The sequence below is a fragment of the Enhydra lutris genome, unplaced genomic scaffold (assembly GCF_002288905.1).
Source record: "Enhydra lutris kenyoni isolate GAN:26980312 unplaced genomic scaffold, ASM228890v2 scaffoldscaffold99, whole genome shotgun sequence".
Classification (NCBI taxonomy): domain Eukaryota; kingdom Metazoa; phylum Chordata; class Mammalia; order Carnivora; family Mustelidae; genus Enhydra; species Enhydra lutris.
Genome location: NW_019154183.1, coordinates 408,864 through 553,042, shown reverse-complemented (window position 1 = coordinate 553,042; position 144,179 = coordinate 408,864). Strand labels below are relative to the sequence as shown.

Below are 144,179 nucleotides of genomic sequence, written 5' to 3'. Positions count from 1 at the left end.
AAAGCATTACCCCCTGTCTCTGGCTTTTAACCTTTTTACCCTAAAAAAAGTTCTGGTGGTATTATTCAATCCATCTTGTCAAACAATGTTAAGTATCAAACTTTTTCTTATTCACTATCAACAGCACAGGAGATTCCTGGCATACTTGCAAAATTCGGCTAATTATGTCCATATCTTTTTGTTCTAGACCATTCTAACTTTATAGTCTGTTTAGTTAAAAAAAAAAAAGTTGTGTACGTGAAGGGAAGTTGCTCAGAAATAGGACTTAGTGTGTCCTTATCTATTGTGGCAATAACTTGCACAACAGTCACAGACTGTCACTGACAGAGAATGTTGTGTTCACTGCTCACGTATCTGTGGGTGACTTGAGGACTGGCTTAGCAGTTCTGCTGATCTTCGCTGGCCCAGTTCAGAAAACTGGGGGTCAGCTGTCCATTGCCTGATCTAGATGACTGGACATGACAAGGGTGACTCTGGCTCTGCCCACATTTCTCATATCCTCCAGCAGGCTAACTCAAAGATATTCTCATGGTGATGTCCAAGGTGTCAAAGAACAAGCCACAGACACCCTTTTCAAGATTTGGCTTGTGTCAGGCCAGTTGACATCCCATTAGCCAAAGCGAGTCAGCTGGCTGAGCCCGGCATTGAAGCATGGAGGCTGTCGCTCCACTCACGTGCAGTGAGATGGCCAAGGGTGTGAAGATAGGCAGGGGGACAGAACTAGGGCCATCACTGTAATTCTACAACTGTTGGAAATACAGATCCAATGAGATCAAGCCCTGAAACTGAGTACTGGAACTAAAGAAAGATGGTGAAATGATGCAATAAAATATTGGAAAAACGGAATTTTTAAGCAGAAATGGGAGACCAGTCGTGTAACCTTGTCAGCTTGCAATCTGCTAAATACCAGAGAATATGAAGGAAGGAATTGGCTCCTGCTTGCTACTCTTTCTCTCCAAACTAAGAGATGGCTCTTAGACTCTACGGAATATGGACAAATTATAATGTATTTAAGAAAACTTGAATAAAAAAACATGTCACTCTGAGTATATTTCAAACCAAGCAGTTAAACTGCATTAAAATATATCAATGAAGTCAATAAAATTATCAGGGAATAACTATGTTTGAGTCAACTGCTAAGAAATACATTAATTAGGTACAACAAGCCATATCCTTAAATCTCTTAATAACTTGAAAATCAATTTTGAGATGCTTTCCTATCAAATTTCTTATTTGTTTACCTGATTTTAAGCAATAAAACAGATGTTTGGCAAAACATTATTAAAACAGGGAGGCTGGAATCTTCCAACACCTCCAAACCACAGTTCCCTTGATTTTCTCAATTCTAATGAGGTGTTCCTTTAAATGATTTCATTTATATACAAATCCAAACAGAAGTGGTTCCTAGACCTTTTATGATCCCCAAATTTGGCCTGGCACTTGATCTGAATAAGCAGAGAGCGTTTTTTAAACTTTACAAAAATGCCTTAACTGACTACATGATATTTGGTGAAATGATCATATTATTTTGAAGATTTAGAATACAGAAGATGAACTTACATATAAATGCTTAAACCTCCTTCTCTTTGGATCAGAGCAATCACAGAAACAAAGGAGGGACTTAGTAGTAACCACCGCCACATAAGACACTGAAAAATAGAAATCTGTACTAAAGTTTTAAAATTTGGCATAGCTAAGATAATAAGAAATTATAAAGTATGTATGGTTTTGTAATGTTTAGCTATCATTTTCCCACATTAAGGAGTATTTTTCTATAAATGTGTTTTATATACATATATATGGTATTGAAACATCAGTACATATTTTAGACAAGAACATTTTTGTACTTGAAGGAAATTTAGAGGGCAACTTATTTAGCCTCAATTTACAGAACTGGAAAGTAATCCTCAAATAAGTTGAAGTGATTTGCCCAAAATTATACAGCAATTTAACCATCATCATGATAATAACTATTACTTACGTAGTTTACAAAGCATTTTACATTCACGATGTCCATGAATTTTAATAACAACTTTATTGAAGTGTATAGTGTAGTTTTCATCTTTTTTTTTTTTTGATGAGTTAACCAAGGCACAGAGAGATTAAATAATTTATCCAGCATCACAAAACTACATAAAGGGACACAACAATTCCACTATATCACTGTGCATTCTTAGAACACCAAAGTAGCACTGTTGGAAATGCAAGTTAAAACCATAGTGGGATGCCACTACATATCCATTAGAATCACAATGTCTGAACTAAAAAAAAACTGACCATACCAAGTGTTGGTGATGGTGTGGAGGAAATGGAGCTCTCATACCCTGCTGGTAGGACGGGACATGGTACAGACACTTGAGATAACAGTTTGGCCATTTTTTTAGAAGTTAAGCATATGACTTTTCACTTCTAGGTATTTACCCTAAAGAAGAGAAAGCCTATGTCCATGCAAGGTCTTGTTCATGAATGTTCATAGCAACCCTTTGGTAATGGCCTCAAACTGGAAACACAACAATATAGATGACTTTCAAAATAGTCACACTGACTGAAAGAGCCAAACAAAAAAAGAGTATGTGATTTATGATTTAATTTCATAACTCTACAGAATTCAAAATAATCTTCAGTGACAAAAAAAACCAGATGGGGGTGGAAGTGCCGGAAGGATCTGGAAAGAATACAAAGGCCAAGAAGAAGCTTAGAAGTAATGGAAATATTCTTTATCTTCATTGTGCTGATGGTTTTATGGGCATATACATATGTCAAATTTAGCAAATTGTGCACTTTAAAAAATGCAGTATATTATACGTTTCAGTATGTATGTCTACCTCGATAAAACTGTTGAGAACAAAAAGAGACCCAGTTGAAAAGATTCTGAAAAATCTACTGAAGTATACCCAAACTTGCTAGATCACATTGATCCAACATGCATCTTTTTACTCTTTTCAGTGAAATGTAAACAGTAATCATCAAAAAGTACATAGATATACAAAATAAAGTAACAATAGCTTTGTCACACCTTTATGCCTTTTAAGGCCATTGCAATTAATTTTATGCTGTTTTTAACTCATAGTGCTATAAATTCTAACAAGAAGAAGTTAGTTATGTGTTTTGCTGTTTGTTTTGCTTAAATAAGAGCAAAAATCTAATCAGAGAGGCACACTTAACCCATGCTGCCGGGAGTGAAAGTGAGAATAATCTTCTGGGAACAAAATTTGGCATAGATGTTTCAAGGGCCTTAAAAAACAACGTATTCTTTGGTCAGATAATTACATATCTGGCAGTTTAACTTAAGAAAATGATCTCAAAACAAAAAGATTTATGCAAAAATTTCTCTTCTGAGCATTATTTATAATAGCCAAAAAGGGAAACAAACTTAATGTCCAAATATAAGGGAATTTTGGAACAAATCATGTTCCATTCACTCCATGGACTATTAAATAGCAATTAAGGAAATAGTTTGTAACAGTTTTTGGAGAATCACCTGAAGGGTTTCTGAAAAAACAAAGCCAAATCACAAAATGTCCCTCCCCTTAAAACTAATAAAATGAACAAAAATAGGCTACAAATAGAAGGAAAAAAGCAATGCTCAGAGAGAAGGCCAACTTCATATAATAATGCTTGAAAAGTGGCAGTCAGGGCAAGAAAGAGACCAGTAAATTATGTCATTTGGATGAGCTCCTAACTTTCCATTCTAGAACAGTGGGAAGTGAGAGGGAGGAAGAAGGTGAGTACATGAAATCCTAAATATTCTTGTGACTCCTACGCAGTTTGGGGAGAGGCTTATTTGGGACAGAGGGAAGCAGTATGGAAGAAGAAAAGCAGCAGATTCTTGTAGAAGGGAGAATACTTTTGCCCAAGCCTGTGTCTCTCCCATAACAAAAATGGTGGCTCACCATTCCTGTTCTTTTTGACTAGAAACATAGAGGGGTCTGCAGAGCAGTCCCTTGTGAGGCACAGACAAATAGCCCAGTGATAAACAAAGACTTGCTAGAACAGAAAGCAAAGGAGAGTGGCACCTAGGTGGCTCAGTTGGTTAAGCTCTGATTCTTGATTTCAGCTCAGGTCATGATCTCAGGGTTGTGAGATCGAGCCCCACATCAGGCTCTGTGCTGGGCATGGAGCCTGCTTAAGATTCTCTCTCTCCCTCTCCCTCAGCCTCTACCCCCACTTTGTGTTCTCTCTCTCTCTCTCTCTCTAGCACTGTCTCTCTAAAAAAAAAAAAAAAAGAAGGGAGGAAAAGGGAGGAATGGAAGGAAGGAAGGAAGGAAGAAGAAGGAAGGGAGTGAGGGAGGGAAAGAAAGAAAGAAATCAAAGGAGAAAGAAGGTAAATCCATTGTTTGAGTGAGAGCTTGGGGCACGGAGGTCTAAGGAAAGTCCCACAACCCTTCCCTCCCATACCTCAAAACAAGACTGCCTGCATCAAAATCTGTGGGATATTCCCCCTCTTAAAACCCCTGAGACGTAATAGCCAAAAAGTAGAAATAATCCAAGTGTTTATTAACTGATCATGCAAAATGTGGCCGACCCATACAACAGAATAAAGAAACAACTTGAATAAAGAAAATGTGGCATATAAGTACAATGGAGTATTATTCCGCCTTAACAAAGAGGAGAATCCTGTAATATGTGATAAAATGGATGAAACTTAAGGACATTATGCTAAGTTCAATAAGCCAGTCACAGAAGGACAAATGTTGCATGACCCCATTTCTATGAAGAATCTAACATAATGGAATTCATAGAAACAAGGAATAGAATGGTGGGTGCCAGGGGCTGGGGGAGGGGGAAATGGGAAGTTGCTAATCACTGTGTATAAATTTTCAATTGTGGAAGATGAATAAGTTCTAGAGATCTGCTCTACAATGTCATGTCTATAGACAACAAAGCCATATTGTACACTTAGAATTTTGTTAAGGCTGTAGCTCTCATAGTAAGTATTCTTACCATGATTTTTAAAAAGTATATGGATAGGAGCACCCGGGTGGGTGGCTCAGTCAGTTAAGTGTCCAACTCTTGATTTTGGCTCAGGTAAGGATCTCGGGGTCGTGAGATCAAACCCCATGTGGGTTCCACCATTGAGGGTAGCCTCTACTCAAGCCTCTGTCTCCCCCTCTCCTTCTGCTCCTTCTCAACTCTCTCTCTCTCTCTTTCTCTCTCATATACTACATGGATGAACCTTGAAAATACCGTGCTAAGTGACAAGAGGTCACATACAGTATGATGCCATGTATAGTCAATGTCCGGAATAGGCAAATCCATAAAAAGTAGACTGGCACTTTCCAGGAAACTAAGGGGACTGGGGAGGAAGACAACAATGAAGAAGGACTGCTAATGGGTAGGGGGTTTCTTTTTTGGGGTAATGAAAATGTACTAAAATTAGATAGTGCTGATGGTTGCACAGCACTGTGAATATACCAAAAACACCGAATTGTATGCTTTCAAGCAAAGAATTTCATGTATATAAATTTTATCTTAAAAAAAAAAACTATTATTTAAAAAAAGAAGCCAGAGAAGAATGTAAATTACTGCTGGGGAGAACTGAGGGAAATGAAAGAAGTGACTCTTTGCTAAAGTGTTACAGCTTGAGTTGAGGGAACAATGTGAAGCTTAAAGAACCAAGATGCCCTTCAACGGACGCATGGATAAGGAAGATGTGGTCCATATACACTATGGAGTATTATGCCTCCATCAGAAAGGATGAATCCCCAACTTTTGTAGCAACATGGACGGGACTGGAAGAGATTATGCTGAGTGAAATACGTCAAGCAGAGAGAGTCAATTATCATATGGTTTCACTTATTTGTGGAGCATAACAAATACCATGGAGGACAAGGGGAGATGGAGAGGAGAAGGGAGTTGAAGGAAATTGGAAGGGGAGGTGAACCATGAGAGACTATGGACTCTGAAAAACAATCTGAAGGTTTTGAAGTGGGGTGGTGGGAGGTTGGGGGAACCAGGTGGTGGGTATTAGAAGGGCACAGATTGCATGGAGCACTGGGTGTGGTGCAAAAACAATGAATACTGTTACGCTGAAAAGAAATTTAAAAAAAAAAGAAAAACAAGAAACAAAAAAAGAAATTACCTAAGGGAGTAAGAAATGCCACGCCTGGTTGTAATGAATCCCTTCACAGGGCTTGAAATTATAGAAGAAAGATCAGGACTCATTCACTAAAGATCAGAACCAGACTTCCAAAAGCATTTGGAACCTCAGCACCCTGCCCTTGAATTCTGAGGTTTCAGATAAATGAGAAGGAAATCAAGACGATTTACTCACATTCAGATGAGAGAGAACACCTTGGTAGAGCTGCCTACAGTAATAAGATAACATAGCGAGGATAAATAATTACACTGCAGCAAAGAACATAGTGGAAAAGATCGTGCAAAGATAAAAGGTGAGCAATCGTTGCTTATGGAAAGCACAAGCCCCCCTCCCCAAATAAAGCAAGCCCAATCCAAGGACTAGAAGAAAACCCCATAAAAACAGAAAAATGGTATGCTATAAACAACATTGAAGGTCATATCAGACTAAAAAAATTAGATTTTAGAATTATGAACATTATGACTTAAAAAATGACACTACCATTATTACAAAGCAAGCAATAACACAAAAAAAGAATTCTGGTATAATGCTAAATAAAAAAGATATACAGGGTCACCTGGGTGGGTCAGTCTGTTAAGCCTCTGACTCTTGATTTCGGCTCAGATCATGATGTCAGGGTCGTGGGAGCTAGCCTCAGGTTGGGCTCTGCACTCATTGGGGAGCTTGCTTGTCCCTTCCCCTCTGCTCCTGCACTGTCTCCCACCCCATGCTCTGTCTTCCTCTCTCTCTCTCAAAAAACAAAACAAAACAAAACAAAAAAACAAAAAACGATACATAAATATATACATGATTACAAATACTTAATAGAATTACAAGAAAATACCCAGGTCTGATAAAGCTAATTGTTTCGAGGTGTTTAGGCAATGGCTCTTTTTTCCTTCTTTTCATGTTTTTGCATTTTCCAGGGTTTCTATAGTATGCATCTGATATTTTTATAATGTATCTTAAAAGATAATGGTTTCTAAATTCCGCAGTTGTGGACGTGCTTGTGCAGGGGTCAAGTTCTATGCGCACAATGCATAGTAGCAACAGACTAAAATGGTAGGCTGAACAGACTGAAGGAAGTTTCATAACTCTTCCTCCCAAAGTCTCATTGAAATTTCCAAGGAGATGAGGAGTAAAAGAAATAAATCCCAGGCGCTGTGATGAGCACTGGGTGTTGTATGCAACTAATGAATCCTTGAACACTATATCAAAAACTAATGATGTACTATATGTTGGCTAATTGAACATAATAATAAAAAAAATAAAAATAAAATAAATCCATTAAGTGCTGGAAACCAAGGACTGGTTTCACCAGTAAAGCAGATATTGTGATGAGGTTTTATAGTACAAAAGTAAATGAGGTCGAACTTATGAAGAAACCAGTACCAAGCGAGTCCAAGCACATATGGGAGAAGACTGCTAGAGAATCACATCACTATCTTTCCAGCAAGAACCCTCTCAGCCACCTAGGGTAGAGTCAGTAAACCCATGGGGCCAAAGAGCATCATGCATTGGTAGACGAATGCCTACTTAAAACTTTGAGGATGTACTAGGCTAGTGCTCCACAGAAACTGTGGCATTTTCAGCAGAATAAAGCCTGAAAAACCATTCCCTAAATAAAGCAGAGGGACTGTAACTGTGGGCTCCTTGCAGAGCCAGAAGCTAAATATGACTATTGGGGGGGAAAAAAAGCAGGGGTAGAAAACACCACACACTTAAGAAACACAAATTTTCAAATGAAGAGACATCCTGGGCCAAAAAGGGCTGAGCAAGGAGAGCAAAAAGGAGAGCAAGAGAGAGAGCTAGACATAGCTTACTTTTTGGAAAATAGAAAAGAGGAAAGGCTACCCAAATCATTTTATGAGGTTAGCATCTTTAATACCAGAGCTAGGCAAGACAATAGAAGAATAAGGAAGAAATCCATCTCACCTCTGAACACAGGTACAAACTCAAATAAGCAATGTATAAAAAAATAATAATCTAGAATAACAGTAAAGATGTATCCTACTAATAACAATGTGTGTGAGAATTAGAAAAACCTAGGAATGTAATCCAACTCATTGAAGGAGAAAAAAGTTACATTTGTTTCTATAATTGAAATGATATTTGATGAACTTCAAGTGTACATCATTTTTAAGAACATAGCAAACCAAGAGTGGAAGGTAGAAAAAATAATTTGTCTCCCCATCTGTCACCCTCATTTCTTCCCTCCTTAAAGAACTGCCACCTTTATTCACTCTTCTCTGATGGTAATTATGGTTTTGAAATATGTCCACAACTTTTTTGATACTGGTTTCTGCAAGAGCCCAGTTGATAGAGGAATGGTTAAATAAATTCTAGTATATATAATACTATATAATTTTTAGAATAATGAATTGAATTTCATAAACTGTTTTGGAAACAATGTCAATGAAAAGTAGGGGGAGAAAACTTGTTAAAAATCCATTTATGGGGGTGCCTGGGTGACTCAGTCTGTTATAGGGGTGCATCTGTCTTTGGCTCAGGTTTTGATCCCAGAGTCCTGGGATCAAATCCTGAATCCAAGCTCTGTGGAGAGTCTGCTTCTCCCTCTCGTTCTGCCTCTCCCCCTATTCATGAACATGCATGTGCACTCTCTCTCTCTATACACACACACACACACACACACACACACACACACACACACATATATATCTCTTAAATAAATCAAGTCTTTAAAAAAGTCCATTTATATTTGGAGGTGTGTGTAATGTCTGGGAGAACATACATCAAAGTTTTAAACTGTTATCAGAGAGACTGGATATTTTTTATGTACCACTAAATAATTTGAAATATTTCAATAAAAAATTTTATTTAAAAAATTTTATTGAGGTATAATTAACATATAATATCATATTAGTTTCAATACAATATATTGTGTTGGTTGAAACCAGTATCAAAAAAGTTGTGGACATATTTCAAAACCATCACAATTGTGTATTCAATACAATATATTAGTGTACAATATATTGATTCACCAGTTTTATACATTTCTCAGTGCCCATCATGATATGTCTATATTCTCAATCTCCTTTCCCTCACCCACTTCCACTCTGGCAACACCAATTTGTTCTTTATATTTAAGAGTCTGGTTTTTTTTTTTTCTGTTTTCTTTCTTTATTCATTTGTTCTATTTCTTAAATTCTACATATGAGTGAAGTCATATGGTATTTGTCTTTCTCTGTCTGACTTATTTCACTTAGTGTAATACCCTCTAGGTCCTTCCATGTTGTTGCAAATGGCAAGATTCATTCTTTTTTGTGGTTGAGTAATATTCCATATATATATATATATATATGTATATATATATATATATATACACACACACACATCTTCTTTATCCATTCATCTATGGATAGACATGTAGGTTGTATCCATATCTTGGCTATTATAGATAATGCTTCAGTAAACATGGGGATACATATACCTTTTCAGATGAATGCTTTCGTTTTCTTTGGGAAAAACCCAGTAGTGGAATTACTAGATCATACGGTACTTCCCTTCCTAATTTTTTGAGGAACCTCCACACTGTTTTCCACAGTGGCTGCCCAATTTGCATTCCCACCAACAGTGTAAGAGGGTTCCTTTGTCTCCATATCTTTGCCAATACTTACTGTTTGTCTTTTTTATTTTAGCCATTCTGACGGGTATTAAGGTGAAATCTCTTTGTAGTTTTGATTTGCAGTTCCCTGATGATTAGTGATTTAGAGTTTCTTGTCATGTGTCTTTTGGCAATTTGTATGTCTTCCTTGGAAAAGTGTCTATTTAGGTATTTTGCCCATTTTAATGAGATTATTTGTGGGTTTTCTGGTGATAAATTGTATAACTTCTTCGTATTTTTGGATGTTAACCCTTTATTGGACATATCATTTGCAAGTATCTTCTCCTATTCAGTATGTTGTCTTGTTTTGTTGATGGTTTCCTTCACTGTGCCAAAGTTTTTATTTTGATGTAGTCCCATTAGTTTATTTTTGCTTTTGTTTCATCTAGAAAATTGTATCTATGGCCAATGTCAAATAAATTACTGCCTATGTTTTATTTAGAAAGTTTTATTTTTTGAAAAATAAATTTATTAAAATGATTCATTTTCCTGATTTAAAAAGAATTTTAAAATAAAAAGAATTACCAAAGATTAAGGATATGTACAGTAGTCTATATAAGACATAACTATATCTAATTTCAGATTTATTTATTAGTAATTTGTCACATCTTGTCAGGTATCTAACAGTCACTATAATCAATTCACATTTAACTTTGGGATTAGAGAGAACAAAAAGCCTAATTCAATTTAAAAAATTAGACATGTCACTTCAGGCCTTTGAGAGTATTTTGATTTTCATTTAATTGATAAATTCAAATATTTTTAAAAATTGGCAAAATCAGTGTTTAAAGCCATCTTGCTCATATCAATTTGTCTTGAACATCTTAGCTCAATGTGGTTTTTCAAGAAAAACTACTGCAAAAACTGCATTGAGAATAAGATCCATACCCCCACTCCTTCCAAAATTGTAATCACCTTCCTTTTCCATGTCCACCCCACAACACAAAGAATTGGATTAGCACCCCCCAAAAAAAGGAGCTGGGGGGAGTGTAGAAAAGGAAAAGGTGGAAATAAACTGGTCTAACCTATGATCATGGAAAGAGGCAAGAAAGATAACCGTGCAAGTCTACATTTGATGAAAAATCTGTGAATTTTTTTTGATGCAAATTTAATTTGTCTTAAGTATTATTTTCCTCACACTGTTACAGACCAGAGTTTGTCCTTGCTAAACAGCTGCTCTCTTTGTCCCCAAGGCCATCAATGGCAAAGAATCCTGGACACAGGATTCTCAGCACCTGCTGAGAACCTCCAAACCAGAGTGACCTTCCCAGGCCCATGAGTTTGTAAGAGCGACCTTTCTAAGAAGTGTCCCCTGTTGAACCTGAACCACTCTGCGTTATTTCCTGAAAGAGACCCTGCATTTATGGAATAACCATCCTTCTCTGATTCCAAACGGCTCCCGGAGCAACTGTGTCCCAGCATGTCATGTGAAGGAGGTGAGTTCTTTTCCCAAGAGATGGCCAATGAATTCAGAAGTGGGCATGTTTTGAGGGCTTTCAGAAATGAAGTTTTCTAAAGTGAGAAAATTGACTATTGATGGCTGAAGGTAGAAGATTTAACCTCCTTTCCTTATTAGTTTTTCCTTTTCTTCTTTTTACCGCTTTAGTATCCCCACAACACTCCTTGAGTAAGTAATCCTCATAAACAACACATTCTTGTGATCTGCTTGCCTGTGTGACAGCACCCACGTAGCAGTCTAGACAGATAGGGAGGAACTGGAGCTGCTCTGGGTCTGTGGCCTTTTGGTCTCTGCTCACCCAAAGGAGACAGTGACTTAAGGCATCAAGGGCTTTCATCATGGTGTGACTGACCATGGGCTTCCAAATGGCCCATCTTATGGACAGTTTGTGCAAACCCCCAAGGAGCTTTCACGTTTCTTCCATGTATAAAAAGGCTTGTTAACAATGAGCCACGTAAAAACATAAATCTCTGGGGGGTGGGAATGGTTTCACCCCTCCATGATGTGATTAAGGTCTGAAGCTACTCAATTTACGGTCTAGTGAGGAAAACTTCAACAAGAAAATCTCTTCCGAACACTAGAAGATTCTACTTTTGTAGAATGTTTTGTAATCTGCATTCTTATTCCCCAGTGGCCTCTCATCCCTCGTCTAATTCTGCAGGATGCTCTTTTTTTCAGGCAGCACACTTTAATGTTGGTATCAGCCTTATTAGTGGATGGTCCCAAGTTTGGTCCTATTTGAAAAGAGGAAGATTGGGAGGCATATAGGGATCAGCTGGTCCTTTGACACTCTGAAGCAAGAAGGTATTAGCCACTTTCTCCACTAAGGTAGGGAAAGTCCTTTATTAGGCCCTGGCTCTGATCCCTGGGAAAAATGCCCCTGTCCATTGTTCTCCATGGCCATGCTCTGCCTCAAGCATGACCTTTCTTTTCCATCCTTCTGGGCCACATCTAACATCATATCACAGAATATGAGCAGCTCTCTCACCTACTCGCTACCTGTAGAAAGTTGGCAGCCCAGAGCTCTTTTATCCATCTCAAAGTCAGTCTCTTAATCCAGCACAGTGGTATGTTTGCAAACACGGCTCTCAAAAACCTGTTGGATTTTTGATACAGTTAATGACAGCCAATCCATGTGCCAAAATCCACACTGTAATTTTTGTGAGGCTTGTCTCTCTCTCTCTAGACTTAATTACAAGTACTTTGGGCTCATAACCATTTTTCCCAAAGTCATTTTGTGCAGGTGAAAGTATCTACTGCCAGACATGGCCTTAAGGTTTGTCTTAACAAGGTTGTGCCTGGATTCTGTCATTTCCATGAGGCTATTTCAGTAGGTCTTTCAAACACAAGGTATTTTTCAATATTATCTTTCACTGAAAGGAAATGAGAAATAATTTTATTTATCAACCCTACAGCTTCTGGAATTTCTAGGTTCTCTACACTCTCTCAATTTTGTCTATAAACTGGCCAATTTTCCTGAGCTCATCACTTTCCTGTTGTATATTTTCTTATGCTGCAAACTGCAGCCTGTTCAATGCCACAGGTTTGCTGGGTACATTTTTTTTTTTTTTTTTTTTGCCTTTGTGCTATTGAAAGCAACCATCTCACCAAATGTTTTGCTGCCACATAAACAAGCTGCCTTTTTTCCAGCCTCCTATGACATTCTGCCTTTTCTAGCAAGAAGTGCTTCAGAGTCACAGGACACAATCTTGGCTATATGATGGTAGAATAGTAAAAGAGTGAAAAATTGGGAAGAATAATTCAATTTACCACACTGATATAAATCAACACATATTTGTAAATTTGTTCAAATACTCATAAAAACAACAAAACTCAAGGGAGCAGCATTAGCTGTGATAACATTTTCTTGTTTATACCAAATCACAGCTCAAATGTTAATACTGCTCTGATGCATGTTCTTTAGAATATGACTTTACATCCATATGCCAGATGATGACTCAAATCTCTTAGACCCATTCTGAATTTGAAGTCTTGCAAAGTCATCACTCATGTCATACAGTATGAGGTCTTTTGGCCTCTACTTGGTAGACACATGTCATTTATGTATCAAGTCTGACTTTGTGCCTTTCTCATTAGACTACCTCAATTAGGGTAGCAATGAGATACGATGTGACACTCTGGTTATAATTATTTGGTTATAACATCTTATAACCTAGATCCTTCTGATGATCTAGAACATGCTCCTAGGTTTCTGCCAGCTTCAGCCAATCGTTAATAATGAGTTGGGCTAGAAATGCCCAAGGCCAATTACCTGGGCCCATACTACTTATCGCAAGCTCCCGGAGACGTTTTCCCTGGCCAGAGCCAATGTTTGCGGCTGTACCAGCCATTGTGTTTTTACAATTGAAAGACGCACCTCAGTAACAAACATAAGGGGACTTTGGGGTTCCTGGAGAGTACACAGCATATCCAGAGGCCACACGTAGTGAGGTCATAGGTAGAGAGGGAGGGAATGTGGACCTGGGGATTTGACTTTATTGGTGTTCAAGTGTGGGTACCTAGTGTCTTGGGTTCACTCTTTATTGGTGAATTTAGAACACAAGGGCGCGACTGGGGAGTAGGAATGAAAAAGCAGGGTGACTCAAGCAGTCAGTTATCTAGGTGAATCAGGGCTTTCTGAAAAGGGACCTTCACAGGTCGGGGCAACCTCACTCCTTACCTTAGTTGTTTAGCTAGTAGCTGTGTCATACAGCTGGCAATATGTTTATTCGAGATGGACATATTTGAAATGGATCCCCCAGCAATCAAAAAGCTTAATGTCAGGCACTTACAAAACAATCAAAAAAGCTTAATGTCAGGATATCGTGTTAAACATTTTCATGTTATTTTTGGTAGAAAAACACAAGCATTTTTCAATCTCAGCACTCACATACTACTGAGAATATGGTCTGCAAATACCCAAGTTGAGAACACTGATCTGAAGGGTTACGGGGGGTTTTAAATGACTCGACATTGTTTAAAGAGCTTAACACAATACTGAGTAAGTGCTCAGTAATTTTCAGTTTCCTTCCCTTCCCTTTTCACTTTATAGATTAGACTTTCATAGTCCGCTGTGAGCATTAATTTGTTCAGCTCTGCCTTCAGGTGGAACATCTGCATAAATCCAGCTTTGTGAATATTTTTAAACTGAGAGATTTTCCATCTGTTTCAGAGTTATAGCAGTCCACATTATCCTCACTTGAGCTCTTAATGATATATGTGTGATGGAAACAAGACGTTTTAACGTGTAAGTATTCATTGCCTCCCCATTCCTGTCTCTGCAGATTCTACTGTTCCCCCACCACCTTAAGCAGGTCTTTCTTTGCCAGTCTGGGTCTTGGTGTTTTTGTAATGCAGAATTAGAAGACAGGGAGAGCAATTGGGCCAGAGCTGCGTGAAGAAAAGGGAAAGGATATTTGCTTTCTGGGTCAGCCCTGAGTTCTTTCTTGTGGAGAATCCAGGTAATGAGCAAAGCAGAAATGAAACCATAAAAAGAAGTGCAATTCTAAATTGAATTGAATTAAATAAGAAAGAGCTTGAGGTGGAGGCAGGAGGAAGAAGACAGAAAAAGCCATAAAAGGTGGGTGTCAGGGGAAATGGGGGATTGTAAGGAGACTCTGGAACAAATATGGAGTATGAAAGAAGTGTGGAGGAGAGATGATATTTTTAAAAGTATTGTTGTGGGCTATGGCACAGATCTCCTTAACAGTTCTTGAGAAATGCACATAAAATATTAAAATGTCTTTTTATTTATGTTGTGCTGCTGGAGATATATTTCTTCAAATGAAATGCTATGCTTAAATTGATTCATCTGAACCCCACATATACACACATATACACACTTTATATTTGGATCATACGCAATCCTTCCTAACTAAACAGCCAGCATCCAGATTACATATTCTCTTTAAACTCAGTCTGGGTCTGTACCTGATCTTTTGCCCACCCAACCCAGGCCACCACCTCCTTCCAGTCTGTGTGAGAGAGAAATATACTTCTATTATGATTGAACCAATGATTTATAGAATCTGTTATTGCAGCTTGGCCTAGACCATAATCAATACATTTAGAATACGTTGCTTTCAGTTTAAGGAATTATTGGTTAATGTACTGTAACTTTTTTTTGTACTGTAACTTTTATATACCACTCTCTGTATGCAAACAATCCCATGTCGTAAAAAAGTTCAATCATCAGAAGAGTGCCATTCACTGGTATGAATTCCTGTACAATTATGTTGTAATTGATTAAAATAAAGTTCAGTTTTACAAAACTAGAGTAAACAATTGTAGCGAGCCTGCTGATAGCTATAAATTCTTACAGCGTTTATTCACTTATTTATTAAAAACATTGAATAGTTTCCAGTTCCAAGTCAAGCTCATAAGGAGCTTGGGAATCATCTCTCTTATCCACCCCCTAAAAAAGCTGAATGAGCTGAAATCAACAACAATTCTGGGATCCATTCAAGAACTGAGGTCACAGGGCAAACCTCTGTCCCCAAAATTATAGAGACAGATGAATCCCACCGAGAAAAACTTCCTGGGAACCTAGCAATAGGGTAGGAAACCTAAGTTGTAATTGACAAATTCCTGGAGGCTCTGGGTCAACAAGTTTGAGAATTAAATCTCCAGAGTAGGATCTGGCCTTGGGAAGGTGGGAGGCACTTTTATGAGCTTTACCTCCAAGAGCCCTACCAGGTTCTCACAGCAAATATCAGAGAAAATTACCCTCTTGTGTCTGGCAGAGGAACCGAAAAAATATTGAATGCTTACTATGTAATGTACCAGGCAATGTATTTGTTGGAGTTACAGTGGTATTAAACAGAAGCTCTCCCTTTGGGGGGCTTTTTTTTTTTTAATGTATTTATTTGAAAGAAAGAGAGAGTGCTCAAGCAAGAGGAAGGGCTGATGGGGAGGGAGAGGGAGAGAATCTCAAGCAAATTCTGTGCTGAGTGTGGAGCCTGTTGCAGGGCTCCATCTCATGACCCTGAGATCATGACCTGAGCTGAAACCAAGAGTGGAAGTTCATACAATGGAATACTATGCAGCCATCAAGCGAAATGAAATCTCGCCATTTGCAACAATGTGGATGGAACTAGAGGGTATTATGCTGAGCGAAATAAGTCAATCAGAGAAAGACAATTATCATATGATCTCTCTGATATGAAGAATTTCAGAGGCAGGGTAGGGGAGTCATGGGGCTGGGGAAGGAAAATAAAACAAGACGGGATTGGGAAGGAGATAAACCATAAAAGACTCTTAATCTCAGGAAACAAACCGAGGGTTGCTGGGAGGTGGGGGGGCGGGGTGGGGTGGCTGGGTGATGGACATTAGGGAGGGTATGTGCTGTGGTGAGTGCTGTGAAATGCATAAGCCTGATGATTCACAGACCTGTACCCCTAGGGCGAATAATACATTATATGTTAATAAAAAAGAAAAAGAAATCATATTAGAAAACCATGAATCAATGTTGAAATTAGCCTTATTGGATAGTTGATCCAACTCTTTGAAGGAATAACCAACTCTGTAGTTGTCTCTTCACATCTGCTATAGTAAATGGTAACCCTTTGCAAAAAAAAAAAAAAAAGACTGGAAGCTCAGCCGACTGAGCCACGCAGGCACCCCTCCCTTCACAGAGCTTATATGCTAGTGAAGACAAAGGACAATAAGCAACATAATTCAAATAGTGATAAGTGGTATGAGGAAAATAAGGTAAAGCAAGGCCTGGAAAGTAATGGGAGAGGAAGGTAATTGCTACTTCAGATACAGTGGTCAGGGAAGATCTCCCAGAAGAGGAAGCATCTGAACTGAGGACTGCAGGGACTAGAAGTTCGCTCTGTAAAAGCAGAGGGATCCATATTCAGTCCACTCTCATTTTTCTTCCTGACTTTCTAGACATGCATGGACACCAAAGGTCTCAGAGAGAAGCTGACAGAAACAGTCTGACCCTCAATGTATCTGTAAGGCCAACTGCTTGATCTCTGATGCCTAAGATTATTACAGGGAAACGTCTGATGAGGAAAAAAGAAAGTCATTAAATTCCTGGATGAAGCATGCCATAGGTCTCTTCCCCCCAAAACCTGTCAATCTTTCAGAGAAGATTCTCTGAATTTTGTGAACTGTTTGTTGAGATTGCTTTTCATGGGCTAATTAATTAATTACAGTGTACTATCATAATGCTCTTTATTAAATGAAATGTTCTGTGATTGGTTAATACAGCTCCCATTTATTTAAATAATATAATTTTATTTCTATTGCTAATTAAATATACTATTTCCAGGCTGGTTAAATACAGTGTCTGTAGTAATTTTTATTTCAGAAATTAGGCTTTATTTTATTTATTTGACAGAGAGAGAGAAAGGGAACATGAGCAGGGGGAGTGGGAGAGGGAGAAGCAGACTCCCCACTGAGCAGAGAGCCAGACGTGGGGCTCAATCCCAGGACCCTGAGATCATGACCTGAGCCGAACACAGACGCCTAATGACTGAGCCTCCCAGGTGCCCCATCAGAAATTGGGCTTTCAATCAGGCCCATTTGTGCCTATTTTAACATCATTTCTATTGAAAAGTCAGATTCAAATGATACCAAATTGTATCACTTGGACAAACAATGCCGTTTCCAGAAAAGGCTAGATTCCATATATAATAATTCCAAAACCTGAAAATGGTGGTTTTTACACTCTTTCTGAGTAGTGCAAGTTCTACATGTAAAACATAAACTCGGGGCTGTTCTCAGTGAAGGGCAATGAGAGATCAACACCTGCCTTCCCCACTCCCATTTACCTATAAAGCAATATACTCATTTTTTACACAGTTGTTCCCACTCCAAAACCAGAGGAGAGGGTACGTGAAAAGCCCAGAGTAACGGTTTATAAACTGTGCCCCCAGAAATCGCTATGTGGAGTTGCCTGGGGAGGTGGGTAGAAAGTGAAGAGAAAAGGAGAGGCATAGAGGCTGGCATTGAAGGAATAAGAGGTGGTGGCAGCAGGACTTCAGGCCCATCTCGGTCAAGAGAGACAGGCTATGCTGTGACGGCCTATGATCTCAGTGGCAGCATGCCGCAAGGTTTATTTCTCTCCCCACAAACACCACTGCAGGCCTTCTCTTCCATCTGGTAAGTCTGGGGTCCAGCCATCATCATGGCATGATGCTACTGTATCAATCTTTGGACTCCACTGCTGCTGCAATGGGAAGAAAGAAATGAGGGTCCACGGGGCTTTTAGGGCCAGCGAAGTGACATGTATCCTCGGCAGGAATGCCGTTACATGGTCGCAACCTAACTTTGAGGGAATCTGGAAGACAGAGGCAAGCGCCTGAAATAGAAAAGGAGCACAAACTCTTTCTGGCCCTACCACTGCTTTGATGAGAGAAGCAGTTTATCTATTTACTCATGCATAATGTTTCCAAGGGATATTTTACCGGAAGAACACGTTTTCTGGTTAAAAAAAATACATGCAGACACTGATCCAAAAAATAAAAATGCTTATTTCAAATCTAAGATTGCCTCATTCTGGTATGCTTCTGAGAACAGAAAACTTTTATGGTTTGACCAAGTTCAGGAAGACTGTGGATAGACTGATATACTGACTTGTCAGAATCAACAAACAAGGACATCATCCCCTATAGATGCTGAGCTTCCATTCTAGAACAGTAGTTCCAGAACAGGGCATAAAGCTTTGGTGCCCACCATTCATTCCATCCTTTTCCTAGTTGGCCTTCTCAGGCTACTGAGACTAGACACTTAAGACCTACGTTCTCCAGACGTAGCTTGCAGTTTGGACTCTGAATGCGATCTAGATTTGATAAATCACATGCGCGCTGCGTGGGATTGGGCATTTGGAAGTAAGGTGGAGGCCTTGCCTTGGCAGTGGTGCCATGTCTTCCTGTAGACCTCCTCCCAGAGACAGCTGAAGTTTATCATGCCTTTCTCAGCAGATGTTCCAAGAGTCCACACACAAGTTCCATGGGTCCGCTGTGTCCAGAGACACAGTGGACGACACAGATGCTGTAGAGTGAATCACAGTTCTGGAGCTGGAAGCATGGTGGCTTTTTAATTACGGCGATTCCTGACTACAACACAGGGCTGGTGGTGGTCTGGAGCTAGTAGCTTCCTGATCAGGGACGAGATGGAAGCTCTTTTGGTGGTCCTGCTTTGCAGTGAACTTAGAGAGCTGTTTTCTTAAAATTCAACCCAGAATTTACTTATTGAGGCCCTCTCCTGCCCACTCTTAAGCTCTTAATGATTTTCTATGTCATTTAATTCATTCCTGATTAAACCAGCTAGAGTCGATTCTGTTTACATCAATTAGGTCCTGACTGATACAAGACCCAAATGTGGAACAGTTATATATCTTGTCTTGATGAAATAAAGAAAAAGTACCATGTGGGGACATTTTTAGTAACTTACTCAAATGGTCTCCCCAATGTCCTGTACTAGGATATGTACATTTCTCACTCAAACCCTATTTTCTTAGCATTTTGTAGGCACTATTGGTTTTTATAAATGAGCTAAAAATTGGGGCACCTGGGTGGCTCAGATGGTCAAGCGTCTGCCTTCGGCTCACGTCGTGATCTCTAAGTCCTGGGTTCAAGGCCCACGTAGGGCTCCTAGCTCTGTGGGGAGTCTGCTTCTCCCTCTGCCTCTCCATCTCTGTCTCTCTTCCTCTACCTCTCCCTCCCTTTCACCCCCACCCTGCACCCCCTGCATCTCCCTCTGCCTCTCCCCCTCTGCTTCCCCCCCCTTGCCTCTCCCCTTCCTCCTCACCTCTTCACCTCCTCCTCTGCCTCTCCCCCTCTGCTCGTGCTCTCTGTCTCTCTCTCAAATAAAATCTTAATAAATGAGCTAAAAATTGAATAAGGGTCCTAAAAAAGGTAACAGAAGCTGCAGGTTATCCTTCTTTTTTTTTTTTTTTTTTTTTCATAGCAGGGATCAGCAAACATTTTCTGCAAGTGACCAGACAGAAAATATGTCTGGTTTTGTGGCCCATATGCTCTCTTTCACAACTACTCAGCTCTGCCGTTGTAGTGTAAAAGTAACAACAGACATTATGTAAATGAATGGGTGTGGTTATGGCCTAATAAAACTTTATTTACAAAAATAGGCAGTGGCCAGATTGGCTGGCAGGTCATAGTTTGCCAATCCTTCTTCCACAGTAATAATATCGTAAATTTTATAGATGGGCACCATGGCCACTTGGCATGAAGACTGCACTTCTCAGCCCGCTTGCAGCTAAGTGTGGTCATGTGATTAAATGTGATGTAAGGCCTACAAAAAGTAGTTTGGAGGCGGAAGAAGCATGCATTTCTGTCTCCTTTTCTCCCTTTCTGCTGACTGGAATGTGGTCACAGTGCTGAAAACTCCAGCAGCCATCTTGGATGAGGTAGTAATCTCAGGACAGAAAGACGTGCCTTAGAGAAGTAACAAGACAGAAGGTGACTAGATCCTTGACATCTGGGAATGTCAGGCAGACGCTTGAATATATAAGAAAGAAGTAAACTATTATCTAGTTTAAACCACTTTGTGTTTTTTTTTTCTGTTAATCACAAACAATCCTAACAGATCAAGCAAGAATTCAAAAAGCGCAGTAAGTAAATAAGGAGCTGCTCAATAAATGATTTTTACTGAAATACTAAATGACCATGAATTGAAATCAGCACTACGTGAAATGAGGCTATCAGGGGTTGGCGCAAACGATCTAAATGTCAACCTCCCCCCCCCTTTTATTTTTGAGAAAGAGAGTGAGCTCAGGCACATAGGGTGGGAATGGGGGGAGGGGGGCTGGCTGGAGGGAGAGAGAGAATCCAAGCAGACTCCATGCTCAGGGTGGAGACCAACAAGGGGCTCAGCCACAACCCAAAGATCATGACCTGAGCCAAAATCAAGAGTCGGGTGCTCAACCGACTGAGCCACCCAGGCACCCTGATCTAAATGTTAATTTTAATTACAAAATGTAAAAATGTACTTGGTTTCTGGTATTTGCAATACCACATTTCTGTATATGAACTTTCTTGTAGAAAGTAATTTCATTTATTCATGATATGAAATAGAGAAAAATTCATTACATCAAAAGGAAGTAAAACAAGTCTAAATCTAGTTATATAGTGAGAATTAAAAGTTCATAACTAAAATACTCACCAGTTACAGGATAAGGCTCCATTATATATAGTATTCATATTTATATCACAGTTTAGTCACTATGCTACAGAAATAGCTTTCTTAGTTTTTACAAATACTTCTCTATACCAGTAATACCATTAAAATAGTTTTCCCATCTCTATCCATCTCCCCAACGCTCCCTATAAAGGGAGTATCTCATTGGGTACTATTTGTCTTTCTAGGTTAAGAAAAAAAATTCGGAAGTAAGCTCTAGCTAAACTCTTTACAACCTTGCTTTTCAATGTATGGTCCTTAAAAAAAAAAAACAAAACAAAAGCAAACAAACAAAAGGGCAAAAGTAGACCCGTAAGTATGGAAAACAAACTAGTTGCCAGAGGGGAGGGCAGCAAGGGATGGGCAAAATGGATGAAGGGGAGTGGGAGGTATAGGCTTCCAGTTACAGAATGAATAAATCACAGGTATGAGTGTTACAGCATAGAGAATATAGTCAGTGGTATTGTAATAGTGCTATATGGTGACAGATGGTAGTTACTCTTGTGGTGAGGAAGGGTAACATATCGAGTTGCAGAATCACTATGCTGTACACCTGAAACTAAGGTAACATTGTTTATCAACTATACTTCAATTTAAGCAAGCAAGCAAGCAAGCAAGCAAGCAAGAGTATGGTCCTTGGACCACTGGCACCAGCTAGGAGCTAGTTAGGAATGCAGAATCTTGGGCCACACTGCATCGTAAGCTGATTTTTATAAGATCACACAAGTAACTTTGTATGCATGTTCAAAATTGAAATACTGCTTTTTAATTCTGTACTGACATTCAGTAGCAAATATCCTTTAACTTTGTTAGCTCTTTCAATCTCAGAAAAACCCAATGACCTAAGTGAAATACTTCTGTATTCCTAAACTACCCACCAAACACAATAACCAAGGTCAAATATCAGGAAGCCAGAAAAAGAACTAAAATTAGCATATATGTCTCATAGGATCAGATTCTTTCCCTTTTGTGATCTCAAAGCACTTCTTTTTAGTAGGAAAGATAATAGGCTCATCTCAGGTCTTGAGGATGAAGAATGAGATTTTAGTCATAAATCCTTAATGATAAGTTGCCATATCTGTAAATCTATTTGGAGATCCTACAGAGTCTATTAAACTGTGATAAATAAAACTGGTGGTTTTATTTCTTGAAACATCAATTTATTAAGAGCCTGATACAAAGGCTATTATATTATACTATTCTCACTACAAATATTTCAGTTTCATGGTACTATAAGTGAAAGAATACAAAAACTCATGTCTTTTTTTATGATGATTAACACACCCAAATGTATGCTTTAGGGATTTGGAGGAGAGTACGGATGTGACCTAAGGTTTAAAAGTACAAACTCTGAAGAAAAGTTAAAAGCTTCTAGAATTAGAATACCTAAAGGAAATTGAAAAATAATCTAACCTCTGTCAAAGAATGGTTTCTGGCTGTTCGCAATCTCCAGCATCAACCAGAAAAAAAAAAAAAAAGTTCCATATAAAGGATGAGAGTTTCAGGTAAGGCATAAAATTAATAATGGAATATCTCTTTCTTTAAGGGTATTTAAAAATATATTGGGTAGAATCCCATCCTGATCTAATTGTGGCCTTGACTAGATGGGGAAAGATAGATTCTATGACTCCTCAAGGTCTTTTTCAACTTAACATCCATTGAATAGTCTCTGCATAAATAAAATTCCATAGTGAAAATCAACTCAAGCCCCTTGTACCTTCCGCCATTCCATTTTCTAAGCTTTGGCTGAAGTACTCAGAAATACTTGCAGCTATATTACTCCTTCTGAAGAAGAAATAAGTAGTAAGATTCTTGATCCCTTTCATACTGGCAGTTTTAAAGACTTTGAGTGCATTTCTGATACTTCTTTGAATTCATATTCTAATGTATGTAATACATTCTTTTCCTGCCCATTTGACATATCAGTTTATGCCTGAATTTAAAGCCTTATTAAATGTCTCAGTCAAGAACAGGAAGATTCATTAGGTTCACCTTTTGCTGAATCCCATGTGATCTCTACACAGCAACTGCGGTGACCAACCCTCCCGTTTTCCTGGGACTGGAGAGACTTTCAGTGCTGAAGTCAAGACTATGGGTAACTCTGTAATTTAATAATACATCTTTCTGTGTGTGTGTGTGTGTGTGTGTGTGTGTGTGTGTGTGTGTGCATGTGTGCTTGGGTGCACACTCACCTGTGCCTATTCGTACACATAATTTTCATGTTCTTCTAGGATTAACTTCACTTTAGAAGACAGAAAAACAAGCAAATAAATACATGCCTCTTTTCAAGGTACGGGCTATGGAATGAACTGTGCCATTAAGCCAGTAGTTAGCTTTTTATCAATTTATTTTTTTTAAAGGATAAGAAAAAAATCTGAGGATCAATATCAGTATTGCAAAAAAAAAAAAAAGAAGAAGAAGAAGAAGAAGAAGAAAAGAAAAGAAAGAAAGAAGGAAAGATTCCCCCAAATAGAGACATCTTATCTTGACTATGGTACAAGTGAACAGTTATTGAAATGGTGCTTCCCTTTTGGCCTTGGTAAATCCATTTTTCCAAGAGTGAATTCATTTTCATCTTGCAAGGCTGACAGACTGAAATTCACACACTGCAACGGGCGGAGGGTGTACTCTGAGCCAGGTGGCTCGTCATGTGTAATGAAAGGGATTTTCACCATCTTGTCAATCTCATTTTTTCAAAATATTCATAAAATGGTAGAATTGGCTGTATCTGTTTCTTTTAAATACCACGGCAGTGTAAAGCAACTGATGCTAAATTACTCAACTTAAAATTTTTAGACCAAAAAAATGTTTCAAGGGCATAGAAACATTGATTGAATCAATGAAAATCCATGAATTGAGAATGATACTTATAAAAGAAAAAGCCCTCTTCCCCGGGCCCCCCGCAATCAGATGCCATCATTTGAGGCAGTTACTAAGTAAGCTTTTTCCTTTGAAAACATGTATCTAAGAGGGAATATTAAATATTTATTCCGCCACTCCAGTTAGACTCTATTACAGAGTAACCAAAACAACCCTACTTGATGAGGAAAAGCTTTATCTCATAGAAGAATGTCATCGACTAAGAGAAAAGGAAGGACAGAATTAGATTTTAATCATGGTTGATCCCTAATGAAATTATTGACCCAGGCAAGGACTGTCAAGTGGTGTTAAAAGCATTAAGTGCATGATTTATGGGGAATCTGACTTTCGCAGAGCGCCAAAGTAATACCACAAAGATTTCTTTCTAGTCACAGGAGAAAAACATAAGTATATGGATTTTCATCACCCGAATCCGGAGTGCAAATTTAGCCCCGTGAATGGCGGAGCCATCAAATCTCCTGATGTGACACAATGAACTACAAACCGTCACCTATGGCATTTTCCTAGCCAAAATGTTTGACAAGAGTCCAGCCAAAGTTTAGACCTAACTTTCAGCATAAGAAAATAGTGTGAATGGAGGAAGTTCAGTGATAGCACCAGAAGGCAGCCAGATAAAATTAAGATGAATCATTCTGTTAAGATCCTTGGTCTGGTCTATTCAACAAGTCAGTGTATAATGGGAAAAAATTAAGGATGATGCTAGAGTAAAAGAAATCTGAGAACCATAAAAACTAGATTCAATATGTAGGACTCACTAGCTCTAAAGGGTATTATGAGGATAACTGAGAAATCTGATTGGGGATAGACTATTACATAAGATTAAAATTTGGACTCATAAAGGGAAAGACCATTAGAAACCCAGGATACAAAAAACAACTTGCAAAGTATTATCTCATTTTAACAAAAATACATCCATAAGTATAAAGTATCTGAAAGCAAATCAAAAGGATATTAAAGATAATCTCCACTAGTAGGAATATAAAGCTTTTCTTCTCTTAATTTTTGCTTATCTAATTTTCTAGCTTTCTCAAGGTGCTTATACAGTATTTGGAACAATAAGACATTTATTAAAAAACTGTAAGAATTACACAGTGAGAGTGGGATTGTCATGATTCAATGCCCTTAGAGTTTTAGACTGTTCTAGTACCTAGCAGTGATTACTGTGACAATTTTTGATGACTTCAAACAGAGAACTTTTAATCCCTGGTAAGGATTATTAGAGAAGACTTGCTGATCTTTCTTTTGTTTATTGCTAATAATATGTCTTCTAAACATAAGACAGTGATTCTGTTTTAAAGGAAGGAAAGAATTAAGAAAAAAACAGAAAGGCAGGGTGCCTGGGTGGCTCAGTTGGTTAAGCGACTGCCTTCGGCTCAGGTCATGATACTGGAGTCCTGGAATTGAGTCCCACATCAGGCTCCCTGCTCAGCAGGGCGTCTACTTCTCCTGCTGACCTCTCTCCTCTCATGCTCTCTCGCTCTCTCTCTCTCTCAAATAAATAAATAAATAAAATCTAAAAAAAAAAAAAAGAAAAAACAGAAAGGCAATGAAAGGAAATTTGTGAAGAAGGGAACGGAGAAGGACAGACATGAGAAATGAAAGCGGAAACACATGGTATCTATTTTCAAGTACTATGATACACCCATGAATGGAGCCTCATCAGCGGTCCCTACGCCCACCTGCTAACTTTTGTCTTCTCAGGTCTGAGCACAGCCGTTTTAGCCCTATAAACAATTTCAATTACCTACCCACTCACCTCTTTCTCCCTAGACTGAGAGTAAGGGGCTGGTTTTTGAAACCACTGAAACTCAAGAATCTAGCACAAGCCCTGGAATAGAATGGATGCATATACGTTGACTCATTCAGAAGATATGCTCCAAGAAAACACAAACTAATATTTATAATATTAGAAAGTGCCCTATAGCCACTACTACTACATCTCTATACATCACAGAAATTAAAGAAACACATTCTGAAGTTGATATCCAAAACAACCAGAGGGAGAATTCCTGTCAAGAAGGCTGTAGACGTCAGGAAATCAGTGTTCCACGAGATCAGCAGATGATTTCAGATATTTTAGCCTCTTCTCTGTTTGTAGACTTAAGATTGCAGATGGCACCTGCAGCGGGAGGGAGGTCTGCTTCCTGGGTGTGTGGCAGGCAGCCCCCAGACCCCCTCTAGTATCTCTTCCATCTTATTGGGAAGCCAGAGTTGAGTCATAATCGTAGGTCCAGGGCCAGACCTGCATTTCAACTCCTCAGGTCTGCAAACAAAGTCCCTAAACTTGCCAGATTCTTGGCTCCATTATTTAGTAGCTATATGACCTTGAATACAGATTCCTTGACCATAAAAGCCTGATACTAGGACTGTGCCCATAACATTGTGTGAGTAAGAAATAAAGTGGTTTACCCTGCACAGTGCCTGGCACCCAAATTTCTGTAATTATCAGCTCTTGTTACTATTCTTTCTCTCAGTGAAGGGTTCCACTACGCCCCTAGTTACTCAAGGCTGAAGTGCATCCCAGAGGCCTCCCTGCCCCTCCCGCAGGAAATTGGCCACGTCCGCAATTAGCATTTATGACTGCTCCATTTTTAGGGAATACAAATGAAAGCAGTGGGCATAAAATACAGGCCTCCCAATATCTAGCCTCCACCCACTTCTTGGCAGGCTCATGATTTTCACGATTTCCCTTACACTTCCGAAACTTTAGCTTTAAGCCACGGTCATTTGTTTATCTTCTTGAGGATGTGACTTTCAGTGGGAATCTACCTTACTGTTATTTAAAAACAAAAAAACATAAAACACTCTTCATCTGCCCCCTTCAGGTAAAGATGACATTTAACAATAATTGAGAAAGTAACTGCTTTCCAAAAGACACTCATGATTTAGAAATGTACCATCAGTGTGTGATTTTTGTTCCTAAAAGCGACTTGTATTGCCTACTGAAATTCCTATCATACTTCAAAAAGCTGGAAACAGAATTTTCATATCTATTTTAAAATCTCTCAGAGTTTCAGTGAATTAATAAAAGTTTTTTAAAGTTAAAATGTAACACATTGTGATTACTTTACAAGAACTGGTTGATATCAGGGAAGACCTGTAAGCATAATTTTAAGCAAACTCCTTCTGTAATTTGTGGATGGGCTGAAAACAAATGGTAAATATAGCCAGAAATCAACCTGTCCTGTGTGAACCTGTCTTGTTTTGAAGTATCTTTTTTAGAGATGACATGAAAAACAAGGCCCCGATTAACCCAAGCTTGAGTCCCAATCTTTAAATTATTATCAAACCAAGATTTTTTATTTTTTAATTTTTTTAAGATTTTATTTATTTATTTGACAGAGAGAGGCACAGTGAGAGAGGGAACACAAGCAAAAGGAGTGGGAGAGGAAGAAGCAGGCTCCTATTGAGCAGGGAGCCCGATGCGGGGCTCAATCCCAGGACCCTGGGATCATGACCTGAGTGGAAGGTAAATGCTCAACAACTGAGCCACCCAAGCACCCCAAGCCAAGATTTTTTAAAGTATGAAGCAATTCAAATTATATTCCTTTCACTAAAAATAGCCTGGTGATCACATTAATATATATTTTTCACTAACAACTATATTTTGCTAGAAACAATATTTTTGTATCACTGAGAGATAAAACAGTTATTTTAAAATATTGTTTACTTTTCCTTTTAAAAAAATTTGTTTCTTTGTTTTACAGTTTACATGATATAATAGCACAATAGTGCACATACACAATTTACAAATAAATGATTATATATTAGAGATACCAGCCCACAATATTTTTACTAATCAGTGTATATAATTCAAAAAGCTAAAGTGCCGTTGTCTTAGATCAATTTTTTTTTCTCAAAGCATGGTTTGAGAAACACTGTTGTCAGCATCACCATGGGGCCTAAGCCCAGAAAACCTGACTTTCATCATGTATAGTTGGGACCTGGAATGTGCATTTTTAACCAGTACCCTTGCTGAAGGCAGTTCATAGTCTACACGTTGAAAAACACGGTGTTGAAGGAAATAAAAAGCATTTTGTGGAGCTCATGATTGCCTATGAATAAGGCAAGTAAGTGGTAGCCAGATGCAGTGCTCATAATCAGCTGTCTCCTCGTTCATCTTAAGGGGAATATTTTGCAAAGCTGACTTCGCTCAAGTGTATAATCCTCTGATCCTCGGGGATGACATTATGTCTGAAAGGATAGCTCTGTAGTAATTGCCCGTTAAAAAATGTGTTTCCCTGGCATCCATTTACGATCCTAAAAATGTCATTTCAGGTGTTGTGCTATAGGTTAATCATTGTAGGATCATCGGAGGATACACTGATGGAAAGGTTTTGGTAAGTGTGATTTCTTTTGAATTCATCAGAAGGCCCAAGTTTAATAAAGTAGAAAAAGATCAATAAATAAGTATGTAACTAAACAATTATGTAAAAACTGAAAAGCGCAACTTTAAACCCAAAAATCTGCCATTGTGACCAACACCATTCGGGGCCCATAGAAATGCTTCTACACCCCCTTTATTGTGTGTCCTCAAAGAAAAAGGGATCCCATCCAAAAATTGTAAAGGTTTGGGTTATCCTGCTAAGAATACTGGAGGTGAGCATTGCTTCCAAGAGCAGGAAGACAAATTGATCACCGCTGCAAATCCCACGAAAGCAATCTAGACTTACCTCATGCGGTACTTGTTTTCCAGGAAGGCTGGCCATAATTTTCTTGCTTCTCCAATACATGCTTCCATAGGTATTCAGTGTTTAGCCAATCTCTTCAATGATTGCAACCTGGCAGTGAAAGGACATTCTGCAATATTAAACAATTCATATCACTCAAAGATTGGTAAGTGTGTAGATCTACACAAATCATTCACAAAATCGGATACCATGCTTTACATAGACAGCAAGCTATGCCTTAAACACTAACATTAACAAATAATTTATTTATATAAAATGTTCTTAATTTTTCAAAATATTAAATAAAATTTCAGCTCTATTTAAAATCCTATATTAATTATGAATTTTTCTTTTCTATTTGGATGTTATATACAAGGTAGTTTAGAAAAAAAATAGCGCTTCATAATGATATATATTAAAATAAACTTAAAATTGTCTGTATTTGTTTTAATGTACATTCTTGATGAAAATATATTCCTATATTTCATATATTCGATATATTTTGGACACTTTTCATAAAATTACATTTTATTTGAATTCTTTCAGGGCACAAACTTTGAGAGAATATTGATTACAATAACAGTGATTTTGATTGAAATGAAGACCAGAAAAATAAATTTGATTAAATAAATACAAAATAAATTACAAATCATGTCTCTTTCATTTTATTACTCATCCAACATTGCCAGTCCAACAACAAAACATTCAGTCAGGTGCAGTAACAATTAAACCAACTTGCCTTTTATATTTTCCCAACAAAAATCATAACTTTACATAGTTTCCAATTTTTCCTTATGATAGTATAGTTGTCAAGGCAGAGGGATGTGATATATTTTATTTAACAGTGGTTTAGCTTGATTTGTAACTTCTAAATATTTAGACATATGGTGTGTAGGCGTTCATTTGTACTCTTGCCTTGGACTACACAAACGTTAGAGGCAGGCCTAAAAACTGTCACAAATGAAAACAAAACAAAACAAAACAAAACAGAGACAAAACAACAAGAAGCTCATGACGTTGTAGGAGCCACTATCATCTCTGTAGGCTTCGCAGTCAAAGCTACTGGTTTTGACCCCATTAGAGATACACCACTTATAATCATGCTGTGTCTACTCCCGTAACAAAGCAACATTTCCAAATTGCTGGGGCTATTCCAAAGCAATTTTTTTTTTCATTGCTGAATCACTTTCCTGCCTGGTAGGAAGGATGTTCTCCAGATTTAGAGAACCCACAGAAGAGTCAGCACTTACGGCTTTTGAGTGTGAACCCACACATGAAGACGAACAGGAAGTACAGCCTTTTACCATGATGTCGGAGCCATGCGAAGTCGTCACAGCCTAGGTGACATTGAGATCCCACCTGCTCCCCACCTAGGAAGAAAGTCACCTACAGAAAGAAAAGCAAACACATTGGCATCCAATTTCCTGCTGGAGCCAAAAGTGTGCAACCACGTGTTTAGTTGTGCCTACAATTATGCAGTCAAGTACTGAAAGTGCTTTCTCTCTACCCTCCCCACGTACCAGCAGAGAGGCAGCTAGTTATAGTTAGGTGATTGAGCAAACAGGCTCTGGCCCCTGTTTGACTGCTTCAAATCCGGACTCCAGCAGAGATCAGCCAGAGACTTAGGGCAATTCTATCCCCTCCTGTCCTTTTCTACCAAATGGGCACCAATGGGTGCCTACTACAAAGGGTGCCTGTGAGAATTACATAAGTGCCTAGAATAGTACATGGGCGTGTAGTAAGTGTTGTGTGCACATTATGTAATTTTTTTAAAAAATCCATAATTATGTCCCCAGTTACAAGAGTCCAGAAGAGCTGCATTAGGACAGTCTGTTTTGAGCCAACTGCTACCGCACATCCAAGGAAAAAACTGTGACGTTTGGATATTGCAAGGCTTCTCTTATTCTAGACTTTGGGCTATTTAAATTGCACAATTCACTGGCATACACACCTTTTTATTCCTTTTCCCTTTCTTGTGTAGTCCACACTCCTTTCTTTTTTTTTTTTTTTTTAATTTATTTGATAGAAACTAGGCAGAGAGGCAGGCAGAGAGAGAGGAGGAAGCAGGCTCCCCACGGAGCAGAGAGCCCGATGAGGGGCTCGATCCCAGGACCCCGGGATCATGACCTGAGCCAAAGGCAGAGGCCCTAACCCACTGAGCCACCCAGGCGCCCCCACACTCCTTTCTTAACAGGATTTGTGGTAGCAGACAGCATCAAAGTACACTTAGCAAAGATCAATGAATATCAAAACAAACGATGGCTAATCAGTTACTTAGGATCACTGCGTGGTTCTAGATGTAGACCTGACTGCGTCCCAAAAACAGTTTCTTAGGGAAGGGGGGCTTTGGGGCCCAGATACTTGGGCAAGAATTAGTCTCCTCAAGCTAAGGAGCGGTGGGGGCTTCTCTCTCTAAGCCTCAAGAATTACCTCACTGCTACATACAAGTTTATTCACAAAACTTCTCTCCTCCAATCCCCCTCTCCCTTCAACAGTTTTCCAAAGGCATGTAAAGGTGGAGGGCCAGAGGCAGGTTGCAGGGAGTCAGGGACGAGGGAAGGAGGAAGGAAAGATCATGAGCTAACCCGTGTGTTTACTCTTCCCATATAGTTTTTTTTTTCAATGGAAGCCCTAAAAATCTCTCTTGAAACGCAGAAGTTTTTGGCATAAAACCTGAAAAAGTCTGATGTAAGAGGTGAAAATGCTGTTTTTCAATCAGGCTCAAATTTCTGAAATAATGATCTTTTTGCATGTTTTCGGGAAGGATGTTGGTAATATGGTTACAAAATTTTTAGCAGACACGTAAAATGGCCCTTCTATCATCTTCAAGCTCCCTCATGCATTTCTACAGATGATTTACAGATTTACTGGATTCAAGCAATCTTTATATCAGACATCTTTGAACATTTTAGATGAGGTATGTTTGTTTTCTGGGGCTTTCTTAACAAGTTTGTAAGCTAGGCAAGGATCATGTCTTTTAAATCACATTCGATGCAGATCTTGGCACTGCAGTTTGCATGCAGGTGTCCCATAAATATTTACTGTTGATTATTTAAAAAAAAAAACAATGAAAAAATAGTATGAACTTTGTGGGGTTTTGGGGAGAGGCAGGAGGAAGTGAGCCAGAAAACAGTAATCCTTATACGTTAAACACCGTTTTCCGTGACATAAAAAACATAAGCATCAAAACCCAAACACCAATACCGTGCCCAAAGGCATGTCAATACCAAAAGGGGTTAAAATAAAAAAAAGAACAGCATCAAAACCATTGTAAAAATAATTAGGCTAATTCTCTAAACACATGTAATGCATTGTCAGGAAGAGAGGGGAGAAAGCACGCTTTCTTTACATCCCCTTTCCAGTTCTCTTTGTTTGTGGAAGTCTCTGGTCATCTAAAAAGCACTTTGCTTAAGCCCATTTGTGGTAACTTCGTACATGTGCATTATGGAGGGTACAGGCTAAGTTCACTTTGCCAGGAAACCCCAAAATTCAGTGACTTCAAGAAGGGGAAGTCTCTTTTCTCTCATAAGAGTCCAAAGCTGAGTAGCCCAGGTCCAGGGGGCCAGCAGATACAACTTCCAGACAAATCTAGCCCTCTGTTTCTGTTTCCGAGGTAAGAACAATTTGTACATATTTAAATGGCAGAAAAAAAGTCAGAGGAAGCACATTGTGTGGCACATGAAAATTACATAAAATTCAATCTTCAGTGTAATTCAAATTACATAGTTTGACTGAAACACAGCATTGACTCATTTATCGTCAAGCATTATCTATGACTGCTTTCGCACTGCAGTGTCAGAAATGAACAGAGACCTTATAATCCACAAAACCTAAAATATTTACTGTGCAGCCCTTTCTAGAAAAAGTTAGCTGAGCCCAAGCCCAGAAGCTCTTGCCTGTGTGGTCCATTTGAGGCCCCAGGTTCCTTTCATCTTGTGGCTCTGCTGTTCTTTGAGTTGTTATCTGATCAATGGATGTGGGTCACTGCCACATCCGTGTTCCAGTCCTTGGTAACAGGGAAGAATTAAAGAGGAGGACAAGTGATTTCTTTTTTAAGCACATTAAGCAGAAGTTGAACACATCACTTTTGCTCACAGGCATTCCTCTGATGAACTTTTTCAAATATCCTACACATAGATGAAAACAGGATAAAAATGAAAGCAGAAAGGATGGATGGGGTAGGAGGTCAGCCGAAAGCTTGATATACCATGAAGTACATATAGTAATTAAATCTTAAAACTATTGAGTACTTGAAGTCCATTAGGTTCCAAACAGCGAGTCATACATATTAACTTGTGATCAAAAGTCTTCACTGTATTAATTTAAATGGTCATGTTTTGATGTGCAAGCAAATTGATTTTCAAGACAGAATAGTCTCCTGGGAGAAATTCTTGTATTTCAACGTACCACTTGAGGTCAAAATGTTCTCCAGATTCCCCTCTGGACCCCAGTACATAGTATATTTTCATGTGTGTAATGGAGTAGAGACTCCAGGATCATTGGTGGCTACTGGAGATATTTTGGAATCAAGCAAAAAGATGACATACTAGTGTCCCAAGGTTACTTCAGGTCCTGTGTCCAGCTCTGTGAAGTAGAAAAAAACATTAACCCCCCTGGATCTCAGCTCTACTGACTGTTTATGATTTGAAGTTCTGTACTTTTATGTAGCTAATGTTTTGAGGAAATAGTGGCAACAAAATATTTGCATTTTTGTCCAGAGTGAAATTGACTAATATGCAATCAGATCGAAGGTTCTCATATTGACTGGTTGCTTTATGAAAAAAAGTAATTCACATTCCATAAAGAACTGAGCAAGAAAAAGACGATGCATTTTACTTTTCAAATCATGGGTGGCAGGGACTCATCACTTTGACAAATAACCTTACATTGCTCGTGGCCAGTTACCACTTGGTTATGTGATGTGTTTGCAAAGCTCTGTGCAGCCTGTACTCCACTCTGGAGAATATGGCTGCCTGAAACTGCTCTCCTGCTTCGAGCAGGACGGCGACAAAATAAACGGCAACTTTGTCCTAGAACAGTACTGAATTAGCCTTCTAAATTAGAACCATAACCAGGCCATACATATTACTATTTGATACTTGACATGCTCTGAAATTAGAAACAGAATAATATTGGAAGTCTTTGGCGCGCAAGATGGTTTTAAAATTTTGAAGATTAAATTTATTACAATCTATTGGGTGTTTTGCAACATCCCTTAAAGCCTTCTTATACCAACCTACACGTAGAAAGGAATTCGCCATGTGTACCAGAAAAGTAATTTCAAATCAATGGGGGAGAAAACTCTTTATTAGACACCATAGGAATAACTGGCTATTCAATTGAAGAAGAAGAAAAAAATCAAACTACATTTCTACCTCACAAGATATACAGGTTAATTCCAGGAGGATTAAAGAGCCAAGTAAAAACAATTTTTTAAAAGAATTGTAAGAAAAATTTTTTTATAAAAAGCCTTTGTAAGGAAGACACAAAACCAAGAATTCATAAAGGAAAATGCAGACCTATTGACTATATTTAAGTTTAAACCTTCTGTAAGACAAAAACAAAATAGGCTAAAGGCAGACGTCAGACCAGGTAACATATTTGCAATATATAAAGCATATATATAATGGAAAAATGATTTATAAAGGACCTTTATAAAATTAACAAGGCATCTGATAAAGATATGTTTCTTCAATTAAGAAATACAAATGGCTCATAAAGGAAAACAAGTGAAACAAATGAAAATAAGACATTATTTTACTCATCGGACTGGCAAACATTATGAAATCCAAACATAAGAAATGCGGTGTAGCATGTCAGCGAATGGGGGTACAGGTTGGAAGGAAATTTGGAAATATCCATCAAAATTTTAAAATCATGTCTCCAACCCAGCAATTCTACATCTATGTAGCTATTCCTGGAAAAAATGTTTACACATGTGCAGAAATAATCCTAAACAAGGTGTTTAATGTTTATAATAGTGAAAACTGAAAAGGCAGCAAGGAGGATAGGGAATGACTAAATGGATTATTGGAGCATTATGTAACAGTTAAAAATATGGTATTACATCTGTATGTCCTAATATGAAAGTTCTCTATGAAATTGAATGACAAAGCAAGCTTTAGTTTAATTCTGGCTGTCTGTGAGTGTGTACATCTATATAAGGGTACAAGGTATGGTCTCATCTATTTCAGAAGGTCATAAAACAAAACTATAATGTTTTGTTTGCATTCGCATATGTGAACGCACCGAAACAAGAGTCAAAGTCTACACATCAAACCAGCAGTGGCCACCTCTTGGTGGTTGCCTCCCAGGAAAGTGATTGAGTGAAGATGGCAGAAGAGGAACTTTCACTTAGACTCTGTCCTTTGATTGTGAGTGAATTTATGGAGAAGACCCTCTCTGAGAGGATTTCTCCTGCATTATTCATGCAATTAAAGCTAAATTACAATCAAAGCACAAGTGTTTTGTGAGAAATTGGGAGGCCCCCCAGTTCTCCTGGTTTGCCCACAATGTTTCTGCAGCTGTGACTTTCACTACTTGTCCAGTTGTTCCACTTACGCATTTCAACATGTATCTCTACAAGTCACACTGGCCAAGTGTGAGGTGAACCTTCTATTTGTTCATAAATTTACTATTTTATAACATTTGGACGGAAAGTCAAATGTTCATTCCCTGGCTTTGTAATTTATTTCATTGCCTATAAGTAATAACTAGAAAAGAGAGTTTAAAAGCAACCCTTATTTTCAAAAACTTTAACCAATATTTGGTCTGAAATGTCAGGCTCCCTGGTAAAATATCAAAATGCTTAAAATGAAGGCTTTTTTTAAAATTAGGAAGTAAAAATTACTTATATTTATAACTACACTCCAGGTCTAAGAGAATGAATTAAGATTTCTGCCAAATGTTTTTACTTAACATTTTTCTAGCTTTAGCAACAGCAACACGTTACTTTCACATTAAAAAAAAATCTTAATAATAGCATATGGCAAATTTGTGGAAAACTTAATATCTTCATTTGATAGTTGAGTAAATTCAGGCTAAACCAAGATCAAATAAACCAGAATTCAGATTAGGACTCAAATTTTCTGACTTCTGGCCTATAGCTATTTTTTCTTTTCCCTGCAGATGGCTATATCCCACAAACTACACACTCTCTTAAATCTTCTGATAAGTTTTCTAAAACTTCAAGGTTTATTTCTGAGGATTATAATATAGCATTTCACATACTGAGATTAGAATATAACATTAGAAGCTCAGTAAAATTTATCTTCAGAAAAGGTGAAATTTAAGATAATGATAACTGTGTCTGAACTGTGGATTAAAATAAAGAAGAAACTTCACTCTTGCAGAGGATGAAACTTGGAAAAATAAAATTTTGGTCTATCACAAAATACATGCCCATTTGTATATTACATAGGGATTCTCCATATTACTTCATTTTAAAATTAACCCTTCACTGTTTTTTTTATTTTAAAATGGATTTTAATAAACTATAAAGTAATTCAGCATTACTTTTTCAGTGACTTAAAACTAAGCTGTATATTATTCTTATATCAAATTTTTAAAAAGTTTTACAGAAAGTTTTTTTGCTGTGTATTTTATATCAGATTTCAAGAAAACAAATCTTACATGTAAATATATCTTAAGTCAGAGATCCCCAAATGCTCTTTAAAATTGTGTAAATGCAGGTAAGCTTTTAAAATTTAAAAGCTCTTTTAAAATTTAAAATGTTCTTTAAAATTGTGTAAATGCAGTCCTAGACTAGCTTCTATTATAGCATACTGCTCCATGAGTCAGTATTGTACTAGGAAATTGCAAGCAACTACTTACATGCCTGTAGGTTTTATCCAACACAGCTGATCAAAATATATGTCAGAGGGGCGTTTTACAGCTGATTTCATTATAATGTCTGGTGACTACCATCAGTTATAGAGACCATCCGTCTTTCTTCCCCTGAATTATCAATTATCACTTGTTGTGAAACTTAGTGGCTGCAAGTCTGTGGCTCAGACTTTATGATGTATCCCTGACTTTAAATCCCACAGCGAGGACTGTAGACCGATGTGTATGTTGAATTCACACTAAAGCAAGTCAAGTGTAGCGCCAATGACAAAATGCAAATGCTCCAACAGCAAATTATACCATAAAGAAAAACAAGGATATTGGGAAATGTGTTCAAATGATATTTATCTGCCTAATGCGCAAAAACTTAAACCTTCGCCCTTTTCTGTTTTAGATTGTGCCACTGCCCAGTTTACCGTCGCGCATTTTGGGAGATAACATAATGGAAAAATTCGAAGGTGTGATTAGTCTTGGAAATAATAGCTTTAATATATGTAAATATTTAACCACTTCCAGGCCACATAAAAGGAAGATGCTTAGGTGGGTCCCGGCCTCCGAGCTGGCCAGCCACCTTGAAGGAGAAAAGAACAAATGATGCCATAACTTTCAGGTTTGGGAAAATCTACTTTCGCTCTTATAAAAAGATGAAGGTGTCGCTGCGGCGACAAGGCCCACGGCAAAAACGCGGGCGGCTTGGTGCTCGGCTCCTTGAGGATCTCCAAGGCTGCCAGGAGCACTGAGCTTCCACTTGCACCTAAATCACAGCTTTCGCTACTCTCCTCTTTGGGGTGACGGTGGAAAGGGAACGATCATCAGTAAGAGAATCTGAGAGGCACTCTCTCTCCTTGCACTGTGTCCCAGCTCAGGATTCTTCCAAGTTCCATCCTCCTTAATCCATGCAGCTTCCTGGCCCAGGGCTCGCCTTCTCTTCCCTACCTGGGTCACAGTGGGTTGGGCACCTGGGCTCGCCCTGCCCCAGCCTTGCCTCCCACCACCCTTTTGACCCGCGGCAAGCGCAGCCTCTCCAGCGCTGGCCGCGGCCGGCGAACGTGTCCCTGGATTTGAGACAGCCGGGACCTCAGAAGCCCGGGGACACCAGAAAAGAAGCTCCCGGGATGCAAGCATCTCCTGTACTGTGCTCGCGCGTTATAGGCACAAACCCGAGCTCTAACTTCACTCCCTCTAATCGCGAGGAAAATAAAGGGAGCGTCGCAATGCTCTCTCGTGCTTAGCCGCTGTGTTGAATTTCCGGCTCTCGGGCCAGCTAAGACGCGGGATTTGCACCGCAGCTTCTCAGCTCCCAGAGCCGGAGCCGGGCGCTACTTGCGGCTTCTCGGATTTCTCCCCTAAGTGCGAAGGAAATAACCGCTTTTGCTCTGCGCCTGCGAGGCCGGCGGATCTGAGGCCGGGCCCCGCTGGGGAGGCCTCGGCGGGCCGGGGTCTGGCCGGGGGCTCCCCAGCGGCGCTAGCAGCGGCGGCTCGTCTGCGAGGGTTAACAGAAGTCCCCGCGGCCGGGAGGGTGCTGAGGCTTCCTCTCGCCGGCCCGGGAACGTGGATACCGCGCCCGCAGGATGTTCGCCGGCTGGGCCGGGCAGTCAAGAAACATGAGAAGGCCTCGGTATTCCTGTTCCCGGGCCGCGCGCGCCCGTCTGGGTAAATAAAGCCGAGACGACGGCGGTGGCTGCGGTGAGCGCGCTGGAGCCCGCGCCGAAAACATGCGGCGGGGATGGGAGTGCGCCTAGCCTCGACGCGGGAGAGCCAGCCGCCCTGCCGCCGGCCGCCGGCCCCACCACCACAGGTACAGCCCTCGGGTCTCGGCGTCCCTGCTCCGGGCCTCGGGATGCAAGACCTGGCTCTGGCTCCCGAGCGGCTGGTTCCCTCTGTCCTCGGCGCTCTCCCCGCCCTTCCCCCACCCCCCTCCAAGGTCCAGTGGGCACGCGCCCCGGTGGTGGCCGAGGCTGGCCCGAGGGTCTGCGAGGAGCTTGGGAGCCCACCTGGCTGCTCCTCCTTGGCTTTAAAATTGTTCGCGGGCGTTGGGCGGGGTAGTTCCGCAGGGAGGGAACTCCCCAAGCGACAGTTTGGAGCGAGACAGGGTAAGGGTAAGTGGGAAGTACAGGAGCAGATAAGAAGCGCTGGGGAGTGCGCCTGGGCCCCGGATGAGGGCCAGGAACAGCGCTTCACACGCACCCCCCCACCCCTTCCGGTCAGGACTCAGCTCTCGGACCTCTGCAGCCCTCTCCCACCTCCCCTGCGGCATGCCTGCAGACTCAGATCGCGCCGGGTGTCTGTGGTTGCGGTCTCTGTGTGGGCTTGGGACAACCGGGAAGGCACCTTTCAGCGGAGTCGCTAAGAAAAACTCGCCCTTGAATATGGGAGGACCGGACTGGGGTGGGGAAACACTGTGGGACTTTAAAAGGGTGTGTTTTACAAATAATGCAGCATGAACGCAAAGCACTAAGCGCACTGATTTAAAAAAAAAAAAAAAAAAAAAAAAAAAAGAACCAAGGCTAGTCCTGACCTTAGAACAGGGGCTTCGAGCACGGAAATTTGCTTTGACACTTTTCGCCGAGGCTGTGTGCACACTACAGACACGTACCTGTCTCCGTGGGAGGACTCAGCCTTACGGCACACGGGGCAGCCAGCAGAAGTCTGACTTCACCTCCCCACGAATACTGACGGTACCTGTCGCTTAATCGCTATGGTCACGGCCCTAAATGTCGCGCGTGGCAGCTGCTGCGGTGGCTGGAGGGCGGGGCAGGGGGCGTTGGCAAGTGTGGGCGCTCTTCGAGGCAGAAGATCTGTACGTGTTAGTGTGGCAGCCTGCGCCGGGGCGGGGCGGGGTGAGGGGGCGCTGGCAGCAGGGCGGAGGCGGCGGGGAAGAAACTGGAGCTACCCCGAGGCACGAGGCGGGGTGATGGGGGGCGGTAACTCGACTGCTCTGCGGCGGTGCGGACTTGAACCTGAGGCCCACGCTCTGCGGCCTGAGGCTCCCGGCCGCCGCGACCCGGGAGGTGAGCTGAAAAGCTTTGTAAAAGGATGGCAGCCGCAGGCTCGGTGGTGCGCGGACCGTGATGCCTCCTTCCGCTACTAACACCTATGCAACCTCAAATGGTTCCCCGACACCCCAGAAAGGGGCGGGTGAGAAAGGGCTCCGAGCTAAGGCTCACACCCGCGTTTTGGAAGAGGACAGCACTAACAGTGGGCCCCGGGAGGCCCGGGACTCCGGCTCCTTTGACCTGCCCGGACCCAGCGCATCCTGGAGCGGGCTGGGGGATGGTAGAAGACTCCGGGGGAGGGAGATAGTGTGCGTTTGTCCCTGACGCCACCTAACTTTCTAGCTCCGGAGTCAGCTAACTTTCCCTGCCCTCACCCCTACCCCCAGGGACCTTAACCGGAGTTAGAACGCACGGGGTTTCAGCCAAACCATCCAGAATCTAGAAAACATGAAAATCCCAGGAATCCCGGTGTGGCCTGGGACTCATTAACGGGACTTGCAGATGCAGTTGTTCATATTGCCCCCAAATTTCCCTTCCTTCCCACCCCTCCTTAAAACCCGAGTGGGAGCTCGGAGATGCTTAGACTTCCGTTGTGACTGAAGAACAACCCCCCCCCCCACGCCCTCCGCGCCTATCCCGCTCCGCTAACCCGAGTGCAGTACTTCCAGATTTAAACCAAGAAAAGAACTCGTTTAGGAATTACTTTCCTTTGCCCACGCAGGTAAATTCTTGGTTGAGGTTCCTTGGGAACTCGATCGCCAGGGCAAGGAGGAGGGTAGGGACCTGTCCCGGGAGCGTGCGGGGACGGGGGCGGGGGGGGGGGGTAATCAGGTGGGGAGAGGCAAGTGTTCCAGTGTCCAGGTGCACTGGTGTCGCTGCTCCCCTCGGCTCCCCAGCCCAGAGCCTTGGCCAAGTCCGGGGCTCAGGACCTATGGAGATGTGAGCGTTGAGCGAGTAACGTAATGCATCATTTTCTCCTAGAACCCGAGCCCTGCGGAGCTCCCGGCGGCCAGGCCTCGAGGCGCTGCGGCCGCGCGGCGAGCCCCAGCCAGCCGGCACCATGAACACCATCGTCTTCAACAAGCTCAGCGGCGCCGTGCTTTTTGAGGACCGCGGCGCTCCGGAACGGGAACGGGGCAGCCGGCCCTATGGTGGCGTCCTGGACAGTACCCACGCCCGCCCTGAGGTGGGCATTCCGGACGGCCCGCCCCTCAAGGACAACCTCGGCCTGAGACACCGGAGAACAGGGTACGCTCACCTTCCCGGGACCCCTGCCCGCCTGCAGCCCGGACGGGTGGGAGCGGTGCGGCGCAGGCGTGCAAGTGGCCCCCCGGGCCCGTGGGTTAGGGGCCCAGAGTTCCCGGGAGGGCAGGTCTCCGCCCCTGGTCTCGCGCATTGTCCTTTTAAGGCATTAGTTTCTCAAAATATAGGGGAATCGGCTCATCAGGACAGCTCAAAAGAGGCTTGCTGGAAACTGAGGACGCCTGGAACGGCCCCTCAGTCCCCTGATAGTTGGACCTCAGGACAGGGGGCTACCTGCCCCTCCCCGGAGCACGGGTGCAGACGCGCGGCCCAAAGGACTGAGCGGGATGCCTAGGAACGGGGCAGGGCAAGCAGTCGGGGCTTCCCAGGTCAGGCCAGCCCCGTGGGCTTCCCCTCTTATGTCACGACAGGGCCTCGCCATGGCCTCGAACCTCCCGCGCCAAGGTGTTGGCAAGGTCGGTTCTTCGCAGGGCGCCCTGGACGCGCGCGCGCGCGCGCGCGCGGCTCGGCTGGGCCCGCTGCGAGCCCGGAGGGGGAGGCCGCGGGTATCCCGGGCCGGGTTTCGGTTTAGCCGGGTGAGGGGCTGCTGGGGAGCGAGAACGCGCGGGTGGGCCAGCAGCTCCCGCTGCAGAGGCGTCGCGGCGGCTCCCTGAGCGCCCCGCGGGGGGAGGGGCGGCCGTCCTTGGCCGTCTCCACCTGAGCGATTGCATCAGCTGCTTGTTCTGCGGCGTTGTTGGTTAGTAAAATAGAGATTAGGTTTCGTCAAAATGTTACTACCAGTCCTTTCGGATGGAGTTGCATTTCAAAGTGTTTAAAGAGGCAAAAGTCCTGGAGGCTGCGGCGCAGGCGCGTGAGCCTCCCGGAGTGGCGGGGCGCGCGGGCGGCCGCGCGGCGACACCTCCCGGAGCCGCCCGGGAGCGCAGCGCGTAGCGTCCGGCTCCAGGCTACTTGGACCCCTTCCCCCTTTGAGGGTGCTTTTCCTCACCGACGGAGTTTTCCACACTTTTAAAACTCTCCTTCGGTCGGGAAAAGGCCGCTAGAGTGGGTTTTTTCTTTTAAGGTTCTGCGTCCTTACTCCACAAACACTTGCTTGGAAAGTTCCCCTTTTTCCAGAGGATCAAAGGAAATAGCTCCGAGAGAAAGAACCAGGGCGGCGGGACGGCCATCATCCCTTGTTTTATGCCCGACGTCCGGTGGGCGACCTTTCCTTAGACCACGGGCGAAGGGAAACCCCAAGCGGCACGCACGAGTTCCCTAAAAGAACGTTCGAGAGCTGGCGGCAGCCTGACCCTGCCCAGGAAGCCAGAGCCGCTCAAGAGCGCGGGTGCGGGCGGGCGTGGAGAGGGCGGCAGCCCTGCTGCGCCGAACTATATACCCTGAATCGCATTTCCCCTCAGATCACATCACCGTCGTCACTTAAACCTCTAACCCCTGGCTACTGCCACATGACCCCCTGCGACAACCGGGCCATTTCAAAGAGAGATGCCCGGGGAAGGCTATTCGCGCTCAGAACTCGTGTGGCCCGGGCCCTTGCCTCACCTCAGCCTGGAGGCGTGGGGCGGGCTAGTGCGTCCGAGCCGGAAGTCCTGCGCAGCCGGACGCGGGCGCGGCGGCCCTTCCCGGGGGGGTGGGGCGCGGGGCTGCGGGCGCAAAGGTCCCCAGTCGCAGGGGGTCCCGGGGGCGGCGGCCCGGCCGCGCAGCTCACCGGGGTCTCCTCCTCTCCCGGTGTCCAGGGCCAGGCAGAACGGCGGGAAGGTGAGGCACAAGCGGCAGGCTCTGCAAGACATGGCGCGGCCCCTCAAGCAGTGGCTTTACAAGCACCGTGACAACCCGTACCCCACCAAGACCGAGAAGATCCTCCTGGCGCTCGGCTCGCAGATGACGCTGGTGCAGGTAACCGCGGCGGAGGGAGGAGCCGGCCCGCGTGGTGCGCGCGCGGATCTGCGCCCGGCGCCTCCCGCTGGGCAGGGATGGGGCCCTTCGAGGCAGGTCCCGGAGCTCTGGCCGCTGCCTGAGAGGATGCTGAGGGGTCGTAGGAAGTTTCTGGGTTTCCTCTCAGTCTTATCTATGGATTCGGGGCTCTCGGCTCAGGAGGGATTGCGTGGTGTTTTGTTACGGAGCCCAGTGAAAGTCAACTTCGAGTCATAAAAAGGTGCCTTGGGCGTCTGTATTGGTGGGTACAGATGGGACGCCCCGCGCTGATCCTCAGCCTTGGGTGGGCATCAGAATCACCTGGAGGACGGGTTCGAACTCACACAGCTGGGCCCCGCGCCCGAATCCCGATTCGGTGGTAGATTTGGGTGGGGTCAATAATCTGCATTTCTAACAAGTTCTCCGGGATGGTCCTACAGCTGCTGGCCCTGGATGAAACTTCGAGAACCATGCAGAAAGGCACTCTACATTGGGCACCCATATGAGAGATCAAGTATAGGGTAACTTAAAAATTACATTTCCTGAGAGAGTTAGGACATAGGGTGGAAGGACAAGAAGTGGGTTTTGATTTTATTTTTATTTTTAAGTAAGAGGCATCCTGAGCATTAGCTGGAATCCACACAATTTTGCGGCTGATACCTTTCTACTGGGTCTAAGAAGAGGCCAGGTTCAAGTGGTTAGTTTATTTTGTTAGGTGCAGAGACAGGGTGCAAGTTCGTTTCCTTTATATCTGACTGGCTTTTTCCTTACGCAGTCTTATTTGGTATTCACAAAAACGTGGTGAGGCAGAGCAGCAGTGAGCATTTTATAGATGATGTGACCAAGGCACTGTGGCAGTTAAGTATTAGTAAGGGCTGTAGAGATAGGCCTGGAAATAATGTAATTCCAGATCAAACGCTCTTTCCAACACACCACAGACTTTAATAAATTTGGTGACATGAGCTTTTATATGTGCAAACAAATTTATTCAGAAAGAGGAGGAGGAGCTAAATAAGCTGAGAAGTTTCATATATTATAGTAGCACAACATTACTACATTTGTGAAGTTTTGGTCATTCCATTAAATTTATAGCGAGGGAGGCCCCAAATAACAGATAATATTTAACTACTAGATAAAATAAAACTTGCTTTCCAGAGTATTGACATTTTAGGAATTGCTGGAAAGTTTGACAAAGCATGAAAGTTGACTTGTATTTAAGCTTATTAAAACTATAATATGCATTTGTCTGCTTATATTCAGAATACAGTTGTAGAGAAAAACATCTGTTTTGCTTCATGTTAACAGGCAATAGTATTAATAGTGATTTGCTGCAGCACTGGAGGGGAAAATTTATTTAGTGTTCTTGGCTTAATATCTGTTTAACATAAAACTATGAATTTTCAGTGATTTCAGTTAGAAAAACTTGACTTGTGAAAATAAATGCATATGTTCATATTTCAGTTTAAACAGGTATGCTATTTATTTGGAAAATACCCTAGTTTATAGAGCTATTTGAGTGTTTCACTGTGATGTCAGCAATAAAACCTTAGATTAATTTTGGTATATCATACAGTTGCATACTTAATGCTTGCCATTCTTTCATACAGAAAGCAAACAAAAATGACATATTTAGAACATTTTTTAATTATGAAAGGTAACATCGTTATTAGCAGAGATACTTAAAATTTGGGGTACAGTAGTTTTGTTGAGATGCAATACAAGTAGTTGTAATTTTAATACAGAACCAAATTATTTCCTACCTACAACAATAGTTCAAATACAAATAACCATTCTTTCTGCATTAAGATCTTGGTACTACTATTACGATTTTCTAATTATATCTTATATTCTCATTATATTTTCTTTCTCTTACTCTAGTCCTCAGAAAATAAAAATGCACAGAATTATTTAATTTTTAAATGGAGTAAAGATAATTATTTGTAATAATAAGTTACCTGCTTAATGATTTCCAAATTTTTATGGTAAATGAAGTTGGTTTCTGGAATGTTATAGTGATAAATGGGAAAAAACCAAAATGTATAGGATAGCCAAGGAACTTTAAACATAGTAATCCAATTTGGCTCCACTTACTGTTGGTTAGGCATAATAGGATATCGATGTAGGATATAAATATATATGTATATATGTATGCATACGCATCTGTCTACAGCTGACCCTCAAACAACACAGGGTTAGAGGTGCCAACCCTCCCTGCAAGTCAAAAATCCACATAGAACTTTGACTTTCCCCAAAACTTAACTACTAATAGCCTATTGTTGACTGGAAGCCTCACCCATAATATGAACAGTCAATTAACACATATTTTGTATATTATACGTATTATAAGCTATACTCTTACAATAAAGTAAGCTACAAAAATGAAAATGTTATTAAGAAAATTATAAGGAAGAGAAATACATTTACAGTATTGTACTGTATTTGGTGAAAAAAATCCACGTAAGTGGTCCCATGCAGTTTAAACCTGTGTTATTCAAGAGTCAGCTGCACTTATGTTGATATATATGGGAGAGTTTGTGAAAGTCAGACATACCTTAAACATCTAAGCAAATTCTGGCTCTATAGGAAGCCAAATGAGTTGTGTAAATACTTTACACTTCTGGAGGAAAAAATATAAAGCTAGGAGCTGAATAAAACTTTTGATCCCTGCAAATTAGACCCCTATTTAATGAGTCAAGTTCTCCCAGTGAATAAATTTCTCCTGTGGAGTCAGGCTTCTTGAGAAGTGTGATCATGTCTTTTTCATCTTCATACCCCCATATCCCAGCACCATGCTTTCCATAAACTGTTTGTACATGTCTGCAAAGTGAACAGGTTCTGATTGGGGAATACCATTGTAATCACCATGCAGCTTTCCAAAACACCGTCCTGAAAACTAGAGAACGTGTTGAAGTCTGACTAAGATATTCTGTTTTTAAAATCCATTCCATTGAATACGCAGAGGGCAGTTCATTATCCTTAATGCTATGTGATGGTTCTATAGCACAGCATGAATATAACTCATTTTATTACCTTCAGTATAGCTGGAAATGTGACATATTTTTATGTCTGTGCCCTCATTTCTGGTTCTAAAGTCGTATTTCCTGTTTAGTGCAGTACCTCCTATCTTTCTTGTAACTGATGTTAATAAGCAGTTATCATAACTTTTATTCCTTAACTATGAGAGTATCTTGTATTTTGAGAACTTCTTTAACACTTAACATTTTCCTTTTGGCCATGTGTCAAACTGTTAAACTTTTCATAAAATGTACTTTTGCCTTGTTTTGTTACTCTTAAATTGATAAGGAAAGACATAAAACCTGGTCTATAGTCTCCATTAAACCTAGAAGGAAGGAACTGAAATTTTACTGGAGGAAATATTTTTAGGACCACAAAAGGTAATTTTTCTGATAAATAGAAGTTCTAAGGACATTAATCCACACCTACATTTTATTTATCCCTGAGAAATGGAGCAGAAAGAGTTATTTATTATTAGCTTCCTAATGAGATATAAACATTTTCCTAAAATTAACAGGTAATGACATGTGTGTGTGTACTTTAACCAACCAAAATATTCCACTGTGCTTAATTTCTATGGCTGATCATTGCTTAAACATTATAAAAAATAGACTCTGGTATTATCAAAATGTGAACAGCTTTATTGTGGAATAATATAGGGTGGTATGCAATTGAGGTTTTGTATTATTGTAGGATATAGAGAGCTTAATGCAGAATAATTGCCTTGAAAGAAGTTTTTCAGAGAAGGGCAGATGGGTGTTATATCTGGTCCAGTGATCCCCATTGTTCACATGTATCTATTTTTTAACATATTTATATTTTTTCTGGATTAAAAGAGCGAAATGTCTCCTTGGGTTGATTTCTTTCATGATCACAACGCAGAGCGCAATGCGTGAGGAGTTTGAGATTACCTTTAATGATTGGATGTTAATACTTCCTTTACTTGTAGAAGTTTCACATTCCTGTGATAATGTCCATATGCCGCTGGTTAAAACTGCTAGTTTTAAGATTTTACCCCCTCTATTAACATAGCTCTGTTTTTGCCGGGTGAGTGCTTCTGCTGAGATAGGTATGTAGTTATCAACTGCAAGGATTATAACAACCGTTAAATATTTAACAAAATCTCAGATTGGTCTTTCTATGTTATTCCAAGTGTTATACTACGTGGCATAGAAATGAGATTCTCAATATTTCAGTTGAGTAACTCAGAATAAGTTTGTTAATTCTGTATGTTCAAAGGTGGACAGATGCCAGCTTATCCCTTTGGGTTTACTATAATGATTGCTCTGTCAATACGATGAATGTAAACACCTCGGCTAGAGTAGGGATGAAAATTACTTAGTTTTCTCTTCCAGCTTCTAGATATTTGGTTCTCCAAGTTTTCACTATAAAATATAGTGTTTCTTGAGCTCTGAGTTTGACATCAAAATGCTGTTGCAGAACCTAACCATGGTAAGGAGGCCTGTTTCATGTGAAGTAGAATTTAATGAGATTTGCATGACAACCTGAAGGAATCCATAGTAAGTGAAAGGTAGAAAATCTGAACTGGTATTTTTACCTTCTGTGAGACAGATGGAGTTTGCATTAGTTCATCAGGACGAAAAAAAAAATTGCATAACAGTATTTATGCAAATTTGTTAACCAACTCTTTGCTGTTTACATGACTTAATGCAAGCAGATATGAAACACCTTAGACTATATCCAGCCCTTAAATTGTACAGAAAGTTTCTGGTGATAAAATACTGGCAGAGTAAATCTATTAGCAGATTGTTTGCAGTCAAACTTTTGAAATCAGGTCAGAGAAAGCCTATGTTAGATATCAGCAAACCTTTCTGGAAAATTTTCTAATTTGTAATTAATATACTGTGGTAAGAACTGAGTATATAAAACAAGAAAAAGGATATGACCCCTATATATGTAAAACTGTAATCCCACCATGACACTTAATGGTCCCCATTTTTGTAGTTACAATTATGGTATGTTAATGTTTTTGGAAATTTGAAAGCTGTTGCATTTTAATAAAATATGAAGGGTTCCATAAGAATTGAATTTTACACTGTACTATGTGATGGTTGTGCTAAAATTCATGGTGAGTTATGATTTAAGGATACCCTGAATTATATGATATTTAGTAAAGAAAGTAGTAAATGTGTTTTGAAGTTGAATTCTAAAAATATAAGTGACATAGGCATAGGAGAAGTTGCATGTCAGGGGACATAAACACCCATGTTTGATTGCTGGAAAGCAGAAGGTAGGTTAGCACCAGCTATATAAAGGGAATAAATTAGTAATTTTGTAGGAGAGCATAGACTATATTCACAGATCTTAGTTTTTAGAGTTGGCAAGGTTATTTAGGTACCACCTAATGCATTTTATAGATGAAGGGCTTGAAGTTCAGAAAAGTTGAGTGACTTCTCTAAATTCACGCATTTTTCTCAAATTTAGAACAGGAAACCAGATCTCTTTCTATTATACCAGTTATAGGTAATAGGACACTAATGAGGATTTGAAGAAGTTAAGCAATTAAATCATAATGGTATATCAACACTTGAATTTGATGATGGTGGTGGTTAAGATTCATTCAAGTGCATAGAATGGAAGATAAGGAAGTTCAGAAAAAAAATGTTCTAAAATTCCCAGTTACTACTATCCAGGACATGGATGAATACTTCAGCCATGACTTGGAGAATAGAGGGAGGTTTGAGGACTGGACCAGGCATTTCGTGCTTCCATACTGAATGTTCACCAGTGTATTACAGTTAATACATAGTTCTGTGCTAATCCTTCCCTGTGGGCAGGGACAAAGTTTATCCTAACACTTAAAGATTTTTAGCACTGACAGTCATGTCATGGCTAGAGCACATGAACTACTCAATGTATGTTTATTGAATGAATAGTTCCAGAGGTTGTCTGTCTATAGAGGCTGGAGAAGACTTAAAATTTGAACCCAGATTAAAATCGTAGTTATAATAGCACAACTTGATAGGAAGAGGATATTGTTAAAGACTAAATTTTCTGCAATGTCATGGTGAGTTACTACATCAATGCACATAAAATTAAGAGGACAGTTATTAAGGTACTAGGAAATAATGAATACTGAATGTATATATATGTATAATATATGATATATTTACTGTGTATGTATATATACATTGTGTGTGTGTGTGTGTGTATAAATTGGGGGAAACTACCATGTTTTAAAAACCCATGGAGACAAAGAGGAAAAGAATTGTGGTTTTGTTTTCTTAAAAAGTAGGATTCACCATAGGTCCATTCAATAATTAGCTCTTGAGCAATGTGTAAAAACTATATTTATATTATCAACCTAAATGAAGAAAAAAAGAAACTTCCAATGCAAGCATTGCTACATAAACCATTACAGTAATGTGGAGTCGTGTTCTAGAATAAACTGGCAGAAAGATTTAATTAATTCTCTTTCCATATTTCATTTCATTTCCATATTTCATTTCTTTTAAAAGCAAATATTGACCCCTCAGGTTATTTACATATTTTTTTTTCCTGATGATAGCCTGATATTTTACAAGAAATCTCAAGTACCATTTTAACTTCTGGAAATCCAATAACATCTTTTAAAAACAATGAAGTAACTTCCCTTTGTTTTGCAGTGTTTGTTTCTTTGCCCTCAACTATTTGCTTTGGAAACACTTGACTTTCAACTTAAAGCCGGCTGTTATTGGCATTTTTCTCCCTCTACTTGTCTGATTGCTCTATGTCGGATTGTTCTGCTAGCTCCTCTTTTATAGTCCTGCCCCTTTGATGTCTGGAGGTTTCCAGGGTTTGGTCTTCAATCATCTCTCTTTCTACCTACTCAAAGCTGCTGCTATCACCTCTGTGTGTTTGACCCACATCTGCTCTTCCTCTCCCTTAAGTCTCAGATAACAGTTTTATTTTCTTGCTGCACATCTCACCTGCATGCTTTTCTAGTACCTCAAATTAATCACTCCCCAAACCAAGCACATCATTTCACCCTTAAACAGTTCTACTTTCTTTCTCAAAATGGCACTATCCTTCTCTTGATTACACAGGGATGATTCAAGGTCATCTTTAACTTTTCCCTTTTCCTCACTCACCACGGTGTCTCTCAAGTTTGACTTATATTTTTTCCCATGTCTTCTTTATTGGGAACACACTTCCCTACCCATTATACTGGACACATTCCTTCAACGCTTCACTTAATTCCTCATGAAGTCTTGAAAGTAACCCTTTCTTCCTTTGGATTCCTGCATCATTTTATTTTAATGCCTCTTAAACCATTCATCACATTATTTCCTATATTAAAGTTATTTGTACCTTCCTCTCTTACTAGACTGAGCATTTGATGGCAAAAGCTGTTCTTTTTTTTTATTCCCAGAATATAGTATATGCTCAGTCTCTGTAGTAAGTGTGCACATGTTTGTTGAATGAATGAGTGAGTGAATGGAATGAACGTCTAGTACTATTACATTCTGAGAATATTTAACGATCAGAAATACTGAAAGAGGCTTAGGTTCTTGTGGGAAAGTAATTATGTGATGGGTAATATTTTATGTTTTGTTAATTGAAAAACAAAACTTTTTTAGGTGTCAAATTGGTTTGCTAATGCACGACGTCGGCTTAAGAACACTGTTCGACAGCCAGATTTAAGCTGGGCTTTAAGAATAAAATTGTACAACAAGTATGTTCAAGGAAACGCTGAGCGGCTTAGTGTAAGCAGCGATGATTCATGTTCTGAAGGTTTGTTAATATTTTTATTTTGCTTTATCTCTGTTAATAAGAAGTTCACCTCAATTGCTATTTTTAAGGTCGACTCCACAAAAACATCATGGTGCCATAATGGTTCTTTTTTACTGCATGAGGTAACTTCACTTTTACAATACTATAAATGACCAACAGAATTATGGCTATTTCCTCTTGTTTATAGATTTATCATGTGTCAGAATAACATTTTCTGTGAAATTCATTAAAAATAAAATACCATAGGGAGAGATTATATAGATTCCTGCTTCCTTGCCTAAAAATTAATCTTGGGTATCAAAGATAATTTTATATACTTTTAAATATTCCTTCTTTATGTATATATTTAATGATTAACTATAAGAGTTTGGTGGCTGGGGAAAAGTATATGTAAGTACTACCTACTGATATTTTTCTCCCTTAGATGGAGAAAATCCTCCAAGAAACCACATAAATGAAGGGGGCTATAATAATCCAGTTCACCATCCTGTGATTAAAAGTGAGAGCTCAGTCATAAAAGCTGGAGTGATCAGGCCAGAGTCACGGGCCAGTGAGGACTATGTATCACCCCCCAAATACAAGAGCAGCTTATTGAATCGTTACCTTAACGACTCTTTGAGACATGTCATGGCCACAAATGCTGCCATGATGGGAAAGACAAGGCAAAGAAACCATTCGGGATCTTTTAGTTCCAATGAATTCGAGGAAGAATTGGTGTCTCCTTCATCATCAGAAACCGAAGGCAACTTTGTCTACCGTACAGGTAAGTCTGTGCTTTTCGTAACACCTTATTTGAAATAGAACTAAAATCCCAGCAAGGGGTCTATTTCAACAGGTATAAAGACATACTTTTTATTGCTTTTGTATGAGATTATTCACAGATAGCCCATAAGATTTAATTTGAAAGCTTTTGTTTTTAATTACCAGATGTGCTTGTTAGTAGATGATGGTCTACTGGGGATTTTCACCCTTAAAAATAAAGATGAGAATTTTCATCCTTAATACTCATTTTTAATCTCAATGATATACATTCTTGGAGGAGGAACGCCGTGAATTGTAGCCAGCCATGCAAACACTTTGTATTTCATCTTTTCTCTTAAATTCTTTGATTGCTAATAGCAGTGGAAAATGAACACAAATTAACCTGGGTGCCAAGGCTCTTGTGAAGGGAAAGTGTAGGTCTGGCTTACATTGCTTTGGAAATTTTACTTTTATTCCTGGAAAGCACAAGTAGGGCTGATAAATAGCTTTGAATTTTTTACTTTTATTCCAAAAATAATGAATCGATTTCTGCCTGTCCAAAACCTTCTGATGGAGTAGTAAGTTTGGTAAAAATTTCTATCTTCACTTCAGTTTTCAGAGAGTTTTGAGCAAGTTGCTTCAGAACAAAGGATATGTGTGACCTACATCTGGTGTAGATAGAGTCCAGGTCCTGAAAATGCCAACAAAGGAAATTTAGAAATGTTAGAGCTGGAAATAACTTCAGAAAGTATCTAGTCCAGCCATGTTATATCATAGATAAGAAAACCCAGACCAAGAACACATAGCTAGTTACTCTTCCTGGATCAGTAGTGCAGCTTAGCCTGCATAAGGCGTAGGGGCAACATAACTACTACTAACCTGTGATGACTACATGTACTGCCACCGCTCATTCATGGAGTAGTTACAATATGCTGGCCCTTTGCTAAACACTACGCAAATGATGTTATAGGTAGTCCTTGTAGGAAGCTTGATATGTGAACAGTAGAGCTTTATAAAAGAATTTAAATTTGGTCTGTTTAATACACATTCCAGATTATTTAATTAGAAATCTTACTTTTCTGTCCATAAATGGTTATAAGATATATTATCTGTGAGGATTCAGAGAAAATCTAGTTTTAAAGACTTAACCTCATTTTCTGTTTGCATTTCCAGCTTCCATTATGAAAACAACTCCAAAAGCTCTGAGATAGAAAATTAGTCTTGTAAATAATAATTGGACCGAGGAAGAAGTAAAAGATAAAATAAAAGACTATTTAGCTAATAACAAAATTTTAAAACTACACACTAACATTTAGCTAATGTGACCAGAGCAGAACTTGGAGATAATTCAGAGCTTCATGAATTTTATTTACAGAGATAGGTAAGGATAGGAAGTCAAGTCATTTAAGTACAGAGAATTGGAAAAAGAATAAAAACAAAAAAGTTACAATGGAAAGCTGAAAAATAAAGAGTTGACTCTTTGAAAGCAATACTAAAAGAAACAAGCAGAAATTGGCCCAGATTAACATTGGTAGTGAAGAGGTACAGCAATCAATACAAGTCATTAAAAATATTTTTTAAATGGTACTGTACTATGTACAGTTGTTTGACAATATACTATATGCGAATGTGTAGATGAAATGAATTGGTATTATCCCACACAAATTAAATTATAAAATTATAATGAGAAAAGTTGTAAACACCACTAATTCAGGAAAAGTCAAGGTTTTTTTTTTTTTTTTTAATAAAACATTTTATTTATTTATTTATTTAAGAGAGAGAGAGAGAGAGATCACAAGTAGGCAGAGAGAAAGGCAGAGGGGGGGGAAGCAGGCCCCCCACTGAGCAGAGAGCCCGATGTGGGGCTCAATCCCAGGACCCTGAGACCATGACCTGAGCCGAAGGCAGAGGCTTAACCCACTGAGCCACCCAGGCACCCCAAAAGTCAAGGTTTTTAGTAAACTCCATTCCCAAAACACATGATTTGATAGAGTCATTGGATTTTTTCCCAAACCTTGAAAAAATAATTAACTCTCATGCTTTATGCTTTTTTCTGGAACGTGTAAAAATACGGGAAGTATGTCAGGTTTTAAAAATGTAAATGTTGTCCTAATCCAAAACCGGATTAGAATAGCATAAAAATCAACATTTTTATTTACGATACTGATGCTGACTTTGAAACAGCATGAGAAATATTGGTAACAGAAGGTTAAGTGAAAAACAATTTAAAACTAGAGACACTGAATGCAGTTATGACAGTACAAGTATGTATAGACAAAAACAAGATTTTTGGAAACAATGAAAATTAATTTTGAATAGATGGAATAATTGAAGGTCTCTTATTTTTAAAAATTTCTTATAAATTTCTTTATGCTGCACAGTAAAAACAAATTTGAAATTTACCCAATGTGATGAGTCTCCTGAAAATTCATGCTGTTTTCAAAGGTGATAAAATAGAAAACCGAAGAGGGAATAGCATGCCTGGGTAGTTGATGCTTCTTGAAGTTAAGTATCTTGGCTATTTATTTTTATTAAAATATCCAATGGCCCATTCATGTGCCAAGTTCTATTTTTAAATAAAAACCTATTTTTTAGTTATGCAAGCGATGAGAAAGCAGCCTAGACACGTAAACTTCTGGTTTTGCATGCGTGTGTATAAACTTTAAAAAGAACAGAATAAATTTTTTTGGTTTTGTGGATAAAGAATTGAGAAAGACTGGTGGTCTGAAACTGGTCTGCTAAATCTCAGCCTGAAACAATAAAGGGCTGTCTTGTGGGGGAACCGAGCGACAACGTTGCTACAGTTTTAGCTGGGTTACCGCTCATGCATAAATAGTAGAACAGGGGATTTCAATAAATACTTTCTGAGCAACTGCTATGGTTTTCTCTGGCATACAGGCTTATGCTGAATTCCTTCAATTCCTTCTGGTTATATCTTTCTTTCTTCACCTAAATGGAAATCCTCTAAATCTGCTATTAAATACCAATCCCCTCCCCCACCCCAGTTTTATAGTAGTGCAAAGATTTCATCTTTTAAATTCTTTTTCAAGAATAGATCACCTTTAAATGTAATTATTAGTTCATCTATGCTAAAAACAACTGTATCTGTTTTCCACCTGTTTTTGCTGTCTTATGATGCATTTCATTAATGATATGGGATCAAATACCAAATGAAAGAGTTGGTGTGTGGAAGGATAATGTATCACTGAATTTCATTTCACTTGTTTTTGTTAAATTCTAGGAGGGCGAAGCCTGCGAGCTTATAAAGTCATACTCCTAATTGAACCATAGAGGCAATAGAACTCTTTTCTATGTTAGTATGAATTAATCATATTAGCTTCCTCTCCACTTGATTGACAACATCAAAGTAGATACAAACATGTTTTTATTGATTTTATGTAAACATTAAATATTTCTTTGTAATTTGCAGTCTCCCCATCGTGCAGAAAGAAAAAAAAAGCTCTCTTTTCAGGGGGCATACTAGGCTTTCAATAAATATTGGCTAAAGCATTTCTGACAATAGAAATTATAATATTAAAATTAATTAGAATTTTTAAGGTTATTCCTTCTAAATACAATTAAATAATACTCAAAAGTTAGTCACTCAGTGTTGTCTGTTGAATTAAGCTATCTAAATTAAAATTACAGTACTTTTCATTATGTTAGGTTAATGGATGACAATTTTCAGATATTTGATGGAGTGAATTCCCATTACAAACTGACCTCAAGTCCTGTAGTCTTGGGTGGGTCTGCTCTCTAAGGTACCAGGATAAGGACTCTAGCTTTAATATCTACCTCCATTTCTGTTGAATCAGTACCGATATTCTCCAGATGGGACCATCTGTGAAGGCACCATCTGCCATCTGGGCCACCTTACAGAGTGGAGCCTTTCCTAACTTGCATTCAAGTTGATTTACCCTCAAAAGCCTATCAAATTTCCTTCTTTACCGAAGGAGAGAGGGGGAAGGTTCTAAGAAGTGTACTGACGAGGGGAAAATCGGGCAAGTCTTGAAATAAAACTTGTGGACTTCCCCTCCTTCTTTTGCTTGGCTTGAGGACAAGTCCCTGTTATGTTCTTTCTTTTTGCAGCTCACAAATGATCAACTTATAAATGGCTAGTACCTTTGAATGGTTATTCTCTGAGCCCCATTGCTCTGCTAGTATATAATTCATAAATTTAACCAGCTCCCACAGGCTGAATGTTTAAACTTCATCTTGTTAAACTGTCTAAAATCCCTCTTAATTAAACACATCTGGTGGGGCAAAAACATATAGGTGGATAGAACTCTTTTCTATGTTAGTGTGAATTAATTAGATTAGCTTCCCCTCCACTTGACTGAGGTGACTATCCCTGAAGAAATGTAGATTTTGAATGAGAGAAGAAAGAAGTCACTTATTTGGTGCATGGAATTCTTTGGAATGTAGAGTCCATTTGGATGGCTTGCCGCCATTGGAGCAAAATGACAGAACTAGGGATTTTGGTTACTAAGGAAAGAGGAACTAGGAAGTAGAAAGTAAGTTTGGGAGGATGCCAGAGGCTAAATGCCATTTCCAAACATTTTTTCTTGGCTAACGATGCCCCTCAGGAGAAGAGAGATGTTCTTTTTTTTCTCTCTTCCTGCATACGCATGTACTGTAGAATCTAAACTGGCATTATCAGTGGTAAAACCCAAGTATGCCCATGAGTTCCATAAAGCCCTGGATTAGCCTGGGATTTAACTTTAATTTATAGCATGACTTCTTGGGAGAAGTGCACTCTCCATTCTAAGAGCTGACTCCACAGGTACATCTCTGGGATATAGTCCACTCATATAAGCGGTACCCTTTCATGCATTCACTCCACATACAGAAATGTCTATTAAGAGCCACTGTGCACAGGCCTTGTTCTAGGCTCACCGGAGCCCTGTGTTTTGTGTTAGGCTGCTCATCAAAGAAACCACAGTTAAATGAAGCAGAAGAAAGATTTTAAAGGGCTGTCTTGGCAGAACTTTTTGGACAGTGGATAATCACTACTAATTTATATGTTTCATCAGTTTTAGGTTTTGTGTTTGTGGGTAGCTTCAAGAAAGCCTCCTGGTAGTCAAGAGAAGGCTTTGTCAGGCGCCAGCTGTTAAAATAGTGTGTGTTTCTGTGTACGTGCTAGTTTCTCTACGGGATTTTGTTGACCAGTAAGTCTGCTTTGGATACTTTTATCTTCTTTTATTTCCCTTTTTGTGCCTGTCACTTCCTTGTTTTTAGTGAAAGAACTAAGCTTTGCCCTTTTAGATTATTCCAGACATCCTTTTCCTGGCATGCAAATGACTGCTGGTGTACTCCAACAGAGAATAATAAAACCCTCTATCAACCAGCCCAGTTAGTGACATTTAAAGGATACTTGAAAGGTTATCCAATTCCTTGTCTTGTATCCTTAGTACAATAATACCTCACCTATCAAACACCATCTGGGAATGAGGTATTCCACGTAAGTGAAATTTCCAGATAGAAGTTAAGTACTGATTTTAGAAATAGAGAATTTTCTGCTCTCCTAAGCTTAGGATATTAAACACAGCTTAATATCGTCTGCTTCATGCTTCAATATCGTCTGTTCTCTAAACTACATCCTCCTGTTGCTTTTTATATGATATTCCACCCTTTCAAATCAGTAATTTTAGGATTAACCACAATCCCAAATCTGCCCCTCACACCTTTGAATAAGGAATGGTGTCTTTCTGATAGCATGTTGGAAGGGATTCTTTCCTAATTATTGATTCCAAAGCGGCAATCTTACAAATGAGATCTACGGAAGTTCTGACTTGGATAGGCGTGGGGTTACTCTAGAATTATTAAAACTTAAGCATGATATTCTAAACACCATAGATTTTTAAATGTTTGTCAGTGGTGATGAAGACCAAACACGTTCATATGGACTATTTAAAAGTAGCTCAATTGTTAACATTGAATTTCCCTTATGGATTCACTTGCAAAATTTAAATGAAATTGCCTAAGTGTTCCATCTCCTGTTAGAAACTGGGAGAATAATGGCAAACAAAAATAGAAAAAAAGAACAACTGTTGGTATGAGTGGTTTGCTGCCTCCTTCAGGGGTAGCTTTTCCTTCACTTTTCTTTGTTATTTGGTATCATATGAGAGTCTGAAAAACGTGAATGTAAATCCTGAGACATACAGCCCGGCTCACAAACAAATCGAAAGTATATGGCAGCTTGGTTTAGAAAATGTACACATTTTTTAGGACTGTGTTTGGTCCTAATGTTTTCTGTCCTTTCACATTATGTTTCTTCCACGTGGTACCTAAGAATGATTACAACACGAATAGCCCTTGTGTGTGACGGTTAGACACGCTGTTTTTCTGAACTACAGCTACATTCTGTCCCTCTTTTGTGCTGCTGCTCACTGCCTTACGTGTATTAAAAGTTCTTTCAGGCCCTGAAGTGGCGTTGTATTCATTTTATAGCCCCCTTAGCACTTAGTACAGTGTCTTTCCCATATTGGCCCCATAACTGTTTCTTAAATGAGTTAGTGTTTTAATGATTTGGTCTGCTTGCCTTCCAAACCGTAAAAGACATTTTAATGTACACAGATATATGTTGGTCTGTGTCCGTGAACATGACAAGAGAAAGAAAATGATCTCGGAACAGTTTAAACAGCTTTAAAAAAGGCAATTGCGAAAAAGTTAAAGCCAGAGGAAAATATTAAACAAGATAGCTGAAAACTATGAGATGTTTAAGAGATTCAAAATAATAGAAAGTATAAAATGAAACTAACCCGATTTTCAAGTAAGAAAAGCGACTTTCAAGAAAATGCAAGGATGGTACATGGAAAGGGTTAGCTAGTTTTTAAAAATCTGCCAAAAAATAAAAACTGTAGCTGATAGATAAAAACAAGTATTTGTTTTCTCTATCTAGCACATAGCTTTGTGAGTAAGATCTGAGAAACAAAGCACAGATTTAGATCCCCTGATTTCAACTCTTCTGCCACATCTCTCAGGATTGATAGGACAGATTTGACTTTTTTTTTTAAATTTTTTTTTTATTTATTTATTTGACAGACAGAGATCACAAGTAGGCAGAGAGACAGGTAGAGAGAGAGGAAGGGAAGCAGGCTCCTGGCCAAGCAGAGAGCCCGATGCGGGGCTCGATCCCAGGACCCTGGGATCATGACCTGAGCCAAAGGCAGAGGCTTTAACCCACTGAGCCACCCAGGCGCCCCAGATTTGACTTTTTAAGAATGACTTTTTTTAGTCCTGTAACAGAATTGGAGAAAGTCTAGCAGAAATTTTACATTTTACATTTTCTTTCTCTTCCATATATTGGAGTAAAGATCCCATACATTTTTACATCTTTTCCTGTTAAAAACAAATTTATCAACCTGAAATTTTGATTCTCTAGCTTGCCATTACCTTTTTCCTGGCATTCAGTCAGTTGTCATTGATTGTCTGAAACTGTCTGCATTTCAGACTTGCTGGTGTGGTCAGTCACATCCTGGTACTGTTTCATAGAAGTGCTTGTTCATGTCACTATATTTAAGCCTGTGTCAGTATTTCCATTAAGAGACTTTTTTTTTTTTTTCATTCCCTAGGGCTTCTAAATAAGTCATAAAAATTCAAGCCTAACTCAAAGCTGGCATAAAGGGGCCTTTTTTTCTTCTCTTATGTATAAGGAACATAAGTGCATAACTCCCACTAATTCTAAATTTGGTTAGGTTTGTAAACTCTTTACACACTGAAGAGACCAAAAAAGATCCATTGACACCTCTCCAGTCTGGGACGAAAAAGGATGTCAAAAAGTTTTTACTGTCTGTGAAAATAACAAGACATTCTATTTAATGAATATGGAAGTGGTTTCTTTTCTTTCTTTCTTTTTTGGTTAGCTGCAGTGAGTTTTTCCCTTTTGCCTCCCTACGTTGTTTCTAAAATTAAACAGGTATTTTTCTATGTCAAAATGTGTCTTGTTGATGTAACAGAATTTTTACTCAGAATAAATATGTGTTTTCTTCCAGAACAGAATTTGGGTACTTTTAAATTTTGGAAGCTTCTGTACTTGTTTTCTACCAGAAATTATATCATTTATAATTGTGAGTTTTGAGGAAGCAAAAACAGTTAACAATTTTGTTCACTCACAAAAGAAATAGTTCTTTTGCAAAATCTGAGTTTTCTCTTAGTTTTCAGTTTAGCTGAAGGGATGGCACATTTAAGGTACAGCGGCATAATGTCCCTTTTTTCCTTTAACAACTTTGTCACCCAATTTCTCTCATTTTCATTGTGCTAAAGAAGGAAATAGTCAAGGATTTTTATAAATCCAACAGTGAGCTTTAAAGGATCCTCTAACAGGTTAGACAATTACTTTAGGCTGTATCCTAGGCATTGAAATTGTTAGTTTTTTTGGGTACGCATTGCTTGGTTGCTTGGAGATATGATCCAGATCCTTGGCACAGTAAGTCTAATTGCTTTGGGCAATTTAAGGTACTTAATTGACTTTCACTCTAAAATGAAAGTACATACTTAAACCATTAGGTTAAACTTTTGAGAACTTAGGCTAGGTATGTGTGCATTTTAAAAATTCTCTGTATTTCAGTGGCTGCAGTGGAAAGATCCTCACGTTGGTTTATGGACTGCAGGTTGTAACAGGCATCGTTACCTAGGGGTCATCCTTTGGTTACTAAGGGAAACATGAATCGTTTCCAGAAAATGTCTAAAGGTTAATACTGCTGGTTTGTGTGTGTCTCTACATGTGTGTGTAGTCATAGTTCTAATAGAAATTGAGTGTAGTTAGGAAAATAAGGTAGCTTTTGAAACTGACCAGTGGTATTGTCCCTCTTCCTTGTGTGAACACTGGAGGCATTGAGTCCTTTCCTGCTAGTGGTCAGAAAAAAACTTAAGGGGTGTCTGGGTGGCTCAGTTGTTAAGGGCCTGCCTTCGGCTCAGGTCATGATCCCAGGATCCTGGGAACGAGCCCCGCATCAGGCTCTCTGCTCAGTGGGAAGCCCGCTTCTCCCTCTTTCTGCTGCTTCCGCTGCTTGAGCTCTCTCTCTTTCTGTCTTGCCCTCTGCCAAATAAATAAATAAAATCTTTAAAAAAGAAACAGAAAAAGAAAAAAAAAAAAAAACTTGAGTGATAATAACAACCCAAATGGAAAATCATTGGGGAAGATAGACTAGTCTCAGGTTTAAGCAGTAACATTGCTCATCCACTTTCAACAATTTTAGGTCTTCCCAGTCTGAAAAGCAAGCCATCAATTCTTTTTCTCAGGCAAGTAGGACACCATGGTACGAGATATGCTGAGGCCCTGCAGAGTCGAATTCACTTTCAGCATTTCCTCGATCCAGGCACACCGCTAGATGTACCTAGAAAAAACAAAACTAAAGCTTTCTCACAGATCCGGGCAGCCCGTAGTGATGGCTCTGTGGCCAGGACACTCGCAAGCACATGTTGTGTCTGCCACTATCCCTGACCTGCACGTAAGGATACAGTCTCTTGCCCACCCGCTTCTGTCCTTTAGAGTATCTTGGATACAGTGACCAAGGTGAACATCTTTGATAAAAAGAATATGTTTCCTTTTTGGTGCCATTCTATACACACACACCACCCACCACATAGTACACAAAAGCAATTTTGCCTTGGATCATGTGTCATTAAATAAAGAGAACAGAAAAGTTTTAAATGGTAATTTTGAGAGGACTATTTTGGTAATATAAAATTAAAACAGAAAATAACACAAACGAAAATGAAACCTTTTCAAGTGTTGAAAGGTGGTCAGAGACAATCATTCATGAAGTGGGATTTCCAAGAAACAATTTGCTCTTGAAATTTTCACATAGTTGCTTGTGTTTTGAAAACTTAGAACTGATAGTCCCTTCAACTGAGCCAGACTCAGGTTATGGTGGACAAAGCTCTCAGTATGGCAGAGACATTTCAAGTAAGAATGCCCTGTTCTGCCAAGACTGTCATTATGACACTAAAATGTACCCTTTTGCTAAGGGCCAGAATTCAGTCTCTCCTTCCAGTTTCTACACTGATTTAGACAACAGATGCATAAAAGGCAACGTGGTATTCAGGATCATTTGTCACATGGCTTCAGGGCCAGAGGATGGCTTTCTGGCAAGAGGGAGAATTCCTTAAATGTTACCGGGTCTTACATTTCTAAATGTAAAAAATCCCCGGCCAGAAGTTACTTGGTGCCAAGTGCCTTTGGTGTGATGTCTTCGCCGAGTTCAGTGCTAGATGGTTGCAATATTGTGGCTGCTTGAGAACCCACACAGCTTTTGCTAGTTTGCAGCTGAGCTCCAGTGCCATTGTTGTTTCGCATTTTCTTTTATCCTTGTCTTATCCACATTTTTTCTGTCTTGTTTTTTTTTGTTGTTGTTGTTTTTGTTCCCCTCTTCCCCCTCCCCCCTCTTTAATTCTTTCTGAGATGCTAAGTCTATCCAGCTGGATCAAGGAGTTTTTTCACAACCTTGTCAGAAGTGCAGTTGGTCTTGTCTTAGTTTTTACTGGGTCTCCTGGGTTCCTTTATTTTAGACCTTTTCAGAAATATGGCACCAATTCAGTTTTACTCATAACCCATGGGGCCTCCAGTTTGTCTAACCTGTGTACTTTTTTCCTTCAGAAGACTTTTTTATTTATATTTTTTTCTTAAAATGTGTTTTGAAAAGTATAAACATAAATCATCTGGAATAGTAATTTTCAACTATCTTGAAAGGTGTTTGAGGACTATTTCACGGTTACTATGATTGAAGCAGTAAAATTTAGTTTATGGTTACAATAACTTTCCTCTCATTAGGAAAATATAAAAAACCTCAACTTTATGATTTCATGACATATTACCAACCCCCAAATACCATCCCTAATCCCCACCCCCTGACATACTCAGCGAAATACTAATAGGAAGCTCAGAACAGAAAGAGGCAAATGATCTATCTATATTCTATTTGACTTCATCCTGTCTCTCAAGTGCTTTAACTAAAATGATGGTGTAAAGGTCTAAGTAGGGACTCTGTGGAAGCAATATGAGTTTGATCTTTATTTTGACTATAGTGAAATTCCTACTATTTCAAGTGTGGTTTGGAAAATGACTTTGCTGGGTTCACATTTTCCCTGTAGTGAGCCTCCTTACCTGAACTGAAATTACCCCCTTGCAGATTAGACCACATGAAGTTATAAGGTGGGAAGTGCGGAAAGCATTGCCTTTGAAACCGGAAGTACCATATTCACCTGGAACTGCTAGCAGTTAGGTCCGTTTTCCAAGGCAAGTCCCTTTATTAACCAGGGCCTTGGTTCCTTCGCCTGTAAAATGGGTGTGCTTAAGTATAGGGAGAGAAAGAAGCCTGCAGTTGACAGAAAGTCATAGTTAAGTGCCTACCATTTTATCACTCCCAACTTGGACTCTGAGCTCAGGAACATTTCAAAGGAGCTTCAGCAAATATGGCAACAGAAAGGCCCCATGGTGGCAGGTAAAGGACTTTGCCCAGGGAGGGTGTTGGGCCCTGAGGAGAGGTTAGGAGGCCAAGAGGGGAGAGAGATTATGATTAAATATATCGATGAGTTCTTTATGCCTTTTGTCATGTTTAGGAAGACCCATTCCAAGATTAGAAAAGTTCACTTTTACTTTTTCCTCCAGTACTGTTCTTATTTTAATTGTACATTTATATACTGGCAATGGACGTAAGATTTTTTTTTTGTAAATTATATGAAGTAATGATCTGACTTCTGTTTTTTCCCCAACACAGTTTGTCCCAACACAGTTTATTGAGTGCTTCCACGTTTCCTTACTGACTTGAATTGCTACCTTTATTGTACTCTACCTTCCTTTCTATATGTCTATTCCTAGACTATAATGTATTCCATCAAACTTTTAAAATACTCCTACATCAGTAGCACACTTTTTTCATGACTGTAGCTTTATTGTGCGTTTTGACATATGGTAGGGCATGTCTACTCTCAATTTTTTCTAAATATTCTCATCAAGGCTTGAATTTGCTTTTCCAGTTGAACTTTGGATGAGATTGACAAATGTCATTTTAAAAATTTCCTTGGAAATTCATTTGGGATGACACTGAATTTATATGTTAATTTGGGAAATATTTTTATCCTGCTTATATCAAGTCTTTACATTCAGGAATATAGTATATTTTTCCATTTATTCTGATTATTTTTCAGGACATTCAATGAATTTTTGTAGTTTTCTTTACATAAGGTTTGCATAATTCTCATTAGATTATTAGCTGTTTCATTTTGTCATTCTTATTGTTCCCATTGTGGATGAGTTCCTATTTACTAGATATGATAATAGTCATCACTGATAAATAGGAAATCTGTTGGGTCTTCTGTATTTTTCTTATATTGTCTTGTATTTTCTCAAGTTGGATTGCCAGAGTACACACAAGCATACAACCTTCACATAGTAACAGTTTTATGTATTTATTCTCCTCTTTTCTCTCTTTCTTTTCCTCCCTCTCTCTAGTTATTACATTCCATTGACCAAATTTTCCAAAACAATGTTGAATAAGGTAGTGATGGCAGGCATTAAAGGGAATTTTTCTTAGGATGCCTGGGTGGCTCAGTCATTAAGCATCTGCCTTCAGCTCAGGTCATGATCCCAGGGTCTTGGGATCAAGTCCTGCATCCGGCTCTCTCTTCAGCAGGAAGCCTGCTTCTCTCTCTCCCTCTGCCTGCCACTTCCCCTGCTTGTGCTTTCTCTCTCTGGCAAATAAATAAATAAAATATCTTTTAAAAAAGGGGGGGAGAATTTTTCTTATATTTTACTATTAAGCATAATGTTTGCAGAAAATTTCTGATATAATCACTTTATCAAGGTGAGGGATTCTCTTTCCATTCCTAGATTATTTAATAAAAGATTCTCCCTACTCCCAGAATGCACACATAACTAAATAGGTTATTATAATTATCAGATGCTAATTCCACAATTTTTAAGACAATTTTGTCCTCCTTTAATTTACTTGTACAGAGCAAATTTCATAGTGTTTAACTTTCCTTGAATTCTTGGGAAAAATTCTACTCTATCACAGTATATCATTATTTTAATATATTTCTGGATTTGATTTATTAACATTTTATTTAACCATTTTATATCAAAATTCTCAAGTGAGATTTGTCTATAATTTTCTTTTTTCCTAATGCTCTCCTTGCACAATTTTGATATTAGTGTTATGCCAGTCTTGTAGAATGAGCTAGAAAATGCTCCATCTTTTTCTGCTCTGGAAAAGTTTAAACAACGTAAGGATTGGCTTTTCTCTGTATCTTGAGGACTGGAAAGAGTTCACCTCTAAAATCATCTTGGCCTGGGATCCCTTGGTTCTGTACTTTCCCTTTCACATTCTTCACCTTTCCCTTCCATGTGGTGAACAGTTATCTCAACTTTCTTTTCCAGGTAACTCATTTAGTCTTCAGCTTTGCCCTATCCATTCTATTGATCAACCTTTCTACTCTAGTCTTTCAATTTTGGTATCTTGTTTTCATTTTCCAAGAACATCATTTTTTTTTTTCTTATTGCCTTTTTCATAAGAGTCATGACCCTATGGAGATCAGAAGTTACCTGAATCTCTACTCTGCATCTCTTCATAGCCTAATGCTAGGAGTGTCTTTGTACAAGTCCCCTAACTTGTTTAAAGAACATTTATAGAGGGGCGCCTGGGTGGCTCAGTGGGTTAAGCCTCTGCCTTCGGCTCAGGTCATGATCTCAGGGTCGTGGGATCGAGCCCCGCATCAGGCTCTCTGCTCCGCAGGGAGCCTACTTCTGCCTCTCTCTCTGCCTGCCTTCTTGTGATCTCTCTCTCTCTCTGTCAAATAAATAAATAAAATCTTTAAAAAAAAAAAAAGAACATTTATAGAAACTGTGCTCTGGGTTCAGGTGACCTAGAGGTGCTCTCTAGGCTCAGGAAGGAAAAGCATGGCCTAGCTCTTCCAATGTCTTGTCTTTAACTGGTAACCTTCATGATTCTTCCCATGGCCTGCTTTACTCTCTGTGGACTGCTGACTCGCGGTGTCTTCCTTGGTGGGAGAAGCAGCTCACATACTGCCATGGTCTTGGTCTCCACCTGTTTTGAGTTGTGGTTCTCTGTTTAGATTTCCTCGTCAATTTAATGCCACATGCATTTAAACTTTCATGAATTTCTTGACTTTTTTGATTTGACCATGGTGCTCTTTATTGTTTTTGAGCATTGCTAGGCACTGATTTGTTTTTAAATTTACATTCTGTAATTGTAATGGGCTTTTGAGAGAGAAATAAATAAAGCTTATTCAGTGTACCATCTGAAAGGGAACTCTGTAATATAGACTATTGTTAGTAAATGATTTTCTCATAAAAGCTGTTTGTTGCTGATAGTTTTTAGTGGGAATTTGCACACATTCAGAATTACGTACAGATTCTGAATATCAAAGGAATAATAAATAAAGAATAATTATACACAGAATGAAATATGGAAACTCCTGGAAAATTTTGCTGGGTTTCGTGTACGTAAACATGACACATTATAATGGTAAGACTTTCCAAACTGCAGTGCTTGAAATAAAGAGCTAAATATAATTTAAATTTAAAAATGCCTGTAATTATATTATGATATAGTAGTGCTTGGCAGTCATAGACCTAATAAATACTACACTTTTGAAACGTGATTAGAATCTGAATCCATACTATTTTACCTTGTAGTTAAGCATGTGGCAGGGCATGCTAGAACTGACTTTTCTTTTCACCCTTCCAGTGGAAAACTTAAGTTCTTTGTTTAAGTGGTTACTATTGGGAATTTTTAAGTAAACACAAGGAGCTAAGAATTCCATTCCTTTTTTTTCCAATCTTTCCTTCAAGCAAAATTATCAATAATGGGACATTAAATAACCATGTGCTTCAGATTGTTAGGGTTTTTTTTTTACCCTTTTGTACTTGGATTACTTTAATAATTTTTAGCTAGTGCTATAAATGTAGCTGATTAAAGTTATACATCAAAATAAAGAGATACCATGGGAGGGAAAGGATTATCACATTTCAAGACTATCACATTAATAAATTGCATATTAAAATTTGCATAGTTGATTTATTTTGAAAATGTCAGAATATCTTTGCTTTCTCTAGTATTTTTCTTTTTCCATGTTCCTTCCTTCCTTCCTCCCTTCCCTTCCCTTCCTCCTTCATTCCTTTCCCTTCTCCTCCTTCTTCCCTTCCTCTCTCCTCACCCTCTCCCTCTCTCTCTCTTTTTTAAACACTAAAGTGCATGGTCTTTGTTCAGGGCTCTGCTATCCAGATTCTTCCTCAGTTTGTTCAACTGTGGCTAAGCTGACTGAGTATTTCATCACATTCCCATGTCTCTGGGCAATAGTGGACTGACCACAGAATCCTTTTCTATGAATTTTCTTTCATCCCTCAGGGATATGCTTGATTGTCCAGCTGTCAACACGTGGAAACTGTGCTATTTATACAGTAATTAATTTAAAATAGGTCACTGTTCCTAATATCTCTCCTATAGTAGCACCTTCTTTTATTTGGAGCGCCTAAATTTCCAGAGTCTTTTGCTTGTGGTGACTTTATTGTCATTGTGTAACGCAGTATCTGTTATACTGGGTGGGTCTTTCCCTGGATTATGTATCAAATGCTATGGTATATCATTTGAAGTGCTAGAATCATTCCGATGAGGCCAAGGGCTTTACATATTATTACTGGTTGATCTGGTGTTGGGCAAAATGAATAAACAGTAAATATCAGAACTAATTATTAGGCAGACGTTGCAGCAGATCCCTTCACAAGGGTTTTCCTGGAATATAGGGATTTATTTTTTTCTTTAAGATTTTATTTATTTATTTATTTGACAGACAGAGATCACAAGTAGGCAGAGAGCAGGCAGAGAGAGAGGAGGAAGGAGGCTCCCCGCTGAGGAGAGAGCCGGATGCGGGGCTTGATCCCAGTACCCTGGGATCATGACCTGAGCCGAAGGCAGAGGCTTTAACCCACTGAGCCACCCAGGCACCCCAGGAATATAGGGATTTAAAGGGCTTTCTTTTCCAGTGAGCCTGCAGACCCTCTGTTGGAGATGCTAATGGGCAGCAGTATATCCAAGAACTGATTCTAAGAAAATGATAACTGAAGGCCTTGAATTAAAAAGGAGAAGAGAAATGCCAGAAAGCCAGCTTGAGATCATGGCACATAGGTTGCTAGGGACAGAGAGCTTATATGCCACAGTCGGAAAAGGAGTATTTTTTAATTACTTAACCATGACAGATCTGAACGAGACAGCTGTGGTTATAATGTGAAAAACAGTTCTTACGCCAATGTATTCGTTTTATATTGGTGCATAACGAATTACCACAAATAACAACCTAACACCATTATTATCTCTGAGTTTTGTAAGCCAGAAGTCTGGCACTCATGACTGGACTCCCTGCTCAGAGTCTTACTAAGCTGACATCAAGGTGTCAGTCACACTGGGCTCTTATCTGGGGGCACTGGGGAAGATCCCACTCACAATGGCTTTATTTAAGCCATTGGCACAACTCATTTCCTCATGATTGTAGAACTGAAGTCCCCACTTCCTTGCCTCTCAGCTTCTAGAGGCTGCCCCATTCTTCCCCTGTATTTTCAAACCAGCAACAGCGCACTGATTCCCTCTAACACTTGAATCTCTCTGTCCTGCACCCCCACAGGAGAAAACTCTGAGTTTAAAGGCACATATGATTAAATTGTGCCCACTCATAATCCAGGATAATCTCCATACCTTAAGGCCAACTGATTGGCAACCTTAATTCCTGCAATGCCATTTGAAACATATAACATAATATATGCACAAAGAATGGGGAAAAAGTCAGGAGGGCAAAATAGTGCCTATTCTAGCAGAGATCACTTGGGGGATTTAGATAAGGTTTTACCCATTCAATCTCAAAAGTTTAGAAAATAAGCATTATCATTAGTGTGATCTTTTAATTATAAAGTATAAAAAGTATTGCTTTGATATGGATAGGCTTTAAACTGGGAAATCAAACCTTGTCTAAATAAATTAGATGACATTTGCATAATTAGTTACATATGAGCACAAAAATCACACATTATATATTCTTTTTATACATTTGGTTAGTCTTGCTTTCCTTAAGGATATACATTCTGTCTCATAACACGAGGCTGGCATTTTTTAAGAGATTTTATTTATTTATTTTGAGAGAAAGAGAGAACGCAAGCTGGAGGAGAGCAGAGCAGAGCAAGCGAGAGAGAGAGAATCGCAAGCAGACGCCCTGAGATCATGACCTGAGCCAAAACTGCGAGTTGGACATTCATCTACCAGCCACCTGGGTGCCCTGAAGCTGGCATCTTAACATGCAGGCAATCATCAGAGAACTGACAGGTTATTTCTAATGTAGATTTCTAGATGGTTCGCTGTGGGGTGATGAACACTCGCTACATGTAGAAACAACGGCTGCCCTATATTGAACACTTACTGCATGCCTGGCACTGTGCTTTACCCTCAGCGTGCTAATACATTTAGCACCTGCAATAACTCCATGCTGTTCTTACTGCCCTTCTTTGGAGGATGAGAGAACAGAGGTCTGTCGCATTTGCCCACATAAGCTGTGATGGTGCAGAGCCAGGATTCGAGCTCAGATCTGTTTGACTCTAAAACCTTGCTCTGGACCACTATCTTTTACTTTTTCCCAAACGTGGGAAAAGTTACAAAGATGGTAGTTTATTTTTGAGAGATCTTCCCACCTCCTTTTCTAAGCTTTCTTCCCCCTTCTTGCTTCTAAGGAGCCTGTGTCCTTGCACTGTGCTCAGTCCCCCACCTGTCATAGTAAGTACGCTGTCTACCCCTTCAGTCCTCCAGAGTTAATGGTTCTCGATCCGGAGCTGCAGGCCTTTATCTCAGGACAGCTGGTACCTGTGAGGGGACAAAAGCAGTGTGGTCAAGATAGTTTAGGGCACATTAATGGCAGTAATAGTAGCTGGTATTATTGAGCATTTATCAGTTGCCTGGCATTCTGTCAAATACTTAACACTCATTTTCTCACTTAATCCTCGTAACAGCCCCGTGAGGCAGGTACCATTATCATCCCCATTTCCCACACGGTATTTTGAAAGCAGAACTTGCAAGTCTGTAAATGACTGAATCTGTGAGGATATGAAAGGAGCCTCCTTGGCTACTCTGGGCCAGCCTAATCGTTTCCCCATTCCAGAAGATTGTTCTCAGCCTTGTGACTCCTCTATCTTTGATTACAACCCTCAGTCCAGAATTTATTTCATCACTTCCTTTGTCGTATTGCAGGCTCTTTCTTTCAGAGTCCCAGTATGAGCACTCAAGACTGGAGATGATGCCATTAGGACAGAGCTTTCTCTGTAGGATAGGCAATGGCCCACAAGCCATAGACATCAGGAGGAAGCACAGAGCATCTCTGTAGGGAGAAGGAATCCAGGGGGCACAACAGTGGCCAGAGGGAGGCAAGCATCTGCCTGAAGCAATCTTTCTGACAGCTGTGGAGTCCAAACATGGGGAGAGCATAGATAAAGCAACCACATGAAACAAGGGTGGTGGGCCCCTTTATTAGGGAGAGCTGTTCCCTTGGAAGGGGCAGCAAATCCACTGAGACAAAAAACGGGACTACAGTAAGATTCCTTCCTGTAGCGTCCTCAGCGGCCCCAGAGCACTGAGGGCCCGCCAGGAGCCGGCATTTCCTGGAGCCTGAGTCTAAGGCTTCATGCACAGCCCCTGCTTGTGTATTTGACTTCAGGCTTCTGCTTCAAGCCTCTCTGCAGACATCCACAGGAAACACAGTCATGCCTTGAATTGCAGAATAGATACATTCCACGAACATTAGATTTAAATTGAATCAAGTTTTAATGACAGTGTAGGCACTTGGTGTCTTCAAATACCCCTGCATTGAATCTTTTGGTTATGTGAACAATATAACTCAACTTTTGTGTTTCATAAGTTTATATTTAAGATATTGGTTTTGTTTTGTTTTTTTTTTTTTTACATTTACGGTTAAACAGCAATATTAACTGCCTTTTATTAGGCCTGTCATTGTGTCAGCAGTAATACCTATTAAAGCATTGCATCCTGGCCATAAAATGTAACAGAAATTACCAGAAAATATCATACCGAATAGATGAACTGTGACTATCATAGTTTTAAAACCACAAAAATGTTGTCTTTATGTGTGAGTGTATGCTGTCCATTTTTTGATCTTCCTATATTAATGAAGATTGTTACTTTAGGGGAAGAATTAAAATTTTTTTAAATTTTAAGTGCTTTCTCCAAAAGTTGGACTCAATAAGCATTCCTTAAAAAAAAAAAAAAAAGCCTCACTTTTAATCTATAATTAAAGCCAAAGTTTTCTTTTAATTTTAAAAGCTTGTCCTTGAACTAAAATAACATGGAACATTTTAAAACATGGCTCCAAGCTGCTGTAGATACATTTTATTTAAACCACAGAGACTACAGTTGGAATTCTCAGTGCCAGACAGACTACAAATTGTAACTGTAGCAGAAGCGACTGTGAATTTCTGGATGTTATAGTACCAGCAAGGCTCGTGGTGTTTTTGGAGCTGTTCCCCCTTCTTTGGGCTCTACTCATGAATGACTTAATCCTTAGTGTTAAGATCAAATGTCATGCCCATTGCCATGCATAGAAGCAGGCAAAGTCCCTTCCTGCCCCCCTCCCTAAGTTTGACTTGCTTACCTCCAGAGGAGCAAGGCAGTAGGTAGGAAGAATCACAAAACAGAAGCTGTACAGTGAGGCTAGAACACAGTGAGCCTCCAAAAGTTGGACGGCCGATAAAAATATCCTTTAAAGCAGAATGCCATTGTTTATTATGGCAAGAAAAGGGGATAATATCCATGATTGAATTGTAAAAATATTTTTACTAAGGTCATTTTTGTACTTACTATTCTGGTATTAGGTTAGCAAGTCTAATGCCAGATTAGATCTAATAATATATTGTGTTGCTCTACGTACTTTAGAAAGTCCATGAACAGCTGTTATTTTATTTCATCGTCATTACAACTCTAGAAGGTAAAAATAAGGATAATTATTCCTGCTTTCTCGCAGGGCAGGAGGGAGTGACCCACTGATGTACAGCTACTTAACGGCTGAGCCAGAAAGAGAAGTTGAGTCTCTCAGCTCCCTCGTTCAGGCTTTTTCCACTCGATTTTACGGTGTTTTCCATCCTAGTTAAATATACTCAAAATAAAAAACTCATTTATGGAGTAGAACTCTCCAAAACAGTGACTCTTAACTTATTTGGAGCTGTTCCTCCTTTTGTACATGGGCTGCTTTGAAAACTGGGTAAAAAGCTTCAGATTCCTGTCCAGAGGAACAGGCATCCATTCTCCCCACCCCACGCTTTAGCATAACCCAGATGGCAGAAGGGGTATCTTTGATTCTTCAGATCTAAATAGGATTGTCTTGGACACTTTATTCATGCTGTGGAAGGTTGGACCCTTCTGAGGATTCCTGACTCTACCTGAGGGTTCTATCTTAAAAGCATATGTCACTATGTACTTTCAAAAGTGCGTTCAGCTTATGGGTTGCATTGCCATCTCACATATGTGGTCCCTGGTCTGCATCACATTGATTCAGATATGACATGACTCCCTCCTCAAATGCCAGCATGTCCTTCCACTCAGAAGATGCAGGCGTGTAGTAGACTTTGGAAAATTTGGAGGGGCCGGAGGAGGGCCTTATATCATAGCAGTTCACATAGCTTCATAGAGAACACTATTTTTCTTTGTTCTTATGTGTCTTTTAGACATCCCACATGGGACTCTTCCTGCTATGCCTGACATGGCCCCCAGACTCATAACATCTCACTAGTTCCATGTTTCCACCTTCTACCCTTTCTTATTCACCCCCTAATTCCCCAGTTGTCTCAAAATCTCCAACTTCTTTTCACTCAGTGTAGTAGAATCCAGCTGTCTCTAGTGTCAGCTCCCAAAGTCTCCTCCAGGCCTACCTTTGCATGCTCAAACCCACCCACCAAGATGCTAAGCAAACCTATGGGGCCTTGTGGTTCATTACCTTCATTTTCTTTATAAGATACTTATGCTATTAAATGGCAACTTATTTTCTTCAGTTATATGTGTTTAAAATTTTAGGGGTTTCAAGGATTCCCTAAAACCCAACCATCATTCCCCCTAGGTTTGGAGTTAGTTCTGGAGTTTCTAGTCTTCTTGGGACTGTGAATTTAGAACTTTCTTGGGGTTCTTCTTTGTTGGTGGCTAGGCACAATGTGCTCTCATACCTCTGCAGGGCAGAATCTAGGTCAGGACAGCTGGTGTGGAGGTCATTTCTGGGCTGAGGAGCCCATACTAATGGATTTGCCCATTCCATCTTCCTGGCCAGTCTGGAAACTGCGGGTCACGTTGAAGCTTCTGGGGAAAAAGACAACAAATCAATTAATCTAACAGAAAATACTTCCATTCATGTTTATGTTCTATTAAGAAAATGATACATGTATTATTGGAAAAAGTGAAGAACATGATATAGGAATAGAAATTGGTATAAAAAAGTGGATAGTGATTTTAGGAAAAGAGTTGATTAGGTAATTTCTTCCATTTGATTTAAATTTGCAAGTACATTATTCTGAGAGGTGATAGAGTTTCCCTCCTTGGTGATGGTCTGTGATTTCAAAGCACTGCTGCTTTCATTCTATTTCCGTTTCCAGGGCATTCTAGCATGTAGAATTTGGTTCTTACCAGTGATTGAGCAGGACAAAAGATTTTCATCTCACTTGAAAGCAGTGACATGGCTGGGCTATAGTTTATCATATTTCTGAAGGAAGCCTCCCATCCAGTCCCATTATATGACTTAGAAATATCCCTTGTAAACAGTGGTAAAACCTGGCAGAGGTATGGAGATAGGGATAGACCAGAAATGTCATTATAATCCCTAGAGTTCTGAAGTTGTATTGAAGCGGTCCTTGGAGGATTGAAGAAATCCTCAAAGTGGAAATTAGGCCCTGTCCATGCTTCCCTCCAGCACTGGAGTTCCTTCTGTGGTCCCTGGTCCTTAGCTCACTCTGATTTATCAACCAGAGGAAGGCTAGGAGGATAATTAAATCAAAGGAGCAACTTCAGACACATTTTGCCTTCTTTAACCAGCTCTTCATGATTAGATTGTTCTTTTCAAGTCCTTTCTGCCATCATAAAAAGACTCAGGCAGGGTCAAAAGTAACTTCACTCACTTCTCTTTCAACCACTGATCATTTAAACTTAGGCACTTGGGGTAAATTATATATAAATTTCTTTCCTGGGAAGGAAGGACTGTTTTAATATTTGACTATGGATGAGATAGTTCTGTCTTGATAAAGAACTAGAGAATCTGACTTTAAGACAGAATCATCTAGAAAGTGAAATAATAACTATGATTACATGCCAGGTATAAGAAATAATGATATCAGAAATAGAGAAATGTGTAATAGGAAAGAAAAACTAGAGGAGAAACATTAAAAAAAAGTCCGCTTTGTAGTAATGTGGGAAAAAGAACATTTGAAAGATTATTTGGATTGAGAAAGGAGAGCTAGAGGAAGAAAGGAAAATCAGAATAGAACAGAGGAATAACTCTTACTTCCGGATCTTACTTTCAGATCGGGCTTTGCACACTAAAGGATCAGAGAATTAAAAAAAAAAAAAAAAACAAAAAACAGGGATTATTGACAAATTAGGCCTGAATGGGCTCTTAAGGAATTTGTGAATTCTGTATTGAGTAGTAAGGGGTGAGTCTTTAAGCTGGCATTTTTGCTTATTGAGTACTATGGGACTTATGTGTAAGCTTTTTGTAAGCCTCAGTCTTCTGTGTCCCATAAATAAGATAAAAAGGTACTGTTAAGGGAGAAAAACTGTGTCAAAGTGTGCACAGATTCAGCGACATCAAGGATTCTTTCCTTCTCGTGCTAATGCAGAAACTGGAGATGAGCTGGTAAAAGGGGGAAATGGTCATCGTGAGGGATTAGTAGTAAATTGGAATAAGAGGTTTTTGTAACCAGAGATTAAGAAAGGAAAACAAAATAACATGGCCACAGTCACACCTTGTCTTATCTTCAACTTTTTCATTGTAGTCAATTCCTGAAGTTTCTGCTTTCACAGGAATGCTGTGGGAAACTATGGGTATTTTCAGTACTTTCACAGATTCTTCAGAATTCACTATATCACTGTGAGAGTTAAGGAATGGCTCAGAGAGTGGTCATGTGAGCATTTTATCTAGAGCCACTCAGAACTGTGCCATCCAATATGGTAGCCTCTAGTCCCATAAGGTCACTGAACACTGAAAATGTGATTAGTCCCAATTGAGATGTGTTTAAATGTGTGGGGGGAAAAGTATGGAAAATATATTGTCAATTTTTATATTGATTAGATGTTGAAATGATATTTTTGGCTATATTGAGATAAAGTATTTTATTAAAATAATTTCATTTGGGGGCACCTGGGTGGCTTAGTGGGTTAAAGCCTCTGCCTTCAGCTCAGGTCATGATCTCAGGGTCCTGGGATCGAGTCCCCCATCGGCCTCTCTGCTCGGCAGGAGCCTGCTTCCTCCTCTCTCTCTCTCTGCCTGCCTCTCTGCCTACTTGTGATCTCTCTCTGTCAAATAAATAAATAAAATCTTTAAAAAAAATTTTAATCAATGAAGAGAGTTAGTTTCCCTCTTCATGGATAGATTGCAGGAGAAAATTATTTAGAAAATTTGCAAAAGCTAGCATTATCTACTTTTCCATTCCTTCTAAGGGTACAAAGTTGGCCGTGGTTTATTGCTGCTTATTTCTGATAGAATAACTCACAGGCCAGTTTGACTTAATCTGCACGTGTATGACATGAGTCACTGTGCTTTCAAATAGAATTTTTTTAATAGACTGTAAGCTTCCATTTAGAAAAATAGAGGGTTTTTTTTTTTTTTTATTAACATAGAATGTATTATTTGTTTCAGGGGTATGGTACAGGTCTGTGAATCATCAGTCTTACACAATTCACAGCATTCACCATAGCACATACCTTCCCCAGTGTTCATTTTTTTCTTAATACATTTCTTTTGAAATTTCAAGTGAACTATCTAGAGGAACATTTTAAGGTAGGGCCGGAAGAAAGTTCTATTTTATCTTTCATTGTCTTTGAAATTCAAAATATAGTTAGTTTTGCAGAATTAGCCCCTATTTAATGCCAGTGGATGCCAAATACTGTGGCAAGTAATTGTCAGAGAGGGCAGAGGAACAGTGGTGTGGAAGTGGAGAAGATGAGCCTCAAAATGGTTGAATTTGTATGTTTCTTTTATTTCTCTTCATGCATGCTGGGTTCATGCATGTTTGTGTTGCCTCTCCATCCCCCAGGACCAGGTCTTCAGCATCAAGGCCTGCCTTCTTTAAGAAATACCTCACATCCACTACTTTTTCTTTGGTTCCCTCTCTGAGGGCCAACTCCCCTCAGTGGCACAATTCCCAGGACCCATGGAAATACTTCCATCTTAATTTCTTTTAAAATCGAAAGAAAAATGAACATAATAGCAGTGAATACATAGCAAACAGGGATTATGTACACCTATATGTTGATGTAGTCATAAAATACAATTTTAACATTTTTTAATGTAGGAAAGAGTGTGCAAAGACAGAAGTACCTAGAGTACACAGAAGTCCTAATGCAGCCCTCAGCCTACTACTTATTTTCCTCAGTCCTTCTTTCTGCTTTCCAGCATGACTACTATTTTGTAATCTGACAGTCTAGCCTCCTAATAACATAAAATGTTCTAACATGATAAATTACTCTCTCTTCATCGGTAGTAAGTCTGTTAACAAATAATCATCGAGAATCCTTTCTGCGATGAATCAGAGCTAAAACAATGAACCCAGCAGACAGCATATTGTAGGAGATAAGCACTGAACAAAGTATGCCAAATACTACAAAGAAATACAGGGTCCTATAAATATGTAACAGAGGAATACCATCTAAGTACACATTTTTAAATATTTAACTTTTAATGTATCCCTACAGAGAGTCCTTAATATTTAAAAGCAAATGCGTATATACATTATTATTTTCCTTATTTTATATAAAAGTTAGACTATTCAACTCAACAACAACAAAAAACTCAATTAAAAAATGGGCAAAGGACTTAAAAATAGATATTTCTCCATAGAAGATACACAAATGGCCGTTAAACACATGAGGAGATGCTCAACGTTACTAATCATTAGAGAAATGCAAATCAAAACCAGAATGAGATACTGCTTCACACCCATTTAGATGGCTATTTAAAAAAAAAAAGAACAGAAATTAACAAGTGTTGGCAAAGATGTGGAAAAATTGGATCCCTTGTACACTGTGCGTAGGAATATAAAATAGTCCAGCCGCTATAGCAAACAGTATGCTAGTTCCTCAGAAAAGCAAAAATAGAATTAACCATATGATTCAGCAATTTCACTCCTGGGTGTATATGCAAAAGAACTGAAAAGAGGGACTGAACCAGCTGTTTGTAACACCCACATTCATAGTAGCATTGTTTGCAATGGCCAAAAGTTGGAAACAACCCAGTGCCTGCTGACAGATGAGCGGATAAAGAAAATGTGGTATATACATACAACGGAATAGTACTCAGCCTTAAGAAGGAAGGAAACTCTGACACACGCTACAAAAATGCATGAACCTTGAACACATTATTTTAAGTGAAATGAGACAATCACAAAATTTCATTCTCTGTGTGTGTGTATATATTCATATTCTTTTTGCTGTGGGACTCTCTTATAGACAATGTTATTAAGTTGAAGAACATTTTATGGAGTAGAGACATCCTTGTGAATAACAAATATTTTGTCCTGATTAACTATGTATATTCTTATTTTCTTTTTGATTTATTTTCCCATGTAGTCTTTAAAAAAAAAAACTGTAATTATGTTTAATATTTTTTCTCTGTATGCCTTCTAGATTTTAAGTGATAGAACCCCCTTACTTCACAACTATAAAAAGGGTGTCACAAGTTTTCTTCTGATATTTCTGTGGGTCTCAAATTTTACCTTAAATCTTTTCTCTATTTGGAATGCTTTTGAGTTTGACATATGGTATCATATTATGTGAAAAAAATATTCACTTTTTTTTGTCCATATAGCTACTCCGTTATCCTAATACCATTTAGCATCAGTCGGTCTTTCTCCTTTCCTGGTGGAAATATACCACATTTTAAACTGAGCCTATCTTATCTCTCTATTCTCTACTGACTCCTGTTTTTCCTCTTGTTACAGTCCCACACTGTTTTAATTAGTGAGTCTTTAGAATATATTTAATATCTGGCTGTGTTTATTCTCATTCTTCTTTTCTCATACTTTTTCTAGCTATTATTACTTGATTATTTTTCCATATTAATTTTGTCTACTAAAAGAAACCATTTTGTTAGTTTTATTGGAATTGTGTTATGTTTACAAATTAATTACAGAAAAATAGTATTTTTAGGTTGTAGAATCATCTTATACAAAAACTTGGTATGTCTGTCCATGTCTTCCATTGTGGCCATTAGTAGGGTTCTAAAATGTTTTAAATAGGTCTTAAATATTTCTTGTTAAATTTATTCGTAGGTATTTTATCTTTTTGCTGTTTTATTTCTGTAAGTAGAATCCTTTCTTCCATCACATTTTTCTAACTGGTTGTTGTTTTTTATATGAGAATGCCATTGATTTCTGTATGTTAATGTTATACTCTGCTACCACCATAAATTATTATGGGCAGTTTGTTAGTTGACTTCCTTGTGTTTTCTAGTAATACAATTACATGACATGCAAACGTTGATGGTTTTACCTCCTGCTGAAATTTTTGCCATGAGTTCTTTCCCTGGCTTATTGCATTGACTTGCTCCTCCACATACAGTGTTAAATAATAGTGATGACGGTGCACATTCTTATCTTGCTTCTGACCTTTATGGCAACACTTCAGTTCTTTCCCATTATGCGTGATGCTGGCTTTTGGTTTTCAATCCTTGCCTTCCAATTATGGCTTTAGACTTTGAAGATCTGGGTTCTGATATTTTTTTTCTCTACCACTAGCTAACTGAAAAACGTTAGATAAGTCATCTAACTTCTCTGATTTATTTCCGTATCTGTAAAATGAGGGAAAGGAAATCACCTACTTCCCAGCGCTGTTGTTAATGGTCTTGAAAGCAGGTGGCAAAAGCTGTGCAATGTGCATGTCCCTTGTTATTCCTGTTTCCTCCTGTTCAGAATGCTTCCCTCTTTTCGGAATTATAAAACTGGATTTCCCTTTGTGGCTCCAAGCCTTTTTTGTAATTCCATTCACAACACAGTTTCTACATATATTCCAAGGTTGGAAAGAAAAAGTGCTTTTAGAACGATGAGCAAATTCCTTTGCTGACATTTAACCAAAATGTATTCCAAACCTGAAGCTTTTTAGAAGGCTAAGAAAATGTTGGTCACCTTCTTATAAAAAAAAAAGTGAAATAAAAAATGTTTATGTACCTCAGTACTTCCTGACTGAGCTGGAATTGAGTGCACTGAGATGGTGTTATTTTGTGGTGTTTCAGTTCTGGGAAAAATGAAACCAAAAAATAGAGGAAATTTTTCAAGATTGTTGGTTGTTTCTGAAAGCTTTCCTTTTTTTTTTTTTTTTTCTTCCAACTTTGGTTAACATTGAGAAAGCCATGTAAGTTAAGTTCAACTACACATCTTCTGCAAACTAATTCCTGTCAAGTGATCTGCTAACTAACATTTTCCTCTGTGTTCAATTCTGTGTTTTAGAGCATGAACTGCGTGCCTGGAGATACTGATGGCTGTCATTCCTTTCTTAGACACAACATTGCTGCCTGAATAGCCCTGTCAGATAATTTGTGCCTATAGGATTTCCTTATTCTTTTTTTAAAAATGAGCTTCTGTGCTAATTTTTGTGCAGTGTTATGTTTTGGTCCAATCTAGTAAGATTGGCAAATCACTTTTCCTTCGTAAGAAATCCCCCAGCAAGTGGCTCTATAACTTAAAAAGATTTTCATTACTTTAATATATCAACTGGCCCCACAGCCCCCATGCTCAGAAAGTAAACTGCATGGTAATCTGTGTCCCCCATGTTTTCTAACACCATTTACTTTCCTCTTTGAGGCAGCTCTCAAAGGAACTCAGAATCAAGCTGTGAAAGTAATTTCTTTTGAGCAGCAACAGCCTTCCTCACTGGGCTCACTGTTTCATCAGTGGCTTGGTTGTGTGGCTGGGCTTCAGAAGAGAATTTCATACTCCCTCATTTTTCTGGACTCAGCTCTCTGATGACACTTTTAATCTAAGGAACCTGCCCTTTCTAGAATGACTGCAATTGCAGTTTTGCATTGAAAGCTAATGAGTTTGAGAAGTTCTTTATAGATCTTGGATACCAGCCCTTTGTGTGTAATGTCATTTGCAAATATCTTCTCCCATTCCTTGAGTTGCCTCTTCATTTCATTGACTGTTTCCTTTGCTGTGCCAAAGATTTTTATCTTGATGAAGTCCAAAACTTGATTTTCACTTTTGTTTCCCCCACCTTTGGAGACAAGTCTTGAAAGAAGTTGCTGTGACCAGTGTCAAAGAGTTTACTGCCTATGTTCTCCTCTAGAATTTTGATGGTTTCCTGTCTCACATTGAGGTCCTTCATCCATTTTGAGTTTATCTTTGGGTATGGTGTAAGAGAATGGTCGCATTTCATTCTTCTGTATATAGCTGTCCAATTTTCCCAGCACCTTTTATTGAAGAGACTGTCTTTTTTCCATTGGATTTTTTTTTTCCTGCTTTGTCAAAAATTATTTGACCATAGAGTCAAAAATCTATATCTGGGCTCTCTATTCTGTTCCATTGATATATGTGTCTGTTTTTGTGCCAGTACCATGCTGTCTTGGTGATCACGGCTTTGTAATATAGCTTGAAGTCAGGCAACGTGATGGCCCCAGCTTTGTTTTTCCTTTTCAACATTTCCTTGGTGATTCAGGGTCTTTTCTGGTTCCATATAAGTTTTAGGATTGTTTGTTCCAGCTCTTTGAAAAATGCCCTTGGTATTTTGATCAGGATGATATTGAACGTATAGATTGTTCTGGGCAGTATAGACATTTTAACAATATTTATTCGTCCAATCCATAAGAATGGAATGTTTTTCCATCTTTTCGTATCTTTTTCAATTTCTTTAATGAATGTGGTTTTGCTTATTTAAGGAACATAAGGAATAGCACGGAAGACATTAGGAGAAGGATGGGGAAAATGAAGGAGGGAGGTGATCAGAGAGGAAGACAAACCATGAGAAACTATGGACTCCAAGAAACAAACTGAGGGTTTTAGAGGGGAGAGGTGGGGGAATGGGTGAGCCTGGTTATGGGTACTGAGGAGGGCACATATTACATGGAGTATGGGTGTTATACACAAACAAGAATCATGGAACACTACGTCAAAAACTAATGATGCACTGTATGGTGACTAACATAACCTAATTTTTAAAAAAAAGTAAAAAATAAAAAGGCACACCTGGGTGCCTTAGTCATTAAGCGTCTGCATTCAACTCAGGTCATTATCCTGGGGTCCTGGGATGGAGTCCCGCATTGGGCTCCAGCCCCACATCAGGCTCCCCGCTCAGTGGGAAGCCTGCTTCTCCCTCTCCCACTCCCCCTACTTGTGTTCCTTCTCTTGCTTTGTCTCTCTCTGTCAAATAAATAAAAACAAAACCTTAAAAAAATAAAATGGGACACCTGGGTAGTTCAGTGGGTTAAGCCTCTGCCTTTCATCTCAGGTCATGATCATAGGGTCCAGGGATAGAGTCCTGCATCGGGCTCTCTGCTCAGCAGGGAGCCTGCTCCCCCCCACCCCGCCCCTGCCTGCCTCTCTACCTACTTGTGATCTCCCTCTCTCTGTGAAATAAATAAATAAAATCTTTAAAAATAATAATAATAAATAAAAGCTAATGAGGCATACATGTATGCTCTTGCAGAGACTGGTATGAGCAGGATGTTAATCTCCAGCATATGTTACGGATTTGTTTGCTGACCTTAAAGGCATTCACATTTTAAAACATATTCATATATATATATATATATATATATATATATATATATATATATATGAACCATCTTTTGTGAATCTCCAAGTCAGTAAGAGAAAACAATGGGGGAATATGGCACAAGGTACGCGGATCGATTCGGATCTTTAGAGGGAAAGGCTTTTTGGAAATCTTTGCTTATTGAATATAAGCGGCAGTTGCTAGAACAGCAGCAGTGCCATCCTGTACGCTAGTCCACTTTACGGAGCGCCTATCCAAGCAAATTTAGTAAATTAGAATAAAGGCCACCCTAGAAAGCATTAAATGAATCAGTCAAAGACTAACCATTTTACAGACGTGCATGAACTGGCAAAGGGAGCTGGCACGGCAGAACATTCATGGTTCCCTTGACAGACCACCACCACCCCAAGTGCAGGGACCCACCCCTAAGTTAATTCAATAATAAAGCCAGACTCGGGGTTGAAAATATATTCATTTTCGTGGAGGAAAACTCTTCGTAACTCTGTAAATTGAGCAACCCAGAAAGTGACAGCATGTGTTCCACTTGTCATTTTTCTCATTAGATAACTTTCAGAAGACAGAATCATCTTCCTCTTGTTCACTACTGTGTTACCAGCTGTTAGCAAAATGCAGTAAAGATCTGTTGATTGATTGGTTTATTGATTGATAGCTGGGGAATAGAATAAGTACTTCCACCTTTGAAACAATCTCCGTTTGGAGAGGAAAGTATGTATATCTTTTATTATGTAAATAAAACAGCAAGCAAAGTAAATATGATGGGCCAGAATCAATTCTTAGGTAATCAGGAACAGACTGTATGCTGTGGAAATGGTTTACATTACTCCAAAAGCAAAATTTTGCATTTAGTGTAAGATATGGTGGTAAAACATTGAGCTTTTGCTTTCTACCAATAGTGTAAACATTTCTCCAAGATGCAGTGTCTGGAAATAATTTAGTTAACTCTTATTTTTATATGCATGTTCTGTTCTCCAGACTTGTTGCAAAAATTGATGGAAAGTTATTTTCTTTAAGTGACAGATTGTTTACAGAAATTCCTTGAAATCTTGATGGTTATTGAAAAGACTGAAATATAGGTTGCCTCAAACTGCCTGTTGCAGAGCTACCCCACACCTTCCAAACCAGTACCATACTCTGTTAGTAAATCACCTAAAATCTGTAAAGGTCATGGAGACTGCTCCCTTTGCAAAATGAAATAGTTATGTTTAATTCCCAAAAACATATTGTGGATCATTTTGGTGTTTTAAGTTGAAGGTACATAGTAAATTATTCCAAAATTATGGAGGCCAAATGTCATTCTCTCCAAAAGTTTGTGTAATATCTATTTATCTGTGGGCAGATGACTGCACAGCATAATCAGAGGCAGACTTTGTCATGTTAAGTCTAAGTAAACACAGCTGAACATAAGCAAGTTGGACTACAGGGTTTTTTTAAGCTTTGCCAACAGCATATGACCTTGGAGAAGGCTGCTTTTTTTTTTTTTTTTTTTAATACAATCTGCTTTCAGTGGAAAAAAAAGAATTCTTTTTGTTTTGAATTAACAAGTGATGATTAGAAGCTTGTTATGTTCTAATTTTTAGATGCCAGACGAAAGAACATCATGCATGCACCCAACAAAAAGCTACCTTGGGCCGGGGTGGGAGGGGAGGGGGGCGAGGGGGTGGGGTGGGGTGGGGAGAAGTTACCCCGTCAGGGAGCTGCATATAAACAGCGAGGGTGGAAGCCAATTAAATGGTGCTTCTCTAAAAGAAAACCCTTTTGTGTTTATTTGTATTTTGTTCGTTGTCCTTCTGCCATTTCAGCAGATTAAAGTTGTGGTTCCAGATGCCACTAGAAAACGAATTTTATTGATTTATCCATTCTTTAAAAAGCATCTGTCCTCAATAGCAAAGAACCTTTGTGTTGTCATTAGCTTTCAGTTTTCAGTAGAAACTCTCATTAACTGCTTTAGGCCTTCCACAAGTCCCCTCCCCACCCCCCATTTTTTAAATGCAAGTTTCTTTTCAGTCACCTAATACCTTCTTCTTTTAGCCTAGTATGGGGGCCAATATTACATTTTTTTAAGGGCACTTTGTGGCTAAAATAAGTTCCTATTAAATATTTCATGTCAAAAAGTGGACTTTAAGCAAGAATTTTGGTAAAAGATGGATTAGTGGAGATTTGTCTTGAAACATCTAGTTTTTCAATATTCTCAGACTGGCAAGCGGCCAGATAGATCCTCTGCTCTTCCCGTTCCTTCACTTAAGGAAGCTATTTTTTCCCCTTCACCCTTCGGGTGTGCATTTCCTTCTCAGAGCAAATGCAGTATGTATTAAGGGTCTGCGACTAATAAAGATTTTTAAATAATTCATCTTTCAGGACTTTGGTATTTTACACTTTTTTTTTTTTTAAATCACATGTTGAATAATATTAACAGAGCATATGGGAAAATATTTAGATCTATGTGCTAAAATATTATTCTGTAGTTAGATTCATGTAAGATCTAACCTTATTTATTTGTATACCTGCTTTTCCTATATGCTGATGAATTCCATGTTAAAATAAATTGCTTTCAGTAGCAAATATCAAAAAATTTCTAGAAGTAATCCAGAAACAGCTTTCTCTTTGTGTTAAGGGTGGCGGCATGCATCCATCCTTAACGGTACATCAACATGTACATTTGAAGGTCCTCGAAGCACCACATACTCTTAATATGTCAGAATTGCTTTCTGTGGCCTGCCTCCTCCAAAGGGAAATTTGCTTTTCTTCCGTTCTTCCCTCACTCAGAGAATGTCATGACTGTCTCCGCGCCCCGCCTCCCCCCCGGGTCATCCCAGACAGAAATTTAAGGGGCATCTCAGACTCCTGCCTCCCATCCCTACACCCATCTAGTCATTGAACATGTCTGCCCCCTTATCTCTCAGATCTTGGCTCACCATCCCCACTGTTCGCTCCTTAATCCCAGGACTCTTCACTTATGCCTTAGGTCCCTGCCGTGATCCCGCCTGGCTCCTCCCATCTGGTCTTCCAGTAGGGCAAGAGGGAGCTTTCTAAGATCCACTTCTGATCATACCACTGTTCAATATCTTTACTCGCTTCCCATACCTTTCAGGATCATGTTCACACTCCTTATCTTGCACACAAAACCATAAACCCCGCAGCGCCTAGCTTCTGCAAATCTCTCTTGGCTTAGTTCTCTGCTGCCCTGTCACACACCTCATTCATTTCAGCAATGCCAAAAAGAGTTTCCCAAAGGAGCTGTACCATGTCATGACACTGTGCTTTCACAGTCAGCCTTTCCCCTTCCCTGAAATGCTTCTCCCCGTCATCTTCATCTGAGTAACTCCTGCTCCTCTTTACCCCAGGCCTGTGCTTCCCTATCTTTTCCAGGACTAGGCACTCAGATAGTGATGACATTGGCTGGGCCTGCTGGCATGAATGCAGGAGGCTCCTTGCAGCTGCAAACAACTGCCCAGGGCCCCTGCCTGCTGCCCAAGGTTTTCTTCTCCTTTCAGGACCCCCACTCCCTGCCTTTGCCTTTGCTCCCTCCCACAGCACTTCCCACAAGGAGCTGTTGTCATTTCTCTCTCCGAAGTGTGAGTTACTTAGGGATGAGATCCATTTGTGATTTGTATTTCTAGGCCCTACCACAGTGTCTGGTCTGTAACATGCATTCAGTAAATGTTTGCTGTGGGACCCATGGACTCATGAATAAGTAAATAAAGACAACTTGGAGAGAATTCTGTTGCACTTAAAATTAAAAGATCTGGCTTCTAGTCCTGGCTCTGTTGTTTACTAACAATTTGACCTTGGACCTCTCATTTTTTCTCAGTCTCAATTTCCATACTGTAAACAAATGGGGGAAATGATAAGTGTACACAGAAAAGAAATGAGACCAATTGCTCACTTATGACTTGCAAGTGTTCAATAAATATTATCATCACCTGAATTGTGTTAACTTGACCTAGCCCTTAATTATGCCCCAAAAAGGCAGAGAGGATTTGGGGGGATGAAATGATATGTATAAAGTATAATTTTCCATTTGATACAAAAAGATAATTTGGTTTTTACTTGATAAGTTCAGATTCACTGTAATGTAGTGGTACATTCTCTATCAAAGTGCCAGCCATCCGAAGAGGGGAATAATTTTTTTCAAGAGAAACCAAGTACTTCTCCCATTCTGTTGTGCACCGGGAAGAACTGTTTAATAATTTTCAGTCTCTCTGTAAAATATCAGGAATTTTTAAAATACTCTATACATTCTTCCTTCAGTCAATCAGGAATGTAAGAATATCAGGTACGGTTGTTTAAGATGAAGCCCTGATATAATTAAGGTCTTTTAAGTATGATTTAAGTCGTTATTTTATTCCTTGTGAAAAGGACAGGTATACCAGTTAGTTAGATCGTCATAGAAAATTCTTCATAACAAATACTGGGGAAGTAGCTTATAAAAATAGGGAATTTCCAAAGCTGTTTCCCCAAATTCAAGTGCTATATTTAAGTAAGGGCCGTCCCATGTAAAACTTTCTCCTGGCATTTAAGAGTAAACACTACAACATACCTATCTGATTGCATGGGTAACACGTGTAAGCCACTGGTCCCGTAGCAGTTACATGTGCCAGCCCCAAAATGAGCAGCAGAAGACCAGTCGCTGACATAATCCTGGAATTTGCCTTGGTATGCTCATTCTCGCTCTCACCAAAGATTCCATCCTCATGTTTTGCATGTTATGGCTACCAAGCAACTGAAGCGATATTCTCCAAGCCCTTGCAACACCGAAGCCTTCATAATACGCGGTCCTGCTCCTGTGAGAATTCTCCACACTCAAGCATCATAGACATAACATGGCTGCCCTTGACCTAGCTTAGATAATTCGAATACAGAAGCTATTTTGAATTGTTGTGTTACTTGTTATCTGCTCCACTTCAAGGTAAAACTTCCCACATTCATCAAGGGTTGCTGCCACTACAGAGTATTTCCAACTGTGGAATAATTGTAGCTGTTATGTATTGTGTATTACTGGGAGCCTTGTGTCTTACAGTGATTATTTCTAATTTCTACAATAGTCCTCATTGTTCAATATTTTTTGTATCTAGTTTACAGAGGGAAAAAAATGAGGCTCAGAGAGATTAGGTAGCTTGCTCCACACCACATGCTAATATGTAGCAGAACTGGGATTCAAGACCCCAAGCTCTTTGCTTCCAAATCTACTCCCTTTCCACTGTACCTTACTGTTGGGGGAATCAAGTGTGGTTAAGTGAAGGTACCCTTCAAAATTTGCACTGATTAGCAGAGAACAGGTGTACTCAATTCATGATAAACCAAAACAAAGACACAAATCCCATTAAAAGCAGCTGGAGAAATTGAGTAACTAATTGTTTATTCTCTCTGTGCCTCAAAGACTGCTAAAATTAGCTTGGAATTCTATTTGAAAAATTCTTCAATTAATCATAAACTCTGGCTCCCATTTCTAAAGCAACCTTTTGATAGATGTTTCCAACACTTGCCCCATGCAACTCCCATTACTTCCTCTTTTCTTCAGTGTAAAAACAATCTCTTTTCTATTTCTGGGCCCACTTTCTGCTTTTCTAGCCCTGCCAATTTTTATTATTATAAGGATTCATCGTGTGAATAATTAACTAAGTGCCTTTTCACCTAGGGCTCATTATCACTGCTCATCTTTCATTTCGTTATTCTTCTCCTAGGACCTCCTATAAGTCAATTCAAATACAGATTTCTTGCTTCTTTCACTTTGAGAATATGATTGACCATCTTCTTGTCCAAGTAAGATCAATATATTATGTTGTCTAATAAACTATCTTATAGAATGGCTTTTATAAACCTCCTAATGTAGGCTGAAAATCAACTGGATAAAGTATCCAGCTGCTTCAAGTTTGGAAAAGAAGAGAAATACTTTTTCTAAAAAATCTTGCTGGCCAACTTCACCTGCTTCCCTCCTATTTTCACCTTATGCTAAGGGCTGTATAATTAACCACTGAACTAAAGCCTGAAACAATGACTCACTTCTTCATGTGTGTTCTGTAATGTCTTGTGTTCAGCTTCCTTTGTGGGTAGCCTGGGAAGCATGGTTGTTCCTCCTATGCTCAGTAGATATCCTAAGCTCCCTTGGCTTTGGACCCACGTGTGAACTCTGTGCATAACTGAGAGTGGTACACTAGTGCTGGGCATTAACTGAGTGTGCTTCCAAGTAGACAGACATCTGAAATACTAGAAGATGTCATGAACAGTGGTGCTGTGGCACTTTCCTAGGGTCAGGGGCCTTCATGACTCTTGGTTTCTTGTGAAAAACTAGTCTGCCTTTGAATACCAACCCCTCTGGCTTCCACCTCCTGAGTGTGGAAAAGTGACTAGAACTACCACATCCTATTAGGAAGGAGAGAGAGTGACTTACCTATAAGATCTTGGGAATCTTACAAGGAATGGCTGTTATTAGCCTTCCCTACCCCCACCCCCCAAAAGGGTAATTTTTTGGTGCCTTCATGATGAAAATACATAGTTTGTTTTCTCTTATATATGTGAGCCAAGTTCTCTCATATAATCCTTTGATTCAAGGCAATAACTCCTTTTCTCATTGCTGATTCACCATATTTCTGGATGTCTGGAGAGAATTTAGAATTAGAGAATTTAATTTTTAAAATATTTTTGAGAATGTATAGTGTATTCCATCACCAGAAACAAAAATGTGGATAAGTGGATCTAGTTTGTTCTGGAAATGTGACTTTTGCTGTCTTTTCCCTTTTGCACAGCCCTCTGCCTTTTCTCTCCCTTTCTCTCTTCTGTTTAAAGTTGGTTTATATTATTGATTGTCAAAACATACATTTCTCTCTAAAGTCTCAAAAAGTCCGGGAAAAGGTAGAAAATATAAGGAATAGGAGAGGATTACTTTTAGCCTGGAGAAAAGTATTAAGTTCATTGTTCCTCTCTCTAAATCAAATAATTTTTAATGACTAAAATAAATGTTTTCTTTTTTGTTTTAAAGGTTCCATATTTACTTATAACAGCATGTGACCTTTTAAGACAGTATTTATGGCCGCTGCTTGCATTTAAATATATTTAAATCATGAAACCTGCCATTCTTTTGTATTTACATGTTCATGAAATGGCTTTGCAAGAGTTTTTCTCTATACTACACTTGTTCTCTCCCTCTTTCCTGGTAGTCCTTGAGCTCTGGTGTTTCATTTTGTTTTGCTTTGTTTTGTTTGATGTATGTGATCATAAGAGTGCTTGCTTTCTCTTTATCATTTCTTTGTTTCCATGTGTGAGTACTATATTTTTAATACCTTGTGACGCTCACAGAAGTACCCTTCCCGAACATTACATTTCTTAAGCCTTGGTGTGGAACCTTATTATTTTAGACTTGCTACGTCGAATTTTGGTAGGCCATTGGCAATGGTGGTCTCAGCATAGGATGATTCTGTGTGCTCTAGGGAAAGAACATTCTCAGCTCACCCTCCTGTGGACACCCAGCCAAGAGCTTTTCTCAGTTTTCAGCCTGCCTATCCACCATTACATGGATTTGAAATGACCACCATTATTAGAACTTCGGTTCTCTTCAGTCCTTTGCTCCAAGGTGCTCTGACATTCCACCATTGTTTAAGAGCAAAGCCATTGGCAGGCCTCGACAGGATCCTCTTGATCCTTCTTCACAACCGTATTCAACATCATGACCACTACATTCAATTTTAGTGATTTGACCTTAGTGGTGGCCTGCTTTTTGCATGGTTGTTCTGTACTCCTTATCCTTGTTCCTCTTAGAGATCATATAGCTCCAGCTACGTCTCAGGGCTGTGGTAAAAATAACATTAAAAATAACCAAAAACTGTGTGTAAAACCTCATCACTATGTTGATGTATAATAAAACAATGCTCTGTTCTTTTTGAGGCAGGCCTGAATAAAACATTCTACTAAGGGCAGCAGAAACTAAGTTTACTTTAGTTTGAAAAAGCTTGTTATCCTACCCTAGAAAGAAAAAATTCTATGTTCGGTTGAATAATTAGTTTTTGATGACCCCATGTGGATTACTGTCTGTCCCCTATTTTCCCAAAGGAAAGATTAAAAAAATACAAGAGTTTCAAAAATAAAAGCCCCACCATCACAGCAATATAGAGCCGGGCCAACATGTTTATTTTCAAAACAGAAAACACAGATCTTATAACAGTATATTATTTCCATCACTGTTCCAATTAGAAGAAGGAGGATGATTTGATTATTCTGAAGTATTCTGTAATATATTACAGTGAAAATCTTGGGTTTCTTTATTCTCCAGTTTGTATTTGTAATGACTGTCCCTGAATTATATGTCATAGTATATTAGAAATTATAATAACTGGGGGAAAAGCAATACAAGTAAAGTGAAATGTTTTATCGCCCCCCCCAAAAAAACATTTTTAGCGGTATTATATTCATGTTTCAGCAAAAACAGACACAATGAAAAGTATCTCTGAAGCCCATTTCTGAACAGTGTTTTCCAACAATAATGTTATATCTCCTATTCACATGAAGGTAGACTCAAGAACTTGGTTTGTTAAATACAGCCTTGTTATTTGACCCTTGTTGGAATACTAAGAATCCATAATGATTTTTGAAAAGTACTAAAGAAACGCTGCCTTATGCTGCTACCCTGGAGAGAATCCCCAGGAATTCCATCACTAAACACAGCCACTTCTTATGCTCCACAGCACTTTTTCTCCCAGGAGGCTGCCCTTTCCCATCTACATTAGAGTACCTGGGGAGCTCATTCAGAGGCATGTTCCTTAGCATCTCTGTGACCTATAGAATCGTAGTCTGAGATGGGATCCAGGAGCCTGCCCTTTTTTTTTTTTTTTTAAGATTTTTATTTATTTATTTGAAAGAAAGAGACCACAAGTAGGCAGAGAGAGAGGAGGAAGCAGGCTCCCCTCTGAGCACAGAGCCCAATGCAGGGCTCGATCCCAGGATCCTGGGATCATGACCTGAGCCAAAGGCAGAGGCTTTAACCCACTGAGCCACCCAGGCGCCCCTGCCCTTTTGAGAAGTTCCCCTGTGTATGTTATTCTCCTCTCTACAGCATTTCAAGAAGATGGGTTAGAACAGTGAGATGCCACCTCACACCAGTCAGAATGGCTGAAGTTAACAAGTCAGGAAACAACAGGTGTTGGTGAGGGTGCAGAGAAAAGGGAACCCTCCTACACTATTGGTGGGAATGCAAGCTGGCAGTCACTCGGGAAAACAGTATGGAGGTTCCTCAAAAAGTTGAAAATAGAGCTGCGCTATGACCCAGCAATCACACTACTGGGTATTTACCCTAAAGATACAAATGTAGTGATCTGAAGGGGCATGTGCACCCCAATGTATATGGAAGCAATGTCCACAATAGCCAAACTATGGGAAGAGCCCAGATGTCCATCAACAGTTGATGGATAAAGAAAATGTGGTGTATACACACACACACACAATAGAATATTACGCAGCCACCAAAAAATATGAAATCTTGCCATTTGCAATGACGTGGATGGAGCTAGATGGTATTATGCTAAGCGACATAAGTCAATCAGAGAAAGACAAGTATTGTATGATCTCACTGATATGAGGAATTTGAGAAAAAAGAGAATCATGGGGGCAGGGAGAGCAAAATGAAACAAAGCAAAACCAGAGAGGGAGACAAACCATAAGAGACTCTTAATCTCAGGAAACAAACTGAGGGTTGCTGGAGGGGAGATGGGGGGAGGGATGGGGTGGCTGGGTGATGGACATTGGGGAGGGTATGTGCTATGCTGAGTGCTGTGAATTGTGTAAGACTGATGATTGACAGAACTGTACCCCTGAAGCAAATAATATATGTTAATAATAAAAAAATTAAAAATTTTAAAAAGTAAAAGAAAAGAAGAAGATGGGTTAGTGGCTAGGGTGTGATAGTGGAAACTGCACATGAGGCTGACAGCTCCGCGGCACTTGGAGCAACCCCTGTGACTGGTGAAGGGTGACTGACAGCATTGTTTCTCTACTTCAGGAATCGTGATGCCTTAGCCTTTGCTATGGGCCAGGCATTGTTCCAGAAGTTCAACACTCATGACCTCGTTTAACCCTCACAGCAGCCCAGAGAAGTGGGCATTACTGTTGCCCCCATTCTGTAGGGGAAGACACTTAGACACCATGTGCATAAATAACTTGCCCAAGGTCACATACCTAGCGAGTCAGCTCTTTTCCACACTTCCTGCACTTCTACAAATTATGGTACAAAAAGATGGTTTTTGATCTATAAAATGTTTTTGCTTCCCCTCCCAACAAATCAACTTGTAACTCTTCAGCAATTTGTTCTCCATTTTTTTCCTAGAAATCTCTTGTATTCTAAATGTAAGTGATACTAGTGGATTAGGATCTGTATACTATTGGAATTTAATAAATACTGTGGGATATAAATGCCTAGACAAAATCTTGAGTGGATACTCCTGGCAAGATTTAAATGGGGGGGTGGGGAGGAGGTGGGATTTGGTATGCCCTTGATCAAATGGGTCATCAGAAGACCTTTTTTTTTTAAAGATTTTATTTAGTTATTTGACAGACAGAGATCACAAGTAGGCAGAGAGGCAGGCAGAGAGAGAGAGGAAGGGAAGCAGGCTCCCTGCTGAGCAGAGAGCCCGATGTGGGGCTCAATCCCAGGACCCTGAGACCTGAGCCGAAGGCAGAGGCTTAACCCACTGAGCCACACAGGCACCCCCATCAGAAGACCTTTATACCAGGAGTACTCTGGGGCCCTTCTGACCCCCAGAAGGCATTTTATCTCCCCTTACACCGAGTTCCTTGTTTAAATTCGAATGCCCTTCAGTATCATCAGCAAAAATCTTCTGAGTCTTCATTTCAAAGCCCTTCCCCACCCTACTTCAGACTTCAAATGACTGTGTCTGAAATGAAAAGCAGAAAGTCACAGAACCTTTAAATGTAGAAATGTGCGAACATAGAACACTGACATGCCAAGTACAGTTGTAACATTTTAAGTTTATTAAGAACATTGAGATGTATTTGAAAAGCAGAAGGCCTGGTAATCCTGTTCATCTTATGTCTAAAATATGTTTCTTTTCTATTAATAAATACAGCAGATGAACTGTGAGTAAAGAAGCTGTCATTTGCCACTCCTCGGAAAGATCCAAGAAGTTTGTGAGCGTCATCTCCCTTCTTGTGTCATTTCTGGTGTTAATGCAGTCAGACAGGTTTAACAGCTAGGTCTCCTCGTCTCAAGTGCCATTTCTGGAGATGGCAATTTGAGGAATTTGCAAAGCATGGCAAAAATGTGAGCCAATTTAAAGACACGCTACGGTTCATGTATCAAAGCAAAAATACTTTTCGATGGTTTTTCAGAGATACTCAAGAACTTGAAAATACATAGACAGAGCCAGACTCTCCAGCCAGTTTCTAGACTATTACAAATGCATACTCTTCCATTTCTTTTTGCTGAAGAAAGACATATTAATACTTCATAACCTGACTTCATAACATCATATAGATACATGTTCATTAAGTCAACCTTCTAGAATTGCAGGGTAGCAGCTATAAAATTGATCTCGGGAGAAAGAGTGCTGGTGCTGTTGAAGAACTTAGAGGAAGAATATCAATATCAACTTTGGGCCAAAATTAAGATTTAGCTAAGAACTGGTAAGTCCATCCAGTTTCCAAAACTAGTAGCCCAACTGGCATGCAAAAGGAGTGCTTTTATAAACAATTAATGCTCCTTGCAACACACAGACACACACAGAAGTTATTCATGCATAGTTAGGAAGTCATTTTCTGAGACTTTGGCTAGAAACCTAGCTTTCATGGATGAAACATTTTGGGTAACATCTCCAATATTCCCCTTGAGAAAAATGAAGTAACGAAATCCATTAGACACTTAAAGTTCGCAGCTCTTGTTTCATGTGGATCCAGTATTCTTTGTCTTGGCATGTTGTGATAGTTTGGCACAAAATAGCATCAGAAAAACCATTTTGTCCCTGAAGATGATAGATTCTGCACACTTAATCCATTAATCTGAGCTAATGGGCTTTGCCCAGAGTTAAAACATTCTGTTCTTACATAATGGCTTTCTTATTAAATCTCTGAACAATACCAATTTTTCTGGTGTCTACATTCAACCCCATATTCTATATGTAAAAAGAGAGAGAGGAGGTTAAATTTTTTTTTTTTTTTTTTCATTTTACGAGGGTTCCTTTGGTGCTTGGTATACGTGATCAAGCGCTCTTCTGTTTTAGAAAATATTCATGTGTGGTCCTCAGAAGAAGCATATTATCATAGTACTGTTAGCCCCATTATATAGGTGAGAAAGTTGAAGTCGAGCAGCTGGTCTGCTGTCAAACAAGACAGTAGGCGTAGAGCAGGGATCCAGCTCCTGCTGTCTGATTCCAGGGTCTGGGCTCCAACCACTGCACTAGGCTGCCTCTGTGCCTCATTCCAGACCACCCTAGTAGTTAATAACGATGAGCTCAGAACAGAAATGAGAATATTTAACATTTCCAGACCCCCTTTCATTCACCAACAATTTCCTCCCCACAGATTGCATTCTAATTTTCAAAGTGAAGTTTCAGGCTGAAAGATTTTGGCTTTGGAAAGGTGGAGCCTTTGAGATCACAGAGGAGCAATCTTGGTAGATGGGCTCATGCAGAACAACTTAGCATCAAGAATCTTTAATGTATTTAGTGAAAAGGATTGAAAGTGAAGTGGAGGCGTTATAACTGGGTCGTACTCAGCTTATTTGAAAAGTTACTTTCAAATTGTTAAATCCCGCTTTCTACAACTTCAGTCGTCCGGCTTAGATTGAAGTCGGGAACACGGGTGCGTTTTACAGTAACAGTTCCACTTGGAATTGATAAGGAGCCATTAGTCTCAAGTTCTTATTCTCTGCCCACTAAGGAAAGCCACAAGGCCACCACTCCCTGACTGATTCCCGGGTTTGCACACACACATGGGTACTGCTGGAATAACGAAGATGATGCTGTTGTTAACGGAGATATAACCTATCCCGAAAGTTTTGCGACGTCAGCTTACCACCACCCAGACGGAGGAGCTCTTCGCTATTGGTCCGGAAGAGAGGGGTGTGGTTTCTCATTTTTATTTCCCGGCGGCGTTAGAGGAGACGATGCATTGACAGAGAGGCAGCCGAAGGTGGGGATCCTGAGGATCCGGGACATCTGGGCATCATTAGCCATAGTGAGGGGCCAGCCCACATGAGAGGCAGCAGGAAGGAAAAGAATCTTTGGCCAGATGTTCGAAGTCATGGCTGGAGGAAACACTGGCTTAATTTTTGGAAAAGATTTTTCTTCAAACCCTGAAGTGATTTTGGAAGCCACTCATTCTTTAAGGCCTCAGGATAAATAATTGTGCTAGTATATTGCAAAAAGGAAAAAAAAAATTCTAAACGCTATCCACGAAGAAGAGGTGGGTTTCATTTATAATTCTCAACTATTCAGAAAGGTTGCCAAACTCTTGCCCCACCACCCCTCTCAAGGCCCTCAAAACTCGGGCTCCAGTGCTCTTCTGGGAGCAGCGTCCTTGGTACTCACCAGGCTCAGATGCAGTCTCTTCCCGCCATGCTGCAGTTTTAAAGAACTCCCCTCCGGTTGTAGTGGGCCTGGAAGAAGCAGCTCCGTCATCCAGATACGTGTTGCAGTGTGTTGGGTATTTTTTCCTTCCTGCTGGGGCAAACATCACTTAGAATGATTTATCATTACTCATTCGGAAGCTCTGACTACCCCAAAGAGAGGCTAACCACAAAAATTTCCTCTAAAAGTGATGCAGCCACAGCTGTCTAGGAGTTATTTAGCAGTAATTCACTCTGGGCAAAAGAAGAGTGATTATAAGGATATCACATCTATTAAAACGTCAATCCAATTAAAGCCTGGGAGAGAACTCAAGAGACCTCACAGTCCCTATTCTGTGATTTGGGCAGGTTTTTTTTTTTTTTAATATTTTAGATTAAATCATAAGCAGAAAAAAGTCTCTTTTTGCATCTCTGTGGTCTAAAATACTTTTTTAAAAAAAGAACAGAAAAGGTGTTTAACCGATTTTTAATAAGTTGTCATTCAACAGGCTTTCTGTGTAAAACAGCGCATTAAGCCTTGTCATGGTCTTCGAAGGTGGCTTTATCGATGGAAGACCACTCGAGTAATTGAATGCAGTAGTTAAAAACATGACCTTCAGAGTCGGCTGACGTGGAGCTAAGACTCACCACCCCCGCTGCCAAAATGAGTCCTTTGCGAGTGTCTGGACCCTTCTAAGCTCCAGTGTCATTTGGAAATAAGGCCCATAGTGCTATTTCACAGGGTTATTATCAGCATTTAGCCAAATAACATTTTAGAGTCCCTGGCATAGCTCCTGGCACAAGAATAACCTTCCAATCAATATTAGTAATTGTTATTTTAAAGATAACCCCTTCTCGTAACATTGGAGTCTCTCAATATTCAAGTTTGAACTGGATGAAGCTGGATTTTGAATTCTTTCAGTCTGTTTCTATTTCACAGGCCAAAACCACTGCCACATCAGGGAAGGCACATGGTAGATTACTATCTTATTTATTAAAGAGATTACCATAAGGCAAAAGTCGAAGTTCAGTGAAAAAAGCAAACATATACAGAATGACCCCATTTTTAAAAATGTATATAAACTTGCTTGGAAAGCCATATATTCAAATATTATATTAGTTATCCCTAAACTTCCTGTATTTTCTCTTTTATACTTTTTTCCTAGATTTTTTGCAGTGAACCTATATGACTTTCATATTAGAAAAACACAGCATAGGGGCGCCTGGGTGGCTCAGTGGGTTAAAGCCTCTGCCTTCGGCTCAGGTCATGATCCCAGGGTCCTGGGATCGAGCCCTGCATCGAGCTCTCTGCTCAGCAGGGAGCCTGCTTCCCCCTCTCTCTCTGCCTACTTGTGATCTCTCTCTCTCTCTGTCAAATAAATAAATAAAATCTTAAAAAAAGAAAGAAAGAAAAAAGAAAAACAGCATATGCTGTTTTTAAAAGGACAGTATAGAGTTATAGTGGAACCAATCTTTAGGTGTGTGTGTGACCCCCGCCTGGATCCAGTATGTGGGGAAGTAAAGATAGAGACTATGGAGGTGGGAGCCTCAGGGATGGCCCTGTCCGTTTGGGGTAAGGTCCTGTAGATTAAGAGCCGTCGGCATTTCGTAATCTTCAGGAAGGTTTTCCATCTGTCCGGTTTGCCAGAGCCTTGCTCTTTATCTCAGCTGTTCCAAGTATGTAAATAACTCCAGAAATTGATCTGGTGTCCTGGGGTCTCTTGGGACCTCTGAGATCAGAAACACACCAAACCCTGGCTGTCCACATCAGCTGTCCCCAGTGATGGCCCCAAAACAGACACAGTTGCGAGGGGGAGCGGTGGTCAAGCATCTGCAACTCTGAATCACTCCATCTCAATTTAGGGAAATACGTAGTGCATGATTTTTAGATTATTTAATTTTTTAAAATCCTCATAATTTTAATCTACACCTAAGTGGATGTGAGTTTCTGCTCCACATTTGTGGAATCTTTTTAAACATTCCTAACCTAAGGGCTTATTGATTCAATTTGAAAAAAAAAAAAAATCTCAGAGATTTGGCCATATTTTTATCTCTTTTTATGACCATAACTCTTACTTCAGGAATATATATCAGAATTAATACGTTTCTAGATTGTGTTTATCAAAGTCGAGTGGACTCTGCCCACAGAGCTTGGTGCTTCCACATCTCGAATGGCAATAGAAGTGGTTTTCAGTGTAATTGTTTCTCTACATAACTTTATAAGGAAACACTTGTCCAAACTGAGGATAGCCCCACTTTAAGTTTCAGCATGGTTTGGGTTTTACGCCATCCAAGATTTTCCTAACTACGCACCTCTTTTTTTTTTTTTCTTTCCTTTTCTTTTTTGGTCTTAAAACACGCTCTTTTGGCTGGTTCAATAAGTTGTTCCTGCCAACCAGTTGCTTTTATGGTAATTGACAGCGTAGCTGATTTTTGGAACCTTAGAATCTAAAAAGGCATTTTAGCCCAGACTTCGGATAGGCCGAGCCAAGCTACTTGCAGAGTGAGAGATACAGCTGAGCTGAATGTAGGGCAGTCAGACCCCAAGTCTATGCATGCTCATTAACAGCAGGGAAACGTCTGCTCTGGCTCAGACTTCGGATTTCTCTCTTTCCAGCGGCATTCAGAATCCTTCCCTCTCCTGGCAGACTGTGACTGGATGCCACTTCTGGACAGGAGCCAGGGAGACCACCTGTCTGCTGTGTGTAGAAGTGGCTTGAGCCCCCCACCGAGCACCTATCTATTGGCTGAAAAGAAGCAAAACACTTGAATCAGATAAAAGCCAGCTAGTTTACACTTCAAAAGAAAAAAGCATAAGAAAAAAGCATCTTCACAATTAATGGAGTTATTTAATGTAAGGAGTAGAGGGTACCTTTTCTGAGTTCCCCTCAATGATGTCAGTTCTCTAAAATAGCTGGGGTATTTCCCCAGATTTCATCTCAGAATAAGGACTGGAAAAACAATCTTCCCAAACCAGCAGATTTTTATTGCCCTTTGCTTTCCTGCAAGAGCACAAATGTTTCAGAGTAAAAGGACCCCTGTTTGCTATCTTGCTTCTGCTAGCTCTTCTGGGAACTAGAACACACTACTCTGCAGGAGGTGGCTCTTGGACGCAGAATATCCTAGTGACACTGGGCAACCCACCAATAACAACAACAGGGAAAGCACGCCCTTCTAACACCAATTTATGTTTTGAACCAGAAGCACCCTGGACACAGAGACTCTCCCCACCCCCCTCCACCCCAAATAGTAGTAGTCACCTCTTTCTTGTTGGTTTGAAATGTTTGACACTGAGCTTTGTTACACCCTGTTTTCGCGTTGCTCTTGATAGAGAAGCAAAATGTCTCTTCTGTTCCTTACTTTTTATGAAGACCTTTCTTCTGTTGCTGGGAAAAGAACCTGAATCCATACCTAATGACACTGAACATACCCGTCAGCTTTAGAAATGAAACGCAGGAGGCAGTCTTTTGAATGTTGCTGGGGGACCTTGTTGAAATTGTGAAACTAATTAAGAATACCCGAACAGGGATTGGAATCTAGGTTTTACACTTCAAAGGTATTTTCATAGGCACTGAGCTGTCAAACTCATACACCCGAAGAGTAAGCAGAATTTTATAATTTCGCAGTTGGCTGTAGTAAACTTGTTTCTCGGTGGAAGGAGTTCAGGGAGACTAGCCGCAGTGCTACCAGCATCCAGCCGCTGACCGCGCTGCAGGACGTACACGTTCACTCTTCCTCTTAAACAGAATCTCTCCATGGACCTGAGCGGTGAATTCACATGTAGGCTCCACTCACTTATGGAATTTCTGGGTTCTGTAACCCATTACATATTTGATGGCCACAGGCTTCCTTCTTGTCGTCTGTGCGGTAATCACTCTTGGGTTGATCGTTCAGGTAGGGAATTCACCTCTGGTTCCCTTTGAATATGTGAGACTGCTTTGTTTGTAAGCCAGAGCATCAGTTACATGGTCTTTTCTAAATTATGTTTTGTTATTTCCCTAATGTTATTTAAGCTTCATGGAACTTATTCTGCTTTTGCCAAGTCTTTCCATTGAATAAATATCTCCATAACCTATTGCTTCACTTTGGCAACAGAATTGTTGCAATTTGTGGGCAAAATTGAGCAAAGGCTTAACTCTTTCTTTTTTCCTCTGTAAAATATCCAGTGTTGCTGGCTTTCCTCCTCCTAAACAAAGACCTTGACTTGTTCTCTGTTTTTGTAGTACACTGTCTCTGTCATTCCTGAGTAAAGATTTACAGATAATAGTACGAAACAAAGAGTGACTTAACAGACATAACAGAGACATGCTATCCACGTACAGAGGCAATAATACAAAATCAGCTAAGACACAAAGTGCTTAGAATAGTGCCTGGCACAGAGGAAGGGATCTGTAAACTGGGATTATTGGAGTTCTGTGAATTACAAATTGTCATTCTCTTTCTTCAATTACATAAGTAATTGTATAGTTCCAAAAATATCAAAAGCAACCGAAATATAGCTAACCATCCAGGCCAACCTAGTAGGGACCAGAAGATACAGTCGGTGACCATCCAGCTGCTCACAGATTGAGCTATTTCCCCAAAGGACCCCTAAATGAAAGGAGATCAAAGAAAGGGACTAATGTTTGTTGTTCTGTTTTGGGCCAGGCACATAGCATCTCATTTATTCCTCGTAAGAACCTTGTTATTTATGCACTAAGTGTTTTTGTTTTGTTGGCTTGCCTTTTTTTTTTTTTTTTTTTTAAAGCTCCCTGGGACCCTAGGAAGGATTCTACAAAGAGCCCATAGTGACCCTTTATTTCCCCCAGGTCCACACCAGGAGGCCTGACTCAGGATGCACTAACAGGCTTTCCTAATTCTTTTCCTTCCTAGAGGACACAGGACTTTAGCTGCCTCCTCTCCATGGACATATAATCATTTTTCTCCTGAACATATCTTCCTTGGAAAATTTTACCCTGGTTACACTGTATTGTGTTCATGTTGATGCTCTTATTCTCAAGTCCCATTACTGTCTTAGAGCCCAGAACTGGAAAATTATGCTGCCTTGCCTTACTAGCCTTGAGCCTTGCAGAGGGGAAAAAAATGTCTTCAAAAAATATTGGGTTGAGAGAGGTAAAACAAAGGGAGAGGTGGGAAGGCAGGAAAATACAGCTTTTCAAGCTTTCCAAAGCCATACAACTGGAAGGAGGTCTTGAGTAAATACCCTGGTTTTCATGTTTCCTGTATAGGGCAAAGTGCCTCATTTCGTAACTACTTGGTAATATTTATTGTTGTTGTTGTTGATGATGATGGTGGTGGTGGTGATGGTGGTCGTAACTTAACTTAGTTTTGAAATCTCATAGGCTGATGGGGAGTCTCAACCCTGTTCCTTTGTCCCCACTTCCCATGCCATGCTAGCAGATCCTCTTTATCCTCTGTATATCTTTCCCTCCAGCATGTCTATTTTTGGGTTCCCAGTACCATATTCTTTTACCCTAAAAGCTACCTAGGGAGAATTAATCAAGATTAGTAGCCCATTTCATCTTTCTTGATATTGATGTTTGCACTGGTAGACATTAGTGCCTAAGAGAGGGAGGAAATATACACCAAAAGAGAGAGTGCATAAACAAAGCTCACCCCATAATGCTCATTTCCTGCAGTGCGAAGGATTCCTTTGCAGCTAGAAGACTGGTGCCTGCTTATTCTAATAGGCCTAGAAGTCCTGTGCTGTTGCATTGAATCTGCCACTCGTTTGCTAGTTAGCCAGAGGGAACTATTTGTCAATCTGTTTTCTGAAATCACAGTTTGATTCCCACGAAGTCATAGAAGGTTGAACCAGAGGCACCCTGAAGTTCCAAGAACTCTCTTATTTTATAGTTGAGGAAATTGCATCCCAGACCTTGTGGGAGCACTGTAGCCTGTCTTAAGGTACAGCAGATGAGTGGGGGAGTGAGATCAGAACCTGGCCGCAGGAAGAGTTAGGGTTCTTGTCCCTCTACTATTTGCCTCCTCATTAAAAAATCCAATTTCTTGGAATAAATCAATGTCAGATTTTTGTACATTTATGAAAGCTATTTTGCATTTTTTATTACCTGTTCTCATCTTATTCCTGCTTCTTTGCAGAGAGATTTCTTTTGTATCTTAAACTACTTTATCTTTGTTAAACAAAAAATTAACTGATTTTCAACCATATTTCCTGATGAGCTTCTATTCCCGGTCATTAATGAGGCAACTCCAGAGATTAAAACAGAAAGAAACAAGGAAAGAAAAATAATTGAGTTTTTGCTTGTCTTTACAGACGCTCTGGAAAATGGATCCAATAAGGGTGACAGGTGAGAAATATGTTTTTATCCACCATTTGTGCTTTTCACTGATGGCATATTCTGTGTACACTGCAGTGGGTTTGATCCTTATCTTTCTTTTCTTGCTGAAATCCAGTGCAGCCCACAGGAAGGGACCAAGCAAGGATGACACATACTGGAAGGAGATTAATGCCGCTATGGCCTTAACAAATCTTGCACAGGGCAAAGACACACTGCAGGGAACCACCAGCTGCATCATCCAGAAGTCGTCACATATAGCAGAAGTCAAGACCGTCAAAGTGCCACTGGTCCACCAGTTTTAAGGGTTTGTCGCTTTTCAGACCAATGGCTGTTCTTCACGTCAGTGTTTTCCCATAAAGCCTCCTCCTACGAGCCGAAGCAGAAGTGGAAATGACTCCCTTTCAAACCTCTTTTTATTTTTAATTATCCTAACTATATCATTTAGTTGCTTCTATAAAAGACATATAAATTATAAAAACCTCACTTTAATCAAAAATAGTAACTTATTTTATGTTACTCAAACTATGCATCAGGTGTCTGCATTGCCGTTACAGTAAGTGCCTTGCTTCCCAAAATCAGCAGCAACGTGGGCGTAGTGGAGAGCTATGCCTCAAATGACAACACCGCCATGCTTGTTCGTCTGTGTGTCACTCCAGACGGGCCTCTGACCATTCCAGGACTGAAACCACACGCGCTGAAAGGCCTCACAATGTATTCAGTAATTCACGTGTTAAAACTTGGACATCTATTCAGCCCAAATGAAACGTTCCTCTTAAAAAAAAAACAACTTCTGCAGCATTTAAAATTGTTCAGCATGCTTTTCAGAGTGACAGTGAGAATTTCATGCATGTATCTTGCCTGCCTATCAGACACACTACAAAGTTCCAAAAGGAAAGGAGCGGCGATCACATAACATGTACATGTAAAAAGAATCCAGTGAATACATTGTGATCTGAAGAACTTTTTCCAAGCATTGATGGAAAATACCACAATGCCCTTTTAGAATTAATTTGGATTTTCTTTTTCTTAAATTTCGCTGAAGTTCTTAAAAATTTTATTATATAAATTACTCAAAATGTTCCTGTGTAGAACTAAACCTATAGTTTAGTTTTAACACATAATCCTGTTTGCGTTAAAGTTCAGTGCTTTTTGTGATGGAAAGCTTTTCATGTGGAATGGTTAAAAAACCTTTTAGTTGGTTCATTTCAAATTATAATTGCTGATGGACAGTTTGTATTGCAACGAGAACAAGACAATGAAAGAAATGTATCTCTATGTGAATATACATATACACTCATAAAATTGGTTTTTAAATTTAAAACATATGGAAAACAAACATTGACAGTCTTTGCATTTTGCCAAGTAGGACATTAAAGTAAAAATTAAGTGAACTCATGCATTAAAAGAAGGAACGTTTCGTTTCTAAATTAGACTATCACTGAGTGAGAATAATCAGTATCAGGAAAGAAGAATATAGTTTTCAATCAAATAATAATATTCTAATCAGCTGGGGGAGACTTGAAACTTGAATAAACAGTGGAGATGCCAAATATAACAGAGAATATGTGCTACAGAGAAATAAAAAGGATTTGACTCTTTTATGGTGGGATTTTTTTTGGGTATGTAATCTATTTTGTAATTTTTTTTTTTTAACTGGAAAGCTTTTTTGTGAGTGTGAATGAGAGCCATTAGTGCAGCCATGTGGTGATATTTTTCTTTATTTTGCAAAATGTTTTTCAAACCAAAGGCTGCTCTAGTTGATATGTGGACAATATCAATCTTGATATAAATCGTAGGACACTTTTTCATGTAACATAGTATTTGGGGTTTGGGTTTATTTAGTGTAATGAAAATAATTTGATATAAAAATATTTTGTATATATATATTTTTACTTTGTTTTCTAAATTGCTGTTGCAGTAACAGTAAGTGCAAAGCAGGATATGTTAAGTTATGACTGTATGATCAGATGAAGTATGAGTTCGTTTGGTTTACATCCTTAAATAGTTACAGATCCTTGACAAAAACTTTCGAATCTTTACCAGTTAATTTTGTCATAATGTGATCATGTCAAAGAAAGCTAAGGACAAGTACTTCACTCTTTTTCATACTATTATAAGTTATTCTGGTATTAAATATTTTAATAAAATTGACTTTGTTTTGACATATTTCAGTTAGATGAATGGATGCTGGTTGTTTTTTATTTGAATTAGTCATAATTCATTTTTGCCATCCTTTTAAAAAGAATCAGCAAATTCGTTCTGTGTTATAAACTATGGATGACAAGGCATTATAGGAGAGCTTTCACATGATTTTTATTTTTAAATACCAAAGCTTGGAATCTGGCCTATAAACACATCAAGAAGATTTTATAATTAGCATATCCTTGGCAATATCTCCAATTGCAATTACTTTTAATTTATTTTTTCTTTTGCTGCTTTAACATTTTTTGGAAATTAAAGTTCCCCCCAATCCTTAAAAGAATCTTGAACAATGCTTAGCCAGCAGCTAAGAATCTAACTCATAATTTATGTTGTAGAGAAATAGAATTACCTCTATTCTTTGTTTTGCCATATGTAATCATTTTAATAAAATTAATAACTGCCAGGAGTTCTTGACAGATTGAAAATAAAAGTTAATTTCTAGACTTCAATGATCATATGAATTTTGTTTTCCTTTGAGAGTTGACCAGGTGGAGAAAGAAGTAGAACAGAAGGGTCCATTATATGCCGTAAGTCTCTTTAGGTTGGTAAGGGATATGATATGGGAGCACTGCATTTGTATTAGGTTTGCTTTTCATCACCTTAGACCACCAACCTACCTTTTAAGAGCCGAGGAAAAGAGAGTATGATGCTAACTGTTAAAATACATACATAAATTTAAAATGAACATTTGCACTAAATACTTTATTTGAATAGCTAATACAATAAGCATTATCACTGTGTGCTATGTACTGGAGAGAATCTTGGCTTTGAAGTTAGACAGATCTATGTATCTCAGTTCCGTCACCCACTATATAAGATTCAGATTCAGTCATTCTGGACTTGGCTTTCTTCATCAGCAAAGTGAAAGGAATGAGTCATAGCTTGTAGACTGGCTACAAGGTTTAGAGATCACATAAAGTGTTCTAAGTGCCTACCACAGTGCCTGGCATTTAATAGGTGCTTAATAAATGGAAGGTATTATCACATAATTATAATTCCTCTATATAGGGTTTGTGTTCAAGAAAGTAGCAATACACACAGTGTATTGGGATATGGAGAGTTTCATGAGGAGTGTTGGGAAAGGAAAGAGGTCTGACATGAAAGACTGCTGGGGAATAATAATAGTTGGGATCAGAGTTAGAGAGACCTTCAAGAAAGATCATTTTATTATTACTACATTGAACTTCCCAGAGTAAAGAATAAAGTATAACAAATGTAGGAAAGAACAGAAATGCCAATATAAAACATAGCATGTGGGAGAGCTTCCTTCATCCATATCGGCTAGAATTGCTTTTCCCTCTATTCATCCTGCTTGATCTTGTTCAAGATGATGAGGAACTCAAGCTGCTCTCTGTATCCCTGCCTGCTCCAAGTAGCAGTGTTTAACAAACAGTGGCAACAGCCATGGTCTGCTTTTAAACTCATCCAGCTCAACAGCATAACATCATGCAAATAAACACAGAGAGTAAGCAAGCCACCCAGACTCTTCTGTCTGGGGCGGCTTAGGTCGGCCATGCCTTGGAAAGCAGTGTGGGGTGGTGGTAAGGACTTGGACTGGCATAACCTGGCTTTGCTTCCTCACTGCTTGGTGACTTTGGGGAATGAGCATAAGCCTTGTGTACCCAGTGTTTGCATCTATAAAATTTGATCTATGAAATTTACCTACTCTGAAGATCCATTGTGAAGATCAAATAAGGCAGTGAATATAAAAGTACTTTGCAAACTGCATGTACTGTACAAATGTTAATGATTATTAATGTGTTCCAGATGACTCTGAAACACTTAATATCCTATAATTTTTGGCAATATAAACTGTGGTTTCCATGAAGCATAGAAGACCACCAGATTTTGTCAAGTTCATATTGTGATCTACCATCTTTGGGCCGTCTTGAGCAAAGTCTTCTGGTCCTCTACTTCTTTTGTTTGTTTTTTGTTTGTTTGTTTTGTTTTGTTTCTATTTTTCACCCTTTTTTTTTTAACAGTTATGGTCAGAATTAGGTGACTGATTGTCACATTGCAGGGACAGAATCCTAACTTTATCACTTCCTAGGCTGGAGATACATCTTAGAGATGGACTAAAAATTTGGTTGGAGAAGTGTATGTATTGCCCATAATAAACTCTTTTTTTTTAAGGTGAGAAAAAACAGTTTCTAGGTTTGGACAAACAAGCTGATGTGCTTTTCACATCTTTACACGAATGACTCCATGGAAATTCATGTACGTTTGTCTCAGTAAGTCTTCTGAAATAAATTTCAGCCCAAAGCCAGCTTCTGGAAATTTGATCGGTAGTGAGTCTAATCTGACTTGTATTCATGACTTTTAAACAAAATTTAAAATTTTAATTCATGTTTTGTAAAAGTATAAACATAACTTATGCTAGCTGTAGAAACATTTAAGCAGTGTAGGAGGACATAAAATTAAAAAAAAAAAACAAAAACCCATACCCTATCTCTCCATGATCCCAATCCCACATCCCAAAGATAACCCATGGTTAACAATATCTTGTGTCTATTTCCAGAAACTCTATGCTTATACAAACTTGTACTTTTTCATCTTGCACTTCTTACCGTATTCATACGATCCTGCAATATTTTTTCCATTCCATCATGTGTATGTGTATATATGTTTCACATCTATATATATGTAGATTTCATTATTTATATGAATGCACAAGATTTTATTTTGGATCTTTTATAATTTACTTAGCAAATACCTCCTTGGTGGACTTCTGGATTATTTCCTATTTTTGGTTATTATAAACTAGTGCTACTCAAAGTGCTGTTTTACATTGAGATAAGGAGCTTACCCCAGAATATAAATTAGCATACTGCAAGAAAAACTTCTATGAATAAAAATTGTCACCTGAACTCACAGAGCTCTTAGTTGATTTATATTCTGACCCCTTCTCTCCTCCCAGACTAATAACCAACAATTGATGAATTGTCATCATCAAACAGACCATATTTCAACATCACTGATATAAATACTGATGCAGCAAACATTCTTGTATATATGTGACTTCAGCCACTTGTATGTCTATGGAATAAATACCTGAAAGTGGAATTCATTGGTCAAATGAGAGGTAAATTTAATTTTGTGATGGATGCTGCCAATTTTCCAAGTAAAAGGTCTACCAATTTACACTGTTAACAGTAGAAAGTGAATGTCTGTTTTTCTTCAACTTGTTCAAAACATTGAGTATTATTAAGCTTTTCCATACTAGACAATGTGGTAGGCAAAAGTGATATTTTGTCATTGCTTTAACTGCAACTTTCTCAAGAGGAGTGGCACACATAAGTTTATTGGTCATGTATTTGTTTTCAATGAACTGCTTGTTCGTGTCTTTTTTGTTGTTGTTTCTTCATTTCTTTTTCATTCTTACCTTCCTTTCATCCATTTGTTAGTGATTTATACATTATTTGTATATTTTAAAATTCTCTTCTATTCTGTCTACAATATATGCTGTAAATTTTTTCCAAGAATGTTTTTATATATACTTTACCTCACTTATAGTATTTTTGAGTTCAGAAGCTTAAATGTAATCTGTACATATGCATAGAATGTCAAAGAGAGTACTGGATATATTTATAGTATAGTAGTTCAGAACACAAACTCTGGAGCTAACTTCTGAGATTCAAATCTTATCTCTCCTGCTTACTAGTTCTACAATCTTGAACAAGACATTTAACCTATTAAGTCTCAGTTTCCTCATCTATAAAATATGGATTATAATAATTACTTGGTAGTGTTATGAGGCTTAAATTAGTTATTATATATAAAGCACTTATAATCATATTACCTTGTATTTAGTGCCAAGATCATAAAAAAAAAAAAAATCAATTTTTTCTGCTGTTAGTATTATGGTTTATTTTTACATGTTTAAATCTTATATCCATTTTCAATTTATTTGTAAAAAATGAGCTAGGCAGCCCCCCAAAATGAAATCTTTATGTATAAACCAAACAGAATATACACACAAGATCCATATGAGGAAAATGACAAAACTCTGGTTAGTGAAATTAAAAAACTAAGTAAATGGAGAGATAGTCTATGTTCATGGATGGAAAGACTCAATACTACTCAGATGTCAGTTCTTCCCAACTTGATCTATAGATTCAATGCAATCCCACTCAAAATCCCAGCAAGTTATTTTGTGGATATCCACAATCTGATTCTAAAGTTTATATGGAGAGACAAAAGACCCGAAATAGTCAATATAACAATGAAGAAGAACAACAAAGTTAGAGAACTGATATGCAATTTCAAGACCTACTCTAAGGCTACGGTAATCAAAGCAGCATAGTATTGGTAAAAGAGCATACAAATTCAATGATGAAGCAGAATTCAGAGCCCAGAAATGGGCCCACACATATACAGACAACTGATATTTAACAAAGTAGCAAAGGCAATACAATGGAGAAAAGATAAAATGGTAAAATTTAAAAATAATTTTTGAAAGAAAAGATAAAATTCAAAAATGTAATTACTGGAACAACTGGACATCCACATGCAAAAAAAATGAGTCTAGACACAAACTTTACATCTTTCACAAAAATTAATTCAAAATGGACCACAGACCTAAATGTAAAATGCAAAACTATAAAACTCTTAGAAGACGACATAAGAAATCTAGATGACCTTGGGGATGACAATGGCATTTTAAATACAACACCAAAGGCATGATACATGAAACAAAAGGTAAACTGTACGTCATTAAAATTAAAAAGTTTGGAAAGACAATGCCAAGAGAATGAGAAGACAAACCACAGACTGGAAGAAAATATTTGCAAAAGACACATCTGAAAAATGACTGTTATCCAAAGTATACAATGAACTCTTAAAACTTAACAATGAGAAAACTTGATCTGTTTTTAAATGGGCCAAAAGCCTTCATAGAAAACTCATCAAAGAAGATACCCACATGGCAAATAAACATGGGAAAACACGCACCCCATCATATGTCATCAGGAAGTTCAGATTAAAACAACAATAGATACCACTATACACCTATTAGAATGGCTCATGTCCAGAATGTTGACCACACCCAATGCTGGCAAGACTGTGGAGCAACAGGAAGTCTCATTCATGGCTTGTGGAAATGCAAAATGGTAATAGCTACTTCAGAAGAAAGTTTGACAGTTTCTTTTAAAACTAAGCATACCATGTGAACAAGTAATCATGCTCCTTATTATTTACCTAAATGAGTTGAAAACTTATGTCCACAAAAAACTTACACATAAAGGTGAAGCTTTATTCATAATTGTCCAAACTTGGAAGCAACCAATATTCTTCAGTAGGTGAATGGATAAATAACCTGTGGTACAAACAGACAGTGGAATGATTCGGTGCTAAAAAGAAACAAACTATGAAGACATGAAAAGACATGGAGGAAACTTAAATACATTTTACTAAGTGAAAGAAACCAATCTAAAAAAGACTACATACCATATGATTCCAGGAATATGATATTCTAGAATAGGTGAAATTACAGAGACAGCAGAAAGATCAGTGGTTTTCAGGAGTTGGGGTTGAAGAGGGATGAATAGGCAGGGCGCAGAAGAGTTTTAGAGCAGCTAATATACTCTGCGTGATACCATAATGATGGGCAGGTGTCATTGCACATTTGTCCAACCCAGAGTGGTGTAAACTATGGACTTTGGGTGTAATGATTGGTTCAATGCCAGTTCATCAGTTGTAACAACTATCCCATTCTGGTAGAGGTTGTCAAACATGAAGGAAGATATTCATGTATAGGGACATGGAGTGAATGGGAAATCTCTGTACCTTCCCCTCAGTTTTGCTATGGACTTAAAACTGCTCTAAGATAAAGTTTATGGGGCACCTGGGTGGCTCAGTCATTTAACCATCTGCTGGTCATGATCCTAGAGTCCTGGGATAGAGACCCACAGGGAAGCTGCTTCTACCTCTGCCTCCACCTGCCACTCCCCCTTGCTTGTGCTCTCTCTCTCACTCTGTGTCTCTCTCACTGTCAAATAAATAAAATCTTTAAAATAAATGAATAAATAAAAATAAAGGGTCCAAATAAAAATTTTTTAATTTTAAAAAGTGAACTAGTGGGGCATCTGGGTGGCTCTGTTGGTTAAGCCACTGCCTTCCGCTCAGTTCATGATCCCAGAGTCCCAGGATCGAGTCGAGCCCAGCCCTGTGGGGACTCTGCTTCTCCCTCTGACCTTCTCCTGTCTCATGCTCTCTCTCACTCTCTCTCAAAAAAATAAATAAAATCTTTAAAAAAAAAAGAAAAAGTGAACTAGTTATCTGGTTCTTCACTGAACACCCTGCCTCCATCCTGCAAAAGGAAACATAACTTGTGTCTCAAAAGTATTTGCTAGATAATCCACTGATCTAAATAGTTGCTTTTGAACTCTTTATTCAGTTTCTAATTATGGCAGTGAGTATAGAGTCCTTAATTTCTATTATTCCTTCTCATAATTTTCCTGGCTCTTTCCTCATCTTAACTTGTAAAGATATACATGATAAATTATTTTACCAGACCCCCCACGGCCCCCAAAATTGTGTGGGCATTTGTGGATTGCATGAATATATAGGTCAATTGACGCATTGCAATAGTTTTATTGTCTAATTTTCTTCTTTCATTTGATCTCAACAGCTTTATTTTCCTTCATGTATCTTAATTTTTATTCATTGGTATTTATTTTTGCATTACATTGTGAATGAGATTTTTCCATTTTTTTATAATCTTAATTATCATTTTTATAGGCAAACTATCGATATTTAAATGTTTTTCTTAGCCAACCACCTCAGTTAGGATTCTATTCTTTGAATTATTTTTCCAAATGTATAATTTGGATTTCCAGTCATACAATCATATTATTTCTAAATGATGAAATTTACTGCCCCCTTTCCAATATTTATACTCTATTTCTCTTGCCTTGTGGCATTGACTAACATTTCCAGAATAATTTTTTAATGATAGAGCTGATTTCTTGTATTTTTTTCTTACATTAATGGTCTCACCTCTAGTATTTAAATATTATATATAATAAAAGATGTTGATTTGAGGTGTTATCTTTTTTATATTTTAAAACAATATTCTTTCATTCTTGATTTACTTAAAGATTTTATTATAGGGGCACCTGGGTGGCTCAGTGGGTTAAAGCCTCTGCCTTCAGCTCAGGTCGTGATCCCAGGGTCCTGGGATCGAGCCCCGTATCGGGCTCTCTGCTCGGTGGGGAGCGTGCTTCCTCCTCTCTCTCTCTCTCTCTCTGCCTGCCTCTCCGCCTACTTGTGATCTCTCTCTCTCTGTCAAATAAATAAAATCTTAAAAAAAAAAGATTTTATTATAAACATGTTGATTTTTTCTAAACATTTTAATTAAATTGTAACAGAAAACGTCACAAATCACAGATGTATAATTAAACTTTTACAAAGGGAATATAATTGTATAACCAACACAGAGATAAAGATAAAAAACATTAGAAGTATTCTAGAAATCCCCCTAAAGGTAAACATTTTTCTGACTTCTGCATACTTTTGAAATTTAAATAAATGAAGTTATAAAGTTATACTCTTGTCTTCTTTTGCTCAATACTAGACTGGTGAGATTCATCAGTCTCATTGCATACAGCAGCATTTCATTCTTTTTTATTGCTATATACCACTACATCATTATATGGATATACCACAAGTTATTAATACATCCTACTCTTGATGGACATTTGGATTGTTTCCCATTTGAGAAGCAATGACAAATAATGCTACTATAAACACATTCTTGTGTGTTTCTTTTGATAAATTTATGTATTTCTACTAGGTAGAAGTGGACTTTTTGAGTTATATTTTAGTTTTAGTGAATATTATCAAACAATTTTCCATCACAGTGATACCAGGTTACATCTCCACAAGCAGGATATGAGATCCTTTAAAAAAAAATTATATATTTATTATTATTTTATTTAAATTCAGTTAATTAACATTTAGTATATTATTGGTTTCAGAGGTAGCACTTAGTGATTCATCAGTTGCATACAACACCCAGTGCTCATTACATTAAGTGTTCTCCATAAGGCCTATGACCTAGTTACCTCATCCCTGCACCCAGCTCCCCTCCAGAAACCCTCAGTTTGTTCCATTCAGTTAAGAATTTCTTATGGTTTTTCTCCCTCTCTAATTTTGTCTTATTTTACTTTTCCCTCTTTCCCTCTGATCATCTACTTTGTTTCTTAAATTCCACGTATGAATAAAATCATATGATGATTGTCTTTTTCTGATTGACTTATTTCACTTAGCATAATACCCATAATACCATAATACCCATGTCATGTTGCAAATGGCAAGATTTCATTCTTTTTGAAAATGGCTGAGTAGTATTCCAGTCTATATACCTATCTTCTTTATCCATTCATCTGTCGATGGATATCTTGGCTTTTTCCATAATTTGGTTATTGTGGTCATTGGGGTACAGGTGCCCCTTCAAATTACTATGCAAACTTGGCAGTTTTTAATGTTTTAATGTTTTAGCCATTATGGTAGATTTGCAGAGGCATCTCGCTGTGGTTTTTGTTTGTGTTTTTAACATTAAAACAAATAATACTAAATATATACATATTATTTAATATTAGTGCTATTTTTTTATTTTTTTATTAACATATAATGTATTATTAGCCCCAGAGGTACAGGTCTGTGAGTCGCCAGGTTTACACACTTCACAGCACTCACCATAGCACATAACCTCCCCAGTGTCCATAACCCCACCTCCCTCTTCCTATCCCCCTCCCCCTGGCAACCCTCAGTTTGTTTCGTGAGATTAAGAGTCTCTTATGGTTTATCTCCCTCCCGATCCCATCTTGTTTCATTTCTTCTTTTCCTACCCCCAAATCCCCCACGTTGCCTTTCAACTTCCTCAAATCAGGGAGATCATATGATAATTGTCTTTCTCTGATCGACTTATTTTGCTAAGCATAATACCCTCTAGTTCCATTCACATTGTCACAGATGGCAAGATTTTATTTCTTTTGATGGCTGCATAGTATCCCATTGTATATATATACCATATCTTCTTTATCCATTCATCTATTGATGGACATCTAGGTTCTTTCCATAATTTGGTTATTGTGGACATTGGGGTACAGGTGCCCCTTCAAATCACTATGCAAACTTGGCAGTTTTTAATGTTTTAGCCATTATGGTAGATTCACAGAAGCATCTCATTGTGGTTTTTGTGTTTTTAACATTAAAACAAAGTAATACTAAATATATTCATATTATTTAATATTAGTGTTATTTAATATTAAATTTAATTAATATGTAATTTGTGGTCTTAATATGTATATACCATTTGGATATTGTGAAGATCCTGTTCAACTTTTTTGCCCATTGTTGTATTGGGTTTTCTGTTCTTTTCTTCTTGATTTCAAAGTATTTCTAATACATTCTGGATGTGAATCCTTTATCAGATGCATACATGTCTGTGCTCGTGTGTGTGTGTGTGTGTGTGTGTGTGTAGCATGTATTTTCCAGAAAATATCTTGTAAATACTATGCTTGAATCTCTTTAAATGCATTGTCTGTTTGTTTATTATAGTCCTCCTATCCATCATTTCAGTACAAGCTGCCTGTTCTGTTTATTGTGTTTGTTATTCTTTCTCTGGCTGCTCAATCACCATTTTCATTGTGTGCTCAAGATTTTCTTCAACATGAAGCCCAAGTTCACCTTAGGCAGTAAAAAGCTTATGAATAGGGAGAGGGTGGAGCAGACACTATCAGTCCTCATGATCAGGAGACAGACCAGCTGGCAAGCTGTAATCCCCTGTTAAGGCACCTATAGTCATCTCTTCTTCTCTTCCAGACCTGCAGAACTGCAAAAAGTAGGAAGACCTTGGCTAATTGCTTAGCAATCCCATAGCGCTTTGAGGGTCAGGACAGCACCCTGGCTAAGCTGCCTTCTTCTCAGAGATCTATTTTTACAAGTTACATTTTCATTAAGAACTTAGACCTCTCCAGCTCTCCAGGTTCTAGTCTGCACAAAAGGAAACAAATAAATAATCTCCCTCCACCCTTCCTTCTCTACTCCCCTTCCTACTCTTTATTGGTTTTCTTTCTTCTCTTCCTCTCCTCCTTGCACTCCCCCTCCCCCCCTCTCTCTCTGTCCCCTTAACTCCACAGGTTCTGCCTAATGACTTAAGAGCAGCTTCTTGAGGCATTGATAGGAATGGGCAGGAACGGTCCAGGCAGCTGAGATGCACATATGGACTGCCATTTCCCCATCTCTATATCTTGCTCGAGCTACACACTTTAAGTACTATTTGCTGAGTCTTCAATATGAAAGATGTTGAATCCTTGGTATGAAGGAATGCTAAAATTTGTATATTTCCTTTCATTCTCACATGTCATTTAAACAATTTTCTTATTAATTCTGCATTGTCGATATTTGTGCTACTTAAATTATTCTCTGAAATCTTAACTCCCACTGTTGCAGAAATGGGTTTAATGCTTACTATGAGTCCTTTCATTTGCTGCTTCCCCTTTCTGAGTTCTCAATTCTGGTTTACTTTTTGATTGAATAGACTTTGTTATTTTTTTTTTTTTTTAAGATGAGCCATGACTGTTGCATTCCCTGAGGTTGAAGCTGTCCTTCATACATTCATAATATCTAGAAAAACATACAAGTCTGGGTCTTACTTTCATGCTTGGAACTCTTGTTACTCCTCCACTACGAATTAACTAATTAGATATTGCTGTGGGAAACTCTGATGCCCTTATAGTCCCCCCAGTACACTATGTGCTTTTGTTTTTTGCCTGAATGCCCACACAAGTCTTTGTTTATACTTAATGTTCAGAATGTATTTGAAGCATTATGGAGCATTCCATGTCTTCTGGATCTACAGACTGAAATTTAATTTATTTCAGGAAAAAAATTATGTCTAAATTATTTCTTAAGTTCCCTTTTCTGTTTGCCTCTTCAGAATTGCCATTTATCTTATTTTCCTTATTCAACTATAAACCTGTCCTACACCAGACACTCTGCCGCGTGTTGGGCGTCAGTAACATGTACTAGCAGAGTAGAGCAGAATTCCAAGTAAATGTCCTCTGCTGGTCTTTCATACCTAAATTTAGTGGCATCAGGTTTTCGCGTTGTTGTTTTCACATCTCTGTGTTTTGTTTTGTTTTTTAAATTATCTTGCATTTCTTGCCCTTAGGAGGCTCACTTTTCATGTCTTTATTATTCTCTCAGCTGTGATAGTTAAATCATTTATGTCCTCTTAGAGACTGCATTTCAAAATCTATTTCCATTTTAGTGTCTAGATAGAGTAGGATTCCGTCATAAGTATTCTTCTTTTCCTGGAAAACTTCCTTTTCATATAGATTCTTCATTTGCTTTTTGCTTGTTGTATTTGATCTTGTCCTTTTTTAAAATAACATTCAGGTCCCACTTTTTGTCCTTTATATTTACTGCTACACTTTGCTCAAAAATGGTTGTGGGACAGGGGAGGACACAGTGTCCCTGGCAACTTCAGTCCAGGTATTGCTTCAAAACAACACCCTGCTCTTGTTTCTCAACAAATCTGCTCTGTGTCTGTGTGAGGGCATAACTCCCCTCTCCGGGATGAGCATGTCTCCCAGGCAGGACTTGAAAAGGCGCAGAGTGAAATACAGCAGTTCTCACCGATGACTTCTTTGTTCAACTGACTCAGGTCAGCAATTGCAAACCAGATCATGTTTTCTGTCTTTTTTTTTTTTTTTTTTTTTTCCAGGTCTGTCTCACTTCTAATCCATTTCTGGATAGGAGAAAATAAGTCTTGCAACCCCCTCCCCCTTCTAGCTCTATGTTAAGAAAATAAATGCCCATCCGGGTTTACCCCTTTTCCTGTGATCTGCTCATGACCCAAGTCCTTGTCTTTCTAAGTAAGGGATTGTCGGTTGGCTATTTTCAGATTTTGTTTCACTTACTTGGAGAGCAATCTATACCCTGCCTGAGAGGCAGAACTCCTCTGGTCAGAATGCCACTGCCTACACTAGATCTTCATCATATTCTGTGCTTGAGCCCGAGCTAAGTTTCATCAAATATGGAACATTGCCCTCTGCTTCTCTTCTTGTTGGTACTTGGGGGAGGCTCTGGCAAAGTAACTATAACTTTGTACCACCATCTTCTGTCAGAAGCCTCAGAGGAAATTACATTCTTGTTTTTTTTCTTTATTGTGGTCTTAAACATTCCTTTTGTGATTTTTTTTTTTTCTTTTTTTTTTTTTTTTGGTACCTTTACTAGATTTGCACCACTCACTCTCTCTCTCCCTCCCTATCCCTCTCTGCTTGATAAGATCATATTACCTAGAACTGATTTCCTCCTTTCAATAGCTTCCATCTTGCCTTTCCCGTTGCGCCCCAAGACTCCCTGAGGTCCGCAATGAACAGAGGAGCTATGAAGAAGTGATAACCTCGATTTCCTGTTCACCTTCTCACAGGCGGTTAAGCTTAAATGTGAGCTATAAAATCTCTTCAACCAACAAGCCCAACCATTTATCACTATAGTCTTAACTACCTCTGCTTTTTGGATATCTTAACTCCCCAAAGGACTGTCAATTTAACCATAACTACCTAACAACTGCCAAGCCTCACTTTATGAGCTGCTGTTGAGAGTTTAGCTATTTAAGGCTGATTTTTAAAAATTTTTATTGGCACTTCATGGCATTTGCTTGATTTACAGTGCTGTAAATAACCACAAATTAGGAACACTTCTATTCCTTTAAGGTGTAGGCAAAGATTAAAATGGATTCTGAATCATCTTTCTCCATATATTTAACTCCTTGCCGGGTCATTCTTCCAAGTCTGCCCAACTCAGAAAGGTCAAATGTGGTCAGCTCTCGATGAGGAGGAGACGTCTGTGGAAGGAAAGCGTGGATTCATTAAGATGGCATCTCTTTTCTTCCCCAGCCTAAGCTGCCAGGGACGACTACTCCACCAGCCCTGGTATCTTTTTTTAAGATAAATCCTTCAGTGAGATGCATGGCTTCATATATACCATGGAACACTCTGTTTTTGCGAAGTGGGAGAAATCCAGTGTTTAAAAAAGAGACATCGAATATTATTCAGCTGTAAAGCAGAATGAAATTTTGACACATGCTACAGCATAGACGCTTGAAGACATAGAAACTTGAAGACATTATGTTAAGTGACAGAAGCCAAACGCCAGGATAAAAATTGTATGATTCCACCTAACTGAGGTACCTAGAATAGATGAATTCACAGAGACAGAATGTAGATTAAAGGTTAGCAGGGGCTGGGGAAGGGTCAGTGGACAGTTATTGCTTAATGGGTACAGTTTCTTTGTGGGAGTAATGAGATGCGGGATCTAGGGGGGATGATGGTTGTATGACATTGTGAATGTACTTAATCCTGTTTAATTGTACCCTTTAAAATGACATTTATGTGGCTTTTTAAAAAAGAGATCAGAAAGTAACCTCAGGCCTTCTACCTTCTTCTGAGCGAACTTGAGTAAACGCACAATCTTAGGGTCCTGTCCCGGGATCCTCTCTAACTCATGAAGATTGGGAGGCCCTTTGACTATGTCCAAGAGGATCCCTCGCCACCCGGCTCCTCGTTCCTCCAGTCTTGGGCCTCTCTCCCAGAGGGGCCACCTTGCCTTCTCTCTCCCACACTCCCCCTCTCAGAACAGTTGACCCCAGGTCCCTCTGCCTGACTTGCAGGCTGTGACACCCCCTTCAGCAGTCCTCCCTGTGGTGGAAGGTGGGTGTGACAACTCCCACCAACACCAACTGAGATTTAACAAAAGCACGCTCCCAGTTCTGTGCAGGCACCAAGGCCTGGGCAGGCACCGCAGGAGCTCATGTCCCACTGCAGCCCCTTCTGAAATGGCGCATGGAGCAACCATGACCAGGAAAAGCAGCAGCCTAGGCAGGCGGCAGGCTAGGAAGCATGGAACCAGGGTTCCAAATTACCTAGTGGGCGTTGGACAATGTCACCACTGTCCTGCCCTCATCCCTCACACCAGGTGACCAGTTCACTGCCATAGGCAGGGGACAGGGACAGGCACCTGGCAAGAGCAGGGCCTCAAGAGCAGCTAGCTGCATGGCCAAGTCAGCAAAAATGGAGAAGGCCCTAAACAGTGTTTAGGGAAGGATCGCTTCTCTTTCTAAAACACCATAGAGGCAGGGACAGATCCTGCTGAAAATGCAAAAACCAGGCCAGAGACAAAATCTATTGGTGTAGAAGACGGAAAGAGTCTTGTGTAGTTACCCAAAAGCCACCCTTTGGTATACAAAAATGGCAGGGACAAGGACAGAGGTGGGCAGGGTCAGAGACCTGCAGAGAAGACAAAGCAAAACCAAACTTGGGGAGAATCCTCACTCGTTGAGGAAATGGGTCACCAAGTGAATGGATGTTTAATGAATTTGCCTTCAGGTCATGGGAATCTCTACCCAATGACTCCCAGTTAGAACTGATGCTGGTTCATATAAAGCTTGTTTCCAGATTTCTCAGAAAATAGTACTCATCACATAGACACAAGCAAGAGAGAAAGATAACAGGCCAACACATACACCAAATATTTAAGTGATTTTACCCAGTCAAAACAGACAAGTCCGGGGCGCCTGGGCGGCTCAGTGGGTTAAAGCCTCTGTCTTCGGCTCAGGTCATGATCCCAGGGTCCTGGGATCGAGCTCCACATCGGGCTCTCTCCTCAGTGGGGAGCCTGCTTCCACCTCTCTCTCTCTGCCTGCCTCTCAGCCTACTTGTGATCTCTGTCAAATAAATAAATAAAATCTTTAAAAAAAAGAAAAAAACAGACAAGTCCAGGTTCCAGGGAACATGAGACAGAGCTTAACTGCACTGATCTGCTTATATGTGTTAAGAATCATCAAACAAACTTGCACGTGAGCAGGTGACAGAGGCAAAAACCAGAGTGGCACAGCTTCTGATGTCGTGCAGGCTGGTACGGCTGCAAATGTGCTGGCGCATAGAGGCGGACAGCCTTGTTAGCCTAAGAAAAACATCATTAGGAAGGAAATCTGCTACCGAAAACTCTACCGTCGTATATCACGCACCCCCAAAAGCCAAATACATTGGAAGGTCTTTGTTTACCCACTGTCTGGAATTTTCCATACTTCTGCTATTGACCAATGGAGACACAGCCTCGGCTTGGAGCTGGCTCATTAAGACCTTTCAGAAAGGAGCCAGTGGATTTAGCATCTCATCCCAGAGAGAAGGCTCCTGATCATGTTAAACCAGAACGGAGCTGACTGCTTCCTGCACTGCATGCTTAGCTCAAAGTGTAGCTGGAATTACATTTCACTCTTCTGCCATTGTTGTCCTCAGAAATATATGAGACAAGAACACGATTTCTCTCTAACTGGGCCTCACACTTTTTTTTTTTTTTTAACTTTCTAGCCCCTCTCTAATTCATTCTTTTCCCTTTCTCTCTCCTCTTTTTTCCTTATGTAGCTACTTGGTAATTTGTGTCTCTGAGTTGAAGTGAGAGTTCTGATACTAAAAATAAACCTAATACACACACACCACCACCACCACCACCACCACCACCACCACCACCCCTGTTGTGAAAACTTCTGAAAACAACTCTTTACGGTTTTGGGGCATCTTGTTGAATGAAAATGCATGGTTGTATCGCGTTTTAACATAGTTTTACCGCTGATTCTACAAGGGCTGGATGGCACCCTCGTGTAGGTGAGTCTCACTGGAAAGATGGAGTGATTCCTTGGCCAGCTTTTTTAGGAAAGAAGTTTGAGCTTCAAAAAGGAAATTGGAACCAAGAGCATGGACCTAGGTAGGTGTGAAATAGAGTTCAGCTTTTCTTGGTCTGGACATCACAGAGTCTAACATCTGTGGGGGACAGGGAGCCCACTCCTGAATGGTGGTTGTTAAATGTGGCTTTTCAAACTAAAACCGACAAAAGAAAGTCTCAAAACAAGGCTGGATTTGGTAGTCAGGTATCCACCAGTGGCTGTGACTTTTGGGCCGCACACTCTACCTGTCCATGATTAAAGAATTATTCTCAGGGAGTCAAGAAAACACCTCTTTGATGTTGTTTAGGTCTGAGTGTTTTAAGGATTCAATGAGTCCGTGAGGTTAGCATGTCCCTGCAGAGGAGAATCTGTGGCAAGGACAGGCTTAGAATTTCTCTCAAAAAACAGAGTCCCATCCTAACACTAACTGAAGAGTATTTTTGCCTTAATTCATCATGGCAGTTGGTACTTCTTTTGTCCTTTCATGCCCAATTCCCTTAATAATCTCCTTCCTTCCCACATTTACAGCCAGTTACTAAATTTTGCTCAATAGAATTAATTCAGTTAAAACAAATCAGGTCTGGCACACCTGGCTGGATGAGTGGGAAGAGGGTGGGACTCTCGGTCTCAGGGTCAAGGTTTGAGCCCCACGTTGGGTGCAGAGGTTACTAAAAACAAACAAACAAACAAACAAACAAACTTTAAATATAAGATGAAGAAGAGAAATAAGAAGAGGAAATCAAGTCCTATTCTAGCCAGGAAGCACCCCCACCATTCCCAACACACAAAATTTGCAATCAGGGTCTACTGATGCCGGGTGGTACTGTAATATAACTTTTTGTTCAAACCAATAATTTTACAATCCTGGTCAGGACCAGATGTGTCAGAGGGAACTGAGATAATTTTTTATATTGCAGATTCTCAGGCTCTGTTCCAGACCTACTCAATAAAGTTCCAAGGACAAGGTTCATAAATTGTTGTTTGTTTAACAGTTCTCAGGTGAATCTGATTTACAACAGGTTTTTAGAATTCTTGATACAAACTATGACACACATTTATATTTTGTTCAAAATTCAGCTTTAAAAAATTTTAGCCAAAACACTTGGTTTTATAATTAATGATCCATCTCGTATTTATGAAAACATAAAACCTTTAATAAGTTTACAAAAAATGGCTTCTAAAACTTTTCTACTATCAGAATATTTTTTCCTTCTTTTCTCTTGAGTTTGTGAGGGTGTTTTGTAAAGACTTTCTTCCATATTACTAAGTTGGTATTCCAAGATAGCAATTCAGATCTTTTATTTCATTTTGTATTGCATTTTGTATAGCATTCCTTCCTTCCTTATCCCATTTAGCTTTTCTTTTTTTTTAAAGATTTTATTTATTTTATTTATTTAATAACGACTGAGTCACCCAGGCACGCCCCCCCCCCCAGTTTAGCTTTTCAAGGAAATCTTGGGGCACCTGGGTGGCTCCCAGTCCGTTAACCATTTGCCTTTGGCTCAGGTCATGATCTCAGGGTCTTGGAATCCAGTCACACATGGGGCTCCTTGCTCAGTGGGGTGTCTGCTTCTCCCTCTCCCTCTGCTCTTTCTTCCCACTGGTGCTCTCACTCACTTTCTTTCAAATAAATAAACAAAATCTTTAAAAAGAAAATTTTAGCTGGATGACTGATTTCAGTCCCATTTCAGAAAGTCCATGTTTTCTTACATTTGATTGAGTCCATAGCAGATCCTGCCTAAATACGACTTCCTTTTTCTGCAATAAATCTTTTACAAAATTATGTTCCCTCCACCGTTTGAGTCCTATGATATCCTTGTTGTGCTGGAGAATGTCTTCCGAGGACTGGATAAGTCGGGGTTCAATCTGGAAAGCCGGAAAGCCTGAACACCCTGGATCCTTTCTACAGGGAAGTTACATACAGGGAACGGGCTGCAGGGGTGAGGGACTATAGGAACCATGGCAGGCGCTAGCGGAGCCCGGAGCCATGCTACTTGGCAGTGGCTGCATCGGGAGCTGGGGCCACAGATGGACAGGACGACCTGCCCAGGGGGAACTGGAGCCTCAGGGGCCACTGCGGAGGGGCCCTGTGAAGCCCCCGGGGAGCCGCCAGGTTTCTGCCTTCCTCCCGCCCCGCAGCGGCAAGAACACGGTGGATCCCGAGCGGTCTTCTGGCACAAGGATCTGCACCGCGTGGGCTGCTTTTGTGTCCAGTTTTTTGAACCAGGAGCCTTCTATACAAACCTCGTATTTGTGTCAAAGCCATTCCTCTCGCAGGGCGTCTTCCATGCTACGCTCCATGCCCCTGGGGGCTGCGGCCAGGATATGGGGCGCTCCAGGCCGAGGGACTCGCGTCTGCTTCCGGAAAGCTGCTCCGCCGGGCTCCCGCTTCCGGCTCCCCAGCTCCCGGAGGCGGAGCTTCCTCCTGGGTCAGCCTCTCCAGGCTGTGGCGCCCCCGCGGCCTCCCAGCGCCCGCAAACTCTTCGCTTGGCCTTGTTCTTGCTGCTGCTGCCTGAGAAACCTTCTAATGCCCGCCACAGACCAAGGCCTGGCGGGGCTCCCAGAGCCTCACCCTTGCCCTTGACCCAGCTCCTAAAAGGTACATGTTGACAGAAGACCCTTACTGCCTCTGCAGTGGCCTCCTGCCCCAGTGCTTCTGTCCGGGTCCCCAGGCCCCTCAGTATGGCTGCCTTTGTCTGGGGCTGGGGACCGAATTTTTTCACGCCGGCAGAAAGTACTGGGACAAGCCTGCCCCTTCTCTGGCCGCCTCTCCTCGCCCTGGGACTTAGTCGGTGTTCATGGAGTTTGAGATCCTCTCTGCTTACTTTCTGCAAGGCCACCACACCCAGGGTCTCCGTGAAGCGCCAAGGACACAAAATGGGGACAGAACAAGGAGGAAGAGGAAGAGCTAAACAGGGACAGGCAGCGCTGCAGAAGGTGCAGGTAGGAGAGGCACCTCGCCTGGCTTGGGGTGGCGGTGGTGCGGGAAGGTTCCCGTGTGGGGACTGTGGAGGGGAGACCTGAGGGAAATCACGGAAGTAGCCTGGGCACTTCTTAGTAGGGAAGTTCCTCTTCCCGGGGGAAAGAGGGCGAAGGCAGAGCAGGTACAGAGGCCTGAACTTGGAAGAAAGGCCGGAGTGAGGGCGGGTCTGTGGGGCGGGGAGAGGGGCAGAGAGTTGAACAGTGTGGGGAGCCTTCTAATGGATGGTTCCAGAGAAATGACAGCCCTCGGTGCTTATTGGATGTGGAATGTCAGAGAGGGGTCACTGGAACGGCACTGTGGCCCTGCTGACTTGGGCGGCTGGAAGAATAAAAGGAAGACAGAGGTGGTAGCAGACCCTGAATGGAAACCAGGTCAGCAGGATTGGGAAGGAAGATCTGATGATTTCTCCTCCTCTTCCCCTCCCCCTCCTCGCTCTTCTTCTAACCTGAAGAGTCTGAAACACTTGTGGAAAATCTGCTTAAGCTAGAATGGTTCTGGGGTGCAGTTTCTACCTACAGATTTTAAGAATGCTTGTTCATCTAGGAAACATTGACTTTCCAACTAACAAGGCTGTGTTACCCCATAAATTCTACAAAGTATGATACAAATGACAAAGAATACTGAAAATACGCCATTTGGATATGATTCCAGATGTTTCCACCACGATCATGACAGGAACACAGGTCAGTTTTAAAGATGGCAATTTTTATTAGAGTGTGTGTCTTGTAGTGACACCTATTCAAAGTTTCTGCAGGTCAGCAGGTCCACCTCGAGCCAAGACGGATTTAAAACGCATTGAGAGGAGGAGGGCAGAAGCATCAGCCACATGCACAGTAGAAACTGGCTGGTTTCTCAGGAAGGCCTGCCTCACAATTACTGAGCAGGACAAACAAGACTGTCTCCCTGAGCAAACACGGCCAAGTCAGGAACTGTGAAATTTGGTCTCTATCAAAAAAGTCCCCAGAGAGCCTGAAACTCATTTAGAGCTGGTTCAGAGAGAACCCGTTTGAGGAACATGACTAGCTTCGTACAGCACCTTTAAAATAACAACTTTCCATTAAGCTGTGAACACTAAGGAAAACATTTCTCACAAATATTTTTTAACCAACTTCCAACAGAGCATTGCCTTATACAGCTGCCCTGACTGAAACACTGCTTTCGTTCTATGAGGAGCTATAGGACCTCCTGCAGAGATGAGCATGCTCTCAGGGCATGGCTCTTTACAGCTTTTCTAGGAGAAAAATAGAGTGGGAATTCTCCACATCATTTGTAATGTGAAATATTCTTTGGCTCTGTTACATAAAAATACATACCAGAACAAAAGTGATGGTGAGGTGAACATGAATTTACTATTGAATCTCACTCTTTCTTAAAAAAAAAAAAAAAATTATAAGAACTTACTAGACACCAGGCACCTTTATAGGTGCTGAAGATGAGAAGCTGAGTGATAAGGTCTCTGTTCTCAAGCTCACATTCTATGTGGACAGAAAGAGAGTAAACAAGAAAACATAGAAATGAACAAAATAATTTCAGTTTGAGCTGAGCAGTATGAAGAACTATGAACAGTGGGTTTATGGAAGAATGTTAGGAGTTGGGGCAAGGCGTGCAATTAGAAGAGTAGTCAGGAATGTTTAGTTCATACATTTCATGGAAGAGAGTGATATTCATGATATGTGAAAATTACAAAAAATTTCAAATTTTAGCACCCATAAATGAAGTTGTATTAGAATGTAGCCATGTTTATGTATTGTCTATCACTAATTTGTGCTATGTTGTCAAAGTTGAGTCATTACAGCAGAGAGAGTATGGCTTGCAAAGCAAAAATATTTACTATGTGGTTCTTTACAGAAATAGTTTTCTGATCTGGTCTAGATTTAGGAAAATGAGAAGGAAATGTTAAGAATGCAGATTCTTGAACATTAAAATTAAGAGTGTTGTGTCTCTTAGAGTTACATTATGAATAGTACAAAAAATGAGGAAATATTTTTGCAGTATTTGGAAACTATTATCCAATCCAACAAAGAAATCTTTCACATCGTTACCCAACAAGTGAAGTTCCGCCATACTTCTATGTTCCTTCACTTTTTTCTTAACCAAAATAAATAAAAATATCAACCAACATTAATGATGTGAGTGATTTCTTTGCTCAGTCATATAGTAATCAAGCCTGATTTTGTGATGATATTGCTGGAAATGGTACAAAACCTGATGGTGGAGGAATGAAGTCAGGGAAGAGGGTAGAGTAGGAATCTCCAGAAATCCATCTCTAGTAAATAAAGGGGTACCTGGGTGGCTCAGTCAATTAAGCATCCTACTCTTAGTCTCGGCCCAAGTTGTGACCTCAGGGTCATGGGATCGAGCCCCACATTGGGCTCCATACTCAGTGCAGAGTCTGCTTGAGACTCTCTCCCTTTCCCTCTGCCCCTCCCTTCCCCATGCACTCTCTCTCTCTCTAAAATAAACAGGAACACTGTGTGTGGTACATAAATAATGAAACTTGGAACACTGAAAAAACAAGATTAAAAAAAATAAATACGGGAAAAAATTTTTAAAAACAAAAACCCATAAAAGAAAACATTGATAAAGTGAACCTCATCAAAATTAAAACCTAATTCTATGACAGACCCTACTAAAAGGATGAAGAAACAACTTACAGAGAGGGGGAAATACTTGCATACTGCATATTCAATTAAGGATATCCAGAATAAAGAACTCTCAGAACTTAATAAAGTAATCTGATTAGAACATAATGAACAAAAAACAAAGAGACATTTCACTAGAGAACATATACAGTGGCAATAAGCTCATGAAGAGATGTTCAACACCACTAGCCATTAGGGAAATGCTAAGACCATGATGAATTAATAATACACATCTTGTAGAACAGCTTGAAACCTCAAAAATAAAAACAAAAAACAAAAGGTAATACCAAACACTGGTGAGAATGAAGAGAAACTCAGTTTCCCATAAAGCTATGGTGGGAACTAAATGGTACAGCCAATCTGGAAAAGTTAGATAGTTTCTTTAAAAACTACACAATTATTATATATATATATATGATATTCCAATCAGAAGACATAGAGTTCAGAATGGATTAAAAAAAAAAAAACAAGACCCATCCATATGCTGCCTACAAGAGACTGATTTTAGACATAAAGGCATCTACAAATTGAAGTAAGGAGATAGAGAACATCTATTTTGCCCATGAACGTCGAAAAAAAAGCCGAAGTAGCCATACTTTTATCAGACAAACTAGATTTTAAGTGAAAGACTGTAACAAGAGATAAAGGAGAACATTACCTCACAATTAAGAGGTATATACATCAAGAAGATCTAATAACTATAAATATTTATGCCTCCAACTTGGGAGCACCCAAATATACAAATCAATTAATAGCAAACATTAAAAAAACCTCATTGATAATAATACAATAATAGTGGAGACTTTAACACCACACTAACAGCAATGGACAGATCATCTAAGCATAAAATCAACAAGGAAACAGTGGCTTTGATTGACACATTTGACCAGATGAACTTAACAGATATATTCAGAACATATCATCCTAAAGCAGTGGAATACACATTTGCAAGTGCACATGGAACATTCTCTAGAATAGATCACATACTGGGTCACAAATCAGCCCTCAACAAGTACAAAATATTGAGAATATACCATGCATATTTTCAGACCACAACACAATGAAACCTGAAGTCAACCACAAGGAAAAATTTGGTAAGGTCACAAATACATGGAAGTTAAAGAACATCCTACTAAAGAATGAATGGGTTAACCAGGAAATTAAAGAATAAATTTAGGGGCTCCTGGGTGGCTCAGTGGGTTAAAGACTCTGCCTTCAGCTCAGGTCATGATCCCAGGGTCCTGGGATCGAGCCCCGCATCGGGCTTTCTGCTCAGTGGGGAGCCTGCTTCCTCCTCTCTCTCTGCCTGCTTTTCTGCCAACTTGTGATCTTTGTCAAATAAATAAATAAAATCTTTTAAAAAAAAGAATAAATTTAAAAGAATACATGGAAGCAAATGAAAGTGAAAACATGACAGTCCAAAACCTTTGGGATGCAGCAAAAGCAGTTCTAAGAGGGAAGTATCTTGTAATTGCAGGCCTACCTCAAGAAGCAAGAAATGTCTCAGATGTACAACCTAACCTTACACTTAAAAGAGCTAGAAGGGGAACAGCAAACTAAACCTAAAGCCAGCAGAAGAAGGGAAATAATAAAGATTAGAGCAAAAATAAACAATATAGAAACAAAAAACCCAGTAGGACAGAACAGTTTTTTGAAGAATTAATAAAATTGATAAACCCTTAGCCAGATTCATTGATAAACTCTTAGCCAGAAATGAGAAAGGACCCAAATAAATAAAATCACAAATGAAAGAGGAGAGATCCCAGCCAACACTACAGAAATACAATTATATGAGAATATTATGAAAAATTACGTGCCAACAGTCTGGGCAGTCTGGAAGAAACGGACAAATTCCTAGAAACATACAAACTACCAAAACTGAAAAGAAAGAACAGACCTATACCAGGAAAGAAATTGAATCAGTAATCAAAATCTCCCAGCTAACAAAAGTCCAAGGCCAGATGGCTTCCCAGGGGAATTTTACAAGACATTTAAAAAAGAGGTAATACCTATTGTTCTCAAACTCTTCCAAAAAATAGAAACAGAAGGAAAACTTCCAAACTCCTTATATGAAGCAAGCATTACCTTGATTCCAAAACAAGACAAAGACCCCACTAAAAGAAAGTAGAGAATTACAGGCCATTATCCCTGACAAACAAGGATGTAAAAATCCTCAACAAGATACTAGCAAATCAATTCTAACAGTACATTAAAAGGATTACTCACCACAACCAAGTGGAATTTATTCCTGGGCTGCAGGGGTGGTTCAGTGTTTGCAAACCAATGTGATACACCACATTAATAAAAGAAAAGATAAGAATTGTATGATCCTCTCAATAGATGCAGAAAAAGCATTTGACAAAATATAGCATTCATTCTTGATTAAAAAAACAATACAATGCTCAACAAAGTAGGTATAGAGGGAACATACCTCAACATCAGAAAAGCCATATATGAAAGACCCACAGTTAATATCATTCTCAATGGGGAAAACTGGGAGCTTTTCCTCCTCTGTCAGGAACAAGACAGGGATGTTCATTCTCACCATTACTATCTAACATAGTTCTGGAAGTCTTAGCCTCAGCAATCAGACAACAAAAAGAAATAAAAAGCATCTAAATCTGAAAGGAAAAAGTCAATCTTTCACCATTATAGATGACATGATACTCCATGTAGAAAACCTGGCAGACTCCACCAAAAAATTGCTAGAACTAATTGCTAGAACATGAATTTGGCAAAGTTGCAGGATATAAAATCAATGTATGGAAATCTGTTGCATTTCTATACACAAGGAAGAAGCAGAAAAGAAATCAAGGAATTGATCCCATTACAATTGCACCAAAAACAATAAGATACCTAGGAGTAAACCTAACCAAAGAGATAAACAAGACCTGTACTCCGAAAACTATAGAACATTTTTTAAAGAAATTGGAGAGGGCACAAAGAAATGGGAAAATATTCCATGCTCATGGATTGGAAGAATAAACACTGTTAAAATGTCTATACTATCCAAAGCAATCTACACATTTATTTAATGTAAATCCTATCAAAATACCACCTGTATTTTTCACAGAGCTAGAAAAACAATCCTAAAATTTGTACAAAACCACAAGAGACTCCAAATAGCCAAAGCAAACTTGAAAAAGAAAAGCTGTAGGCATCATAATTCTGGACTTCAAGCTATATTACAAAGCTGTAGTAATCAAGACAGTACAGTGTTGGAACAAAAATAGACAGATCAATGGAACAGAATAGAAAACCCAGAAATGGACCCACAGCTCTATGATTAACTAATCATCAACAAAGCAGGAAAGAATATCCAATGGGAAGAAAACAGTCTGTTCAACACATGGTGTTGAGAAACTGGACAGCAACATGCAGAAGAATGAAACTGGACCATTTCCTTTTACCACACACAAAAATAAATTCAAAATAGTTGAAAGACCTAAATGTGAGACAGAAAACCATCAAAATTCTAGAGAACACAGACAGCAACCTCTTTGACCTAAGCCAGAGCAGCTTCTTACTAGAAACGTCACTGGAGGCAAGGAAAACAAAATAAAAAATTAACTGTTGTGACTTCATGAAATAAAAAGCTTCTGCACAGTAAAGGAAACAATCAACAGAACTAAAAGGCAGCCTATGGAATGGGAGAAGATATTTGCAAATGACATATTGGGTAAAGGGTTAGTATCCAAAATATATAAAGAACTTATCAAACTCAACACCCAAAAAATACACAAATAATCCAGTTAAGCAATGGGCAGAAGACATGAACAGACATTTTTCCAAAAAGATGTTTAGATGGCTAACAGACACATGGGAGGATGCTCACCATCACTCATCACCATGGAAATACAAATCAAAACCACAATGAGCTACCACCTCACATCTGTCATAAAGGCTAAAATTAACAACACGGAAACAACAGATGTTGGTGAGGATGTGGAGAAAGGGGAACCCTCTTACACTGTTGAGAATGCAAACTGGTGAAGCCACTGTGGAAAATAGTATGGGTCCTTAAAAAGTTAAAAATAGAACTTCTTGGGGTGCCTGGGTGGCTCGGTAGGTTAAAGCATCTGCCTTCGTCTAGGGTCATGATCTCAGGGTCCTGGGATCGAGCCCTGCATTGGGCTCTCTGCTCAGCGGGAAGCCTGCTTCCCCCTGTCTCTCTCTCTGCCTGCCTCACTGCCTACTTGTAATCTCTCTGCCAAATGAATAAATAAAATCTTAAAAAAAAAAAAGAAGAAGAAGAAGAACTTCTCTATGCCCTAGCAATTGCACTACTAGGTACTTACCCAAAGGATACAAAAATACAGCTCCAAAGGGGTACATTGCTGTCCAGGGTTTATAGTAGGATTATCAAAAATGGTGAAACCATGGAAAGAGCCCAAATGTCCCTTGACTGATAAATGGATAAAGAAGATGTGGTATACATGTAAAATGGAATATTAGCCATCAAAAAGAATGAAATCTTGCCATTTGTAATGATGTGGTTAGAGCTAGTGTATTATGCTAAGTGAAATAAGTCAGTCAGAGAAAGACAGATACAATATGATTTCACTCATATGTGGAATTTAGGAAACAAAACAGATGAACATATGGGAAGAGGGAAAAAAGCAGACAGAGGAAAAAACCATAAGAGACTCTTAACAATAGAAAACAGAGGGTTGATGGAGGGAACTGGGTGGAATGGGGTAAATGGGTGATGGGTATTAAGGAGGCGCTTGTTATAATGAGCACATGATGTCATATGTAAATGATGAATCATTAAATTCTCCTGAAACCAATATTACACTAATATTAACTAACTAGAATTTAAATGAAAATTTGGAAAGAAAAAAAGTCCTTTGTACCAAAAAATGGGGAAGGATAAGATAGAGACTAGAAAAACAATAGAGAAAATCAATCAATAAAATGGATAAAACTTTAACTAGACAACTAAGCAACAAGAGCTAAGGCTGAAATTCTAAAATCCAGATTAAAAGCAAGAACATTACTGCTGATTCTATGGAAATAAAAAGGATTATAAGAGAGGACTATGGGCAGTTGTATATCAACAAATTGGATAACCTAGATGAAATGACAAATTCTTAGAAACATAAAACCAACCAAGACTAACTCATGAGAAAAAGAAAATCCAAATAGACCTATAATTAGCTTGAAAATAAAATCAGTAATAAAAAATTCCCCACACCAGATGTCTTCACTAGTGAAGTAAAACAAACATAAAGAAGAACTAACACCAATTTTTCTCAAGTCCTTCTAAAAAAAATGAGGAGGGAAAAATACTTCTTAATTAATTCTAGGAGGACAGCATTACTCTGATACCAAAGTCAGACAGACACTACAAGAGAAACAAACAAAACCACATACCTATATTCCTGAAAAATACTGATGCAAAAATCCTCAAAAATGTACCAGCAACCAAATCCTTAATATATTAAGAGGATTATATAGCATGACCAAGTGGGATTTATTCCTGGGATATAAGGATGCTAAACATACAAAAATCAATCAGTGTAATACACAGTGTAAAAATCAATCCATATAAAACATTAAGAGAATGAAAGACAAAATCCACATGTTCATTTCACTGAGGCAGAAAAAAAAATTGAAAAACTTCAACCCTTTAATGACAAAAATGCTCAACAAACTAGAAATGGAAGGAAACTACTTCAACATAATAAAGGCCATTTATGAAAAAGTCACAGCTAACCTCATGCTAAATGGTAAAAGACTGAAGTCTTTCCCTCTAAGACAAGGACAGAGATGTTTGCTTTTGGCTTTTGGCTTCTGTCCAACTTAGTGTTAGAACTACTGGCTAGAGCAATTAGGCAAGAAAGGAAAGAGGAAGGCATTCAAACTGGAAAGGAAGAAATAAAATTATCTCTTCAGAAAACATAATCATGTATGTAAAACCCTAAAAATTCCACAAGAAACTGCTGGAATTAATAAATTCAGCAGGAGGGGTGCCTGGGTGGCTCAGTGGGTTAAGCCTCTCTGCCTTTGGCTCAGGTCATGATCTCAGGGTTCTGGGATCAAGCCCCACATAGGGCTCTCTGCTCAGCAGGGAGCCTGCTTCCCCCTCTCTCTCTGTCTGCCTCTGCCTACTTGTGATCTCTCTCTCTCTGTCAAATAAATAAATAAAATCTTTAAAATAAATAAATAAATTTAGCAGGATACAAAATTAACACACAAAGTCAGTTGTATTTCTTTTTTTTTTTAAGATTTTATTTATTTATTTGGCAGAGAGAGAGAGAGTGATCACAAGTAGGCAGAAAGGCAGGCAGAGAGAGGGGGGGAAGCAGGCTCCCCACTGAGCAGAAAGCCTGATGTGGGGCTCTATCCCAGGAACCTGAGATCATGACCTGAGCTGAAGGCAGAGGCTTAACCCACTGAGCCACCCAGGTGCCCCATCAGTTGCATTTCTAAATACTAAAAATCAACAACCACAAAAGGAAATTAATAAAGGGATTCTATTAACTATGGCATCAAAAAAAAAACCAAACTAACACAAAATACTTATGAATTAATTTAACCAAGGAGGATGAAAAATATAAAAACTGAAAAATTTATAAACTGAAAACTACAAAACAATCCTGACAGATCTTAAATAGGACATGAATAAATGGAAAGACATCCCATGTCCATGAATAGAAGATTTAATATTGTTGAGATATCAGTATGGCTCAAAGTAATCTGTAAATTCAGTAAAATCCCTGCCAAAATTCTAATGTCATTTTTTCAGAAATAGAAAAATCCATCTTAAAATTCTCAAGAGATCCTCAATAGCCAAAATGATCTGAAAAAGAACAAATTGGAGGACTTATACTTCCTGTTGTCAAAACTTATTATAAAGCTACAGTAATCAAAAGAGTGTGATACTGGCATAAAGACAGTCATACAGACCAATATAACAGAATGGGAAACCGAGGAATCACTCTTGCATACATTGTCAAATGATTTTCAACAAGAATGCCAAGACCAGTTAACAGTGAAATTTTCAACAAGTGTGCTGGAAAAAACTGGATATCCAAATGCAAAAGAATAAAATTGGTCCTTTACCTAACACCATCTATAAAAATTAACTCAAAATGAAGTAAAGACCTAAATATGAGAGCTAAAACTATAAAATTCTAAGAAGAAAACATAAGAGAAATTTTCAGAACATTGGATTTGGCAATTATTTATTGGGTATAACACCAAAAGCACAGGCAGCAAATGGAAAAGTAGACAAACAGAACTTCATCAGAATTTAAATCTTTTGTGAATCAAAAGACATGTCTGCAGAGAAAGAAAGCAATCCACAGAATGGGAGAAAACATTTGTAAATCATGTATCTGAAAAGGATTAATAATCAGGATACATTAAGAATTCCTACAACAAAACAAAATAAGGCCGAAATGTAAACTGGGCAAAGAAATCAAACAGATATGGCCCCCCCAAGAACATATACAGAGCCTGTAAGCATATGAAAAGATGTTAAACATCACTATTCATTAGGGAAACACAAATCGAATCCATGAGATACCACTTCATACCACAATAGGGATGAACAACAATAGGTTATCTATTACATGAATGAATGAATTAATTAATTAAAAATCAATTGTTGGCGAGCATGTAGAAAAACTGGAACATTTGTGCACTGCTGGTGGGGATGAAAAATGGCACAATTGCTGTGGCAAATGGTTTGGTGGCTCCTCAAAAACTTAGACACAGAATTACCTTATGATCCAGTAATTCCATTTCTGTGTATACATCCAAAGAATCATACAAAGGGACTCAAGGAGGTGTTCATACACCCATATTCACAGCAGTGTTACTCACAATAGCCAAAAGATGAGACAACTGAAATGTCCATTGAGGGGGGATAAACAAAATGTGAGATATATATGTATATAATGGAATATTGTTCAGCCTTACAAAAGGAATAGAATTCTGACACTGCTACAAAATGGATGAAACTTGAACACACTATGCTAAGTTAAATAAGCCAGGTACAAAAGGATTAATATTGTATGATTGCACTCATCTGCAGACCTATAAGAGTCAATAGACACTGAAAGTAGGACCATGGTCCCAGAGGCTAGAGGGAGGAGAGAATAGGGAGTTATTATTTAATGGGTATAGAGTTTAGTATAGGATGGTGGAAAAATTCTGGAGATGGATTGTGGCGATGGTTGCACTATGTGAATGTACTTAATGCCACTGAACTGCATACATAAAAATCATTAAAATGGAGGCATCTGAGTGGCACAGTTGGTTGGGCGTCTGACTCTTGGTTTCAGCTCAGGTTGTGATTTCATGAGACTTTTTTTTTTTAAGATTTTATTTATTTATTTGACAGAGAGAGAGATCACAAGCAGGCAGACAGGCAAGCAGAGAGGGGGGGGGAAGTAGGCTCCCTGCTGAGCAGAGAGTCCAATGACGAGCTCGATCCCAGGACCCTGACATCATGCCTGAGCCAAAGGCAGAGGCTTAACCCACTGAGCCACCCAGGTGCCCTGTCTTCAGGTTGTGATTTCAGAGTCGTGGGATCTAGCCCCGTGTTGGGCTCTGCATTCAGTATGAGTCTGCTTGAGATTCTCTCTCCCCTTCTCCTGCTGCCCCTCCCCCTGCTCTTTCACTGTCTTTCAAATGAATAACTGAATCTTTAAAAAATGATTAAAATGGTAAATTTTATGTTATGTATTTTTTTTAAAGATGTTATTTATTTATTTGACAGAGAGAGAGATCACAAGCAGGCAGGGAGGCAGGCAGAGAGAGGAGGAAGCAGGCTCTCCGCAGAGCAGAGAGCCTGATACAGGGCTCAATCCCAGGACGCTGGGATCATGACTTGAGCCGAAGGCAGAGGCTTTAACCCACTGAGCCACCCAGGCGCCCCTATGTTATGTATTTTTTACCACCATAAAAAATAAGTAATAGTAGATTTTGCAAGATAAAAGGGTCACACTGAAGTGACAAGTGTATGTAATTTAGAATACAGAATATTTTTATATTATTATATGTATTTATATTCTATTATTTATGAATTATATGCTACCACATAGCCTTTGTATGAGTAAAATCTATAATAAACATATGTATGCATGCACACTTTTTTTTAGAGAGTCAGTTATTAGACATCTCCACACACCAATACCCTCAACTCTGTGTACCCCTGGAAACCTGGACCCCACATTTTGCTCCTGTTAGCACTCAGAGCTGCCTTGGCACCAGCAGGACTCATCTTCCTGTACCCCTTATCCTTGTTTATGGTACTCGCCACAAGACCCCCAGGTATTCCCTCTTCCTCCGGACGTGAATCCCCCAAGAGCTCTGCAAGCTGCCCCTTCTGAGACCACCTCCCATCTTGCACGTCTCTACATCCCTATACTCTAGAACTCAAGGTCAATCATCAGCAAACTCCTTCAGCCCTATACTTCTTCTATGGACATTTTCTTCACCTTCTTCCTCTTTCTAAAAGTTGGCTCTCCCCTGCTGACCTTGGAATCTCTGCAGCCCTCCCAGAGGTGGCTGCTTTCTTTCCCACAGCCCTTCTTCGTACCCCTCTTGGTTGCAGTCATCTTCCCCTCCTGTTCCCTAACCCTCAGCCTGTCCCAAGCTCATTCCAAAAATCCCATAATCTGGTTCCCTCAGCGCCTCTTCTCCAGTAGTCTTCTCACCACCCAATCTCAGTCAGTCACTCCTTTGGTCACAAGGCTTTACCCTGTCATTTAACAGAAATTTCAAATCCTCTTTCTCAAGTTCAGAACGCTTGCCCTCTATCCCACTACTCCCCTCCTTCCACTTCTTCCTCTCAGCTACCCCAACACCAAGAAGTTCTTGGACAGTAGAATTTTCCATCCATTAATTCCACCATCTTTTCCACTGTCCCTTAACTCCTTCATGTTCTCACTTTGCTCTTCAGTCAACTAAAATTTCACTCACATGCTCATGTATGCCCACAGTGCCTTGGCTCTTCTCTTGCTTCAGGGTACTCCAGTGGCAAAATCCCAGCCGTGGTTTAATCCAACTCCAGCCATTTGGAACAGGTCTCCAGGGGTAGATTTTGTAAAAAGCACCACTGCATTCACTGGTCTTCTTTTAATTCATGAGCACTAACTTCTCACGGATGCTTTTTGCTGTCTGTTGGTTAAACAGATATTTTTTTTCAGTCTATTCACTCTCCCACTATCCCAGAAAACCTAGAAAGCCACCTCATGCTTTCTCCATCTTCCCTCCCAGCTTATGATCTTACTTTTTATTTCACCAAAAAGGAAGAAGAAGAAGAAGAAGAAGAAGAAGAAGAAGATGATGATGATGAAGGAAGAAGGAGGAGGAGGAGGAGGAGGAGGAGGAGGAGGAGGAGGAGGAGGGAGAGGGAGAGGGAGAGGGAGAAGGAGAAGGAGAAGGAAGAAGAAGGAGAAGGAGAAGGAGAAGAAGAAGAAGAAGAAGAAGAAGAAGAAGAAGAAAGAAGAAGAAGAAGAGGGAAGAAGAAGAAGAAGGAGAAGAAGAAGGAGAAGAAGAAAGAAGAAGAGGGAAGAAGAAGAAGAAGAAGAAGAAGAAGAAGAAGAAGAAGAAGAAGAAGAAGAAGAAGAAGAGGGAGAAGGGAGAAGGGAGAAGGGAGAAGGAGACAATCAAAAAGGTTTTCCAACCACCACTGAAGCCAGCTGTTTACTGGTCCATTCAATACTGCCTTCCCTTGAGTATGAAAGGACATTACTCCAGCAGTTCTTCCCTCTTTATATTAATTTTCCTCTCTGTGTGCAGCACTTCAATAAGATACCATACCATGCCACTGAGTTGGCTTCTGTCTATGCCACTCACAACTTCCAGTTTGCTAAATCCAATGGGCCAATTTCTGACCCTGTTTTCTTGAGTCCCCAGTGGCATCTGACGTCTGATCATGCTGTCCTTCCTGTGGTGCTTTCTTCACTGTGCTTCCAAGACAACCTCTTTGCGGCCATACTTTTTAAGTCTCCTTTTCTGGTTCTTCCTCATCTCCCTGACTTCTAAACATTGATGTGCTCCAGTTCCTCAGCCTTGGGTATCTTCTCTTCTCTTCTCTCTCTGCAGATACTCCCCTTTTGATCATAAACTGTTTTATGGCTTTAAATAGAAACCATGTAGTGGCAATGCCCTGATCTATATCCACAGTCCAAGCCATTGCCCTGAACTCATCTGCACAGTTACCTACCTGATATCTCCATGTGATGTCTTCTAGAAATCTTAAACTTAACATGTCCAAAATCAAGTTTGTGATGTTCCCACCCAGGTCTGCTCCAGGCACAGTTTTCCCCACTTCTCGGTGAAGGACAACTCTAACCTACCAAAAGTCTAGAATCACTCTTGAATCCAGGTGGTCAGCAGATCTCATCAGCTTTTCCTTAAAAATACATCAGAATTTAGTTTCTCCCCATTTCCACTACCAGTGCCCTGGTGCAAGCCTCGAGTCTATCTCATCTAAATACTGCAGTAACCCCATGGCTGGTCTCCTCCCCTCGTCTTCACTCTGTGTTGAAAACAGAAGCCAAAACCATCTTGTTACAATTTACCACATCAGGTCCCTTCTCAGATTCCTCCAGTGGGTTCCCCTCCCGCATAAATTAAAAGCCCAAGTCCTAACTATGACCTTCAGGGCCTTGGGTGATCTTCCCTGCCCCCCACAACCTCTCAGAAACCATCTTGTGCTGCTCCTCCATGCCCCCCACCCCCATTCACTGGGCCTCCTCCAGCTCCTCTGGCAGGCACCTTCCTCCCTCACAGCCCTCCCACCCCCCACCTCCTCCCAAGAAGAAATGCTCTCCTTCTTGCCTCCCTCAGGTCTTTATTCAAATATCACCTCCTCCGTGAGAACGCCCCCAGCCACCCTATCGAACTTTTCAACTACCACCCTCCATCCTGATAGTGTCTAGCCTTACCCCTGCTTCAGCAGGAAGTCTCAGCAGCCTCCACCATCTGTCTCATATGTAGTCACCGGATTGTAAACACCGGAAAGCTGGATTCCTTGGGCCTATTTCGTTATGTCTTTTTGTACGGCTGCATCCTCACAACTGGGAAGGCGGCTGGCACCAGGCATCCAGTAATTATTTGTTGCATGGATGCGTGCACATAGCACGGACTTGGCAGCAACCTTTAAGTGAGAGCTTGTGTGTTTGAAAGCAGAGGGAGGCTATGTGAGGAAGCCAGGATCCAGCCTCGTGCATTTCTACTGGAGGCTTGGGTTTTGCAATGCAAAAATAGTACTGTTTTGTCCGTAGGTAGCCAGTTGGTGGGGAGCACCCTGCTGTCACTTTGGAACGATGAATCATTTCCAAACAGAAATTTTCTTCAGAGACTGCAAATGATGACAAAGATGAGGTGACAGGGGTAGTATTTGAGATTAAATTTTTTAAACGTATTTTTACCTGTCCTGGGATTAAAGGAATCAGGGAAGGGCAGCCCAAAGCAGAGAGAAGGCCCATGAGCAGGGAACAGGAGAACCCTTATATGAGGCAAAAAGATGGGGCTAGGCCAAGAGAAAAGTGAGCGACAGGGGCCAAGAGTGATCCAACCTTTGGCTTTTGCGGCATAACCCAAATATAACTGGAACCCACTTGGCCCCACTTCGGCACATACGTTTTGATTCAAAGAACCACACTCCACTGAAAAATATAAATGAAATCAGTTCCAACTTTCACTTACAGAAAAATTGCCAAGAAACGTGGAGAGAGCTTACACTCTCAGTGCGCCCGGTCATGCGGAGCCTGGAGCCCCGTCCCGGCAGCTGCCCCACTCTCAGTGCTCACCCCCGACCCTGGCAGCTGACCACCCCCCAAGCTCCCTCCCTCTCAGCAACTCTCCATGGCCCAGTGGCCGCTACTCCTCATCTTCCCTGTCCACCCCTCCTCCCTTTCATCTCTGCTTTCTTTCTCAGGAATAATCTTGTCCATTCCAGCGTCAACCTCCTGTCCTCCCCTGTCCAGTTGTGTGTCTGTCTCTGCCTCCAGTCTGTATCCTAAACCCAGGCTCTGAGCTAACAAAGCTAGAGTTCTCTTAAGAGAAGCCCAGGAGGTCCGGGAAGGGCTGTGACCACAAAACATTAATAATTTTCTTCCCCATTACAGTAGAATAAAGTCTCTTTTCCCTCCCTGGATTTCAAGTGTCTTAAAATATCTGATTTCAAAAGAAGGAGGAGGAAGAACCCCTTGGAAAGAGAAATACTAGTGAAAAGAGAAATCCCTCTCTTCCATAAGGGATTTCAGCCAAGGGAACTAAAAGGCCAGGATTCTTTTTAACCATCCACGCCACAAGATGTAAACGAATCTATTTACTCAGCAAAATATTTCCTTATTACATTTTGAGTAATTTCCCATTGAAAACAGTGCATGTCAGAAAGCTCCAGGAGTCCCTCAGGCCCCCGAGGCCAGAATGGGCCATCTCAGACATCTTTCCTCTTCTTTCAAGAGAGAAAGTCAGACCGAGTTTATTTTTACTTTTGTCTTTCTATTTTGATTTACCAAATGCCACCACTCAATTGAGCTTTGAAAAAGACAAACAAATGCAGAACCATCTTAGTTTAGATTTGAGCTGAGAGGGATCTTACCAGGCAGCCATTTCAATCCAAGTTCTTCATGAGTAAGCGAACTGGAAGCAGTCTTGGTTACCAGCTTCGACTGGGGATGCCCAGTATCCTCATAAATTCTTCATTAATTAACCATTAAAAAAGACATACAATCATTACTCTATTCTTTTTCTAGTGGCCATCAACACAATTCACTGGACAATCAATTCTTTCCCTTCTGATGTAAAATACCACTTCCTATAAATTTATGATTAATTTTTATATCTTATATAGTAAGTCTGTTTTCTTTACCCTTTTAAAAATCATGGTCTTTTATATTTATTGTGAGGTACCATACTGAAAATACAAGGTGACAGGCAAGTTGACAGTAGTGACAAGACCACTCAGTGAAATTTAGAACCATTGGACTGACTTTGTTAAACACCTGTATTAGGACTTATTTATTAAATTAGGGTGCACTTAAGGTCATTGCAATTTTATTTATTTTTTAAAATATTCCTTTTTTTTTTTTTTGCTATTTTCTTCATATGGGTATAATCCAGATGTCGACTGTACTCTCCTCATTTTTATACCTTTCAAGTTAAATTGTCTTGACTCCTCCCCCAAATGCAGAGGGAACCCCAGATTAGGTGAGCCCTCGAAGACAGGTTGGGATACTGATTATGAGCCCCCCAGGTGACTTGCAGAATGTTGAGAAGCAATCACCTAGACTCCAATTGACAGACTCGTTGGGTTCCCGCTGAAAGCCAGTTGTTCAGGCTTTAAGAACACAGGGCTCTTGTAAGAAAGGATTAGTCTTTTCATTTGAGCTGGGAGGTTTTCTCAAGAAGGAATCAATTAATTTTCTGTTAGAGAGTTGACACCGGCTGTTGGTTTTCTGAGACCCAAATGAAGAAAGAGGACCAGAGGTCTCATCACCACTGTCAACTTTCCTGTGACCTTCTGTTTTCAATATGGTACCTCACTCTCACTTTCTTGCTCTGCTTGGTGTGCCCAAATCCAGAACCTGTCAGATTCGCCCTCTCCCAAGAGAAAACCTCGAGTCTTCTGTTGAAAATAGGGAGAAGTAGAGACGTGACCCTGTGAGGTCAGGGAAGGGATCCGTTCTTATGCATGCCTGCCTATTCCATGCTTCGTATATATACTGTTTTGGAGGACACAAGAACTCATTTGTCTTGGTATGTGTTCCAGGAGTAGAATCACAGTCTCGGGATATATGCACAGTTAGCTTCAACAGATATTGGTAAGTCGTTTTAAGTAGTTTGTACTTGGAATTTGTTGATTTCCTTTCCACTGTATCTTTCCTTCCCATCATTGATTTCTGCTTTAGTTTTGTTTTTTAATTTCTTTTCAGCGTAACAGAATTCATTGTTTATGCATCATACCCAGTGCTCCATGCAATTCGTGCCCTCCATAATACCCACCACCTGGCTCCCCCAACCTCCCACCCCCCGCCCCTTCAAAACCCTCAGGTTGTTTTTCAGAGTCCATAGTCTCTCATGGTTCATCTCCCCTTCCATTATTTTTCCTTCCATATTCGGAGGGTTTAATTTGCTCTTTATTTCCTAAATTGGAGGCTTAAATCATTGATTTTTTCCTCTTTTCCTTTTCTAATATATTCATTTAAACTGTATGTTTCTCTTTGGTCAGAAATGATATTCCACAAGTTTTGATATGCCATGTTTATTATTATTGAGCTTAAAATATCTCATAACTACTACAGTGATTTCTTTTTCAATGCATGTGTTATTCAGAGTTGGAGATTTTCTTCTTATCTTTCCATTATTCATCTCAAGTTTAATTCTGCTGTGGTCCAAAGACATTTTCTGTGTCTCCTTGTCCCTTGACATTTTTTGAGACTTACTCTGTGATCCAGCCTATGGTCTATTTTGGTAAATGTTCCATGTAACCTTGAAAAGAATGCTTATCCTGTGGTTGTTGGGTGTGATGTTCTAATGTGTCAGTTAGTTTCAGATCTTCCATGTTTTCATTCATTTTTTTTCTCTACACATTACTACCAATTATGATCAGTTGCCGAGAATGATGTATTAAAATCTCCAACAAAATTCATGGATTATCGATTACCACTTTTAGTTCTATCAATATTTGCTTTACATCTTTTATAACTATGAGGTAAACACAGAGTTGAAATTATTACGTCTCCTTGATGAACTGGCTGTTGTGTCATTTTGGAAATCCCTCTGTCTATTAACATATCTTGTCTTACATCCTATTTTTTGCTATTAACGCAACTACGACGGCTAGGTTTTGGTTAGTGTTTGTATGGCATGTCTTTTTTTCTTCCTGTTTTTCCATCTTCTTGTGTCCTTATAAATTGTCTCTTCCAAACAGTATTTTGTTTAAAGTGTGTGTCTTGTAAATGGCACATGATTTATTTTTGGCCAAATTGGCAAATGGTTTCAGCAAAGAGAAAAGCTGGTAATTGCCAGATCACCCCAGATGTGGAATTTCAACCCATCTAGTTCTGCTTCCACAACTCTGCTATGTCTTTAAAGATATAATTTTGGAGGGGCATCTGGGTGGCTCAGTCAGTTAAATGTCTGACTCTTGATTTCGGCTCAGGTCCTGATCTCATAGGTGGTGAGACTGAACCCAGGGGTGGGCTCCATGCTCATGGGGAGTCTGCTTGAGCTTCTCTCTCTCCCCCTGCCCCTTTCCTTGCTCTCTGTCTCTAAATAAAAATAAGTAAATCTTTGAAAAAAAAAAACATAAAATCTTAGATATTTTCTGGATACTTCTAGTTCTTGCAGGGAGGACATTGGGCTTCTGTGACCTACAATATCCTGCCATGATGCCAAGTCTCTGAGTCTTTGTCATTTCATAGTAAGTTAAGTTACTGTAACTGCTTTATTTGATTCAACCTTGTGTATTTTATTTAATGCATTGTGGCTGTTTCTCATGTTAATTTCTCATAGATGTATCTTTTTAATCTCAGTAATGTAGACGCTGTGTACCCCAGCTGTCACCAGGTTCCTTGATATCTAAAAACAAATCATGGACCCTTTCTACCACATTCAGTGAGAAGTCGAACATCCTTTCTCAGTTGGAAGATTTCTAGGAACTTAAATTCTCATGGTGAATTGTGCTCAGATCATCTGTCTTCCACCCTCAAAACCTTTTGCAACACTTCCAGGAGCTGAGTGACACCCACAGCTTCATTCTGGCCCAGATGCAGTCTCACATCCCTTTAATCTCCTCAATGTTCTTGTCACTCCAGACCTTACACAAGCTTCTAATTACTTCCAAACCTTCTGCAAAGGTTACCGAACGCTCCAGATGATAAAGGGATGGTGAATTATAGAAGCCTAAGAAACATAGTATCAGATGGGACAAACCTTTTCCTAAAAGTTCTTTGATCATGACAGAAACCGAAGGCAGCCACTTAACTGATGAGCCAGGGTCCTGGGATCAAGTCCCACATCAGGCTCTTTGCTCAGTGCGGAGCCTGCTTCTCCCTCTGCCTGCCACTCCCCCTGCTTGTGCTCTCTTTCTCTCTCTGACAAATAAATAAAATCCTTAAAAAAAAAAAAAAAAGAGTTCTGTGATCATCATGACAGTCAACACTTCTTAACGAGCCACCTGTCTCCACAGATGGCTATTCTCCAACATGTAAAGTTGACTTCTTTCTCTCACTGGACCTTTACTTCTGCCTGGGTAACATGTTAGCTTCTCACCCCTATTCAAGCCTGCCTGCTTTCCCAAAACTCATTAACATAGTGTGCTAGAAAAGGACATATGTTTTCTTGATCCTATGATTACCAGCATCAGAGTGTTTGCATGTAATACTAAGATTTTGTCTTTCTCCCAAATTGTCTCCCTATATTGAAAGGACCAGTTATGAAGACTTCTCTTCTTTTTGGCATGACTTATACTATAATATTTTTTTTCTCTTTATGTCCCTGTTTATATTACAGGAGGTTGCCTTTCAATAATATTTCAACCTAAATTCTTGATCACAAACAGGCAAGAAGTCTTTGCTGTCCTTCATGTAAAACAGGACCTATTACTTCGTATCCCCCAGATCCACATTACTGTTGAAATAATGCAAATTTAGACCCAAATTAGGAATTTTTTTCAGATTTTATTTATTTATTTGAGAGAGAGCACAAGCCAGGGGAATGGCAGAGGGAGAGGGTGAGGCAGACTCACCGCTGAGCCTGGAGGCCGACGTGGGTCTCCATCCCAAAACCCTGAGATCATGACCCGAGCCCAAGGCAGATGCTTAACTGACTGAACCACCCAGGTGCCCTCAAATTACTATCTTAATTCTTTTTTTAACGTTATGTACATGACCTTTCAAGTCAGTTCTAGCAGTCTGACCAGGAGTAGCAACCTAGAAATATTAGGGTCCATCGCCCTTCCCATCACTGCTCTTTTCTGTCATTCCTGCTTTTTGTAGAAACCAGGTTAACTCTGAGGCAGATTTCTTGGTTGTGTATTTATTTGCTTATTTCAATGGGAATTTGTCGGAGGAGGGGAAATCACCTGCATGCTTAAATTGAGGGGAGCTTACCTGCATCTTGAATTAGAAATACACTTGTTTACATTTACTAAAGCAAAGTCTCTTCTTAAAATTAATTCCTTATATGATTTCATGTCCACTTTTTAAATATAAGTGCATCTTTTCTCTCCTAATCCTACCTAATTCACTCCCTCAACCTTCTCCGCTCCCTCTCTGCCTTGACCCTCCCATCATGCTTTAAAGCCACATCCTGATCTTGCCTAGTAAGAGTTTATTCAAAGAATGCAAATTTATTTTAATATTCACCCCAGTCTGTTTTTATTTTTAAATGCTTACTACATTTCCACCACATAACACAGACTTTATTCCTAAAGTTCTGCTTAAAATTGATTTTTTTGGTAAATTAAATGCACCAGCAGAGTTGTTATTTAAAGGAAGCTTTCAGTGAATCATTTTGCAAAGTAAAGAATTTTTATGCAATGTGAACAAACTCCTATCCCAGCCCATTTCCACCTCCTTTCCCTGCTAACAACAATAACAAAAAAATCTGTTTTATAAATTTGGATTTCTGAATAGTAAATGGGGCTTACCATATTTCATTTAAAAACCATATATAAACATTTACAGACTCTGCACTAAGGCTCTCCTATCCGTAGACACAATTAGGCATTCTCTCTATTTGAGAACTCGCTTTTTCTTTTTTCCTGTTTCACTTGCCTCTCCTTCTTCTTTCTCTTTCTTTCTAGCCTCAGACCTCAATGATGCTTAAAGGGAGCTGAAATTGAACGACAAGAAAGATTAAAGAGACACAATGTTTTTCTTTGTAAAAGTAACCTCTTAATTCTTCTGCCTGGGCTCTGAGCTTTAACTTTGTTCTGTGGTTATTATTGGCTTCTCAGAGATAAAACCAAGGCTCTAACTAGCATGTGCACACTGCAGAGTTTTGTTTGCTGCTCTCTCGGGCAATGAAGCCAGCCGCCTAGAAAAATCAATTCATTTGCTAGAGTTTAACTTCCTGGCAAAACCACCACTTCAACATGAATGTCCATTCCCATTTCAGGAATTTCTTTGCACAGTACTTTTCCCAGAACTACACTCTTGATGTAGTTAGTAATGATGACTGTTATGTGGACGGAGTTTCCAAAAATGAGAAAACCTTGCAGTGAAAGATAAGCTTTTGCAGTTGTCCAAGAAACACAATAAAGTGGTGTTTCTGAGCCACGGTCCTTGCTAATAGGACCTGCTTCTGATGATGAAGGGAGAGTGCTCAGTAGGCTTCATGCTGAAGTAATTAGCGGAATTTTTGATTGTATTCTGACAAGTTCAATACCGAGTTGTTTGGTTACTTCCTACAGTCGCAACACATGGAAAACACATGTGGCACTGAC

The 144,179-nt window shown here is 39.5% G+C and overlaps 1 protein-coding gene across 1 annotated transcript; it reads left to right on the top strand.

Moving 5' to 3' along the window:
- The first annotated feature begins 40,760 nt into the window (after positions 1–40,760).
- On the top strand, positions 40,761–102,718 carry LOC111139312 (mohawk homeobox). The gene is made up of 6 exons (XM_022491568.1): positions 40,761–40,948; positions 42,697–42,856; positions 50,470–50,623; positions 51,048–51,386; positions 101,172–101,205; positions 101,312–102,718. Exons 1-6 carry the CDS (start codon positions 40,761–40,763, stop codon positions 101,496–101,498), a joined length of 1,062 nt encoding a protein of 353 aa, XP_022347276.1. The 3' UTR covers positions 101,499–102,718.
- The last annotated feature ends 41,461 nt before the right edge of the window (positions 102,719–144,179 follow it).

What these genes read in the sequence shown, in the direction of transcription:
- LOC111139312 (XM_022491568.1), top strand. Translation starts at nt 40,761, where the DNA reads ATGAACACCATCGTCTTCAACAAGCTCAGCGGCGCCGTGCTTTTTGAG. An exon ending in CTGAGACACCGGAGAACAGG is followed by an intron (nt 40,949 to 42,696) that starts GTACGCTCACCT and finishes CCCGGTGTCCAG; the next exon opens with GGCCAGGCAGAACGGCGGGA. An exon ending in CAACTTTGTCTACCGTACAG is followed by an intron (nt 51,387 to 101,171) that starts GTAAGTCTGTGC and finishes TTGTCTTTACAG; the next exon opens with ACGCTCTGGAAAATGGATCC.